The following is a 143,714-nucleotide window of genomic DNA, read 5'->3' as shown; positions in this document are numbered from 1 at the left end:
AGTATCCTCTCCATAGAGGTTGGTCAGTTTAACACGCAGGCTTTCACGACCAATATTATTCATGATAAATGTTTTCTGGGTTAGATCGCGTAAGTACAAATGTGTCGTACATTGCTTACTGTCACCACGGTCTAGGCTTCACACTCGGGGTGGCCGTTGCCTGTGGAATTGCGGCGCCTAAACTCTGGAACGCGTTGCCCTTCGAGGTCAGCACTGCAAATCTTCAAATCTCGACTGAAAACGTTATCTGTTTAGAATTTCTTTCCCTCTTTAATTATTTTCCAACGTCTTTCTCACTTCTTCTTTCCTCAGTTTATGTTAACTCTTTCCATCTTGCCAAGTATAGCGCCCTGATAAATATTGTTTAAGGGCGCTTTATACATTTAAATTAATTTTAAACTGGTTATGCCTGTCCGTAGGCCCGATATTAAAAGTATTTTTCCTTGAGAAAAAGACCTCATGTTGCTCCTCCACGTGGTTGCTTCTCTGTCGAAATTTCCGTGGCTCGTGAACAGTTGTGTGCCATTCATGAGAGGTGTTTTCATACGTTAACCCGTTAGCTCTGTAAAAAAAAAAAAACTCATGTTGACATAATGGTTGCAAAAATAATCACCAATCTCATTTTGCCACAATTAGCCGTGCATGCATCTCTCATGATGTCAATTGTGTAAGACACGTTCGGCGGCTAATCGTGATTAATTCCAATCCACATAGAGTATAACTAAAAACTGTTTGCAGAGAAACTGTTTTGAGATGTAACTTTTCCCTTGCACAATTGCACTGTACATAGCCAACCGTGATGGAGGCTTGAGACTGATGACCTGAGCTGCGGCTGAGATAACAGCACAGTGTAAGGTAGTGAAATGGTATCACGGGTTGTTATGTAAACAACGGTATGATTGGATTGCCCATTATTTAGCGTCTCCTCTGCAGCACATCAATGTATCCTAAGGTCAAACAAACAGCCTTGAGGATCACAAAGACAGGAACAAGCGCAAACAACACGAAGGTGATGCCAACCAGCAGCAGAGGCAGCCTCATGAAATGGAGTGATTCCCACACGACGGGAAACCCCACTATCACTAGGAAGAGGCCTGGGAGGGTCAGGAGGAGATTCACGGCCATTATCACGAGGCCATCGACGTAGCCGGGAGAGATGTATTGGTTTTCCAAACGTTCCCGAACAAAATTACGCACAAACGCACGGGCAATTACTGTGATACTGGGAGATATCCAATCATAGAAAACCTCGAACCAGTATCCACCATTCAACTGCCATGCCAGAAGCATCAATATCCAAGTCCCCACCCAGAACCACGAGGCTCCAAGAGAGACGACAGCGACTCCAAGTATAACCGAGGCCCCTGCAGTCATGCTCCAATGAGGACAGACAATTGCTAGGAAGACAATCAGGCTGCCCAAGGCCACTCCCATTTTGACAAGCGAGTGCTTAATTGCCACAATGGAGTGCGTGTACATTGAGAGGAGGAGATTCAGTGCACGGCACGCGCTGGAGGCGACCGTTCTCTTCACTGCGCCTGGGCCGTTGAATGTGGCGGCGAGAACGAGGAATGTGATGAGGAGTCCGATCCAGATGGTCCAAAGCGCCACCCACAGAGGCTGTGGTCATACATGTAAATAATGTACAGAAATAATTTGCCGTAAATATACAATGTTTCACTTCGCAAGATTCCTATGAGCATGTTCACGAAGATGAAATAATCGATACTTAATATCACCGCAACGTGGATGTTTCTGTTGAAATGTATCGCGTAAAAACACTTACAGCCAGCCATGCAGTTAAAGTGAAGACCCACGAGATGGTTTGTCCCATCCCCATCGTGGCACTCGTTACGGGAGATTTCACGATTTGAGTGTTTGCCACACCTGTGAGCAAATTCACATCTGTGTGTCTGTATTGTTTCATTTGGCACATTGCTTCAAAGACAGATAACTTTGATGTACGTATTCCTGGTATTGTATCTCATTGTCCATGGCTTCCGTTGATCATCGAAAATATCGCAGCGCCCTCGGCATTTTGCATTGGCACGCAGGTTGCGGAGCACGACAAAGGGACACTAATAACCAGAGCTGTAGCTAAGATGGGTTACACACACACGCACACTCCCTTTGGCCTATATCACGAAAACATTTCAATACAAAATATACACGCACAAACTGCTAAATCTAAAACTCTTATGCGTATATTGGACGCATGATATAAGGTTAGTCTGAGTAGGGCACAACGTTGGTAAATGGACATGTGGCGAGATGTTAACTCCCTCGCCGAGTTTGCAGGAGTCGTGGATTCGATTCCAATCCTGACGCCTGCATATTTGGAGATTGCATGTCTCTCTCTCTCTCTCTCCCCGTGGTCGCGTGGATTTTTTTTTCCGGGTGCTCCGGTTTTTTTTCCCTCTGCATTTATAAACGTGCGTTTAGAATATTTGGCTGCTATAAATGTCCACATGATGAGCCGCTTCATTGAGCTATCATTTGTGGCCAGGTTGCATATGAAAAACAGCTATGGAGCTCAGTATGTCTTACCTGGTCAAATAAAAATAGTAAAAAAGACATAGTTTTAGTATAGATAGCGGTGCTACCTAGCCATTTACGGAGATAGCGCTGCCGCTATAGTAACTCACAGAGAGCACTGCCGATTTAGTCACACTGTGAGCGGCAGCACGTCCACTTGTAAATCATCCTATGAGAGACAGCACTACCGCAGTAGTCGTTCACAGGGAGGTAGCACTGCCGCTCTAGTCACTCACGTGTAGCAAGGTGTGGGGTTTACCTGTGGAGTCGTTCCCACCTGAGATGTGCTGACGGGCGGAGCTCTGGGAGACACTGTTCACCTGTATTGTGCTGTAGGTTTCAAGCACGTGACGGTTTGAGGAAGAGAAGCGGTTTCACATCCTTCCTACCACCCTTTTCTGCTTTTTTTTTTCATCTTCGGCATTCAATTTTGCGGTCACAAATTCTTCATCCGTAATAGAGGTGTTTTTTTGGGGTCAGATCGCGTAAATATATAAATGTGTCGTTAAACCCGCCACCACCCGGCACAGCCAACTAGTAAGGGTTGTCACGTAAACAGAACGTGGCCAATTCGTCACTAGTACAGCACACCGGTGTGTTGGAGAGCCAAGCCACAACATTTACGATCTGAGTACGACGTTTTACGCCAGTAATTACAACTAGCTTCATCAAGTGACAGCCAGATTTGTGGAGAAGTCTAACTGTTTAGTTCCTTATATAGAGGCGTAGATGTGTTGACCACCCTTTGCGCTCTTGCACAATGATGGGAGGGGATGGATTACTGAGGCAACGTACATTATTGCATGTGCATTATGCGAGCCCTTTGAACTTGTCCTTCCTGTCCATTGTGCGTATTAAAATAGCCGTGCCAATGGTAATCCCTATCGAAAGAACCAATGAGTATAGTAATTCCTGCGGTCACGAAAGCTTCAATTCTAGAGTCATACCTGTCAATTTAATATATATTTTAATGGGGCATATTTTTAAGGGGTTCGATGCTGACCCTGACTGCTGATCATTTGGAGTTCGTGTGCATGTCCCCCTGGTCACGTAGATTTTTCTCCAGGCCCTCCGATTTTACTCTCCACATTTAGAATCAACGTGTTTTGAGTGTTTGGCAGCAATACATTTCCACGTGAGGATGATAAGGCACTTCGTTTCGCGATCATTTGTGGCCAGTTTATCGTAGGAGGAACGGTAGTGTAGTGGTTAGCGCACTACCCGACGAACATAGCCACCCCATTGATGCTGATATGAACCGATCCAGGTCTTCCCCCCCTAGGTCGACTCAGCCTCGAATGAAGAAGACAAAGGCGGCCGGACGTGGTGCTGGCCACCCACCCCTTCGTGTGCCGTGCCCGACTTCATAGGTGCTACTCGCTAACAGCACTTGCCTCAACAGTCTGTTAAGGCTACACGGGGGATATATTTACGTGTTTGTGTGTTTGAGTAGGGGAGAGCGGTGGCGCAGCGGTTTATGTAACATTTGCCCAAATCGCACCGATTCACATGGTTGGCGTACGTACAGTGCGAACCCAGCTTGAAGCCAGACTTACCCTCACCGTTGGAAGATGTGAGGGGAAAAGATAAGTGCAGTGGCAGTTTTGTGGTGAATTGTCGTGCGTACAGTGAGGGAAAAAAGAATTTGATCGCCTGCTGATTTTGTACGTTTGCCCCACTGACAAATAAATGATCAGTCTATAAGTTTGATGGTAGGTTTATTTGAACAGTGAGAGACAGAATAACAACAAAAAAATCCAGAAAAACGCATGTAAATTTTTTTATAAATTGATTTGCATTTTAATGAGGGAAATAAGTATTTGACCCCCTCTCAATCAGAAAGATTTCTGGCTCCCAGGTGTCTTTTATACAGGTAACGAGCTGAGATTAGGAGCACACTCTTAAAGGGAGTGCTCCTAATCTCAGCTTGTTACCTGTATAAAAGACACCTGTTCACAGAAGCAATCAATCAATCAATCAGATTCCAAACTCTCGACCATGGCCAAGACCAAAGAGCTCTCCAAGGATATCAGGGACAAGATTGTGGACCTACACAAGGCTGGAATGGACTACAAGACCATTGCCAAGCAGCTTGGTAAGAAGGTGACAACAGTTGGTGCGATTATTCGCCAATGGAAGAAACACAAAAGAACCGTCAATCTCCCTCGGCCTGGGGCTCCATGCAATATCTCACCTCGTGGAGTTGCAATGATCATGAGAATGGTGAGGAATAAGCCCAGAACTACACGGGAGGATCTTGTCAATCATCTCAAGGCAGCTGAGACCAAAGTCACCAAGTTAACAATTGGTAAAACACTACGCCGTGAAGGACTGAAATCCTGCAGCACCCGCAAGGTCCCCCTGCTCAAGAAAGTACATAAACATGCCCGTCTGAAGTTTGCCAATAAACATCTAAATGATTCAGAGGACAACTGGGTGAAAGTGTTGTGGTCAGATGAGACCAAAATGGAGCTCTTTGGCATCAACTCAACTCGCCGTGTTTGGAGGAGGAGGAATGCTGCCTATGGCCCTAAGAACACCATCCCCACCGTCAAACATGGAAGTGGAAACATTATGCTTTGGGGGTGTTTTTCTGCTAAGGGGACAGGACAACTTCACCGCATCAAAGGGACGATGGACAGGGCCATGTACCGTCAAATCTTGGGTGAGAACCTCCTTCCCTCAGCCAGGGCATTGAAAATGGGTCGTGGATGGGTATTCCAGCATGACAATGACCCAAAACACACGGCCAAGGCAACAAAGGAGTGTCTCAAGAAGAAGCACATTAAGGTCCTGGAGTTGCCTAGCCAGTCTCCAAACCTTAATCCCATAGAAAATCTGTGGAGGGAGCTGAAGGTTCGAGTTGCCAAATGTCAGCCTCGAAACGTTAATGACTTAGGGAAGATCTTCAAAGAGGAGTGGGACAAAATCCCTCCTGAGATGTGTGCAAACCTGGTGGCCAACTACAAGAAACGTCTGACCTCTGTGATTGCCAACAAGGGTTTTGCCACCAAGTACTAAGTCATGTTTTGCAGAGGGGTCAAATAATTATTTCCCTCATTAAAATGCAAATCAATTTATAACATTTTTGACATGCGTTTTTTTGGATTTTTTTGTTGTTATTCTGTCTCTCACTGTTCAAATAAACCTACCATTAAAATTATAGACTGATCATTTCTTTGTCAGTGGGCGAAAGTACAAAATCAGCAGGGGATCAAATACTTGTTTCCCTCACTGTACGCACGACATATCACAACAAAACTGCCACTGCACATATCACTTCCTCTCACATTTCCCAACAGTGGGGGTAAGTCTGGCTTCAAGCTGGACTGGAGGGCTTAAGCTCTCGTACCATGCTCCACGTTCATCCGTATTTGCTTTCAAACCTACAAGTGTTGAAAATCCAATTTCGCTGTTGTACGCTGTTGGAAACAGCAATAGGCGCTTCCCGAGCTGTTGTCGGCGAGTCCAGGATAATCAACGTGAAGCCAAAAGTCCGGAGAAATTTCCCACGCTGATCGGTCTCAGAGGGCGAAGACTTGGCAATCGCTGTCGTGCAGGTAATATTTGTACCTATTCGCACAGTTCAAAGACACGCGTGAGTATTTTCCCGCGTGACAACCGGTGAACTTCAGTCTGGAGACTAAATCGTATGTGTTCACTCCCCATCTCTTCATGGCAGGGCTTTAAAGATGCGAGTGTTCAAAGGTCGTCCTTCAATAAAAGTTATAATTCGTTGCATTACGTTGGAGAGAAAAGTACTGGCTCTGGTGCAGTCGTGCCAACAGCTGGAATTTCACATTTTCAGCCACGGATGTTGTTCGGCTCAGAATGGTATTATTCGAAAGAGGTACCTTGTCAATGACATTATTTGCCTTTTCCCCAAGCATGATGTTAGCGAATATTTTTGCAGCAGGCTTGGACAAAGTTCTTTACTGCAGTATGATCTTTTCGGTTTTTGCAGTCAACGGTGATAACTTGTACGAAGCCTCAGTACCATTAGCAGTTTCCCCATCAGTGGTCAATAAAACAAGTCGCAAAGCATGCTGATTATGGTCGAGTCCTTAACATTTATTCACGAACAAACTCAACGGGCTTTCCAATATATCCCTTGTGTTTGGATGCAAAATGGCGTGTAATTGCTTCATTAGCCAACGTTTCATAACACAAAACACAATGTGAGTTGGGATCTTATTCTTTGGGTCTTTCGGTAAAGTCACGTAGATAGGTTCAAATAAAATAACAAAAAATTACTTTAAAAATCTACGACGTTTCGATCGCAACGTAAGCGGTCGTCAGCAGGAGGAAACGTCGCAGTTTTTTGTTATTTTTGGTTATTTTCCTTGAACCGATCTACGTGACTTTACCGAAAGACCCAAAGAATACGAATTTGTGCAGTCACGATAGCTTTAAGTCAATATTTAGTTGGGATCTTCTTCGTCTCCTGGTCCAGAAAAAAAAAATCCCATTGTCAAGAAGTCAGTTTTTAACTCGATTTTTGCTTTTTCAGTCACTCTTATTGCTTTGAATTTGATCATTGCTTTGTGCATTAATTTCACTGACGATCTCTTTACCGTGTTCGTATCTGTAATCATAAGGCAAGGTCATCCACAGTGGACTCGCCTTCAATATAAGTGGCACACGTTGTGTTATTCACGTCAGAATCACAATGTTTTCGTGATTCACAAATCACCTCGCTTATATTGCCTGCTTTCACATTGCGTATATTTGCTGGGTCCATGCTTCAGAGTATCAGATTTAAGCCAGCGATCCATATTATTAACCCCTTCAGAATGTTTTCAATGAAGAGTTTTAAACCAGTGTATTCGGGAAAAATAGTAAAACTCAAAGCGCTGAAAAAAATCGTTCACAGTGAAGTGTTGTATAATGACGATTACACTTCTTATGAGGCACACTCTGTTTATTGTCTTTCTCCTCTGACACGGTCCCTAACACACAAAGGGGTATACGGTCCCCTCACCCGTTACCCTAAGAAGGTACAGCCTCCGGACTTAGTGGGACCTACACACAGGTCTCTTTGCTAACCTAAGGAGGTACAGCCTCTTGTCTTGGCGGGGACTTACTCTCAAGTCTACCGCTATCCTAGAGTCCTCCGGCTGGGACCTAGGGGAGGCTATCTGACCCACCGCTGGCCTGGTGGCTCTTGACCACTGGATACGCCGAGCCTTAGCCCTCAGAAGGGCTGGAAGGCCGGGTCCAGGGTCCTGGCTATCTTCAGCCCGGCCTTCGGTATTCGTGTAGGGAGAGAACTCCCCACGCTCTCCGCGCTCACCCTTCTCATACCCGTTTGTGGCCAGGTCGAACCAATCCCACATTCCCACGTGGAACTGTCTGATTGGTTCTTACCAAACTGTGGCTACGATCCACTTCACCTCGTCTGACCCCAACCGTTATTCACACACAGAGGTAACGCTGCACTGCCCCTTTGATACCTAGTGGCAATGCAGGTTACCGAACAGTGAGTAGTTAGCACCTCTACAACAGCAATGTACACGACAGAAGTACAGTAAAAAACAAATATCAAAAATTATAGTGGGGAAGGAAGTACGTGAGAAACTAGGAACGGAAATGATGAGCGTTCACTCTAAATACGGCTTCGGGGTGTTTCAAGTAGTGCTGTTGATCAGTTTAACATGTAGGCTTTCGCGACCAATATTATTCATAATAAAGGTTTTTGGGTTAGATCGCGTTATTTATAAATGTGTCGTAACCCTCCACCACCCGACACGGCCAATCAGTAAAAAAAAGTGTCACGTTGACAAAGACAAATAATTCACTACTTTAGCCCACAGGTGTGTTGAAGAGTGAATCCACAACATTTACAGTTTGAGTACGACGTTTCGCTGGTAATTACATCCATCATCATCGGGCAATTCGCCAGAATGGCTAATTCCTTTGTCAAGGCACCTTAATTTCTCTCACACAGCTTAAAGGTCCGCGGTCTGAGCTTGGCTGTGTTCACTCCAGCGCTGTCCTCGAGACAGTCTGGTCCCTTCACCTGATGAAGGCCACTTGTGTTGTGGCCGAAACGTCGTGATTTTTGTTGTTTTATTTTTTACCTACGTGACTTTACCGAATAGAACCAAAGAGTATCTGTCTTTTACAACTGTATTTCCAGAAAGACAGTGTCGTAAACGCGGGGACCGCCTACACTGACAGTGAGTCTGTCTTTGTATTTATGTTCTGGACAGATTTGGCTACGAATTTACGTAGTATGCAATACAGCTCCGCAGAACACACTGATCACACCTTGAGAACTACTGCATTAAAGCAAAGCGCCACAGAGTATAGGCAATCTTTGCCACAGGATTTGGCTGCTTTACCCGTCGTCTGGGATTCCCCAATATCCCCTGAATCCTCCTCCTCTCTCTCTCTTGAAAGTGACCGCAAACCATGCGCATTGTAAATTCCAAACGATAATTAATGTATTCAATTGTATCTGGAAGGGAGGTCCTGCATATGTGGACACGTGCAGAGAAAAGGCAGTGCTTTCGCGGTGCATGTGGCCAACATACAAAGCGTCTCCTGGCATTGTCTACGAGTAGTGATGGGGAATATTCTCGGATATATCGGTGAATGAGGTAGGCAATTCTAGATTGTCCTTGGTAATTGGCGTGGAGGACTTGCTTGATTAAAGCAGAGACAGTGGTAAGGACTGGTCACAGGAATCATGAATTTGAATGAAGTCCATTTAAACTTGCGAACGGCTGTTGAAACACAATGGAATATGTGCTTCCGAGTATCACAAACACACAGGTGAACATTAACACATACTCATATGCATATATGCACTTCATGCGTCCTGCCCATTTTTTCTTTCAAAGTCCATATGATGTTTTCAGAGGAAGTTCAGCATGCCATTATGAAGTTGAAAAACGGTGAAGCAGCTGGATTAGATGGAATTTCTCCAGAACGGTTGAAAGTTGCTCTAAATCCTATCACCAAAGGTTTACATCAGCTCTTCATAAATATCTGAATGTCCTGCGAGGTCCTTGCTAATTGGAGAGACAGTATAATTCCTTTTCTGTACAAGGGGAAAGGATCCTGTACGGCATGCCGCAATTAGAGACCTATATCCCTACTTTCAGTACCGGTTTTTGCACATGTAGTCTTGGGCCGGCTGAAACCACTCCTGACAAAACACCGTCACCCACAGAAATAAGGATTCACAGCCGATCGATCTACGATGGATGTTGTGCTTGCACTCCACCTACGTGCTGAACTGCACCGTGAGTTCGACCGCCCGTCACATGTCGCTTACATTGACTCTGGATCGAGTCGCTCTCTCGTCTGCCTTGAAAGGGATTAGGGTCCCTGGCGTCCTGTAAGACCTTGTGAAAGATCTGCATGCAGGCAAGAGCGCAATGGTTCCTGTCGGGTCTGAAATTTCGCCACGATGTAAAACCACGTCTGGAGTACGTCACGGATGCGTCCTCACACTAGCGGTCTTCTGTCGGGCGATCGACTGAATTTTTGAAAACGTGACCCATGACCTTCACTGACCTCGACTATGCTGATGATGCGGCCTTGTTTGCTGAGAAGCCTAAAACATTCACACCAGTCCTCAATAATTTCCACAACAATGTGAGAAATCGGACTCTATGTTTCATGGCAGAAAGCAAAATTCCAGAACCTGGGCACCGCAAATCCAGTAGCACCCTGCGTAATCAACGGCAACGCTGTCGAAGCAGTGGAAGAATTTGTCTATCTGGGACCTGTATGTACGTATGTTGAACTTCTTTCGCTTAGCCAACTTTGTACTTAGCCAACTTTGCTAATCGGAGGTGCGGAGGGATTTGCACAGACCACTGATGGACGATGTAGACCCGATGTCACGTGCCTGATCAGCATGGCCTCAGGAATAATGAATGGTCTGAGTCCGCATTGTGGTCCCAAAAACAATTAAGTCTGGGCACCAAATTGAAAGTCTGCTAGTGCTGTGTTTTCTTAGTTTTTGTTGTATGGTGCAAGGACGTGGGCATTGCTTCAAGCTGATTTGGATCGGCTGCCATCCACGTGCATTGCCGAAGATGCCTTCTTGGCATCCAATGGTTTGACGTCATCAGAAATCTCACCATTGCATCTACGACCGGTCTCCTAGTGATTGAGAGCTTAGTTTCGAGGGAGACGGCTGTCACTTTTTGGGATGCGTCGCCCGTCTTGATGCGCAAACTCCAACAAAGTGCGCTCTTCAGTTGGGGGCTGACGTCCGATGCGGACTGTGACCTTCGAAGGAATGGTACCTCCATGATCCATGGATCAAACAAATCACTCGAGACACCACTTTGGCAGCAAGATCAGTTTATGTGAATGCTGCCTGCAAGAGGTCACACGTTTGGCGCAATGACTATGCATATGATGTATATAACTAGTGTTTGATCTGCGTGGTCGTCTTTCTTTGTGCACGTTTCAGCTTCTGCATTTTTTTGTTGGTGTCCATATTTTCCATATGTACTGATGGATTTGTTTTTAAAGGCCCATTGGTATGTTGTTTTTCATGACCGAGTTCAGTTTTACAAAGCATCCCAAGCTGCTTTTGCTCGCCTCTGTATCGTATTTCATAATTTCAATCCCAGTCCGCCCTCAATAACTTCCCTGGGTACACGACAGTTGTGCCCCTCTCTCCAATATATTTTCAGTTGTATGCAAACTTATTGTGCATGACTTTTGTTTTGCTTTAATTTATTGCGAGCCCCACTTTGTCACCTTTATTAGATTGCCGTATATCATGATAGCCATTGTCATTAGCAAATGTGAGATTGAGCAATGAAATAATTTCATGTGTAGATGCTGGATGGATAGTTGCATCGCAGGGCTGTGGGAGAGAGTGATAACTTTGGATAGTCTTATCCACGCAGTACAATTATCTTGCAATTTATTCATTAAGTTCTTCAATTATTTCCTGCTAAACAATTCAGGGGCCCGAGTACAGAAAATGTTCGTAAAATCCGGCAAGTTGTGAATGGTAAGCTCAGCAATGCCCATAAGGCAAAATATAAATACATTATAAAAAGTTAATATGCGAGTCAAAGTGAGATCAGGAATCTAGGGGCATTGCAGAGGTTGCCAGGGTTGTCGTCATCACTCCCTCTGCACCAACCAATTTGCTGGCAGGAAGACAACCCCAGTGAGTGCAGGAGCTTCTGTCTCTTCTTTCATATTGGATGAATGGTAAGTTGAGTCGCAACTATATCCATCACGCAAACTCCGGTCATCCTCACAGCGGCTTTTGGCTAACCATTGAACAAAAACGGTCAGCACAGCGCGCGCTTTCAGATGTGCTTCTGCGGCCGTTTGGGATGCTCTTCCGATATTAGGAAGTCACTAGTGCTATGCACTTTTAAATGGTCACCTAGATTGAAAACGCAAGTGTTTATAACTAATTGTGTTTTTTGTCCTTGCTCCGCACCTCTGACTTATTTCGCACGTACGGTGTGAAAGAAGTTCAACGTACATACATGCGACAATCCCGCCATCACGAAATTGCTTTGTAAACTGCAGCCGGTCTGTGACTGTGGTAAGTCTATATATTTATTATATTTATTTATGCAATTAATATAAATTCCATTAATATTGATGTTCAGGATAATTGAACTTTTATTATAATTACCAGTTAACTTTTTTAAAAATACATTTACAGGTGGTGCAAAAGTGGTGCCAACCACCTTTAAATTCTGTCCTAACTATACCAGGTATTTTTTTTCACTAACTCCCATATTATATAATTTCTCAAACTTCGCAAGTCGTTCTGTGCTCGAGCCCTATGTGTTTCGCGTTTGCAAGAGCTGTCGCGGGGGCTAGGAATGAGTGTAGAGTAGTTTTAACAGAAAACCGTGATGATTTGTTATTTAAAAAAAAAACCCTCAATGTTTGTAGATTCAAAGAAATGGCATGTGTGTATTTAATCTATTCACTATTAGTGATGCCTTTAGTACTTGGAGGTGAAACGGCCGCGTCGTTCAAGGAAAAGGCATGTTTATTTAAAAAAGAATGGAGAGGAGGGGGTGGAGGGAGATTTTTAAGCCTAACAGGAGGTTTTCAGAGAACTGGGAGGACGAGAGCGTTGGGAGGTGGCGTTTGTAAAGGCCAAACCAGGACGTTTTCTAACGTTACCTTGAGTCTGCCAAGAGCAATTAAGTAACCCGACCCACATATGATTTAAGATTAATTATGGTTTTGGATTTCATCACTGAGAGCTGCATGACTATGTTTTCAGGAGGATCCTGCATTGGGATTTTTTTTATTTTAAGATGTTTTCAGCCAATTCATGAGTGTGTATACAAGTGGCAGGAAACCGGAGTATGCGGAGAACAACCACGTGCATGAGGGGCAACACTCCGCGTATACAGTGAGGGAAAAAAGCATTTGATCCCCTAATAATTTTGTAGGTGTGCCCACTGACAAAGAAATTATCAGTCTATAATTTTAATGGTAGGTTTATTTGAACAGTGAGAGACAGAATACCAACAAAAAAGTCCAGAAAAACGCATGTCAAAAATGTTATAAGTTGATTTGCATTTTAATGAGGGAAATAAGTATTTGATCCCTCTGCAAAACATGACTTAGTACTTGGTGGCAAAACCCTTGGTGGCAATGACAGAGGTCAGACGTTTCTTGTAGTTGGCCACCAGGTTTGCACACATCTCATGAGGGATTTTGTCCCACTCCTCTTTTCAGATCTTCTCCAAGTCATTAAGGTTTCGAGGCTGACGTTTGGCAACTCGAACCTTCAGCTCCCTCCACAGATTTTCTATGGGATTAAGGTTTGGAGACTGGCTAGGCTACTCCAGGACCTTAATGTGCTTCTTCTTGAGCCACTCCTTTGTTGCCTTGGCCGTGTGTTTTGGGTCATTGTCATGCTGGAATACCCATCCATGACCCATTTTCAATACCCTGGCTGAGGGAAGGAGGTTCTCACCCAAGATTTGACGGTACATGGCCCCGTCCATCGTCCCGTTGATGCGGTGTAGTTGTCCTGTCCCCTTAGTAGAAAAACACCCCCAAAGCATGATGTTTCCACCTCCATGTTTGACGGTGAGGATGGTGTTCTTGGGGTCATAGGCAGCATTCCTCCTCCTCCAAACACGGCGAGTTGAGTTGATGCCAAAGAGCTCCATTTTGGTCTCATCTGACCACAACACTTTCACCCAGTTGTCCTCTGAATCATTCAGATGCTCATTGGCAAACTTCAGACGGGCATGTTTATGTGCTTTCTTGAGCAGGGGGACCTTGCGGGCGCTGCAGGATTTCAGTCCTTCACGGCGTAGTGTTTTACCAATTGTTTACTTGGTGACTTTGGTCTCAGCTGCCTTGAGATGATTGACAAGATCCTCCCGTGTAGTTCTGGGCTTATTCCTCACTGTTCTCATGATCATTGCAACTCCACGAGGTGAGATCTTGCATGGAGCCCCAGGTCGAGGGAGATTGACAGTTCTTTTGTGTTTCTTCCATTTGCGATAAATCGCACCAACTGTTGTCACCTTCACACCAAGCTGCTTGGCAATGGTCTTGTAGCCCATTCCAGCCTTGTGTAGGTCAACAATCTTGTCCCTGACATCCTTGGAGATCTCTTTGGTCTTGGCCATGGTGGAGAGTTTGGAATCTGATTGATTGATTGCTTCTGTGGACAGGTGTCTTTTATACAGGCAACAAGCTGAAATCAGGAGCACTCCCTTTAAGAATGTTCTCCTAATCTCAACTCGTTACCTGTATAAAAGACACCTGGGAGCCAGATATCTTTCTGATTGAGAGGGGGTCAAATACTTATTTCCCTAATTAAAATGCAAATCAATTTATAACATTTTCGACATGCGTTTTCCTGGAATGTTTGTTGTTGTTATTCTGTCTCTCACTGTTCAAATAAACCTCCCATTAAAATTATAGACTGATAATTTCTTTGTCAGTGGGCAAACGTACACATCAGCAGGGGATCAAATACTTTTTTCCCTCACTCTAGATAGAGATGGAGATTAGTCCACTTTCTGTCCAGCCTTCTGGCGAGCCAGGGTAGGGCACCTTGACGCCCATGGTAAGGGAGTTTCGCAACATTTGTGTCATACACCAACCCCTCGCCTCCACAGTTCTGGATTACAGGTGTACACAGCCACCACCGCCTTGCTATCGGCATCACCTTCTCTCAAGAACCTCGTCGTGTTCTTGAGAGGGCGTTTCATATCTCAAGCAGACCACTGCCAATCATTCAATCCATATTTCATGTGCCGAATATCACCCTCAATAAAGTGGGCATCAGTGCACATTACAACGGAGTAGGAGCGGTACAGGGTCATACAGCAATAGGGGTGAAACAAGAAACCCGGCACACACTCAGCGGCTCATGAATAAATGCATTGATATCCTATATCTACGAGATAAACTGTTGCTTTACACATTAAGTCCAGAAAAAAACCCAGATACATTCTAACGGGAATGAATACAATGCATCTATATCTAGACAAGATTGTGAATAAAAAAACATATTTTCTATATTGCTATGGACTAATCTCCAATTCATTGATCCGTCATTTTGAACAGGGAAATAACTAGTCCACCTCATCTGCATTTATATAATCCCACTGTGAAACAGTAAATATCAGAGAAAAAAAAGAATAACCACACCAACTCTCAAGATATTCATATTACACATCAGGCAACACAACCGCGATGGAGATATTTGAATAACTCGACAATATAGACACCCCAGAATCCGCCGGTGTTGTGGGATGGAGGGTGGCTTTGGGTGTATCACCTTGTCACCTTGTGTCGTCAGGTCGAGTACGACTTCTGGTGACATCCAAAACCAAACTCCGCCATCGACTCTTCTCTCTTGCTGCCTCTCATAGCTGGTTTCGTCTAAGGCCAGTGGTGTTCTTGATGTCATCCATCCACCTTTTCTGAGGTCGACCTCTGCCCCTGCTATCTTTTCCATTCCTAAGCAAGACTTATTCCTCTAGTCCAGAGGTCTTCATAACGTGTCCAAAGTATGCCAATTTTTGCTTTACAAACAAGGCCTCGAGTGGACGAGTGGGACCGATCTCTCTCAAAATGGACATATTTTGATATTTTTTCTGTCCATGGTATACGTAGCGTTCTTCTCCAGTACCACATCTCAAATGCGCTGATCCTCTTTCGCTCACTCAATCTCAGCGTCCACGACTCACGTCCATATAGGGAGCATTGAATCAGCGTTCACGTCGCGCTCCCTGTCAACATCGACCCAGTGTCCAACCGGGAACCGGTGTTGCGAATGATCCAACCAGCAGACAAAATTCCAGCAATGAGTCTTGGTCACGTGACATAACCAAAAGAAGGCCCAGACGCGCCGGTGTCCAGTGACTTTTAAGCCATGGGATCGGCTCTTCGAGTTTTAGAACTGAACGTCGAGGGTCTCTCAGCAACTAAACGAACACTCGTCAGCAGTTTAGCCCATTGTGACAGTGTCGATGTAGTCTGTCTGCAGGAGACACACGTAGCGAACCAATTATCAGGACGCTATACCATTGGAGGATTCGACCTCATCTCATCAACACACGATGCCAAATTCGGCCGTGCAACACACGCGCGCTCTGATACCACTGATGTCTCTCCGATCTCCTCCTCCAGTTTTTGCTACGTGATGCAGGATGAAGGATTCAAGATTGCCAATGTCTACAAACCACCCAGTGCTCAGTAGGATCAAAATATGCTTCCAACTGTTGAACACCCCACGGTATATATCAGCGACTTTAACAGTCATCAGCCGAATGGGATTACTCCGTTCCAAATGAGGACGGGGAGCACTTGGTGGAATGGGCAACGAGCAATGATCTAACATTGACCAATGATGCCAAGCAACGTGGCACCTTCCACTCTGCGAGGTGGAAGAAGGATTAGTCACCTGACCTTTGCTGAGTCACAGCTGTCGGTGACCATCATCAGCCAGCAAGCCAAACAGTTTTAGACGACTTCCCCCACAGTCAACACAGACCACTGCTCATTCATGTTGGACTTCAACTACACGGCTCGTCCAAGAAGGGTTGGAACTTCCGTCAGGCTGATTTGGACTTATACTGCGACAAACTGGAACGAAGCATAGTCACTATTCCATCTCGCTGTATCCCAATCGAAGAAGCTTATCGATTCTTCCAGGGAGCAATCTTCAGTGCAGCAAGTCCGTCTATACCACGTGGCTGTAGGCCAGTCTACACATCCTGTTTGGATGAAGATAATGTGATCATTTACTGGGTTGTAACCTACCAGAGAGTTAGCGTTTTTTCTGCCACAAATAATGGCTACTTCATTCTTCTTGTACAATTCATGGCCTGAGTATAGAATCTTTGAGTTCTAGATTGGAAGCTTTCGTGACTGCAAGGATTCATACTCTATGGTTGTATTCGGTAAAGTCACGTAGATAAAATAAAACAAAATAAAATAAATCACGACGTTTCGGAGGCAACACAAGCTTCCGTCTTCAGGTGGAAAAGTCAACGCAGAATATCTGTGTCTGGAGCACAGTTCAGAGACAACAGGGATTATATACAGGTTAAGGGAGGGGGGAGGGTTCTGTAAGGGGGCGTGGGTGGGTGGGAGGGCGGGGAGATTTTGAAAGCGGGTGCAAAACGGCTGATGCTGCGTGGAGGGGTCAGGGAGATTTTGAAAGTGGGTGCAAACAGCTGAAGCTGCGTGGGGGGTCGGAGCGATTTTGAAAGCGGGTGCAAACGGCTGTTCAATTATAAGGTAGCTGAAGTTTGATATACAACTAGTGAGAAAATGAAATGGCTGAACAAAAAATTGAGAGGCAGCTAACGTTTGACTTGATTTATAACATCTTTCCAGTGATTGCTCAATTTGAAACCATCCTCTCGGTTGAAGTTGTGTCTGTGTTTGTAAATTTGGATGGACTCGTGGACAAATCTCTGATAATAACCGGTAGGTTTGCAGAGCACCTTGGTATCGGAGAAAACAACATCATGATCACCCACAGCGTTGTAACAATGATCAGCCACGGCAGAAGAATTCGTTCTGCCGTGTTTCAAATCTGATTTGTGCTCGCGAATTCAGTCAGAGATATGTCGCTTCGTCTCCCCGATATAGCAGTCCCAGCAGGTACAACTTAATTTGTAAACACCAGGGTACTGTAAGTCAGGAATAACATCCTTTACTGACGGGATCAGATCACGGATTTTGTGCACTGTGTTGAACCGGACCTGGACCTTGTGTTTGTTTAGAATTTTGGAAATATTTTTAGTAACGCCTGCTATATATGGTTACGTGACGATTTTGATCGGAGTGTCAAGTGGTTGTTTCTGTATGGTGGGAGAAACAGCTTGGCGGATGGTACGGTCAGAGTAACCGTTCATCTTGAGGGCTAAATGTACATGTTTTAAATCACTGGTCAGGTGGTCTTTGTCAGAAATGCAATGAGCCCTATGGATTAACGTTTTGATGAGAGAATTCTTCTGAGTCGGGTGGTGGTGGGAATCAGGTTTCAAGTAGGAATCTGTGTGGGTGGGTTTCCTGTAGACAGAATGTCCCAATGAGCCATCAGGTCTCCTCTCAAACAAAACATCCAAGAATGGCAGCTTGCCATCTTTCTCCACTTCCATGGTGAATATGATGGAAGAGTGTCTGGAATTGACGTGGTCTAGGAAAAGGTTCAAAGCTGGGAGGCCATGTGGCCAAATAACGAACGGTTAAGCACTGCCCCACCTACACCTACTTTACTTTGAATGGCACCTTCTACAAACAAAATGAGGGTACCCCCATGGGTTCTCCCTTATCACCAGTGATAGCCAATGTTTTTATGGAGAAATTTGAATCAGACGCCATCCAGACATCCACCCTCAGCCCTTCCCTGTGGAAGAGATATGTGGATGACACGTTCGTAATTTGGCCACATGGCCTCCCAGCTTTGAACCTTTTCCTAGACCACATCAATTCCAGACACCCTTCCATCAAATTCACCATGGAAGTGGAGAAAGATGGCACGCTACCATTCTTGGATGTCCTGTTTGAGAGAAGGCCTGATGGCTCTTTGGGACATTCTGTTCATAAGGAAGCCCACCCACACAGACTCCTTCTTGAAACCTGATTCCCACCACCACCCGACTCAGAAGAATTCTCTCATCAAAACGTTAATCCATAGGGCTCATTGCATTTCTGACAAACACCACCTGACCAGTGAATTGAAACACGTACATTTAGCCCTCAAGATGAACAGTTACTCTGATCGTACCATCCGCCAAGCTGTTTTTTTCCCACCATACAGAGAAACCACTTGACACTCCGATCAAAATCATCACGGTACCATACATAGCAGGCGTTACTAAAAAGATTTCTAAAATTTTAAACAAACACAAGATCCAGGTCCGGTTCAACACAGTGCACAAAATCCGTAATCTGATACCGTCAGTAAAGGATGTTTTTCCTGACTTACAGTACCCTGGTCTTTACAAATTGAGTTGTACCTGCGGAGACTGCTATATCGGGGAGACGAAGCGACATATCTCTGACCGAATTCGCGAGCACAAATCAGATTTGAAACACGGCAGAACGAATTCTTCTGCCGTGGCTGATCATTGTTACAACGCTGTGGGTGATCATGATATTGTTTTCTCCGATACCAAGGTGCTCTGCAAACCTACCGGTTATTATCAGAGATTTGTCCACAAGGCCATCCAGATTTACAAACGCAGACACAACTTCAACCGAGAGGATGGTTTCAAATTGAGCAATCACTGGAAAGATGTTATAAATCAAGTCAAACGTTAGCTGCCTCTCAATTTTTTGTACAGCCATTTCCTTTTCTCACTAGTTGTATATCAAACTTCAGCTACCTTATAATTGAACAGCCGTTTGCACCCGCTTTCAAAATCGCCCCGACCCCCCACGCAGCTTCAGCTGTTTGCACCCACTTTCAAAATCTCCCTGACCCCTCCACGCAGCATCAGCCGTTTTGCACCCGCTTTCAAAACCCCCCCGCCCTCCCACCCACCCACGCCCCCTTACTGAACCCTCCCCCCTCCCTTAATCTGTATATAATCCCTGTTGTCTCTGAACTGTGCTCCAGACACAGATATTCTGCGTTGACTTTTCCACCTGAAGACGGAAGCTTGTGTTGCCTCCGAAACGTCGTGATTTATACTGGTAGGAACGAAGTTGTAAACTGAGTGTACCAGCCTGCAATAGATAATGTGTCCGTCCGTCCGTCCCCTTTCAATACTTTAACGAAGTGAAATCTCGTGCTGTTGGGTGTAAAATCAGCAATAAACAGCGCAGAGACTTGTCCTACCAGCCCACCCTGCAGGGACCTGTTTTTCTTTTATTTTGTTTTATTTTATCTACGTGACTTTACCGAATAAAACCATAGAGTATGAATCTTAGAGTTGTCCGAATTAAAGTGCCCTATTCCTGTCCGTCGGAGTTCACTGACGCCTAGTATCTCTATGCCGGCCCTCTTCATTTCCTTCTTTACAATGTCAAATTTGCCAGTGTTCATAATCCTGACGTTCCACGTACAAATGTTACGTGTGTTAAGACAATGAAGAGCTCGACTTTCGGTGCTATAGACTTCAGAACTTGCAATTCACTTCGGCTTTCCTGTGGTAGCTTCATTACAGGGAGCTCTACGTTCTTCCCCAGTAGTTACGTGGATGTTTTTTTGCCTGGAGAGCCCACTGTCCTGCACCAAAGCAGCTACACTTGCATTTCTGCTCATGACGTCACGCACCTGGGTGGGGGGGGGTCAGACATTTGTGACGATGTGTGTCAAGAGGGGGGTTTGAGAAATGTGACGTCACATCAAAATGTGCAGCTTTAAATATAGACAACACGTTCTACTTAATTAAATCGACTTTTTAATAAATGTTTTCTCCTATAACATCAGAGTGCAGCGCCACATTAAATACGCACTACAATGACAATAGCTTAAAGCGATTTAAAGCATGTTTTTTTCTTGGGGGGGGGGCAGAGCTTTGTGACGTCATATTTGAGGGGGGGGGGTCTGACTTTTTGTGACGCCGTGTGACGACGGGGGGGGGGGGGGGGGTCAAAAATCGTCCAAAATCGCGTGACATTATTTATGGATCGCCCCTTGGCAAATATAATAGAATTGTTTTTTTCCATTGCCTTCTTCTGTGTGAACAATACTTAGTCAGAGACCTCCCCTCAGACCAGTTCGCCATGGATGATCCTATCAGGCACTGGCTGAGCCAGTGGGGGGGGGGGGGCACGTGCCCCCCTAAATGATCCAATCGAAATCCCTAATTTCTATCGGATCGTTGGGGTTTATTTAATAATAAATCGGCATTTTGCGACCCCCACTGCCGCTGTGGAGCATATTACTACGTGCCAATGACTCTGTGAGATGATAGGACAATAGTCTGAGTCCATAAATGGCAATAAGTAACGGCAAAGTGCTTATAAGTGACTCACATAATTGTGCTCAGTCACGTATACAGTACACAACTTCCCTGAAGGCATCAACACCTTCAGCGAGCGCGATTCCGATCACACAACGCGGTTCGAATTCGACCCTCGATCGATGGCTGTGCCATCGCCGCACACGCGTCGGATAAAAAGCAAGGGACAAGTCCTTACTTACTAACAACCTCTTACTTACTAACAACTCCTTACTTACTAACTCCTCTATCATTTTTCATTGCTGGAGGGGTTGCCCCCCCCCCCCACCTGAAAATCCTGGCTCCGCCATTGCTGTCAGGAGTTTGAATCTCCAAACGACATAGCTCTGAGGTTCATCGGAGCACGCAAGCCCCTCCACGTGGGGGAGGGGCAGGACTGGAGCTGGGGGGTGGGGTGCTGAGAATAAAAGGAAGTGTACGGGGAGGGAGAGAGGAGACAGCGAGCAAGAGGGGATGGACGGAGGGAGAAGCAGCGAGTGGACACCCAACATCCCTGGCGTGGTCAGTATGGACAGTCCCCGACTTTCGAACAGGCTCCATTCCCAAGACCCGTTCGTAAGTCGAACGGTTCATAAAGTCGGAACACAATAATATATGGCATTTAAATGCCCATACGGTCAGTGCTATAAAATGTGTTCCAGTTCAACAAAAAAAGGAAACATTGTTCAACTCATAAATAATAAATATACATTTGCGCTTTATTGACCTGGTCAAGGCCTATGATACCATTAATAGGCCAGGGCTCTGGGTTATTTTTCATGCTTTTGGAGTTCCAGACTGTCTGCTCAGAATCATTAAGGACCTTCATGATGGCGGGCAGGCCCGGGAAAAGTTGCGTGGTCAGGTGTCAGAGCCATTGTTTGTTCACCTTGGGGTGCGACAGCGATGTCCTCCGGCACCTACATTATTTAACGTCTTCTTTGACCACATAGTTCGAGAAGCTTTCTGTAGATGCACGAGTGGAATCTCCATTTGGTTTAGATATAATTGAAGGCTGATCGATGCCAGAGTCTGGTCAAAGGACGGCTCTCTATTGGTCAACCATTTTATGCATGCGGATAATCTGACGATTGCTGTTCACTCTGAGAAGTTGGCGACACTCCTGCTGAACCTGGAGCATGCTACTAAGTTAGTGGGCCTTTCCATCAACCCCACACAAAAAAAGACACCTGCCTGGGTATTTGATGTGATAAAATGCTCTCCTTGCTCAACTCTCCATGTGTGACGGGGCAGTTGTGGAGAGAGTGGAGATGTTTCCATACTTGGGGAGTATGCTTATGACCAGCTCCGGTTGGGCAGCCGAGGTCTCACTCCAAATCAGCTGAGCGGCATTATATTTTCATCGGTTCGCTTAACGCTGTGTGGAAGCTACCTGGCCTGTCGCTCCATACCAAGCTCCAGGTCTTCTATGCTTGCGAAATGTGGGTCCCTCTAAAGTAACATCTGCGCCGGTTCGAAACATTGAGGCTAACCTGCCTACGATCCTTCCTGGGTTTATCCAGAGCTCACAGATCCTTGAAATATATGGACAAAGTCCCATCACGTGTGCTAAATGTTTAATTTAACTGCACGTGTGCTAAATGTTATGTTGGGCAAACAGGACAAATGATCAGCACGATACTAAAAAAACGTCAGAGAAATATGAAATTATCCCAAATACAACTGTCAGCAGTAGCAGAACATGCGTGCCAACAATGACACTCAATTGATTTTTATCATGTTGAAGTTCTGTGCAAAATTAGTTACTACTGGCCAAGACTAATTAAATAATCTATCGAAATTGAAAGAAAACAAAAACTTTAACTGTTCAGATAGCTACCGCCTTAGTGCTGCGTAGATGCGAATCATCAAATAATATATTATTTAAATGCGTGCCTATGAAGGGCAACATACTTCAATAGGGATTACTGTTGGTACGGCTATTTTAATACACACAATAGACAGGAAGGACAAGTGGAAAATGATGGCAAGCTACCATTCCTGGATGTTTTGATCGAGAAGAGACCTGATGGTTTGTTAGGACACTCTGTCTACAGGAAAGCCACCCACACGGATTCCTATCTAAAACCTGATTCCCACCACCATCCAGCCCTGAAGAATTCCCTGATTGCATCTCCGACCAGCACCACCTACCCAGTGAACTGGAGCACATACGCCAAGCCCTCAAGATGAATGGATATTCGGACTGCACAATCCGCAAAGCTGTATCCCCAACCATGGGTAGAGAACCACCTGAGGACCCAATCAAAACCATCACCTTTCCATACATAGAAGGGATTACCAAAAAGGTTTCCAAAATCTTGAACAAACACAAGATTCAGGTTCGATTCAACACAGTACACAAAATCCGTGACCTGATCCCATCTGTGAAAGATGTGATTCCTGACATGCAATACCCTGCTGTCTACAAACTAAGTTGTGGCTGCGGTAGCAGTTACATTGGGGAAATGATACGACATGTCTCGGACCGTGTTCGCGAACACAAGGCAGATTTGAAACACGGCAGAACTAATACCTCTGCCGTGGCTGATCACTGCTTGAACGCGGAGGGCTCACATGACATTGTTTTTTTCCGAGACCAACGTACTCTGCAAACCTTCGGGCACCATCAAAGATTCGTTCATGAAGCCATCCAGATATATAAACACAGACACAATTTCAACAGAGAAGATGGGTACTAACTGAGCAATCATTGGAAGGACATTATTAACCAGTTTAGGTCATAACTGGCGGTGATGTTCCCTTCCTACCTGCCTATGTCAGCAGTTATTTGCGACTCTCTGAGTTACATTCACTAACACAGCCACCGTCGCTTGCTTGCTCCGATGTGGCTGTGGTTCTTTCCGAGCTTTTACCGATCTTTCTTTTACATGCAGTCCTCGATGTGACGGCGCGCTGCGAGCTTTCATTGACATGCTAATCACATTTACACAGTACATTTGCATGCAAATTTCTCCGATCTTACATTCACATGCAGTCCTCGATGTGACGGCGTGCTGCGAGCTTTCATTGACATGCTAATCACATTTACACAGTACATTTGCATGCAAATTTCTCCGATCTTACATTCACATGCAGTCCTCGATGTGACGGCGTGCTGCGAGCTTACATTGACATGCTAATCACATTTACACAATACATTTGCATGCAAATTTCTCACTTTAACATCACTAGCCCCGCCACTCTCTGAGTTACATTCACTAACACAGCCACCGTCACTTGCTTGCTCTGTTGTGGCTGTGGCTCTTTCCGAGCTTTTTCCGATCTTACATTTACATTGTGTAGGTATACCATCTTGTCCCTGACATCCTTGGAGAGGTCTTTGGTCTTGGCAATGGTGGAGAGTTTGGAATCTGATTGATTGATTGCTTCTGTGGACAGGTGTCTTTTATACAGGTAACAAGCTGAGATTAGGAGCACTCCCTTTAAGAGTGTGCTCCTAGTCTCAGCTCGTTACCTGTTTAAAAGACACCTGGGAGCCAGAAATCTTTCTGATTGAGAGGGGGTCAAATACTTATTTCCCTCATTAAAATGAAAATCAATTCATAAAATTTTGACATGCGTTTTTCTTGATTTTTTATTGTTATTCTGTCTCTCACTATTCAAATAAACCTACCATTAAAATTATAGAATGATCATTTCTTTGTCAGTGGGCAAATGTACAAAATCAGCAGGGGATAAAATACTTTTTGTTCCCTCACTGTAACAAAAACTGACACTTTAGCTGCGGATGGCCCTATCGACTGTCTGTCGAATCTACTGCAAGGACCCCTCCCTTCGAGCAACACCAATGCGACGGTGACGTCACCACGGCGCCTGTGCCAGCCCAGGTGCACTTTGAGGCCACGTGAAGTGTCGAATGCTCGCTGCTGACAGGAGGTCTCGGGACAGACCAAGGTGGCATACGGTGGCACCTGAGTGAACCGGTTTCCGGTTAATGAAACAAGCCGCTGAGCTTAAGATACACAGGTGGGGGGATAGGTGGGAGGGGGTGTTGGTGGGTCGGAGGGGGTTGGGGCGGGTGGGCGGGGGTGGGTGGGTGAGAGGGGGAGGGTGGGAGGGGGTTGGGAAAGTGAGAGGGGGAGGGGGTGGGTGGGGGAGGGGGCGGGAGGGGGTGGGGGCGAGAGGGGGTGTGGGGGATGTGAGGTGTTGTGCTTGGACAGGGTTTCCTTAAGTGCAGGTGGGGGAGAATTGCGGTGTTTAGGGGGGATGGGTAGAGGGAACGGCCCAGGCGCCTTGCGAGGTGGGGAGGGTCCTGGATACTCAGTCTCGCGTCGGGGAGCGAGGAGCGTGCATTTGGCTGAGACACATTTACGCATCGTTCGTCGCCTGCTCGTTTCTGAAAAATATCTCTTTAGCTCAGTGGATTTTTACCTGGCAACATAAAAGTAGTCAAGTTTCGTATACATTTATTTTTTTGATTTGCTTCCCTTTCCTATACTTTGCACCTCCTATCGTTTAAAAAAAAAGAAATTGTTGGAACTTTCTTACCCGCCCCTACTGGGCGTCTGTCAAAAAGAGCGTCGGAGCGTATCTTGATTTCTCCCGGATAAATCAAGATTCGGATTCTTTCGCACCGTACGTGGCTAACTGTGCTCATCGGAGGAACGGATCTGGACTGTGAACTCTCCGAGGTTGCATGCAGGTATGAGTCCCACAGGCTCGCTCGCTCACCTCACCTGTGCATAGCCCTCGCCTAGTGATAGACGCACACAGGCTGGCAAGGTGCGATCGAGCACAAATTCAAAACAAGGGGAGGAAATAAAGAACGCATACAAACTCCGCACAACCCGAGGGCTATGGGTGCAATCTCCGGCGAAACTTCATAACCATGTGCACTTCCTCCCCAAGCAGCATACGGGTTATGCTGAAGCAGCAATACATTTTGCCACATTCAATTCATGTTTCGGGTGGATGAGGGCTTACGACACATTTTTAGACGACCTCACCAACAAACAAACAAAAAACTAATTGTAGTTTGTTATTGCTGGCGTTTGGCATTGAGCCGTACACGAGCAGGTCCCTGATGTTTGTGTTTCTGCTGAAGCGCTGGTTCTGTCCCGTGACCTGCCAGCGAGCCTTCGACACTTGACGTGGCCTCAAAGTGCACCTAGCTTGGCACAAGCACCGTGGTGACATCACCGCCACTTAGTGGCGAATGGCGGTTGTTATTGTTGTCATGACATTCTGCACCCTGTCCTGTATCCTTTCGGTTAACTGGTCGCATCATTTATTCACGGTTGACCGAGGAGGCACATTGGCAGGCACTGCCCACTATCTGTTCATGGTATTTGTGAGCACTGAATATCCTGTTCGTTTCGTTGGCTTTGTTATTTGAATCCCCCATCATTACTGCACGAGGAATAAATACGGACAACATGTGAATATGATATTGCCCATTTCGTGTGGTCAGGGTGCGATGCTGTGCAGAGGAGGTATAAGTGTGAGTCTAAGATGGACGGTCTCATGTTCAGAAAGAAGCTGTGAACTAACGAAGTGAATTGTATTGCTGGATGAAAATTGTGAAGGAAATTGAATGAAGACATTACGTTGCTTATAGCCTAGAGCTGTAACTGCGTGCACAAGTGTGTGTGCCTTATTGTGATCATTAAAACTAGTCATGTTGGCCTTACAGGAATTAATGTGTGTTAATTGTATGTCCTCTACACGCGGTGTGCAATGCATCCTAATGTAAAAAAAAATACCTCCAAATTAGTACATTGGGATTACACGTACCAATGTTATCCTTTACTTACAAAAACTTGGCAGGACCCTCATTCAAACAAAGGTTCGAGATCTAGTGATGCTTCCTGGGTAAACAAGTGTAATAATCTTCTTTGGTTCTTTTGGTAAAGTCACGTAGAATGAAAATAAAATAATAAAATAACACAATACAATTCTCACGACGTTTCGGCCACAACGCAAGCGGCCGTCTTCAGGTGAAAGGTACAGACCTGTCGGGACGACAGAGCTTCAATGGAAACGTCGTGAGAATTTTATTGTGTTATTTTATTATTTTATTCTCATTCTACGTGACTTTACCGAAAGAACCAAAGAAGATGAATCCTTGCAGTCACGAAAGCTTTAAATCGAAAAGTGTAATAATAATAATGATCCATGGATGCTCTAATGTAGGAGCAGTCTATCGTGATGAAGTTCCGGCACTTCGCGGCACTTCTGCTCGTGGGCTCGCTGCTGTTCGCCGCTGCCATCACCGACATCCCCTGGACCCTGCTTGGCATGGCCCCCCCAGGCTCCAGCAGACAGGGTCATGGGACTCTGGCGCAGCCCCTTAACCGGACCAACGTTGACCTGCCGCTAAGCTCTCCCTGCGGACCCTGGGCTGTGCTTCTTACGCCTGTGACCGGAGCTCCGGCGCTACTCGTGTCCGCTTCCTGGGATGAGCGCGAGGGCCCTGCCCAGGCGCGGCTTCTCACCATCGTCAAGCGGGAGGGTCTGCCCGCGCTCCGCTGCCTCTTCTGCTGCGGCGGCGCAAGCGGTGAGCCGTTCGTGCATTCGCCAGCGCGCGTGGAGGTGCACAGGCTCCACTTCAACTTCCCCTGGGCCACGGCTGACGTCCTGTGCACCCCACCCGATGCCAACGTTTGTTCAACTCCCCAAGGGGTCACCCTGGTGCCTGCCGAGGGCCCCGTGCCCATGTCCATCCGTGCGCCAGGGCCAAATTCCTCCTCCTCCTCCGAGCCAGCAACGCCCCGGCCCTCCTTCACCCCATTCTATCCCGGTGCACGGGGACCGTTGGGCCAGGAGAGGAATTTCATTCACGAGTTCGGCGTCTGCATCTCGACGCTGTTCGGTGGCTACGACAACGTCCTGCAGTTTGCTCAGGCCGTGGAGCTCTACCGACTCCTGGGCGCCAGCATTGTCACCGTCTACAGCAGAGGCTGTGGGCCCATGCTTGCCCGCTTGCTGGCGCACTACGAGGCAGCCGGTATCGTCGAGGTGGTGCCGTGGCCCATCGGGGTCCACCTGCAACCCTCCAGTGGCTGGATGCCGGACGTGGATCCGGGCGACGTGCATTACCACGGCCAAACGGCTGCACTCAATGACTGCCTATACCGACGTATGGGCGACACCAGGTAACAGCTTTGAGAATTGTATTGCATCCCTGTCAACCCCTTATCAGTGCCCTACCTTTTTACAGACCAATTCAGACTTTATTGGTCACCCCCGTGCCCCTTATAAATCTCAACGTTCATCCTACAAAGTCCCATCACAAGAGAGCAATTGTAAAAGTAGACAAGGGCTTTTACATTATGAAGACCTCCTTTGCCAGTAACAAGATAAAGTAATAGGTTTTACCCTTTTGACTGGCACAAAAACTGACACCTTGATTCAAGGCATCATGTTTGCAATAACCACAACACAAGCAGTCAAAATGCAAACAAAAGAGACAACTGATAATGATATGCACTGCCCTTGAATTTGATTTGTCCACACCCGCGACGGCTTTTTTTAGAGCTTAGTCTCCACTGATGTTGGACCAGTGGAGACTAAGCTGACCAAGCTCTCCACTCGTGGCCAAACATACACACCCGATTTGGGTCATCGGTAAGAACAGTATTCTGTATTTATACTAGTATTTATTGTCTAAGAATGTCTCTTGAATGGGGCTTTTACATCTGTATTTAACGTTTTAGTTACTTGCAATACAGTTCGGTACCTATTTAAATCGCTGTTTCAATATTGGGTTTTTACATTTCGTAAATATACCGACGTATGGGCGACACAAGTATTACATTTCGTGATTTTGGCTTTTGCGGCACTTTGCAAGAACGTAACCCCCGCGACAATCGAGGGTCCCTTCTAGGGGGCCGTCCATAAATGACGTCACGCGATTTTGGACGATTTTTGACCTCCACCCCCTCGTCACACGGCGTCACAAAAAGTCAGACTCCCCCTAAAATATGACGTCACAAAGCTCTGCCCCCCCCCCCCCCCCAAACCATATTTCCATTTTGAAAATAAAACATGCTTCAAATCGCTTTAAACTATTGTCATTGTAGTGCGTATTTAATGTGGCGCTGCACTCTGATGTAGTAGGAGTGTTGTTATAACAATTCTATGTATATTTAAAGTTGCGAATTTTGATGTGACGTCACATTTCTAACCCACCCCCCCTCGTCACACATCGTCACAAATGTCTGACCCCCCCCCCCCCCAGGTGCGTGACGTCATTTATGGACGGCCCCTAGGGCTTATCAGCAGTCGGCCGTGTTAATCATACACTTGTTGACCCCATAATTGCCAAGCAGCAAAGATGCCTTCATCCTCCAGTAAATAGCCAATGGGCTGTAACTTAAAATGTCGGTTTTCACAGCCGATATTATACTTTATAATATTTAGTTTGGGGGGAGGTAGGCCAAGTCAAGATCTAATTCTGACTAACATGAGGTTGCTACTGTTGATGCTTGACGTAGCTTCAAATGAAACGTTGCATCCATTTGTTAATTTAATTTGTGTACAATTGCTCTTCAATTTCTCGTGAGCCGAAACTATAATCACGTAAAATTGGTTTAACACGTAGGCGTTCGCGACCAATATCATCCATAATACGGATTTTATTTTTTGCGAGTTCGCATAAATACGCGATATAACCGAAAAAAAACCCTTCATTATACTTAAAATTGGCTAATTAAGCTCCTGTACGTGACAATTTGACCGACTGGTGGTGGAGGGTCTTAACGGGACGAACTTTGTCAGTTCATGACGTGGCCTAACCCATAAAATCTGTTGATAATAAAGTGGCTATAAATTATCAACATGGACTGGGCTGTAGATTGCACCCCCTCCTCTCCTTCTCACACCACATCATGGCTTTTGTCAAAATGTTTTAATTGACTTTTGATTGTTGCCTGGGCACCCCGGCAGGTACTTGGCGACGACCGACATCGACGAGGTAATCGTCCCACTGCAGCACGAGGACTGGGCAGGGCTCATGAAGGCGCTGGAGTCTCGCTACCGTGTGAGCGTCTTCCACTTCAGAAACTACGTGTTCCCTCACTCCGCGCGCGACGCCACCTTGCACGCGACTTATTCCGCCCGCTGGCGCGGCGTCCCGGGCCACGACATCCTGACGCACGTGTTGCACGAGCCGCCCACGCCCGACAGCACCAAGATGATGGTGGAGGCGAGGCGCGTGGTGCGCGTGTCCGTGCACAGCGTGCTGCGCTCGCTGCGTGGGCAGCAGATCGTGCCAACGAATACTGCGAGAATGTTCCACTTCCGTGACGCGATGCAGCCGGAGATGAGCAAGGAGCAGCTGAGCTACGATGCTAGACTCTGGCGCTATAACGCTAGCCTCGTGACCAACGTAGAGGCAGCCCTGAGTGCCGCTGGCCTCTTGCATCTCCCTTGACATCAAGGCGCATCAGGTTACACGTGGATCTGACTTGCACGAATACGACGGCATTCCTTTTTTTCGTTTGTATGTATAGGCAACTAAACAATCCAGTTTGTGAAGCCTCCAGGTGTAGACTTAACATTCCAGCGTGGGACTGACCATTTGTCTAATCTCACTTCAATCGACACATCCGTTGTTCCTGATGCCGTAACCTTTTCCAACACGTTGCGCCGCTCGGACTGACACTCTACTTGTGGGACGCGCCAACATTTATTTTGTGTGTTCTTTAGGACCAGCAACTCGAGTGAAGTTTTAACTGGGATTGGGACCAACTTTGGTGGCATTTTAACACGTAGGCTTTCGCGACCAATATATTTGGTGGTATTTATAACTTGTGCACCGCTCTTACATCAACCAAACGCACGGAAGAGCATCTCTCGGGGCCGTTCAATAGAGAGCCAGGCCACGCAACTAACACATTTCGGCATTATGGGACGCGGGAGGCATAGGGGTGGGTCGCAGAATAAAAGCGTGAAAGAAACATTTTTGAAAATCATCGTAAATAATGACCCCTACGTATTTTTAATCCGAACCCCCCCCCCCCCCTCTAACACAAACAGATAAGGTCACCATTAATTAGTCCCACTACAAAGAAGGCCCCCTCAACCGTATGTCGAATGGTCTGGATCAGAAGGCCATCATGTGTTCTTACCCAGTGGTTCTTAACCTTTACTGAAGCCTTGCACCCCTTTGGTGCTCAATCGTAAAAAAATGTACAATGTTAATAAATACGTAGAGTTTGATTAAACAAAGTAGTTGTTTTACTTATGTGCCTGTGCTTAATTTATCTTTTCGATGATTTACCTTTTGAAAATAAATCTGGCCATGTCTCGCATCACCAGGCTAAGAACCACTGGTCTTACCCAAGGTCACCTCACAAGTGCACGTGGTCCTTATTTTAGTGGTGTGTACTGTACTTTACGGAAACGTTTTTTTATTGATGTTAACATTACGGTATTACGAGCAATAAAATGTCTAGTGCCTCCACATTCGCAAAGCCACGCGTTATAAGGACAATGTTTTTTTTATCTCAAAAGTTGCTCAAAAAATGCCCGAAAGCATCGCGTAGATTGCGTCTCTGCAAATTGCCCCGAAAAGAAAATCTCCTCGCGGATTCGGGGAGAAGCTGGCGTTGTTACCTGCCCGCTTGGGACATTGTTGAGCAAATACCATGGTTAAGGAAGCTGCAACCAAAGGAACCATTGTGTCAGTCGGAAAAAGAAAAATGGCGATTGTGTAAGTGGGCTATGGCAATAATAATAAATCTGCGTTCTTTTGAGACGGTTTAAAAAAACCACATAGTTGACTAAATATTTAAAGTCCTGAAAAATGTATCTAATACAAACAAAACCCGAACACATTTAAAGTGCGAGTTTAGCGCAGCGTAAGCGAGTTACCCACAATGCAATTGTAAACGTGCTGCTATTGATAATCATCACCTTAAAGCAGTGACATACAAGGTTGTGCCTGCAACAAAGGTAAGAAAGGTGGGTGCAGAGGGTGGTCCAGATGTCTTGCGATTTCCCCCCCCCCCCCATTTCATGCTTTAAAACGATATATTTTTGCATTCCAAATAGTTTTGTAAAATGTAAGTAATATAAATCTTGACTTAAAGCTTTCGTTACTGCAGGAATTCATATTCTTGGGTCTTTCGGTAAAGTCACGTAGATAGGTTCAAAGAAAATACCAAAAAATAATTTTAAAAACTACGACGTTTCGATCGCAACGCAAGGAATCGTCATCAGGAGACAGCCGCAGTACAGAGACACGGACACAGCAGCAGCAGCTACAGCCGCAGTACAGAGACACGGACACAGCAGCAGCTACAGCCGCAGTACAGAGACACGGGCACAGCAGCAGCTACAGCCGCAGTACAGAGACACGGACACAGCAGCAGCTACAGCCGCAGTACAGAGACACGGACACAGCAGCAGCTACAGCCGCAGTACAGAGACACGGACACAGCAGCAGCTACAGCCGCAGTACAGAGACACGGACACAGCAGCAGCTACAGCCGCAGTACAGAGACACTGACACAGCAGCAGCTACAGCCGCAGTACAGAGACACGGACATAGCAGCAGCTACAGCCGCTGTACAGAGACACTGATACAGCAGCAGCTACATCCGCAGTACAGAGACACTGACGCAGCAGCAGCTACAGCCGCAGTACAGAGACATTGACACAGCAGCAGCTACAGCCGCAGTACAGAGACATTGACACAGCAGCAGCTACAGCCGCAGTACAAAGACACGGACACAGCAGCAGCTACAGCCGCAGTACAGAGACACGGACACAGCAGCAGCTACAGCCGCAGTACAGAGACACGGACACAGCAGCAGCTACAGCCGCAGTACAGAGACACGGACATAGCAGCAGCTACAGCCGCTGTACAGAGACACTGATACAGCAGCAGCTACATCCGCAGTACAGAGACACTGACACAGCAGCAGCTACAGCCAGAGTACAGAGACACTGATACAGCAGCAGCTACAGCCGCAGTACAGAGACACTGACACAGCAGCAGCTACAGCCGCAGTACAGAGACACGGACACAGCAGCAGCTACAGCCGCAGGACAGAGACACGGACACAGCAGCAGCTACAGCCGCAGGACAGAGACACGGACACAGCAGCAGCTACAGCCAGAGTACAGAGACACTGATACAGCAGCAGCTACAGCCGCAGTACAGAGACACTGATACAGCAGCAGCTACAGCCGCAGTACAGAGACACGGACACAGCAGCAGCTACAGCCGCAGTACAGAGACACTGACACAGCAGCAGCTACAGCCGCAGTACAGAGACACGGACACAGCAGCAGCGCCCTCGTCGAACAGTTTTTAGTTTATTTATTTTGGTATAGCCCTGTGAGCCATTCGGCTCTTGAATCGGGTGCAACCGCAACAAACAAAAACATGAACAAGAAAACATCTTAAAGTGACTGTGTGACTGTGCAAACAGAAAATCCATGAAAAAAAACCCATCAAAATATTCCTGAAAAAAGCACCGTGGCTCCAGCAACAGCAGCTGCTGCCCCTTCGCTGATTTTCTGAGCCGCGGTCAGAGACGTCACTACTCATAGCTGCCCGAGCTCATTGCGCGATGTATCAGAATTTCTACCCTGGAGAAATCCGATGAGCTATGAAGCTCTTTATTTTACGGATGTAAAGTAGGGGCAGGTCAGAAAGTTACAACAACAAACAATACAAATCGTTTTCGGAAAGGCAAGCACATCACTAGCAATACATACAATAGATAAAGTATATACAGTACTGTACATGCAAATTGTTTAAGTATATACTCTTTGGATCTTTCGGTAAAGTCACGTAGTTAATTTTTTTTGTACCTACGTGACTTTACCGAAAGAACCAACGAGTATGGATTCCTGCAGTCACGAAAGCTTCAAATGAAGATTGTATAAGTACATTAATTGCTAAGCTTGGGGCAAGACAGACCACACCAAGACAACACACGGGCCACTCAATAAAATTGCACATTCAAATGGAGCTATCGATACATTGGTAAGGATTAAAGTTACAAATCAGATTTGCAAACGCAGTTGTATCTAGCAACAATCTTCGACGTCATATGCATGATGTTCAGGGAGGAAACGAGGTTGTTCCATAATGATGGTGCTGTAACGGCAAAGGCCGTTGTCACCTATTCCTCAACCATACTGCTATGTGTGTGTCTGTGTGTGTGTCTGTGGCCATGTTGTGGGGAGCGGTAGTGTAGCGGTGAGCGCGCTGCGCTATGAACCTGGCGACCCGGGTTCGATTCTCGCCCACTGCCAACACCAGTGACGATTATCTGAACCGGTCCCGGGCCTTCCCTAGGTCGACTCAGCCTCAAATGAGTACCTGGTGCGGTGTGTAAACATTGCCACAATGGAGACAAAGGCGGTCGGGCGTGGTGCTGGCCACCCCTCGTGTACCGTTCCGGCCTTCATAGGTGCTCGCTAACAGCACTTGCCCCTACAGTCTGTTAAAGGCTATATGGAGGATCTTTGATCTTTGATGTGTTTAGAATGACTTTCCTCCCTCTGGGGTGTTTGTATACTGGTTTATACATTCTCCTATTCGAGTCCACTCCCTCGATACAGTGGTGTTAGTCTGCTTTGGCTATGATTCCCCCCCCTTTAGTTCGACTCAGTCTAAGTATGAATATCTGTCGCGGTGTGAAATGATAGCTACTGGGGAGACAAAGGCGGTCGGGCAAGGCTTTGGTCATTACCCTTTAAATACATTACGTTTGTCGCGTAGACTTGAGAACCATACTCTCTAAACATGCCTCTTGCTGTCCTGAATGATTCTTAGGTCCAACGCTCCATTAACATTAAGTTTTACATGCGCAACCCAGAACTTATGGCGTGACAGTAATTGTTGATAAGAATATGCAAAATAAGTCAAATTAAAACCCTTTTTTCCTGCGCTGCATCGTCATATAACAGTACATCCAATCATCAAATTAACGTTTAATACCATGAAGTTTGAATATCCTATACTGGTGGTTGTCAATTTAAAACTTTACAAACTTTAACTGTCCAAATGCCTAATCTCTTTTGTGTGTGGGGGACAGCTGAATCAGCAGGGATGGCCACTTTGGCTTTTGTTGTCTCAAAGGAGGAGTTTCATAGCCTGTGTCACTCGTTATCAGCCCAAGCCATCAGCCTGTTGTTCGACTCTCCTCATTCCAATGCAAATCAGTTCGCCGTTTGCTTTTCACGCTTATGTCCAAAATACGATGACGTTAAAAACTAAGGCATTATCATTCTTAATATAAATTTGGGAAAATAATATACACACCACTATCAAGCTCTCAACATTCATGGCAGTGCTCCTTGTGGTTGCATCTCTAGTGGTTTTAGGCCCAGAATCAGTCCAGCGAGGTATTGCATAATACGACATTGATCAAATGAACACCACTTTAAGGTAGTGATTGGAAGCGAACATCTGTCCAGAAAATATAATTTTGCCATGTAGTCGAATATCAGGGCTGTATTTAATTCATTTTTTGTACTGGGACGTCCCTCAATATCTTTGTACAGAGAATCCTGGAAGTCTACGCTGAGATGGTGAACATAAAATGCAATCGGCTTGACCTTAATGGACAGTCTAGCTATTCAGAGGTGTCTGCACACAAATAGCATTATTTGAAGTGATCATCTGATCAATAGCGAGCGACACTATCTGATCCTACATCTAATCAGGTGCTGTAAGTTTTGATCCATTGCCAATGTGCTAAAGCTTTGTGGAGCACAAGTAAATATGACAAAAAATGGATGCATTCATCCAAGCTCTAAGAGGCCTATGTAACGGAATCAAACATGGTAAAACTGAAACTGCCACACTAATTATAAATTGGCAAATTAAGACGCAAGGTGACATTATTGTGCCAATGTTAAGCAAATGCCTTAGGTATATATCTTTATTTTTTTAACAAAGGTGGGTTTGTTAGAATCAGCGGCTTGCATATTCGTGGAGAAAATTGTTGAGAGAACAGATTCGATGATGGTCTATGTCGTATATCATCAAATTAAAATGAACTGCCAGAAAATTTCAACTTTCTAGAGAAGGCTGCTAAGACATGCTCGGGATCAAATATAAAAGTTTGCATTCTAAATGTAAATGGAATAACGGGACGTTCCAGAAAAGATTTGAGTGATTTTTGTAAAGCTATACTTGACAATTAAAAGCATATGGTTGAAGAGATGACACTTGTGGGTGTAATGAGCTGTAATGCCTTCCAATAAAATCCTATATCTTGCAAAAAACGGTATTCATCTGTGTTTTTTTTTCGGTAAAGTCACGTTCGTAAAAATAAAATAAATTAAAAATGAAAACAATTAAATTAAATCACGACGTTTCGGGCGCAACACAAGCGTCCGTCTTCAGGTGGAGACAAAACACAGAGAAAAAACAATCCCAGAAGAATTCCCTCATCAAGACTCTGCACCAAAGAGCCCAATGCATATCCGACCAGGAACACATAGCCAGTGAACTCAAGCATGTGCACCAAGCTCTTAAGGCTAATGGTTACTCCGATAACACAATCCGCAAAGCTATCACTCCAACCATGAAGAAGGACCCTCTTGAGGAGCCTTTCAAAACCATTACTTTACCCTACATTGCGGGGATCACAAAAAAGATCTCCAAAATCTCGAATAAACACAAGATCCAGGTCTGATTCAACACATTACATAAAATCCGTGATCTGGTTCCGTCTGTAAAATATGTGATTCCGGACATACAGTACGCTGGCGTCTACAAACTAAGTTGCCTCTGTGGTAGTAGTTACATTTGAGAACCCAAACGCCATGTCTCGGACCGCATTCGTGAACAGAAAGCAGACCTAAAACACGGTAGGACCAACACCTCAGCCATGGCAGATCACTGTTATTATTCAGTAGGCTCACATTACATTGACTTCTCCAAGACAGAGGTTCTTTGCAAGCCATCTGGCTACCATGAGAGATTTGTTCATGAGGCTATCCACATATACAAACACAAAGACAATTTCAACCGAAAAGATGGATTCTGGCTTAGCAATCATTGGAACGATTTGATAAACCATTTCGGGTCTTAATTGATTGTTCCCACTTACGGTGGCTTTCAGACCGCATCCATTATTTTCGTCTCCCCCCTCCTCTTTTTCGAACAAAGGTGGACTCGTCCATCTGAACAAACTTTCTAATCGCTCTCCGTGGTTGCTAACGTTAAAAATAATCGCCACATTTTCAAATTTTCTTGCTGTGGTTTTCACACCTGATGATGATTGCTTGTGTTGCAGTCGAAACGTCGTGAGAATTTTATTGTTTCATATTTGTATTATTTTATTGTTTCCCTTCTACGTGACTTTACCGAAAAATCCAAGAATATATATAAAGTTGTTAACCTCCTCAATAACTTATCCATCCAGAAGAACAATATGCATAGGTGGCGAGACAAGTTTGGGGCAGCCAGAGAATTACGTATTTTTTGGCATTAACTCCTCCTGTAGATGCTGCTTTAAACCCTCCATAGAATTGTCGGGGGCCATCAAGGGCTGTAGAGTATTTAGCCAATTCCAGTAATATGTGCTGGAAACGTGGGAGGAAACTTTCGTTCTCTGACAAACCCCCAAAACGAGAGGACATTGATGAGGGCTCCAAAAATATAGATTCAACCCAAAGGCAGTCCTAATAAATGAAAAACTGTTGATATGAGCTGAGTCCATTGCTAGACCCAACGCAGAAGATCCCCGGGTTTGATCTTCCACGGAGCTCATGGTCCACCCAAACCTGCATCCACACAAACAAGGGCAGATACGGATTCCTGATGCACAAATGGAAAATGAAAAACTCTCCAAAGTGCGACTGTGGTCTTCCAGAACAAACCGCAAAGCATATATCTATGTAATGCCCGATCCACAAATACGATGGATACGTCACAGCGTTACACTCCGATATTCCTGACGCCGTTATCTGTCTTGATCACCTGAATGTGAAATTGTAGTTGTTGCTCTGCATGTACATCAGCCACACGAAAGAAGAAGATTACTGTTTTGCTATATCCCAGCTGCTCGGCAATCTGTGGCCTGATGCACTGACGGTCAATCATCCAAACACAAACAAAGTTCAGCCCTGCTGAGCTTGCAAGATGCGGCAAGATTGGACACGTATAAATACGTTTAATTATCTGTTTGATGGAGTATAATCATTCACGCATACAATTTCAGCACATTCATTAAAAGTAATAAAAGTGATTCCACAGCTCATATTATTGTAATCTAATCAAATAACCTAATTACCATGACCTTGCAGGCTGTTCTCATTCACCTCAAAACAAGCTAATGTACGCTCCTTCATTGACGGGAAATGCGTGCATACCAGACTCATGTAAGTGCATTGCAATCGAAACACAAAGTGATCAATAAGTGGCTCGAAAGTTAATTGAACAGCGTGCCACTGCGACCAATCAGAGGAACGCTTAGCGACTATAAATGGCTGAACAAGACAACCATTGAGGTGTATTTCGCGTCAGCATCAAGATGGCGGGTTTTCTTTGTTGGGTCGTAGTGGTCTGTGCTGTGGGTGTTTTGTCTGCCGATTCTGAGTTCGTGGGTGAGGATTTCGCACTGTGCTCACTGCATAGTCCCTGACTTGGGAAAAACAATCGTTGAAGGTTCGACAGAACTCCGTGGGGAAACTCGTATGCAGCGCAGGATTGAGTTGGTTTGATTTTTTTTTGAACTGGTCATTACGTTTTTTGTTCAGTCACAAAAGCATCGTTGAGAATCGCGTCGCCTTTTCGTGCATTGACTGGCACGTTTCACACTAGGATGGATTTAATGTGTAATCTCATTTGAGTGAAATTAAACGTCACCCATCGCAAATTTAACCATTTGAGTTTTATGACCGTAACCCCCTTTTATCGGCAGGGTTTTGGTGGACCCTTTATAGACTTAGAATGTTTGACCAATACCGATTGTATGTTAAGCAGAACATTTACGAGCTTGGTTCGCTGTAAGGTAGGGGTAAGCAACTCTCATTGCATCTGTGTTCCTTTGAACTTTCCATCTGAATTTAGAGTGGACTTTTTTATTTCAATTCTATAACTTTTCTAAGTTACATTTGTTGGTTAGCAAAATGGGAAAAGTTTGGACTTGACCTAGTGTGCTAGACCATGATCAAACAAGCTTCATTACAAAACCGAAGATGCGCTGTTGCACGAGTGTACGAGCTGTTTCTATTCGTATTTTGATGGAACATTAACTTCCCTTTTGTTCTGTCGATCTTCTCTTGAAGGACATCGAGCTGCCAACCGTGGCTTGAGGGCGATCGATGATGAGGAATTGCCCCCATCTACGATCCCAGCAGGTATAAGCAATGCTGTACACATTAACATGACTGCCACGGGTCATCACACTTCTGATGCCTTGGACCATATCTGCACCGTAGGGTTTGTTGCGTCGTTTGTGTGTTCAATTGTGCAACTGCTGAAGTTTTCCAAAGGTGGTGACGAAATTATGTGCTTGGAGCGTGCAGGTGACAAGCAGGTGTGTATATTGGTAATATTCATTGCAGTCTAATTAACCACTTCTGGGCGCGGTTATAAAAGTATGTGCTGCTCTAATGTACATAAAGCTGTAGGTGGTTGAACCTATGCAATGTTTATCGGGTGCAGTATTTCGTGTACGAAACCTGCTCTGCTTAATGTAGTGCACCAGCTCAAGAACGGGCTACTCCTTGAAACCAAAGCACCCACCAGTTTGAAAAAAAATAACCAACATTCAATGCACTGACATTGGCTCTAATTATTTTGGCCTGCGCTATTGTTTATGGGTCTCATTTCACGAATGTTTCAAAATGGTGCGCTTTGTTCTTCCTAATGAGAATTGTGTGATCTATTAGACTCTCTTTATATATCCATATGCTGCGAACTTTTGTGAAGACAATGTCCTGGGTCTCCTAATGGACTGGTGTACAGGTGTCACCTACGAGGTGCAGTGCGTCAATGAGAGGATGTCTGCCAAGATCGCGAAAAGCGTCCTGCTGGGCTACGGCGCTTCTGATCTCGTCATGAACTCTGCAACTCCTGCATGCAAACTGTCGGAAACTGGACCGTACATCACGTTCAACATCTCGCTCGGAGAATGCGGCACCTTCTTTGAGGTCTCTAATATCAAACTTTTTCCCAAGTGCTTTATCTTAAGAGCCAGCTTTTTTAAAAACAAATCGAATGTGCCATGTATCTTCCCCCCCTACAGGAAACGAGCACAGACCTCGTCTTCTCTCAAACGATTTCTCTGCCCAGTACCACGTTTGGCATCATCACCTACGACTTCGTGTACATCATGGTCAATGCAATGTATGTAACCAAAAGCCATGCTTGACACGTACGTTCTCGCAGTCTTCTAAACTGCATTCTTGCTATGCCACGTAATGGCGTAACCAAGCCTGTCGTGACGACCCTTCTGTTAATTTCCTGGATATTGTCCTAATTGGAATGCCTTCAAATAAAAGGTCTTGTCCAAAAGCTAAATTTGACATTCGTTTCACAACTTACTGCTGAACTGAAAAAAACATGATTGTTGGTACTTATTCACGTAATCCATTTGGTCACGTGAACAAGTACTTGATGCGCCATAGTTTGAACTGAACTCTACTATTGTAATAAAATTTCATTTGTTCAGACCTAAACACTAATGCTCTTCCATGTATTATCCCCTTCATTTTTATAATAGCTGCAAGATTCCGAGGACGAAGCTCTTGTCTTCTTTGGCACTCCAGCCCAACAGCACAAAGGTTGTGCTCAACCAGACCGTCTATGCTGAACTGGAACTGAAGATGGATTTCTACAAAAGCTTTACGTTCCTGGCGCCATTCCTGCCCACTGACTACCCCCTAGTGGTGCAACTGCGTCAAACCCTCTATCTCCAGATGTCCCTCAAGACCGGCCTCGGCCTTACCCTGTTCACCGTCGACCTCTACGCGACTCCCACCAGTGACCCCCTTGATCCGCGGAAATACTATCTCGTGAAAGAGGGGTGCGTAGCTTTTCTGTTCCCTAGTGCCTGACTCTTGCTTGAATGTACTCGAGCCTACCACCTGTTTAATCTGTGGCCCTTCTCTCTCCAGCTGTCTGCGTGACAGCACCGTGAACGTCACCGTCACCGCCACTGCCCGCCGCTTCACCTTCCCAGCCTTTGCCTTCACTGCTCAAGATACTAAATACGTGAGCTCAACGTCCCACCATGCTAACAGCGATCACGAACTTCGAGTGGTAGGGTCTAGCCTTGGCTACGCTTTGCCTTGCATCAAGAATGTCCTGCGCACGTATTTACAACTTGAACATTCGTCTAATTTAGGACTTCGGTTCGGGAATGGCCTTTCCTCATTATATTAACACTTGTTTGAACTTCGAAATCTGTGGCACTTCTCATGGTGAAACATTGCTTGCTAATGATTGGATTAGATTGCACACGCTCAAACCTGCAGGACTCTTGGGTGTCTCTGGGGTGTTCCCATTCCCTTAAATTGCAAGTACTTTTATTAACAACCTCCCTATTTTCATTATGCTCTGCAGGTGTACGTCCACGCTGCAATGATAGCTTGCAAGGCTTCTTTGACTGCCTCTCGCTGCCAGCAAGGATGTCTGGCCAGGAAGAGGAGGAGCAGCTTGGGAACCGTGGATACCCCGGTCTACATCTTCACCAGAGGACCCTTTGTCTACAGCGAGGATGCCGCCCTATCCCGCTGTGCGTTGCCCTATCAGTAGCGTCGTGCTGGTTTCTAAAGCAACATGATAATGATTTGCACTTGTTTTAGGCCAGGTCTCCTCTTCCAATACTCTAGACCCTCTAACCAAAGTGCCAATCCAGCAAGCTAGAATTAATTCCTCTTGCAAATTTCTTCAACGATTTCCCAATTTTGAATGCATTCTGGTGTTCTAATTGCATAATGTGTTTGCTATTACCGTGCCTTACCTGCTGCCCCATCTATTGCCTCCTTTACAGCGGAGATCCTGAACTACCCTGTGGTGGCCATTGCAGCAGTTGCTTCCATCATCCTCGTGGGCTTGGGCTTTGCTTCGAAGAGGATGCTGGCTAAGAAGTGATGCAGATGTTGAACATGTACCCACGTCATGGAATAAAGCAAGGATTCGAACGTGTTTTTTGGCTTTAGTGGTGCTTATTGAACAACGTCTTCACCTCGTTGCCTTGCACGCTCACACCCTTGATTAAAAAGCTATTTCAGATTGTAACCTTGAAAGGTCCACATTCGGTTGAATCTCTTAATGCAAGCATCTCCACTGCATGAAGCTGACATGCATTCTGAGGTATTTAGAATGGAATTGTGCCCCCTGCTCGGCGCGCCTCCGAGGCTCTCCCTGGATAAATTGCGGTGCAATTAACCAGCATTTTGCTTCTAATGACACGAATGGATCGAGCATATCTGGGAACAAGACTTTCGCCAATCACTCCTTAGGACTGTGGAAAGGTTTATTGGACTGGACCGATCCTGAAAAATCATTGTAAAGAATTCTGGAAATGCATAAACCAAAATGCTGAATAAGAATATAGCTGTGGTGATTGTAATATACCCCAATCACTGCCTGTAGACACCCTATGTTGAGCATCTTCAAACCCAACTTGTTCTCTAGCCCTCCTTGTTCTCCCCATACAAACGCCTTCACTGTCTCCAATGCCCCGTGGTTGCCTATCCAATAATTTCCTTTACATCGTTTTATTCCACGCACCACCACTTTACATATCCCATCCACTCTGGTTTCATCTACCTAGCCATCTTGTACCAGAGTTCATTGTCCAGCGCCTTGGTTAGGATCTAATTAAAAGTGGAACACTACTGAATCTTTCACGACCAAACCTTAGGCCAAAACAATCTCGATTATCCGTGCTGAGGACTGTAGTATAATTTAAAGTGTACATTGACCATTGAAAATGAAATAAAAATAGAAAACGTTTCATTTGCAACACAAGCAAAAATCGGGTAAAAATGAATGATAAAACACGGAAGAGCATAGGCAGACACATGCACAAAGACACAGACACCCGTGTCTGGTATCATTCATTCTTACATGATGGTTGCTTGTTCCAACTAAAATGTCGTATTCCATTATTATTTTATTTCTACGTGATTTACTTTCCAGTTTCTGATTTCCAAGTCGAAACATTTGTTTTCCATTGCACAGTTTAGAAAATTGAAACTCACGAAATTGGATAAATCGCTCTGAAACAACCGGCGATTTCAATTGTTACTCTCTCCATTTAGAATGTACACTGACGATTGACCAATTGTGTACTCCGTGAACATTGTACTGCTCCTGTGCAGAAGACTGCCCACTCAGTGGAAAGAAGAGCCACGCCAATCAATCAAACTCCGCCCACTTGTAACTATATGCAACTACTTTACTGTTGAGGTGTTCATGTTGTCTTTTGATTAACTGGAGCTTATATTTGTTTGGTTTAAGCACATGGCTTTTATCAAACAATTGCAAGAATAATAAATAGTTAGATAATTAATTTGGGGTTAGTGAAAATCCATGCGTTAATGTGTCTAAATCTCAGGTGTGTGGTTACCCGCAAATCAGATCAACTATAATCGATTGTCTACTCTCTTTCAAAATGTCTAAAACTACAGTACACAAAAACATTCCCCAGCCACGTTATGACGATGTCTCCAAAAATTTTTTACAATGGAAACTGAACAATGCAACATAATTTGGCGAAAAGTGATTCAGAAAGACATTGGAAAATATTATGGCAACAAAAAAACATCAATATAGCAGAGAACGAGTACAGGATCCTTAAGGAAATAGCGTAACTATCAAACGGGTTTTTAATGGTTGTCTGGGGAAGCCAAAGCTGCAGCTAGCTGGTCGAATCGTGATCCTGCCCGATACGTGACGAAAGTTACACCAGTTACACCTCCTGGCCAAGCCTTCGGTTCCGGGGCAGAGGCGCCAGCACTCGGCGTTCTTCAGCTTAATGTGGAAGGACGATCTGCGGCTAAACGTGATGTCATGCATGTGTCGTGACGTATATTGAATCACTATGGCGTCTAGCGCGAACTATCGGAAGAAGGATGGTACTGTGCATGTTAGCGTCTCTCTCTGGCACCAGAGTGTGCATGGCATAGAAGCGGGCCCTAGGGGGCATGCTTTTGGTGACGGCCAGAGAGAGGGCACGTCAGGACATGACAATCTGGGTGAACCCGAGGGAGCACGTGAACAGAAGAAGGTATCGAGGGGGGCCAAGGGGTGGCGAGAGGGACACGTGACATAAGGCCCAGAACATTCAAGTAGGATTTAAAAGGGGGCGTGGCCTAGGGCGGAACCAGGCTACGCTCAGGGGCATAAAAGGGAAGTCCCGAGCACCGATCAGGGCTGTCTTCAGGAATCAACCCGCGGTGTTACGTCTCCTCGCTCTTCGGTCTTCGGTCATCACGTTCGGCATCGTGAGTCAGGCAGTACGTTACTGACCTGACTCAGATGAGTAGTTATCCCGTTGGGGTCTGAGTTAACCGTGGTAGTTACCATCTATTCGTTATGTGTTATGTAGTACCCTGTTGGGGTGTAGTAATAAACGTGTTGCCTCCAAGTTCAAGTGTGTGCCTCCGTGAAGAACACTTTACACAATATCGACGTCGTCTGTGTACAGGAGAAACATGTTTCTGACGACCAAGCAGGGCGTGTCCAGATACAGTCGCTGGATTTGACCTGGTCTGTTACTCATTTCACTCCAAATATGGCCATGCAATGTACGTCAAATGTAAACTGGTTGATATCGAGCTGCTGCCACCCTCTTATGTCTGCGATGCTATTGTCTGCAATGTACATAAACCACCAAATTATATTCTTTGTTTTTTTCGGTAGTCACGTCGATAGAAAAAATAAAAATACATAATAAATTAAGTTAATAAAAATATCACTTTTTTCACTTTATTTTTATATAGAAAAAATACAAATGAAATGAATACAAATATCACTATTATTTCACTTTATTTTTTATTTAAAAAAATTATATCTACGTGACTTTCCCGAAAAAACTAAAGAATATAAATTCCTGCACTCACGAAAGTTTTAAGTCAAAATGTAACCACCAAATGACTCAAGGGGTATACCAGTGAGTTGACCGAGGTGTCAGCATCATGCAAAATTCGTGGGAGATTTTAACAGCCAGAGAGGGGATAAGCAGTGTCTGATTACAATGTCGAGGCACTTGCGGAGTGGGCATCACAGCATGATTTTCACTTGGTACACGACCCTAAACAGCGTGGCACCTCTTCTTTGGTTCTTTCGGTAAAGTCACGTAGAATGAGAATAAAATAATAAATTGATAAAATAAAATAACACAATATTTTATTCTCATTCTACGTGACTTTACCGAAAGAACCAAAGAAGATTAATCATTGCAGTCACGAAAGCATTAAAGCGTGGCACCTTCCACTCAGCCAGGTGGAAACGGGATTATTCACCGGACCGCTACTGGGTCAGTGCAACTCACAGCCATCAAATGCTAGCGTCATGCCCTGTTCTGAACAACTACCCCAGGACCCGGTTTTTCCATGGAGCGACATTGGACAGGAGCCTGACGTACCGTTATGACCTAGAGAAGACCACTGCCAAGTTGTGCTCGTGTAATTGTCTGCTGGCCGGGCTGGCTGGCTGGCTCAATGTGGGGCGCTGGTGCCCTGCCACGATGTACGGCGGGCCTGTCTGTGCTACTCTGCAATGGAAAGACTGTACACCCATATGTACTCGATCAGCTCACACCAAATTGGTGGACGTTCAGCTGAATGTTACAATGAGAATGATATCTGGTGCAACAAAGACAACCCCACTATAATGGCTGCCTGTGTTGTGCAACATCCCCCCACCGAAGAATTTGTCGCCAAGTGGCAGTGACCAAGATGCCGCACAAAGTACACGCGGCACCGGCGTCACCCCTTCGTGTCGACATTTTCAAGCTACCACCAATGCGCCTGAAGTCTCGACACCCAGTGTGGGCAAAACCACGGTCCGAAGAGTGATGTGGGTTACCCCAAACTACCTGGAGCCACGAATAGAGAGCTGTAAAAAGTGCCAAAAAATAGACTTCATAAGCCATCCATCCGTCCAGATAACTGGCTTCGACTTCACAAGGCACAAATGGGGACAGTTAAACCGCTTGCGGTGTGACCAGGGAGTGTGGGCTGCTTCCGAACATCGATGGGGCCTACGTGACAGGTTACTGTGTGATTGCGGGGAGCAGGAGACCATGGTGCACATCGTCTTTGGCTGGAAAGTGCATTTAGCGGTAACCCTGAACTTGCTGGAAGAGGAGGCTGCAAAGTCGCTCTGTGGAAATGTGGGCTGAAGTCCACTCAATTAACATTTTTTTAAAATAATAATCTATCTCTATTTTATTAATGTATCTGCTGTTTTGACTGTGGGAATTCGCGTGAAATAACACTCGTTAAATAAATTTATGGCTGTAAATAAACCTCCATTAATAAAATAAAAACACCCCCAGTATAATGGGAGCAAGAGTCATCAGGAAAAGTTAGGTACAGATGTAAGTCAAGTTTATTTTCATCTCAGTGCCAAACACACACGTGAATCGAAAAAGACTGTAAACACGTGGGAGCAAGATGCGCCAGACAACTGTTCGGTTCAGGTGCAAGTGGGCAGTCTTCATCCTAAATGTCCTCGCAAGTGTAGTGACATCGGGGATGTCACTGTATGGTGTCGGCCCGAGAGGGCCGTGGCGTGCGATGTCACTACATCGCGGACATCACCGGGTGGGTTGCTGTGTGAGGCCGGCTCTAGCACAGCACGGCGTGCGATGCACTGTCATCGCATACACCCCGTAGGCGGCTGTAGTAAGTAAAGCTTATTTTCATCTCAGTGACAAAAACACACGTGAATCGAAAAATAATGCAACCATTTGGGCGCAAGATGCGCCTGAAAACTGTTAGGTTCAGGTGCAAGTAATCCCTGTGCTTTAGTTTAATAGGAAGATAAAGAGGGGTACTGAAGGGAGGAAACCAAGCTCCATATAAGTGGAACGCATATTCCAGCAAAGTGAAAAAAACTTTATTTACCCAAAAAAGGTTTAACAATTGCAATTTTAAGTATGAATTAAAAGGCAGATCTAAGGCAATGTTCTGGAGTCAAAGGAATAAAGTGTTACTTCCCGAAACTGGTGAAATTATTTGCGAGGACATTTAGGATGAAGACTGCCCAGTGATGGTCTCTCTGGATATTAAGGGAGGACAGATTTGAGTTTATGTACAGAGTTCTATGGTAGGCGGTAGATGGTGGTCAATGATCAAATTTAGGCAGGATTGTTGCGAGAACTATATATTAAGGCGGAGTCGATGTGGAATACAGCCAATTTTTAAGTATAGGAATCGAATTATGTTATTATTAACTTGTTGGTCATGTGGTCTATGTGTCCTGAAAGACAGTTTCAAGTAACAAATACTGCAGAGATATTTAAAGTTGTTAAACTGGTCATTATGGTGTCAGTCCAGAACAACAATATGCATAAGTGGCGAGACAGGTTTGGGGCAGCTGAAGAATAGCATAATTTTGGTCATTTTAGCTTTGAATACCAGTTTTATGGAATTAGTTTTAGGGCATTAATTTGAAGTCCTTTTGTAGATGTTGCTGTAACTCCTCCATGTAATTGTTGGAGTCCATCAGGGCTGCGGAGGGTTTGGCCAATTCCAGTAATATGTGCTGGACACAGGGAGGAAACTAGTGTTCTTTGAGAAAATAGAATAAACGAGGACATCGATAAGATTCAACCCCAAATTAGTACAAATGAATGAAAAACTGTAAGCTGAATCCATTGCTGGACCCAACGCACACGATCCCAGGATTTGATCTCCTACGAAGCTCACAGTCCACCCCAAACCGTGTCCGCACAAACCATGGCAGATGCGGACGGCAGATGCGGACAACTGATGCACACATGGAAAGTTAAAAACTCTCCAGTGTGCGACTGTGGTCATCCAGAACAGGCCATACAACGTCTAACAACGCAATTATCTGATCAACAAATACGAAGGTGACATCACACCGATACACTCCGCTACTCATGACGCCTGTTACCTGGCTTGACCACCTGAATCTGACATTGTAGTTGTTACTCTGCATCTACATCAGCCGTACAAAAGAAGGTTTTTGTTCTACCATCTCCCGCCATCTACGCAATCTGGGGCCTCATGCACTGGTGGTCACACATCCCACTACAAACCAGGTTTATCCCTGCCAAACTTACAAGATCCGGCGAGATTGGACAATTATAAATACATTTAATTTTTTGCTTGAAAGAGTATAATCATTCATTGATGCATACCATTTCAACACATTCAAATACATTGATTCAAGTGATTCCACAGCTCAAAGGATTGTCGTCGAAAAAAATCACCCAATTAATGCGCGCTAGCAGGCTGTTCTCATTCACCTGAATACAAGGGAATGTACGCTCCTTCATTGACGGGAAATGCGTGCATACCAGACTCATGTAAGTGCATTGCAATCGAAACACAAAGTCATCAATAAGTGGCTCGAGAGTTAATTGAACAGCGTGCCACTGTGACCAATCAGAGGGACCGCTTAGCGACTATAAATGGCCGAACACGAGTCTCATTGCGTTGTATCGCGCTTTTGCATCAAAATGGCGTTTTTGCTTCGCTGGGTCGTGGTGCTCTGTGCCGTGGGTGGTTTGACTGCGGATTCGAACTTCGTGGGTGAGGTTTTTGCACGGCGCTCACTGCATATTCCCTCGCAAAGAAAAATCGTTGACGGTTTGAGAGAAACTCGATGAGAAACTCGTATGCAGTGCAGGATTTAATTGGTTTGATTGCAACTGGTTATTACGTTTAGTCGCGGAAGCATCGTTGAGAATCGCGTCTCCCTTTCCCGCATTGACTGGCAAGCTTCTCACTAGGAGGGTGGATGTGGTGTGTAATCCTGTTTGAGGAAAATTTAAGCGTCATCCATCGCGGATTTGACCATTTCCGAGTTTGCCGACTGTAACCCCCCCCCCCCCCCCCCCTGCTGTGGGCAATATTTGTGTACTTTGGCATTAGAAAGTTTGACCAATACTGATTGCTATGTACATTAAGTGTAACCTAATCATGAAATCTGCTCTGCTTACTACCCCTTCCTACACGCTAATTGCATTTCTACACTAATTGTATTCCTTTCGACTTTAATCTGGATTTCGTGAACTTGTGTTTCATGTCTGTTTTAAATTAACTTGAAGTACATTTATTAATGAGCAAGATGAACAAACTCTAGTCTTGACCTAGTGTGCCGGACCATGGTCAAACAAGCTTCATGACTCAATGGAAGATGTGCTGTTGCACGAGTGTACGAGATGCTTGTACTCGTGTTTTGATGCAACATTAACTCCACCTTTGTGCTGTCGATCTTCTCTTGAAGGACATCGAGCTGCCAATCGTGGCTTGAGGGCGATCGATGATGAGGAATTGCCCCCATCTACGATCCCAGCAGGTATAAGCAATGCTTTACACGTTGACACGACTACCACTAGGGTCCTCCAAATTGCGAGGCCTTGCACCATATCTGCACCGTAGTTATGAACTGGTGTATTGAATGAGCGAGAGTTTGGGTCGTTAATTCTGTGTTCAATTGTGCATCTGCTGAAGTTTATGCGAAGGTGGTGACGAAATGATATGCTTATCAGAGGATGCAGTCGACAAGCAGGTGTTTATATTGGTAATATCCATTGCAGTCTAACTACTTCAGAGCACGGTCATGAAAGTATGTGCTTTAATGTAGAAAAAGGTGTTGGTGGTTGTACCTATGCAATGTTTAACGGGCGCAGTATTTCGTATACAAAACCTGCTCTGCTTAATGTTAGTGGACCAGCTCAAGAACGGACGAGTCCTTTGAACCACCAGCGCCAACTAGTTGGAAAATGCAGCCCACATTCAATGGACTGTGGCATTGGCTCTACTTGGATTTTGCCAGCGCAATTGTTAATGGGTCTCATTTTACAAAAACATTTTTTTATGCTGCGCTTTGCTCTTCCCAAGTAGTATTATACGATCTATTAGAACCACTTTGTATATCCATGTGTATTAAAAAGTTTCGTGTAAAGATAATGTTGTGGATCTCATGGACTGGTGCGCAGGTGTCACCTACGAGGTGCAGTGCGTCAATGAGAGGATGTCTGCCAAGATCGCGAAAAGCGTCCTGCTGGGCTACGGCGCTTCTGATCTCGTCATGAACTCTGCAACTCCTGCATGCAAATTGTCGGAAACTGGACCGTACATCACGTTCAACATCTCGCTTGGAGAATGCGGCACCTTCTTTGAGGTCTCTAATATTAACCTATTTATTAAAGTGCTTTATCTTAACTGCCTACTTTTAAACGACTCTTAATGGGTCTTGTATCTTCCCCCCCCCCCCCCCCCCCCACAGGAAACGAGCACAGACCTCGTCTTCTCTCAGACGATTTCTCTGCCTAGTACCACGTTCGGCATCATCACCTACGACTTCGTGTACATCATGGTGAATGCAATGTACGTGACCAAAAGCCATGCTTGACATACATTCTCGCAGTCTCCTAAACTGCATGCTTGCTTCGATTTAAAGCTTTCGTGACTGCAAGGATTAATCTTTGGTTCTTTCGGTAAAGTCACGTAGAATGAGAATAAAATACTAAATTGATAAAATAAAATAACACAATAATATTCTCACGACGTTTCGGCCACAACACAAGCGGCCTTCATCAGGTGAAGGGGACGAGACTGTCTGGAGGACAACTCCAGCGCTGTCCTCCAGACAGTCTCATCCCCTTCACCTGATGAAGGCTGCTTGTGTCGTGGCCGAAACGTCGTGAGAATATTATTGTGGTGTTTTTATTTTATCAATTTATTATTTTATTCTCATTCTACGTGACTTTACCGCATAGAACCAAAAAGTATGCATTATTGCTCTTCCACGTAATGGTGTGACCAAGCCTGTCATGGCGACCCTTCTGTTAATTTCCTGGATATTGTCCTTATTGGAATGCCTTCAAATGAAAAGTCTTATCCAAAATCTAAATTTGTTTCCGTTTTACAACTTATTGCCAAACTGAAAAACATGATTGGTACTTGTTCACATGACCCATTTGGTTGAGTAAAGGGGCTTGATGCACTGTAGTTTGAACTAAACTCTGCTGTTGTAATAGGATTTCATTTGTTCCGACCTGGACACTGATGCTCTTCTTTGTATTATCCCCTTGTTCATAATAGCTGCAAGATTCCGAGGACGAAGCTCTTGTCTTCTTCGGCACTCCAGCCCAACAGCACAAAGGTTGTGCTCAACCAGACCGTCTATGCTGAACTGGAACTGAAGATGGATTTCTACAAAAGCTTTACGTTCCTGGCGCCATACCTGCCCACCGACTACCCCCTAGTGGTGCAGCTGCGTCAAACCCTCTATCTCCAGATGTCCCTCAAGACCGGCCTCGGCCTTACCCTGTTCACCATCGACCTCTACGCGACTCCCACCAGTGACCCCCTTGATCCTCGGAAATACTATCTCGTGAAAGAGGGGTGTGTAGCTTTTCTGTTCTATAGTGCTTGACTCTGCCTTGAATGTACACGAGCCTACCACCTGTTTTAATCTGTGGCCCTTCTCTCTCTAGCTGCCTGCGTGACAGAACCGTGAACGTCACCGTCACCGCCACTGCCCGCCGTTTCACCTTCCCAGCCTTCGCCTTCACTGCTCAAGATGCCAAATATGTGAGCTCAATATCCCAGAAGGCTGCAAATTATCTCAACTTTGGGGTGGCAGCATGTTGCTGTTGGCAGCACTTTTGCTGTGCGGCCATAGTGGAATGGGGAGGATTTCCCAATGCAATATCCACGTTCATTTTGCCCTCCCGTCTCTGCAGGTTTACGTCCATGCTGCAGTGATCGCTTGCAAGGCTTCGTTGACTGCTTCTCGCTGCCAGCAAGCATGTCTGGCCAGGAAAAGGAGGAGCAGCTTGGAAACCGTGGATACCCCGGTCTACATCTTCACCAGAGGACCCTTTGTCTACAGCCAGGATGCTTCCCTATCCCGCTGTGCGTTTTTACATTGTCATTGTACCATTTTTCAATACAGTTTCATACTTTAATTTAGGGTCTATATTGTTAAATCCGTATTTTAGAACTACCACAGGCTTAAATCGATCTTGCAGGGTTCTAAAATGGGTTTCCAAGTATGTTAAACATATACAAATGGTTGGTTGCAGAAATGTTTCACTATACGTCGCCTTACCCAGTTTCTGTGTCCAATTTGCAGCGGAGGTCCTGGACTACCCTGGTGTTGTGGCCATTGCAGCGATTGCTTCCATCGTCCTTGTGGGCTTGGGCTTTGCTTCAAAGAAGATGCTGGCTAAGAAGTGATGCAGATGTTTAATGTGTGCACGTGATGGAAAATAAAGCATGGATTCAAACTGTTTTTTGGCTTTAATGGTGCTTATTTTATGAACCGTCTTCACCTGGTGGCCTTGCATGCTTTCCTCTTGGGACACTGACTGACATGAACATGGGATTTGAAAGGTATACATTTTTCTAGATTAAGATCTTTGACCTTCATGGTTATGCTGCTTGTAGCTACAAATATTGCGGTTTGAGGCCCAGCATAAGACCAGTGGCATCTTGCATAATGTGAAGTTGAGCAAAAAAACATCTTGACAGAACAGGCTATTGCTTAACTTTTATAGTTGCAATTGCTGGTGACACCGTTCTCAAATATAAATGTAGTGGCTTTACTCCAGTGCTGTACACGTGATCAAACCTTACTACTTGGCTGTGGTGTTTGGTCTCGGGACATCCATGATAATATTGGTTGTGCAAGCATGTGCTAGGTGTTGGCCATGTAGAGGCATAATTAGGGCCACAAATTGCTTCACATTTGTACAAGGACTACCCCTTTGAAAATATCTTAAACCTTAAATCATGGCACTCTGCCAACATCTGTGCCGGATTGACCTCATGCGGGGCCTGTAGCATATCTTGGGCCCTAAAAAACACAAAATACCGCAAATGCCATATTTTTAATTGAAGTAATTTTCAATTGCTATACAGACATAATACGAAAAATCAACCAACCTTAAACTCCGTCGTTCATAAAAGTTGAAGGCGGTATTGTAATAGAGCAAGTGCAGAATCGCTGAACCGGAATTGATAGCATGAAGGCATTTGGCGCGAGGCCGAAGAAAGTGCGGGGTCAGTAGCATATGTAACCACTTTTGCTCATAGGATAATCTGCCACTGGTCAATGCTATTCGTGTCTGCCCTCAAACGCCATGCTCAGAAGTGACCATTTGATCTATAGTGGCCCATGATCCACGCTGCAGCTAATAAGGTGCTGTACGTTTTACATTGTGCTTAAGCGTTGTGGACTACAAATAGAAATGGCTAGACATGGCCGATCATCAAATCTCTCCTCAGGCCAATATTATTGGCTTGAAACATGGTAAAATCGGAATTGCGCAACACTAATTGCCACACTATTGGCACAAACATACAAGGTGACCATATTTTTTCAATGCCAAACAGAAAACTTCAAGGGTGTTTCACAAACGTGGTTTGGAAAAATAGCGGCTTGCACCTTAATGACGAAAAGGCACAAATTGACAATAGTCCATGAGGTCCAGTTATAATGCTTTGCCTGAAATGTTAGAACTTAACAGAAAAGGCTGCCAACACGTGTTCAGGTATCAACATTACCAAATTTAATTTCAAACAAAAGTGAAATGTATACACAAGAACTGGTTTTAGTGCTTTTTTAAATGTTTGCTAATTAAAATATGGTTAAGATTATTCATGCGTGTGTAATGAGCTGAACTGCCTTCCAATAACATCTATATAGTTTTAAGCAAAACGATGTTTGTCTTCGCTATTAAATTGGTCCAACGTTCACACATTAACAACGTGCAGATATCTGCTTTATAGGAAAGTCACCAGCAATTGTGTAAATTACGTTGGTGGTCTGTAAATAATCTTTTAGATTCTCCTACAGGGAGTTACTTATGATTGGGGGAATTGAATAACCGAGACACAATGCAACGCATCTGAGAGGGTATCCGGCAGGGAAATGGAGTTCATTTGCAGGTGCTAGGTGGATTATTGCACCACGGGGTCGTGAGAAGTGGCTGTGTTTTGTCGAGGCTTTCATCCAGCCGCGGATTTACCTTTGAAAATTATGCTTGCATTATGAAGATTAATAATACACTTTGCAATTCTATATATTCAACCAGGGAAGCCGCGTTAAGTGTTAAGGCAGATGTTTTGCTTTGGTTTGTTTAGCCACTTTCATTCTTAAGTCACGTGGAAGGATGCCAGAGCGACCAAAGAAAACCCACGTATACAAGAAGATAGCATTTGAAGCTATACAAAGATAGATTCAATCCTAAGACAGAGCAAATGAATGCAAAACTCTTTCCATAAAATGCGTCAATTTATGTACTGTTCTACCATGTCTTGGCTTCATCGCAACACCGAGGTCTCTTGTACTGGTGGGCATCCATCCAAAACCAGGCTCAGTCCATGCATAACTTGCGAGATCCCACACATTTAGACAGATTTGATTACATTAATCCTTTTAATATGCACGTTTACAATATGGGAAGAGTCTGATTTTTTATTGATGTATACAATTTCAACAAATTCAATTAAGGTTCCATAAGTGATTCCAAAACCCTTATTGTTTAAATATAATCAAATCATTGAATTACTCAAAGCGAGAAACATGTTCTCATTCACCTGAGCACAGTGGACTGTTCGCTCCTTAATTGATGGGTAATGCCTGCATACCAGACTCTAGTAAGTGCATTGTAATCGAACACAAAGCATCGATGAGAGACACGAAGTAATTGAACTGCGTGCCACTGCGACCAATCAGAGGGAACCCTCAGCGACTATAAATGGCCGAATAAGACCCCCGTTCGTTGTCTTTCGCCTGAGTATCAACATGGAGTCTCTGCTTGCCTGGGTCGTGGTGCTCTGCGCAGTCGGTATTTTGTCTGCGGATTCTGGCTTCGTAGGTGAGGCTTCTCACACGTCACTCACTGCACGTTTTGAAGCTTGTGAATAGAAAGTTGTAAAACCTCATGGCAACGCCTACGCTTGGCAATGAAACGTATTGATTTCAGAAACTATATAACAGAAATGCAGTGCAAAATTTGTATTGCTTTGATGTATAGAACTCGGTCTTGCATTAGATTTTTTTTTTTAGTGATTTACTCAGAACGTCACCTGGGAATACATTTCCTTTCTCAGACTTGGCCTGGCAAGTTATAATAAACGGCGGGTGTTGCGTGTAATCCCAATTGAATGACCTCAAATGTTGGCCATCGTGAATTTGACTGCAACATTCGCGTATGCATCAAGTACTGTGCTGCTGATGGAAGCACGCGCGCGCCTTCTTGTCTCCGATGCAGCCCATTGTTGGTCACAGGTCGTGTGTTCGCTTCCACGTCGTTTCTTCTTTTTTTGCAATCGCGTCGTTTCAGTCGCGTGCTCTCATCGTGGTGTGCAGTACGTGTACTTGACGCTACTTGGTACGGTTTTTTTATTCTATACACTTACTATGCAACGCATGTTGAATATAATTAATAGCAGGTCCCTGCAGGGTGGGCTGGTAGAAGTTCGCAAATGAGATAATGTGACTTCCAAATGTTGGGTGCAATAAGACATATCAAGTCGCTGCGCTGTCTATTGCTGATTTTTACACCCAACAGCACGAGATTTCACTTCGTTAAAGTATTGAAAGGGGACGGACGGACACATTAATCTATTGCAGGCTGGTACACTCGGTTTACAACTTCGTTCCTACCAGTGAAATATCAGTTATATTTTGCATCCAGAATTCTTGGGTCCTGTTTGGATTGATGTAGAGTAACCTGAAACGGGAGGGGTGATAATTAAAAAAATATCGAACTGCATTTTTTTTGGTGCAAATCTCGGATTTGTCAACAGAAACCACCGCCGTGGGTAGGGATTTGGTGTAGTTGTTAGAATGTTTTCCCAATACAGTTGCATTCGCTTGTACCGAATGATAGCGAACTTTTCTTTTTGTTTGCTTGCTGTTCATCAACGCCTCCATGCCTGCAATCCTTTCAACTCTCATCCATTATTCCTGCTAAAGTAAGCTGTAACATCCTACCAAACGTGGATCTCTTGGTTACCAGGACATACTATATCGGTCAAGACTAGTGTACACAACACTCGTCAAGCAAGCTTCGATTAAGGGCATAAGGACTAAATGGAAGAAATGATATTGCGAGATTTGTACGTGTTCTTTAAATGCAATATTTAACGCTGCTGTACTTCTCCTTTTGAAGGCCATCGAGCTGCCAACCGTGGCTTGAGGGCTATCGATGATGAGGAATTGCCCCCATCGACGATCCCTGCAGGTATACGCGATGCTTTGCACGTGACGCGGGACTGCCACCTCGGAAAATCTCAATTTCGATGCATTGTACCTCGTGTCTGCACTGGTGGTTTGTAACTAGCGTAATGCAGATTTGTAGGCTTGGTGCTGGGGGGGGGCAACGAAGTTGCGTGATGTGCAGTTGGTTCAAATAGGCATTAACATTTGTGGGCTTTTATTTTTGCAACCTTGCAATCAATCCAACAGTTTTAGAAATTGTGCAGAACATGCGTTTGTGCCATGTAGAGAAGGCTTGCATTTTTATTTAAAATTTGTACGTTCAATGTACAAGGTTTGGAATAAAAAGCACCAGCTCAAAGGGCAAAATTTGTTCAACATGCAATGCATTTCAAGAATTAATTCTGACCTGCACTAGTGTTTGTGGGGTTTCTCATTTTACAAATGCATTGGGCTCTTCCTTGCATGAACGCCATCATTAGACACTTTGTATCTCCATGTGCGGTGCAAAATTTCATAACTGATGTCCGTGGGTCTCGAACGTCTTTCCAAGGTGTGACCTACGCGGTGGAGTGCGTCAATGAGAGGATGTCTGCCAAGATCGCGAAAAGCGTCCTGCTGGGCTACGGCGCATCTGATCTCGTCATGAACTCTGCAACTCCTGCATGCAAATTGTCGGAAACTGGGCCGTACATCACGTTCAACATCTCGCTCGGAGAATGTGGCACCTTCTTTGAGGTCTCTAATATTAACCTTTTTTAAAAGTGCTTTATCTTAAATGCCTGCTTTTTAAAAAAAACATCTCTAATTTGCCTTGTATCTTCCCCCACAGGAAACGAGCACAGACCTCGTCTTCTCTCAAACGATTTCTCTGCCTAGTACCACATTCGGCATCATCACCTACGACTTCGTGTACATCATGGTGAATGCAATGTACGTGACCAAAACTAATGCTTGACACGTAGATTCTCGCAGTTTCCTAAACTGCATTCTTGCTATTCCATGTAATGGCGTGACCAAGCCTGTCATGACGAACCTTCCATTAATTTCCTGGATTTTGTCCTAATTGGCATGCAATCAAATGAAAGGTCTTATCCAAAAGTTAAATTTGTCATTCGTTTCACAACTGACTGCCGAACTGAAAAACATGATTGTTGGTACTTGTTCACGTGACCCATTTGGTTGAGCAGAGGGGCTTGATACACTGTAGTTTGAACTAAACTGACTTTACCGAAAGAACCAAAGAAGATGAATCCTTGCAGTCACGAAAGCTTTAAATCGAAATCTAAACTCTGCTGTTGCAATGATACGATTTCATTTGTTCAATCCAGGACACTGATGCTCTTCGTATTATCCCCTTGTTCAAAATAGCTGCAAGATTCCGAGGACGAAGCTCTTGTCGTCATTGGCACTCCAGCCCAACAGCACAAAGGTTGTGCTCAACCAAACGGTCTATGCTGAACTGGAACTGAAGATGGACTTTTACAAAAGCTTTACGTTCCTGGCGCCTTACCTGCCCACCGACTATCCCCTAGTGGTGCAGCTGCGTCAAACCCTCTATCTCCAGATGTCCCTCAAGACCGGCCTCGGCCTTACCCTGTTCACCATCGACCTCTACGCGACTCCCACCAGTAACCCCCTTGATCCACTGAAGTACTATCTCGTGAAAGAAGGGTGCGTCAATTTTCTCTTGTGCTTGACACTGGCTTAAATGTACTCGAGCCCACCACCTGTTTAATCCGTGGCCCTTCTCTCTCTAGCTGCCTGCGTGACAGCACCGTGAACGTCACCGTCACCGCCACTGCCCGCCGTTTCACCTTCCCAGCCTTCGCCTTCACTGCTCAAGATGCCAAATATGTGAGCTCAACGTCCCACAATGCAGAAGAATTATCTTGACTTTGGGGTGGCGGCATGTTGCTGTTGTCAGGACTTTTGCTGTGTGGCCATAGTGGACTGGGGAGGATTTCCCAATGCAATATCCACGTTAATTTTGCCCTCCCGTCTCTGCAGGTTTACGTCCATGCTGCAGTGATCGCTTGCAAGGCTTCGTTGACTGCTTCTCGCTGCCAGCAAGCATGTCTGGCCAGGAAAAGGAGGAGCAGCTTGGAAACCGTGGATACCCCGGTCTACATCTTCACCAGAGGACCCTTTGTCTACAGCCAGGATGCTTCCCCATCCCGCTGTGCGTTTTTTACGTTGTCATTGTACCATTTTTCAATACAGTTTCCTACTTTACTTTAGGGTCTACTGTTAAATCTGTATTTTAGAACTCCTACCACAGGCTAAAATCGATCTTATAGGGTAATAAAATGAGTTTCCAAGTATGATGTTAAACGTGTACAAATGTCTAGTTGCAGAAATGTTTCCCTATACGTCGCCTTACCCAGTTTCCTTGTCCAATTTGCAGCGGAGGTCCTGGAATACCCTGGTGTTGTGGCCATTGCAGCGATTGCTTCCATCGTTCTTGTTGGCTTGGGCTTTGCTTCAAAGAAGATGCTGGCTAAGAAGTGATGCAGATGTTTAATGTGTGCACATGATGGCAAAATAAAGCATTGATTCAAACTGTTTTATGGTTTTAATTGTGCTTATTTTATGAAACGTCTACACCTGGTCACCTTGCATGCTTTCCTCTTGGGACACTGACTGACATGAACATGGGATTTGAAAGGTATACCTTTTTTATAGATGAAGATCTTTGACTTTCATGGCTATGCTGCTTGTAGCTACAAATATTGCGGTTTGAGGCCCAGCATATAAGACCAGTGGCATCTTGCATAATTTGAAGTTGAGCAAATTAACATCTTTACAGAACAGGCTATTGCTTCATTTTTATAGTTGTGATTTGCTGGTGACACCGTTCTCAATTATAAATGTAGTGGCTTTACTCCAGTGCTGTACACTTGATCAAACCTTACTACTTGGCTGTGGTGTTTGGTCTCGGGACATCCATGATAATATTGGTTGTGCACGCATGTGCTAGGTGTTGTGGACCATGTAGAGGCATAATTAGGGCCACATAAATTGCTTCACATTTACAGGGACTATCCCTTTTGAAAATATCTTTAACCTTAAATCATGGGACTCTATGCCAACATCTGTGCCGGATTAACCTCAAGCGGGGCCTGTAGCACATTTTGGGGCCCTAAATAAAAACAATATACCACAAACACCATATTTTTATTTGTGAAGTAATATTTTCAATTGCTAGACAGCCAGATAACACGACAAATCAACCAATCTTAAACCCGGTCGTTCATAAAAGTTGAAGGCAGTATTGTAATAGAGCAAGTGCAGAATCACTGAACCGGAATTGATAGCATGAAGGTATTTGGCGCGAGGCCGAAGAAAGTGCGGGGCTTGTAGCATATGTAGCCACTTTTGCTCCTAGGATAATCTGGCACTGGTCAATGCTATTCGTGTCTGAAATCAAACGCTAATCCTCGGAAGTAACCATTTGATCTATAGTGGCCTATGATCCGCGCTACAGCTAATAAGGTGCTGTAAAATTTTGATTTAAAGCTTTCGTGACTGCAGGGATTCATATTCTTGGTTCGTTCGGTAAAGTCACGTAGAAGGGAAACAAAATATAAAACAATATAATTCTCACGACGTTGCTTGTTGCAGTCGAAACGTGATAATTTTATTGTTTTATATTTTTATTATTTTATTGTTTCCCTTATACATGACTTACCGAAAGAACCAAGAATAAGGTGCTGTAAGTTTTACGTTGTGCTTAAGCGTTGTGGACCAGAAATGGCTAGACATGGCCGATCATCAAAGCTCTTAGAGGCCAATATTATTGGCTTCAAACATGGTAAAATCGGCGTTGCACAACACTAGTTGCCACACTTGGCAAAATAACATTCAAGGTGACTATACTTTTCCAATGCCAGGCAGACAACTTCAAGGGTTTTTCACAAACGTGGTTTGGAAAAATAACGGCTTTCACCTTAATGACTAAAATGCACAAATTTCTTGACATTAGTCCATGAGGGTTAATTGAAATGTATTGCCTGAAATGTTAGAATTTAAAAGAAAAGGCCGCCAACACGTGCTCGGGTATCAAAATGACGAAGTTTAATTTGAAATAAAAGTGAAATAAATGTATACAGTGCTTTTTAAAATATGTTTTTGCTAATTAAAATGTGGTTAGAAAGATTATTCCTGTGTGTTTAATGAGCTGTCCTGCATTACAATAACATCTTAATAGAATTTTTGCAAAACGATGTTTGTCTTTGCTAGTTAATTGGTCCATCAACGTTCAAACATTAACAACATGCAGATATCTTCTTTATAGGAAAGTCACCAGTATTTGTGTAAATTACGTTGGTGGTCTCTAAATAATATCTTAGATTCTCCGACAGGGAGTTACTAATAAATGGGGGAATTGAATAACCGAGACACATTCAAGCAATGCAACGCATCTGAGAGGGTATCTCGCAGGGAGATGGAGTTCATTTGCAGGTGCTAGGCAGATTATTGCACCACGGGGTCGTGAGAAGTGGCTGTGTTTTGTCGAGGCTTTCATCCAGCCGCGGATTTACCGTTGAAAATGATGATTGCATTATGAAGAGTAATAATACACTTTTGCAATGCTATACATTCAACCAGGGAAGCCGCGTTAAGTCTTAAGGCGGATGTTTTGCTTTGGGTTGTTTAGCCACTTCCATTCTTAAGTCACGTGGGAGGATGCCAGAGCGACCAAAGAAAACCCACGTATACAAGAAGATAACATTTGAAGTTATACAAAGAAAGATTAAATCCTAAGACAGAGCAAATTAATGCAAAACTCTTTCCATAAAATATGTCAATTTATGTACTGTACTACCATGTCTTGGCTTCATCGCAAGACCGAGGTTCTCTTGTACTGGTGGACACCCATCCAAAACCAGGCTCAGTTCATGCATAACTTGCGAGATCCCACACATTTAGACAGATTTGATTACATTAATCCTTTTAATATGCACGTTTATAATATGGGAAGAGCGTGCTTTTTAATTGATGTATACAATTTCAACAAATTCAATTAAGGTTCCATAAGTGATTCCAAAACCCTTATTGTTTAAATATAATAAAATCATTGAATTACTCCAAGCGAGCAACATGTTCTCATTCACCTGAGCACAGTTGACTGTTCGCTCCTTAATTGAGGGATAATGCCTACATACCAGACTCTAGTAAGTGCATTGTAATCGTAACACATAGCATCGATGAGAGACACGAGGTAATTGAACAGCGTGCCCCTGCGACCAATCAGAGGGAACCCTCAGCGACTATAAATGGCCGAATAAGACCCCCGTTCGTTTGTCTTTCGCCTGAGTATCAACATGGAGTCTCTGCTTGCCTGGGTCGTGGTGCTCTGTGCAATCGGTATTTTGTCTGCAGATCCGGGCTTCGTAGGTGAGGCTTCTCACACGTCACTCAACTGCACGTTTTTAAGCTTGTGTAGGGAAAGTTGTAAAGCGTAATGAAACTCGCATGGCAACTTGCACGCTTGGCAATGAAACCTGTTGATTTCAGAAACTAACAAAAATCCAGTGCAATTTTTTTAAATTGCTTTGATGTATCGAACTTGGTCTTGCGTTCTGTTTTTATTCGTGATTTACTGGGAACGTCTGATAATAATTTATTTTCTTTCTCAGACTTGGCCTGGCAAAATTATAATAAGCGTCTGGTGTTACGTGGAATCCCAATTGAGAAATTATCGATGGCCAACATTTGAGGTCGCGAAAGCCTACGTGTTAAACTGATTTGAGGTCAGACTGCAACATTCGCGTATGCATTAAGTACTGTGCCGCTGTGGAAGCACATGCGCGCCATCTGGTCCCCCATGCGGCCCATTGCTGGTCCCAGGTCGCGTGTTCACTTCCAGGTCGGTTCAGCCACGTGCTCTCATCGTGGTGTCCAGTACGTGTACTACACGCTACTTGGTGGGGTTTTTTTATTCTATACACTTACTATGCAACGCATGTTGAATACAAATAATAAAACATTAGTCCTAATTTTACATCCAGAATTCTTGGGTCCTGAGCGGTTTGGTGTAGACTCGAGATGATGATTTAAGAGTGCATACTTGCAGTGGCTTCCGAATATCTGAAGGAAGAGCGATTCAAATGGCCGCAGAAGTGCATCTGAACGCGCGCAATGCAGTGACGTCTTTGTTCTATGGCAAGGGTGGGGAACGTTCGGCCCGCGGGCCTAATCATTTGGTCTGTCCGTGCCACCGCGACCGCAGGCGGGACTCGAAATTCAATAAATCTAGGCGCAAACCTGGAAAAGCAGTTGCGAGTCGCGACATCATCAATACCAGCTAACATCATCACACGCATCACCGAAGAGAAGCCGTTCTAGCCATCACATTAGGGGTGAGTTAATTAAATGTTTGACTAAATATAACAGGACCATTTTTAAGTTGATAATTTTGTATGGCCCGCGAATGATGATGTTATAAATATCCTTAATGACCCTTGGCAGAAAAAAGGTTCCCCACCGTTCTTCTATGGATATCCAAAAGTGTAGTATATAGGGTAGTGTATGTCGTGTAGTTTATATAGCATCTGAACGGCATAATGCAGTGACCCATCTTTGTTGCATGGCTCGGCCAAAGCTGCTGCTGCGAAAATGATTAGAGTGCGTGCTATGATGCAGCTTGCTGTATATTTGGAGTCTGCGTACCTCTCCCCCGTGGTGAGATGTTATCTCCGTTGCCTGGTATGGAGGACGTTGTGGGTTTGATGCTGAAACGGCCAAAGGCATTGTCACCTATTCCAATTTCTGTTCTTGCGATAGTTAGAAGGCAATTAGATGGACATCATACAGTTTCTTGGATTTGACAACGGGGTGAATGAATTGGCTAAGTATCGCACAGATTAGCCAATCATTATTACGGGTGAACAGGGCCCCAATTAGTGGCCGACCGAAATTCGATTTTGGCGCCGAACGTTGACAAATGGCCTCTTTCGGCATAGTTTTTGTTTCGGCCGAAGTCAAAAAGTTAACTTTCGGTTTTGGCCGAAACCAGAAATCACTGGAAGCAAGAAAACAATCTGCATTGGGGCTAGAGGCCGACTGAAACTGAATTTCTGGTTGTCGGCCTCTAGCCCCAATACAGCTTATTTTCTTGCTTCCAGTGATGTGAGATTGGATTTTAAGGAGGAGTCGCAACGGTGGGTCATGTATCCACCACCCGCACCGTCACCCACCATGTTCACTAAGCACGCTGCATAGCAGATGGCTGCGTTCGTCTCTGGAGTGCCACGAGCACCCATGGATGAACAGCGACGCCCCCTAGATACCTTTGCAGCGGCATCCGGAGGCAGCTCCAACCTGCAGCATCAGGGTCGGTGAAAATCCACTCCGTAAACCAAAAACACAACTCAACCGTATTCTGGTCGGCACCATTACTCGTCCAGAATGTCGTTTAGATCACTACGTGGCAAAAAAAACCAACCCATTAAAAACCTGCCTATTTTGTTACTATACTCTACACTACTAAGAGTGCATAGTTACAGTGGCTTCATTCATTCGTACCTGCTGATTGCTTGTGTTGCAATCGAAACGTCGTATGCTATTTTTTTTTTAGTTCTACGTGACTTTACCAGAAGAACTAACGAGTCATTCCTGCAGTCACAAAAGCTCCAACTCTCTCCTTGACATGATAATTTCTCTACCCCCCTCTCTCTCTCTATTTAAGGCCTTGGCAGAGGTGTTTCTCTGTGTGCCTGTGTCTGTCTGTTATCTCTCTCTGCTTATGTGTCTGTCTGTGTTCTCTCTCAAATTTAGCAATCTTTGGAAGAACGTAATCAACCAGGTAGAGTGTTGGCTGTTATGTTAGCCGACTCTGTTGTATTGCATTTATATTTGTGTACTAGGTTCGTTTTCATTTGTACCTGGTGATTGCTTGTTGCAATCGAGACGTCGTATGCTATTTTATTTATTTACTTTCCACGCGACTTTAGCGAAATAACCAAAGAGTAATTCCTGCATACTCTTTGTTTTTTTCGGTAAAGTCACATAGGTGAAATAAAATAAAACATCTAAATTAAATCACGCCGTTTCGGAGGCAACACAAGCTTCTGTCTTCAGGTGGAACAGTCACGGCAGAATATCTGTGTCAAGTGGACAGCTCTGAGACAGCCAGGATTATATACAGGTGAAGGGGGGGGGGGAGCCGAGAAGGGCCGTTGGTGGGGGTGAGGGCTGAGTCAAGCCACCTTTGGTTATACTGCAGAGGGTTCGGGGGGGGGGGGCGATGCAGAAGTACATGCAACCCACTGAGAGCAATGGCAATGGCTGTACAATTATGAGGCAGATAACGTTTGACTTGATTTATTACATCTTTCCAATGGTTGCTCAATTTGAAACCATCCTCTCGGTTGAAGTTGTCTGTTTGTGTTGTATCTAGGCCCCTTTTCCATTTTAATGTTAACAGGTAATTTTCCGATACATATAGATACATGTTTCTATTGTTTTTTTTTATAGTAATGAATAAAAACACCAAACCAGGCCTCCGCATGGCATGTGGAGGTTATCTTTACCATGACCCACTAACACGATTTTGACATTAAGAGCCCTCCCAGGGTCAGAGGGAGCAGATGGAGAGCAGAGCACAGCAGATTGCAAGAGGCTGACGTAAACACAAAGCCAGGGTCACTGGGAGTTTGCGTTAGCCTAGATATAGTTAAGTCAAAAAGCTGATTGGTTCTACATTACTATTAAAGTAACTGGAAGTCGGAATTTAACGACAGGGTAGGCTAAAGTTATTGATCTTCACACCCACTTCAATTGAACCCTGCCACAAGCTGCGTCAATGTAACCATCACCCGTCTATTGGTTTAATATTAAATCTATTTTCATATTTTAATAATTTCTATACGACTTGACCCAAAGCCTATAACAATCAGGTTTTCCGAAGTCAACATGAATGTTCTAACCCAGACATGAGCGAATAATGAGCAGAGTGGATATAAGGTTGGAGAGGAAAGAAAAAATAAGCGCAGCAAACGTAGGCAAAAAGCCAGGAATAACCAACCTAACAACAGCAAGCCGGGGCTAGACAGGCCATAAAATTAGATAAATCCCGGGGTCAGAGGTCACAGACCAATTGCTGAGAGGCAGACGAAAACCAGAACTGACTCCAAGGCTAACCAGCCTTCACCTACACGGAGTGACGGATATTAATGAGGCCTTGAATTGGCGGCGTCAGCGAAAACAGCGGCCACCACGCGCTAGAGAGAGTGAGGGCCAAAGTGTAGAGAGAATAAGGGCGGGACCTTAGAGTGTCAACGCATTTCAGCAAAAACACCAGGCTTAATAAAAATTCACAGTGCATTATTTCCTACATAACATTCGTCTTGGCACCATTCACCGAGGCTTACACAAAACATAAACTGCATAATGACTTGGGCGGTGTTAAACCCAAGGTTGGAGAGAGGGAGATTCCGGCCGTCTTTGTATCCCCGCAGCGCGGGGTAGGAGTGTGTATACGCTCGGGAAAAACCCTTCCCTTGACATTAAGTAAAACACCACAACGGAAGCTAACCCAGACTTTGGGTTACATACAGAGCATAACTGTGAGGGATAAATGTTAACTTTAAAAACCTTAACCGTTTCTTTGTGCGTCGGTGAAAGTCGGAGGGAATATCGCCCCTCCCTCCAGGTTGTGTACCCAGACAGAGAGGCGCCTTCGAGACAATTTATAACATTTGATTGTTTTACTTGTGGGTTTTATGGAAGGAGGGTGACAACGGAATATACCGTGGGTGATGTGCACAAGAACACACACTGACACACGCTGACACACACACACGGACGCAGATACATACGGATAAACCCTGACACAGCAAAAATCGGAAGAAACTCCGTCTTGTGGGCAGGGTCCGAGTGAAGGGATTTTTGGACATAAAAAAAAAGGATCCTGAGCATTGAAACCTCAGTTCGACCGGGGGGGGGGGGGGGGGGGGGGGGGGGGGGGGGGTGTCGACTCACCAGAGTTCGACCGGGGGGTTGGAACTCGGGGCAGCTCGACATGCGAAAGAGTTCGACCAGTGGGTCGGCTCAGGAGCAGTTCAAATCGGGAACGAGAGCAACAGGTCGCCAGCTGGCGAGCTGCAGAGCAGGGGGCGGCAAGCAGAGGCCAAAGTGGCCCCGTCGCTACCCACTGACGTTGGCCAGACTCGCAGGGTAGTGAGGCGCCACCGAGGGTGATTTTTAAAGAGCTGAAAGACAGTATTTCTGAGTTTATTCTACATTGAAGTCCAGCTGCAGAGTTACTGACGCACCAAGCAAGAGCTTCTGCAAACCAGAGCAAGAGCACGTGCGACTTGAGTTATCCAGCAGGGGAGAAAAAAACTGCTTTCAGCAAACGAGCACGTTCGAGTGCTCCACCCAGAGAGAGGGAGCGTGCCGATGCAGCTCATCCAGCAGTGGAGAGGTGTCCACTGAGCAGCACTGAGAGCGATCAAGCAACTCTCCCCCGTGGACAGAGGCTGGCTGCTGTGTGGAGGAGGGCGGCGATACGTATGATGCACCCCCACGCACCTTACCGCTCTAAAGGGAGCGAGTCTACTTCTCCTACAAGCGATGCCAACTTCGGCGTATGTTAACTCAAATAATTAATTCCAAACACTGACTATTCAAAACATTCATATCACTCAAACATACACGGGTCCTTAACCAGAAGCGAACACTCAAGTCCGTGAACCATCTGGCCGTGTGATAACAGTCCGTCGTTTACAAGTATATTCGTAATTTTCCTCTTTATTTTGTTTTGGACTGTACTTCTAATCGCATAAGTTACCAACCGATCCATCAATGCGAATTAACCCTTGGCACCTTCGCCACGGAGCTACGCTCCCGGGGAGGAATCGTGCTAAACCTATTTTCTGATCATACAATCCTATTCACGAATTAATTAATCTCCCGTGAGATAACACGTTCCGCCGCATACCCTCACACTAAGCAATTTCGGTAATCTTAAAGTCTGTCCGGTGGATCTGTTACATTTATGCCTTTGGAAATAATAACTGTTTGTCTTTATATGAATACCGTTGCATGTTAATCAATCGCCTGTGATAATGTGCTGACCATTTTAGGCATAACGATCGTTCATATTATAATGTATAAGCTTTTGTGTAGCATAGCATTTGCATGTTCTGACTCTCTCTCTCACTAACAGCAATCGCTTTATGCGGGGTCCATGTGTTTATCAAAGTAAAAACGTACAGTCGTTGATGATACTGTCTTGATACCGTGTTGAAGTTCCGAGATTGAGAGTTCGCATACATATTATAGTTAAGGTTTAATTAGAAAATAAATTGATTAATACAGAAGTGGTCGTGTGATTCTTTCCTGACATTTTTGCATAAGGTCTGTGTCCTGCGATGAGATATGAACTCGGGAACCTAAACTATAAACACACCAATCCACACTCATTAAACTTTAAGGCGAATGATATGAACTTGGGACCTAAAATATGAACACTCAGTGTTAAAGCGAGAATCGTTGTATTATGCTTATCAATAATACCAAGTTAGACAATGAGGCCGAATTGACACTAGCGTACCTGCACACGATTGATTGCGTTATCCTGATAACCCCACCTCGTCAACGAGGTGGGTCCTGATTATCATAAAGGCTATCATTAACACAACCACACCCACTCGTATAAATTAATACGATTACCTCTAATTAGCATAGTTATACGCATAAATACACGAATTAACATAATTTCGGATTAATTATGCGAATTTCATTTAATTTTCATCAATTTTCACACGCCCACATATACAACATTTGTATATCTGGATGGCTTCATGGACAAATCTCTGGTAATAACCGGGAGGTTTGCAGAGAACTTTGGTATCAGAGAAAACAGTCATGAGAACCCGCTGTGTTGAAACAATGATCAGCCACGGCCGAAGAATTCGTTCTGCCGTGTTTCAAATCTGATTTGTGCTCGCGGATTCGGTCAGAAATGTCATTTCATCTCCCCAATATAGCAGTCACCGCAGGTACAACTCAATTTGTAAAAACCGGGGTACTGTAAGTCAGGAATGACATCCTTTACGGATGGGATCAGATCATGGATTTTGTGTACTGTATTGAACTGGATCTTGTGTGTTTTTTTTTTTTTTTTTTTAGAATTTTGGAAATATTTTTAGTAACCCCTGCTATGTATGGTAACATGGTGATTGTGATTGGAGTTTCAGGTGGTTGTTTCTGTATGGTGGGAGAAACGGCTTGGCAGATGGTACGGTCAGAGTATCCATTCATCTTGAGGGCCAGATGTACATGTTTTAATTCACTGGCCAGGTGGTGTTGGTCAGAAATGCAATGAGCCCTATGGTATAATGTTTTGATGAGAGTTATTTTGAGTCGGTTGGTGGGAATCGGGCTTCAAGTAGGAGTCTGTGGGTGGACTCCCTGTAAACAGAATGTCCCAAAGAGCCACCAGTCCTCTTCTCAAACGGAACATCCAAGAATGGCAGCTTGCCATCTTTCTCCACTTCCATGGTGAATTTGGATGGGTGTCTGGAATTAACGTGGTCTAGGAAATGGTTCAATGCTGGGAGGCCATGTGGGCAAATGACGAAAGTGTCATCCACATCCCTTCCATAGGGAAGGGTGGATGTCTGGATGGCGTCTGATTCAAATTTATCCATGAAAACTGGACGCTAACAAAATCGTTATTAATCAGAGTAACATCCCGATTTTGGAAATTCTGAAAACTGTACTGGCTAAAGGCCTAAATTTCGCTGTCACCCCTAAACATACCATTAGAGTATATCGTCTCTCAGGTCGATGTAGCCTTCAAAAGCATAGGACACATCCAAGCAGATGTTGCGAGAGCTGAGATAGCCACTATTCTTAAGAATGCTAAGAAACCCATTGGCAACATCCGCAAAAACGACCACTGAACTCGCGAATTTAAAGAGGGATGATATAGTCATCCTCTCGGCCGACAAAGGCAATGCCACTGTCATCATGGGTAAAAAAAAACAACTCGTACAACAAAATCCAGGACCTACTCACTGATGGAACCTACTCAATTAAAAGTGGTCCTACTATAACAGCCTAACGATGAAAACCAACAAGATCATCACTAGTTCGACTTCCTTGATCGAACCATCCAAACTTCCCTCTCTAAAACCCTCGACTGCAAGACCTCCCAGATTCTCTGGTCTTCCCAAGATCCATAAAGGTACCCCACTACGTCCCATCGTGTCCACGATCAACTCTCCTACCTACAAACTTGCCCGTTTTTTTATCGGACACTGCTTCCCTTCACTGGCAAGACCACCTCATCAGTACTTAACTCAACCCAATTGGTTTCTACGGTTAAGGACATTGTACTGTCTTCTGACGATATCCTCGTCAGCTTTGATGTGGTCTCTCTGTTTACCAAGGTCCCAGTACCTGACACCATAACAATAATTAAAGACTTGGTCCAACATGGACTGAACCCTGATGTCCCTGCCCTGGTTAGGCACTGCCTCACCAACACTTACTTTACCTGGAATGGTACCTTCAACAAACAAAATGAGGGTACCCCTACGGGCTCCCCTTGTCACCAGTGATAGCCAATGTTTTCATGGAGAAATTTGAATCGGACGCCATCCAGACATCCACCCTTCGCCCTTCCCTATGGAAGAGATGTGGATGACACTTTTGTCATTTGGCCACATCGACTCCCAGCATTGAACCATTTCCTAGACCACATTAATTCCAGACACCCATCCATCAAATTCACCATGGAAGTGGCGAAAAATGGCAAGCTGCCATTCTTAGATGTTCTGTTTCAGAGGAGGACTGATGGCTCTTTGGGGCATTCTGTTTACAGGAAGTCCACCCACACAGACTCCTACTTAAAGCCTGATTCCCACCACCACCTGACTCAAAAGAACTCTCTCATGAAAACATTATACCATAGGGCTCATTGCATTTCTGACCAACACCACCTGGCCAGTGAATTAAAACATGTACATCTGGCCCTCAAGATGAACGGATACTCTGACCGTACCATCCGCCAAGCTGTTTCTCCCACCATACAGAAACAACCACCTGATACTCCGCTCAAAATCATCATGTTACCATACATAGCAGGCATTGCTAAAAAGAGTTCCAAAATCTTAAACACAAGATCCAGGTCCGGTTCAATCCAGTACACAAAATCCGTGATCTGATCCCATCCATAAAAGATGTCATTCCTGACTTGGAGTACCCCGGTGTTTACAAATTGAGTTGTACCTGCCGTGACTGCTATATCGGGGAGACAAAACGACATATTTCTGACCGAATCCCCGAGTACAAATCAGATTTTAAACACGGCAGAACGAATTCTTCGGCCGTGGCTGATCACGGTTTCAACACAGCGGGTTCTCATGACATTGTTTTCTCTGATACCAAATTCTCTGCAAACCTCCCGGTTATTACCAGAGATTTGTCCATGAAGCCATCCAGATATACAAACACAGACCCGACTTCAACCGAGAGGATGGTTTCAAATTGAGCAACCATTGGAAAGATGTTATAAACCAAGTCAAACGTTAGCTGCCTTATAATTGTACAGCCATTGCTCTCAGTGGGTTGTATGTACTCGTGCATGTCTTCCCCTGAACCCCCTACAGCGTCAACCATTGAAAAGATGTTATAAACCAAGTCAAAGTTTGGCTGCCTTATAATTGTACAGCCATTTCCATTGCTTTCAGTGGGTTGTATGTACTTGTGCATCTCTCCCCCCCCCCCAAACCCTCTGCAGCATAACAAAAGGCGGCTTAATTCGCCCTCCCCCACCCACGGCCCTTCTTGGCTCCTCCCCCCTTAACCTGTATATAATCCCAGCTGTCTCAGAGCTGTCCACTTGACACAGATATTCTGCTGTGACTGTTCCACCTGAAGACGGAAGCTTGTGTTGCCTCCGAAACGTCGTGATTTCATTTGGTTGTTTTATTTTACCTACGTGACTTTACCGAAAAAAACCGAAGAGTATGAATCCTCGCAGTCACGAAAGCTTAAAATCTAGAAGTAATTCCTGCAGTCACAAACGTTCCAAGTCAAGTTTAAATATAAACAAAGCATCAAACAAGGACCTCGAACGCATGCGCCTCGCCTTGCAGACACCATACACAGTGGGCAGCGTAACGGCTGGGCACAAAGACACTCGCCACATAAGCACAGGCCAAGGAGACAATGCACACCAACCCATGAACAAGGATCACAAGACCACCATAAGGGACAAGCATGGATTACCAGGCGAAGTTGAACCACGTTACAGGCGCAAAATACATGACAGACGTTATGTTGAGCAGCGCCACAGTTTGAGTGATGGCTCATCTGACACCGACTCCTCTGACGACCAACTTTCTGAATATTCAGTAGTAAGACTCTTAAATTGATGGCCAAAGATCTTGTCAGAATCCCCTATTTTGATCCCCACAACAGACACACTCGTGTCACAACAGTAGAAGTTGGACGAGAAAGCAAGTCTGCTGAAAATAAGTTTACATGAATATTCTATACCATGGGTAAAGTCGTTAACATACAAGGTTAGGAATGGTTTCAAACAACTGAGCCTGGCAGTGATTAGGAAGTTTGGCACATATTCAACAGAGGGGTTTAATGCTGACAAATTTATGACCCAGTGCATAGACGAGGAGCGTATTACGCTGGTGCTGTTGATGAACACCACGAAGGTGAGAAAATGGTCGAGATTTTTAAATCCTTGTCCAGAGATTACAGAAATTGTGGGACTGGCTTTGGACCCAGAGACGTCCTCCTTACACGACATGGAGAATAGGGCTCACACGGCTATATAGAATTAGGAGCCATAATTCGGACAAAACGCAGATAATGCACTCCGCCATCCAGAGGGAAGTAAAAATCACGTGAGCAACAACAGCACCCCACATGTGAGGCATATTATACACCAAGCCCCATAATACGGAGGAGCAAGCACCCATGAACTACCAACATAATTACACAGAAGGCGAGGAAACAATCCAGCGAGAGTGGCACACCAATCCGCGGCGACCACAGTGCACAAAGACAGGTAATTGGAATCGTGGGGTGTGAAAGCCAAGAGCGGACTCGTACCAGCACCCAATGCCACGACAAACTCGAGGTCAAACACAATCTGCCCATTCCCCCTCGATACCCCCACTGGCTAAACCAGGTGGGAGTAGAGAAACGGGAAATAATGAAACAAAAATGGGCTCAACTCGCATACAAAATGTGGCACAAACACGTGGTGAAACCATACTCTTTGGGTCTTTCGGTAAGTCACGTAGGTAGAAAAGTAAAACAACATAAAAATAATATATCACGACGTTTTGATCGGAACACAAGTGGTCGTCCTCGTGCAGAAAAAAAATATATCCAGCAGTCGAACTGCTGGACCAGCGAGAGCTGTTACGAGGTTGTATATGTGGTGATGGGCAAGCAAGCGGTCTGAGCTGGAAAGGAATTCCATTCATGGATGCCAGCACGTCAGTTGTTTTAATGGGGGATTTGGGAGGGAGATTGGCATGAATGAGCTTCGGTCGCCGCGTAAGAGTTATCACCGCATATGTGCACAACAGCAGTGTTAATGAGATATCACCATGAGAGAGCAGTCCAAAGGACATGTGAGAGATCTAAGAGGCACAGTGAGAGAGACTGTCGTAAATAACAGCTGCCATACCAGTTAGGATGGAAACATCAGTCGCGGTTTAAGGTGTTTATATTTCTGGATGGCTTCATGAACAAATCTCTGAAGGTAGCCGGTGGGTTTGCAGCGTATCTTCGTCTTGGAAAAATCTATTTCGTGCGAGCCCACCGCATTAAAAGTGATCTGCAACGGCAGAGGTATTGGTCCTACCGTGTTTTCAGATCTGTCTTTTTCACAAACGCAGTCTGAGACGTTTCGTTTCCCCAATGTAACTGCTGCCACAACTCGGTTTGTAGACGCCAGGGTATTGCATGTCAGGAATCACATCCTTTACGGATGGGATCAAATCATGGATTTTGCGTTGGTTTCAGCATTCGGTGTCTCAAACCGACGCTCAACTGCCAGATATTTGCAGGTAAGGATGCTCTCTGTTATTTATGGGTCCTACTTCTATGCAAAACTGGAATACTTCACAAAATAATTGAGCTTTTCAGAGCTGAACCATTATGACATTTGCTCCTATTGAACCAATGCTGCTGAAACAAAAATCAAGGCCAGAAAGGCAGTCTATGAGATGTCCATAATAAAGGTTTTTGGGTTAGATCGCGTTTATTTATAAATGTGTCGTAACCCTCCACCACCCGACACGGCCAATCAGCAAAAAAAGTGTCACGTTGACAAAAGACAAATAATTCACTACTTTAGCCCACCGGTGTGTCGAAGAGTGAATCCACATTTACAGTTTGAGTACGACGTTTCGCTGGTAAATACATCCAGCATCATTGGGCAATTCGCCAGAATGGTAAAGCCCTCGCTTGCTCCCGGTTTTATATAGAGCAGCAGGGTGACGTCATCACTTAACTCATATCAGGTGCAGTGATTAGCGGCGGAGGGGGGGGGTATTGTAATTATATAATCGATTAGTAATCAGTCATTGGTTATGATTAGCAATGAGTTGTAGATTAGTAATTCTTTAAATCAAAATGTAATGTGTATGATTTAATAATACGCTTCCAGGCCGCACTAAGCCTGTAGCTGTCAGAGCGATTAAAGTTATTCCTGTTCCTCTCAATTTCAATGGATTCTCTAATTAGTCTTTGCCAGTAATAATTAGTTTTACACACCACTGCAACATTGTCAAAATCAATTGAGTGTCCTTGTTGACAAGCATGTTCTGCCACTGCCGACAGTTGTGTTTGAGAATTTAATATTTCTCTGATGTTCTTTTAGTCTTACGCTGATGTTACGTCCCGTCTGCCCAATGTAGCAGCTGCCACATGAACAATTAATCCGAATTATTTGTCTTTTGTCAACGTGACACTTTTTTTGCTGATTGGCCGTGTCGGGTGGTGGAGGGTTACGACACATTTATAAATAAACGCGATCTAACCCAAAAACCTTTATTATGAATAATATTGGTCGCGAAAGCCTACGTGTTAATCTATGAGATGTGTTTAACACGTAGTAGGCTTTTGCGACCAATAGTATTAATAATAAACGTTTTTTTGGTTAGATCGCATTATTTATAAATGTGTCGTACCCCTCCACCACCCGACACGGCCAATCGGTAAAAAAATGTCACGTTGACAAAATACATAGTTCACTACTTCAGCCCACCGCTGTGAGTCAATCCACATTTACTGATTGGCCGTGGGTATACCACTTTTTATAAACAAGACCCTGCGGGGTATATGGAGGTGTGGGCTATCCCAAAAATATTTTACACGTCACCATGTCATGACTTAATTTTTTTTTGTGGTAGGACTAGCCACTATGCAACACTTACCTTTGACCTAAAGCACTGCTGAATAAACCACTCGCACTAAAATTGCACATGTTATCACGTTTTAAATTATTCGAATTGTTTGTACAATGAAACGACAATGCTTGCAGTGGACGCACTTTGTTTACTGGCGACGGGAGGGGTGGGGGAGTGGTTGTTAGAGCAAGGTTTGCGGCGGCAGCGAAGGAGGGGAGAGAGGTGGGGGAGTGGGGGCGAGGCAGTGCGCAATCTACCAGTGCTAAAACTACTTGCTGTACTTATCTACCAGTTGTGTTACTTATTCATTTGGATATTTACTTTTGTTACTTATTTACTGTTTTAAGTTCACTCGTTTCCGGTTAGTTTGTTTTTCTTCGTGCACGTTATGATTTTAATGTTAACAATTGATAGTGGAATGTATTACAAATGTAAACTTCGTATTAATATAATGGAATTAAGCTGCGGTAACAACGTTAAAGATATGAATGCATGCGGGGTATATGGAGGTGCGAGATATCTGACATTTGTTTTGCACAAAACACTTTTTTGCGGGGTATATGCGCGAAAATACGGTAACGTGACCTTATAATGCATTCGTTCAGCAACTGGAAGCCGATGCAGCTCCAGTGAGCACTGAACGGACGCGGTCGAATCTTGCGGTACCTGTCACGGAACTCAAACGCAACTTTTCGAGCTCGAGTCTCATCGACGGTAACTCCTTGGTGTCTCCTCAAACGTCTTTGCCCCCTCGTCTCTCCGTCTCCCCCGGGTGTACTTTGTCAACAGCTTCTTTTTTTATATATATACAATCGCCTCAAACGTCAAATGCTATGACGGCGTGAAGCGCTGGACCAAGAAGAAACGGAGCTCCGGACTTTAAACACCATCAACCGCTGCAGTCGTTGCTCGCATCAACATGGCCGTTGCCATCGCCATCGCTGCTTGTATCACTGGCATTGGTACCATCGGAAGTATCATCAACATCGCCTTCATCACTGGTATCCTCTCTCAGTGCTGTCGTCACTGGCAAAAGGGTGGCAGCATCTGTGTGCGAGGTAGGTGTGTTCTCACGCTGTCTACGCCTCCTGGGTGCTTGGCGCCGTACAGATCCAGGCCTGAGCCAAGGCAACCGCAGGCGGGACTCCTAATTCAATAACGGGCAACACAAATTTAAGTTGACAGTTTTGTATGGCCTGTGAATGATGTTATATTGCCCTTGGCAAATAAAAAAGGTGTTTTCCCACCCCTGGTGTAGAGTAACCAGAAACGGGAGGGGTGGTAATAAAAAAATCGAACCCTATTTTTAAAAGCATTTCGTGCACATTTCAGATTTGTCGACTGAAACCACCGCCATGGGCAGGGTTTTGGTGTGGTTAGTTAGAATTATTTGCCCAACTCCAATCAAATTCGCTTGTGCATAATTTCTCTTCTTTTCTTGCCGTTCATCAACACCTCCATGCATATGCAATCCTTTCGAATCGTCTAGTATTCCTGTAAAGTAAGGTTTAACATCTTACCAAACGTGCATCTCCTTGGTTACCAGAACAAAATATATTGGTCAAGACGAGTGTGGAACACTCATAAAGCAAGCTTCATGACTGGAGGACTTCAGGACTAAATGGGGGAAAGTCTGTTGTGCAAGTACTATATTTGTACGTTTTTTTAATGCAATATTTAACCCTGCTGTTGTGCTTCTTGAAGGACATCGAGCTGCCAACCGTGGCTTAAGGGCTATCGGTGATGAGGAATTGCCCCCATCTACGGTCCCTGCAGGTAATACACACTGCTTTGCACGTGACACTGGACTGCCACTTCAGACAATCTTAGTTGTGGTGCATTATACCTCGTATGCAAATTTCATCTCTAGCCCCGCCCACTTCGCTTATGACCCTTGGGCTATACCCATCTCAAACCTTTATAAGACCCTGCCTTGACAGCTCCCGATATTTTTCACCTGATGACGATTGCTTGTGGTTGTGATCGAAACGTGATATATTTTATTATTTTTCCTATGTTGCTTTACCGAAAGACCCCAAAGATGATGCACTGGTTTAACTATCATATTGCAGATTTGTAGTTTTAGTGCTAGTGGTCCAAGCAGGCATTACATTGGAATTTATATTTGTAATATTGGAACAGTTCTGAAAAGGGCACAAACGCATCTTCTGCACTACATAGAAATATTTTGCATTGGAAAGGTTAAATATACAAAGTTTACAATATTCACACCCTTGTGCTTTTACATGGAGCAACAGCTCAAAGGGCAAAATTTGGTCAACATGCAATGCATTTCGTGGCATTAATTCTGACCTGCACAATTGTGGGGGTTTCTCATTTTACAAATGTATTGGGCTCTTCCTCGCGTGTATGCCATAATTAGACACTGCATATCACTGTGTGGTGCTAAATTTAATTAACGATGTCCGTGGGTCTCATTGAACTTCTTTACAGGTGTCACCTACGTGGTGGAATGCATCAATGAGAGGATGCCTGCGAAGATCGCGAAAAGCATCCTGCTAGGCTACAGTGCTTCTGATTATCGTCATAAACTCTGCAACCCCTGCATGCAAATTGGCAGAAACTGGGACGTACATCTCGCTCGAAGAATGCAGCACATTCGTTGAGGCCTCCAATATTAATCTTGATAGAAAAAAAGTGCTTTATCCTAACTGCCTGCTTTTTCAAAAACAACTCTCTAATGTGCCTTGTATCTTCCCCCCACAGGAAAAGAGTACAGACCTCGTCTTCTCTCAAACGATTTCCCTGCCCAGTACCACGTTCGGCATCAACACCTACGACTTCGTGTACATCATGGTCAATGTATGTCAACAGAATTCGTGCTTCGCACATAGATTCTCGCAGTCTTTAATGTATTACTGCTATTCCACGAGCTCACCAAGCCAGTTATTGCAACACTCCCCTCGACTTCCTGGTCCTTTTCCTGATTGACATGGCTTCAAATGAAAGGTCCTATCTAAAAGCTTAATTTGTCAATTGGTTTGCTAACTTACTGCTGAGCAGAAACCAGATTTAATTGTTTGGTCATGTCAGGTGGTGGCTGAACCTAAAAATAAAATCTCATGATTGTGCTATCCTGTTGCCATAATGCTGATTCATGTTTCGTTTCTTCAGACTAGGCATTGATGCTCTTGTCCTTGTATTTTTATTGACTTGCGATTTTGCTGCAAGATTCCGAGGACGAGGCTCTTGACCTCTTCAGCGCTCCAGCCCAACAACACAAAGGTTGTGCTCAACCAGACTGTCTATGCTGCACTGGAACTGAAGATGGACTTCTACAAAAGCTTTACGTTCCTGGCACCATACCTGCCCACCGACTACCCCCTAGTGGTGCAGCTGCGTCAAACCCTCTATCTCCAGATGTCCCTCAAGACCGGCCTTGGCCGTGCCCTGTTCACCGTCGACCTCCATGCGATGCCCACCAATAACCCCCTTGATACGCGGAAATACTATCTCGTGAAAGAAGGGTGTCAATTTTCTATTCTTGTGCTTGATACTGGCTTAAATGTACTGGAGCCTACCACCTGTTTTAATCTGTGTCCCTTCTTACTGTAGCTGTCTGTGTGACAGCACCGTCACCACTGCTGCCCGCCACTTGACCTTCCCAGCCTTTGCCTTCATTGCTCAAGATGCCAAATGTGAGCTCGATATTCCACCATGCTGAAAATTATCTGATCAACTGTAGGGTGTTGCTGTTGGCAGCACTTTTGCTGTGCGGCCGTAATGGATTGGTAGATTGCTCGCTGCAATAAACCACCGTTCATTCTCCCCTCCGTTCTCTGCAGGTTTACGTCCATGCTGCAGTGAAAGCTTGCAAGGTTTATTTGGCTGCTTCTCGCTACCAGCAAGGATGTCTGGCCAGGAAGTGGAGCAGCTTGGAGACTGTGGATACCCCAGTCTCCATCGTCACCAGAGGACGCTTTATCTACAGGAAGGATGCTTCCCTATCGTTCTGTATGTTTGCAATTTCGTTCATGGTGGTTTCCATATCTAATATAATTTCATGATTGACTTGTTTGGGCTGTTTAAATGTGCCTTCAGATGCTTGACCACAATTCCAAATTGCAAAATGTTTTTTCGATGACATTGCCTTTCCCAATGTTGTCCCCCATCTATTACCTCTTTACAGCAGAAATCCCGAACTTTGCCCTAGTGTGGTGGCCATCGCAGCGATGTCTTCCAACGTTTTCGTGGACTTGCTTTGCTTCAAAGAAAATGCTGACTAAGTGATGCAGATGTTTAACGTGTTCACGTGATGGAATAAAGCATGGATTCATAAGTCCTGGCAATAATGGTGCTTATTTTTTTTTTATAAAATATCGCCTTGCATGCCTGTTGCTTGGGGAAAGTAAAGACGACATTTTTAACATGGATGCTTTGAAGGGGCACCGCTAAGGTACACAACAACTGTCTTTGTCTCGACCGCTCTGTGCCATACGCTTTGGTTCTATTCGGTAAAGTCACGTAGGTAAAAAATAAAACAAAAATCACGACGTTTTGTGCCACTGCTTTTGTTAGTCTGAGCGCTTACTAAAAAGGTTCCAGGCATGTAGTTTGTTGTAAACTGCATTGAGCAGGGTCGGTACAACGCTTCGTCATTTGAGGACCTGTGTGGCCGGGTGTCCAGGTATGGACGAGCAGATCACGTGGTGATTGGGCTGTGCCACGCCTTGATTGGGAGGATTGCCCGTTTCTCCCCCATCCGTTTTAATTTATGCGTGCGACCATACTTTTTGCTGGCAAGGGTAGCTTACGCAGGTGTGGCAGAAGATGCTCGAAGAAATTAAACACGGGCATGCAGCAGGATGCAAAGGACTGACACCTGGACAGGAAGTGAATTGAATAGTGATTTGTGTTAATGCACTTATTGTCTAATGCAGCAAATTCGCCCTATATACTTGCATTGTGCTTTAATCTTGACTTTTTTTCCAAGCTTTCGTGACTGCAGGAATCACTCTTTGGTTCTTTCGGTAAAGTCACGCAGGTATAAAAATAAATCACGACGTTTCGGGCGCAACACAAGCGTCAGTCATCAAGGTGGGAAAGCTTTCCCACCTGACGGACGCTTGTGTTGCGCCCGAAACGTCGATCTGTTGTGCTTTGTTTTTACGTCCAATTCTTTTGTCGCCTTAACCCAGGTTCCTTTTTCTCTATTGACTCGTCCTGGGCCCTGAAGTATTCACCTAGTTCAATAGAACGGACCTGAACATTATTAACCAATGTTGCATGTAAGCGTCTGCTATTCCCGCTTGGTGGCGCTGTAACGGCTGACTGAAGTTCATGAGATCGGTTTTGGGACTATGGGGAAAACGGAATAAAGTTGGTGCCCTAGCAGATTACAAACGTTCTCGAGCAGGTAAGGGCTATAAAACGTACATGGTTTGTTTACGCCTTAATAGACAAATTTCTTTTGGAGATGAGACCCACGCACAGATGTACACCCCGCAGCTTTACAGGGAGCTAAGGAGATGCCACCGGTCCAGAACAGAGTTATTAGAGGGGGAGATGGAAAAGGATGATTGGGATAGTCGCAGAAGTTTGGGGGGAAGAATCTGAGCAGCCGACGGCATGACAATGAAACTTTGGCGCTGCGTAGGCAGTGGTGCCTAAGAAGATTAACACACGACACGTTCCCTGTCGACACACCGCGTGGCCTTCAAAGGAAAACTAACGGGCGATGTTTCAGATGGCCAGTTGTTTTTTAGACACGAAGAGGTTTTAAAGATGTACATGGTGGATACGAGTTGATTGCACTTTACACCGTGGGACCTAAAAAGTATTGAATGTTAACTCGTGCCCGCTGGCTGGTCTCGTTATGAAGCAGAGGCATTGCCCAAAACGTCACCTGCTATATATTGCCCCTTGTAATGCACGGTTATTGAAGACTACCGTGCAATGATGAGGCATTTGGCAAAGAAGGAAAATGCACGAAATCTCTAAAATTGTTTGGGAGTTGAATCTTTTTCAAAATATTCGCGTTGAAGTTGCCTCCACTCCAGCTCGATGGCCATCCTTTGTATCGTCACCCGATCGAAATTTCCATTCCGTTGCACGCATCGTGATCGTATTAGACCGATTGTAGTCCGAGCTGAACATTTTCCTGGGCTTGCAATTCACGTGTCTGAATAATTGCCGTCGGCGTTCTGCACTACGAACCCGGCCACCCAAATTCGATTCTTGCTCACGGCTGACCAACACCTGGTGACGAATATCTGAACCGGTCATGGGCCTACCAGGTTGACTCGGCCTCAAGCGAGTACCTGGTGCTGTGTGTAAACATCGCTGCTAGGGAGGCAAAGGTGATCGGGCGTGGTGCTGGCTCCTCAACCCCGTGCACCTCCGATTAGCACGGTTGGCTACATATGGTACAAAATCGGTTTAACGTCCGTGCCGGCCTTCAGAGGTGCTCGCTAACGGCACTTGCCACAGCAGTCTGTTAAGGCTACACGGCTGATCTTTGTCTTTTTTTTAAGTTGAGACTCTACGTGACGGATACTCCATTTCCACATCGTTCCAAAATTAAACTATCGTGGCTCTACTCACGAACCGACTGGACTACAAACATGATGACGCGACCCACATTATTATACCGATGCTAATGTGCAGCGTTAATTGAGCTTCGTAATTATTTTGTCGGGAAATAAAGTATTTAAGAAAAACTAAGCGCGCAAATTATAGTCGGCGGCGCAGTGAGTGACACTCGCGCGCCTCAAAGCAAGAAGGTTCTGGGTTCGAGTCTCGACTCGGGCTCCTTGTTGGATGTGGAGTTTCTTCTGCATTATTTTCCTCCTGGGTTCTGCGGTTTCCTCCCCCAAAGCTTAAAAATAAAGGAATATACAACGTAACTGGTATTGGCCAGAACATCCTAATTCCTAAAATACCTTGTAAATTACTTATCACTTATCGTCCACCTCGTCACCGTTTCCCTCATCTCATTACCTCTCATCGATCGCCTTCCTCGTCCCACATTTTGCTCGCCTGATGTATCACGTCCCTTGTAATCGCCCATCGGATCATCTTCATCGTCCTCTCCCTCGTCTTCACTAATCAACATCACATATCTCCATCTCCCTGGTCACCCCATCATCTCCCTTCAAGTACTCGGCTTCTATCACCCCATCCTCCGCGCCGTCTCCCCTCTCTTCCACTTCCCCTTCCCTCCGCTCGCTCTCCCCCATCTCCCTCCCTCGCCTTACCCCTCTCCTCCCACTTTCCCTCCCTCCTCACCCCTCTGCCTCCTCCCTCATGACGGAGGAGGCAGACTCCGAGCTGAATTCTAATGCGGCGTGGGCGAGGCGGCGGCGTTTCTGCTGCTGCTTGCTGTCGCGTGTGTGTGTGCGCGCGCGCGTGCTCGTGTGTGTGTGTGGAGCCGCGATGGGAGGATGCCGAGAGCCACGTTTAACACGCGGAGCTGCTGCTGCATTGCCTTCACGATGAAGCCGACCTCCTGGCCCCACGGTGAGGACGCGAGAAACTGGGGCCGTTCCGCATCGAGGTGCCCTGGCCGCGGATATCTCGTCCCGTGTTCGGAGGGTTATCGCTGCTCTGGCCGCCGAGATCCCCGTGCAGGGAGAGGAGGTGCTTGAAGCCCTCTGAGATCTGTGGCAGCAGCCAGGACATCTGTGGAAAGAGCTTTGTAGCTCATCGGATTCCTCCAGTAAAAATAAGCATTCTGATCTGTGTGAGAAGTCCCAGGAGATGCGAGAAACGATCCGTGTAAGGAGACCCGTGCGGAATTTGTGTGCGAGAGATATGAGGATATCTGCAGGAGAAATGTGGAGATCCGTGCGAGAGATCTGTGGGGATCTGTAGAGGCAGGAGACTTGCGCAGGGGAGATGATTCCGGGAGACCTGTCTTGAGTTATGGGGTGATCTGTGCAAGGGCTCTGGAGATCTGTGCAGAAGAGATCTGTGCCGGCAGGGCATCTGTGGAGATGTGTAGACAGGAGATCTGCGCTTGAGATGTATGCAGAGAGGTCCGTGAGTTGTCATCACCCTCCGCGCTGGGCAACCTATGTGCTGCATTTTGTGGACCGTGTGGTGGACTTGTGGCGTGAACGTGCCTGCTCTAGAGGATCTTCTGTGGATGTTAAATTCTGTATGGAGGACACGTCTTGTCCAGGGGATGTTATGCAATGCGTGCCGGTAACCTGTCGCTGCCATGAAGGGCCATTCCCTGAAACGTCACCTCTTTCATAGTAGTTTTTCCACGCCTGTGCCGCCGTGCGGATATTTTTTCCACCGCTTGTTTACCCAGGAAAGCCTCGCCGAGTCTCAAGACTCATTTTCAGGAGGGTCGTGTCAAGTTTTCGTAGTTTGGACGATGCTGCCATGTGTCGTCCCAATCGGGCAATTTGCAGGTAATTTCTCAGCATTGGGATATTTGGCCAATTCTAGTTACATTGGATTTATTCTTTATTGTTAAGCTATGGGAGGAAACCCATCCACAACACGGGGAAGAACAAACGACGCACAGAGGCGGCTGAGCAGAGACTCGAATCCCAGGATCTTGCTGCAAGGCAACGCCGTGTTGCTCTGTTTTCCCGAGTCCGATTCTAATATATGTATAGTGGGGATGGGATTAGAGTGGTTTAGTCCGTGTACGCGCACACACCCTGGTCAGGCCACTGCTGGATGAGGGGATCCCGACGCCAGTGTGTAGGATGTATTTACATTATTAGTACAATAATAATGTACATTTGTAAGGCATATTTTATCCACACGCTGCCAACCACGTTGCGCTGCAAGTCCTATTAGCAACCTGTTGGTGAACGCTGTTCGCCGCTTTAATCTGAATCTTTGCGTCATTCAGGTGATTAAGACTGTCGCCTGACATTGATTTTGGAAATGTACTCACCAGAATGTGGCCTTATCCTAATCCCTAACACTGAACCCTAACACCAGTCCTTACCACTATCCCGCATGGTACCCTAAAGCAAGATCCGTCTCGCTAACACCATCAATGAAACTCGTTGGATCCATGATGCCAACACCCTTTTCCTAATACTAAACCTAACTAACCCCATGCTACCTCCAGCCCGAACACAAACACTATTCCTGGAGAATGACTCACACGCTGGTGTTTCATTCCATCTCTCTTGGCTAATTACCCTTGCCACTAATTAAATCATCCTGATATCTGCATAATTCATAAAGGGCCTCCTAGGGAGTGCCTACGTGGCACATGTTGTTGTTTTTGTCTGTTTTTGATTGTCCTTCCCTGGCTTTGTTCACCACATGGTTGGCAGGGTAGCAAATCAAATAATCTGTACTGTAATTCTATGCTCTCCGCATCCTCCAACCCATCGTGACCCGAACGACGTAGAAAAGCCCTAATCCAGAAATATACAGTTAGGTTTAAGATGAGGGCGAGTGGTTTAGCTTTAGGGTTCGTGGTTGGCGTTGGGGTAAGGTTAGAGCTAGTTAGTGTTGGGGGTAGCATTAGGGTTTAGTGGTCAGTGCTGGGGTAGGGTTAGCGGTTAGTTTTGGGGTTGGTGCTTGGATGGGAAGACACCAATAACAAAATCTGCAAATACAGTGCAGTACTGTATTGTGTTCCAATTGAAAGCCGTCTCTCTGTGTCGCCGTCGAGGCGCACGCTGGCAAATTTTTTTGGACAGTCGGGGTTTTTGTAGCTGGGTCCAAGGCTGAACGCATCGGCTGGAATCCAGCAACGAATCGGACAAAGGATGCGTTTTCTTCTTCCCGTAGCTCATGACTGAGCGGCCAGACAGGCAAGGCATGCACACAGGGACAGATGCAGATTAGGTGCCACTGCATAATTCAGTTCAAAGTCCTTTGTATAAATAGACATGGGTAAACTGCAATTGCATAAGGGCCCGTTTGTAATGTTTTTTTTTACAATTTATCTGCATGCACATTTTACGACCGCATGTCACATGACATGAACAGGGATTATGATGTAGGGACACTGTAGTGTCATTATTTTTGCACGGCGGCGTGGCTAACGAGTGTGCAGGCGGTGCAAATGAGGATGCCCACGGGCCGGAAGGGCCAAAGTGCCAGGCTGCGAATAGGTAGGGAAATTGGGCAGAGGGCCCCCCACAGCCCCCCCAGCCCCCTCTCCCTGTCAAGCCTTGCACCAGGACCCATGCCAACCATTCTCCTACACCACTGGTCTCACACGTCACATCATCCCGAGACAGGAGTGGAGGCTGAATTTTTTTTAACCTTTTTGCCCAGTGGCTGGAAGATCACAATGTTGAAATTATTTTGCACCGTACATAGCCAATGGGGGCGATAGCCCCCCCCCCCACCCCTCTGCCTGCCCCACTTAACTCCGAAAAATAGTATATTCACCCGAAAAATGTTTTATGTATGGCATACTTCGTATTCTAATTGTTGATGTAGGGTCCTATTGAAAACTCTTGACATGTCTTAACTGCACCCCACACCCCTTGAAGTTTCGAGGTCCGCTTCTGCTTTTGATGCCATGAAATCCGCGCCCGCACGGGAGTCCTTTCAATGGCAATGCCCACCACTTCTCTGCTGTCCCGAAAAGCGTTTTGAGATGCCATCCAACGTACGTGCTCGATACATCATATTGTATTTGTACAGTACTGCCATTGCACTGGCTATGTGGCAAACACTCGGACTGTTGGTGCACAGAGCGACCCTGCACTCACTCACCGTGCTGTGCATACTGGAAAAGCAATCAATATATGAAGGGGGTTTGTGCCATTTGTGGGTTTTTTCTTATACTGCACACTGTAAATCGCAGTGCAATACAATTAGGACTTATAGAGCATGTAGCGGAGGCCTTTCCGCCAGCAGTGGCTTATTCTCGCCATCGCCGATTGAACGATATTCTGAACTATCACAATTCTCAAGCTCGAATTTGGCCAAATCAAGAGCTAAATTTAACGATGCTTTTTTCGTGCAGTCGTTGGTCAGCGGCCTGAGGCGATCAACTCGCTACATTTTGAGAACCTGGAATTGGGTTAGAGGCTAGGGTTAGAGGTTTGTTAGAGTTAAATGTTTTGGTTCAGGGTTGTGTATTTAAAGTGAGGCTTAAGAGTTACAGTTAAGGGTTAGAGGATAGGGTTAGAGCTTATGGAAAGGGTTATAGTTAGAGTTGTAGCTAGGGTTGTGGGTTAGGATTGATGTTAAGTTTATGGTTAGCGTTAATGAGGGTTATGGTTGGCATTGGTTTTATAAGGGTTGGAACTTGGGGTTGGGGTTATGAATTCGTGTTGGGTATATTGTGAGGGTTACCTTAAGGATGGACTGGCCACATGACTCAAATGGTTAACAACACATCAGTCCTGAGCTGACACTGGTAAGATGCTGGATTTGAATACAGACTGCTAACGATGATTAAACTGGGGTTTCAAGCACAGTGAGTTAATCGTCTCAGCCCAGTAACGAATGACTGCACAATTTTTTAATTCAACCTCATTCGCCTTAATCCAGAAAATTAATAATAGTGTTGGTTCAATGACATACTTGTGACAAACACATGTTGCACGGTGTAAAAATGTTCCCCTTGTGTGAACAAAGAGGTCAATTTGAGGGAATTCAGAATTATGGTTACACAAGGTGTCACAAAGTAAAAACAATCAGAAAAGGATTGTCTCAGTCGTGGGCACAGAATCACCCCAAATACAATTAATTATTCGTCAAGACACCGATGCAAAAAGCAATCGCATAACATTCATTTTCGAACAGCCTTGTTTGTGTCAAGGTTTTGGGTACCAGGTCTGGCAAGGATTGGAGGGCATTTCACTTCAACGAGGATATTTAACCAGTGCTGGCACCCCGTGTGGATAGCCACAGCACGACTATCAGAGCAGGGCATGGCCACCTCAGCGTTGTTGCTCTGCTTGGTAAGGAGTCTCACGCGGCATCACGGATCTCCCTTGTAAAACAGCGGGGAAACCGGCTAAACGGGACCATTCGTGTAACGTATGTATGTTGAATTTCTTTCGCACCGTACGTAGCCAACCGTGTTTAATCGGAGGTGCGGGGGAAGGGCAGCAAACTCGACACAACAAGCAGTTCTGAAGGAATTAATTAACCGATCTATATTTGACGGATCAAACAAACTCCAGACCTCAAACTCTGCCTCCCAGCTATCCTGTAAAATAGCTTTACATAGGTGTGGGGAAGCCATGCAATTTCTCACTCCGCACCATTGCCGGGCAGCAGAATGACTTCTGCAATGGAAATTTCCCAAGAGCCCCTGCTGTGGAGGGTTATTTGCGGGCCTACTCACTCCACACTGGTCACAGTACGTCTTGACCAAGGTGGGAATACCCACACTTTACCCGAACCATGCACGACCTGCATATGGACTGGTGGTTAGGGAGAAGATATTGAATAAACTTGGCCCATTGTTTCAACCGTCGTGCCGGGAAAATATCGAAACGGCAGCAATTTTGTAAATGCCAACGTGTTATCTATCACACCGCGGCAGGGCACCCACAACATTGCCTAACACTTCAGTAGTAATCTTTCAAATATTTTTTCACAACGACCTTGGCAAACATAACTCAATATATGGTTTGCCGAGTTGGGGGGATGGGGTATGGATTAACCCCCCCCCCCCCAAATGCCACAGCAACTTCGCGACTAAACGTTCGTGGATTTATGGGCCCCGTGGTAGAATTTCATTGACCATGTTGTGTGGCTTCAAAAATCACACGGACTCTAGGTAGAGAACGGGACTCACAATGATCTTCGCACCTCTCCACTTTCGAATTCCTTTTTAGGCATCGTCTCTTCACCCCCCCATCCCCCCAAATCTATTTTAATGAATTTTGTGTAGAAATGTATGTTGTGAATGCATGCCTGTCAACCCCTTATCAGTGCCTGCTCTATTACAGACCAATTCAGACCTTATTGGTCACGCCGTGCCCCTTGAATCTCAACGTTCATCCTACAAAGTCCCATCACAATGGAGAAACACACACATACGAATATACTTTTTTATTTTTGCCCGTATTGAAAAACGGCTGTACGCCGTATGGACCTGAGAAAATTTGTTTTCTTCTCTTCCCCTGTACAAGAATAATACGGGGGGTATAAAACCCTATGGGTTGACAGGTATGTGTATGTGCGTTGAACTTCTTTGGCACCGTACGTAGGTAGCCCAACCGTGCAAATCGTGTTGGGGGAGAGGGGAGGGAGTAGGTTTGTGAATGAATGGCGAACGCGAAATCTAAAGTCGACGCACTGCAAACGCGTCGCTCACGCAGCTTTGACGAGAAGCTTTGACGTTTGTCAACGCGCTCGGTCGAACCGTGATGAACCATTTTTTTTAATTTGTTGTGTTTGTTTTTTTAAAGAAAAAAACAACAACCTCCCATTGTAAAAATAAGCGTAGGGACGGGCGAGGAGGCAATTGGGCACGGGATTGCAAAAGCCGTCGCCAAGAGCGCCGGGGCTCTGACGACACTCGGCCAATGGCGTCGCCATGGTGACGCGGCCTACGCAGGGGTTGAGCGCCGCCTAAGGAAGCGGGTTGCTACGATACAAATGTTGTAAGATTGCGATACAATGTCCCGTTTAGACGATGGGACGATTCGCGCGATATCACTTTACCTCAGATTTGAAATTAAAGAAACGCTGAACGTATTTTTTTTTAAACAACAAAAATCGCAATGGTTTTTTTTTCTTCAAATCGACAATCATTCCAAGCAGTACAATCAACCCCTTCCCCCTCCCACCTTCCTTTAAACACACCCCCGAGGTTAGGACGTGTAAGAGTTGGGTGAAGGCGCAGCCCCGCAACGTCTCGCTCACGCCACCGTAACCTGTCAAACCATACCGTATAACCCGTATTCTTGTATAGGGAAATTGAGTTTTCAGGTCCATACGCCGTACGGCCGTTTCAATATGGGCAAATGTTAGTTTTGGTCAATTTGTTTTGTGTTTCTCCCTTGTGATGGGACTTTGTAGGATGAACGTTGAGATTTATAGGGGCACGGGGTGATCAATAAGGTCTGAATTGGTCTGTAAAAAGGTAGGGCACTGATAAGGGCTTGGGAGGAATGGTGTCACTGTCGATGTGTGTCGCTGTGTCACAGTTTTGTCGGTGTGTACAGTGAGGGAAAAAAAGTATTTGATCCCCTGCTGATTTTGTACGTTTGCCCACTGACAAAGGAATGATCAGTCTATAATTTTAATGGTAGGTTTATTTGAACAGTAAGAGACAGAATAACAACAACAAAATCCAGAAAAACGCATGTCAAAAATGTTATAAATTGATTTGCATTTTAATGAGGGAAATAAGTATTTGACCCCCTCTCAATCAGATTTCTGGCTCCCAAGTGTCTTTTATACAGGTAACAAGCTGAGATTAGGAGCACTCCCTTTAAGAGTGTGCTCCTAATCTCAGCTTGTTACCTGTATAAAAGACACCTGTTCACAGAAGCAATCAATCAATCAGATTCCAAACTCTCCACCATGGCCAAGCCAAAGAGCTCTCCAAGGATGTCAGGGACAAGATTGTAGACCTACACAAGGCTGGAATGGGCTACAAGACCATTGCCAAGCAGCTTGGTGAGAAGGTGACAACAGTTGGTGTGATTATTCGCAAATGAAAGAAACACAAAAGAACTGTCAATCTCCCTCGGCCTGGGGCTCCATGCAAGATCTCACCTCGTGGAGTTGCAATGATCATGAGAACGGTGAGGAATCAGCCCAGAACTACACGGGAGGATCTTGTCAATGATCTCAAGGCAGCTGGGACCATAGTCACCAAGAAAACAATTGGTAACACACTACGCTGTGAAGGACTGAAATCCTGCAGCGCCCGCAAGGTCCCCCTGCTCAAGAAAGCACATATACATGCCCGTCTGAAGTTTGCCAATGAACATCTGAATGATTCAGAGGACAACTGGGTGAAAGTGTTGTGGTCAGATGAGACCAAAATGGAGCTCTTTTGCATCAACTCAACTCGCCGTGTTTTGGAGGAGGAGGAATGCTGCCTATGACCCCAAGAACACCATCCCCACCGTCAAACACGGAGGTGGAAACATTATGCGTTGGGGGTGTTTTTCTGCTAAGGGGACAGGACAACTTCACCGCATCAAAGGGACCATGGACGGGGCCAAGTACCGTCAAATCTTGGGTGAGAACCTCCTTCCCTCAGCCAGGGCATTGAAAATGGGTCGTGGATGGGTATTCCAGCATGACAATGACCCAAAACACACGGCCAAGGCAACAAAGGAGTGGCTCAAGAAGAAGCACATTAAGGTCCTGGAGTGGCCTAGCCAGTCTCCAGACCTTAATCCCATAGAAAATATGTGGAGGGAGCTGAAGGTTCGAGTTGCCAAACGTCAGCCTCGAAACCTTAATGACTTGGAGAAGATCTGCAAAGAGGAGTGGGACAAAATCCCTCCTGAGATGGGTGCAAACCTGGTGGCTAACTACAAGAAATGTCTCACCTCTGTGATTGCCAACGAGGGTTTTGCCACCAAGTACTAAGTCATGTTTTGCAGAGGGGTCAAATTCTTATTTCCCTCATTAAAATGCCAATCAATTTATAACATTTTTGACATGCGTTTTTTCTGGATTTTGTTGTTGTTATTCTGTCTCTCACTGTTCAAATAAACCTACCATGAAAATTATAGACTGATCATTTCTTTGTCAGTGGGCAAACGTACAAAACCAGCAGGGGATCAAATATTTTTTTCCCTCACTGTATGTTGTGCGTCGCATATCTGTCAACCCATACGGTATTGCCCCGTATTCTTGTACAGGGAATCTGAGTTTTCAGGTCCATACGCCGTACGGCCGTTTCAATATGGGCAAATTTTAGTTTTGGTCAATTTGTTTTGTGTTTCTCCCTTGTGATGGGACTTTGTAGAATGAACGTTGAGATTTATAAGAGGGCACGGGGTGATCAATAAGGTCTGAATTGGTCTGTAAAAAGGTAGGGCACTGATAAGGGCTTCACAGGAATGGTGTCACTGTCAGTGTGTGTCGCTGTGTCACAGTTTTGTCGGTGTGTATGTTGTGCGTCGCATATCTGTCAACCCATACGGTATAGCCCCGTATTCTTGTACAGGGAAATTGAGTTTTCAGGTCCATACGCCGTACGGCCGTTTCAATATGGGTAAATTTTAGTTTTGGTCAATCTGTGTTTCTCCCTTGTGATGGGACTTTGTAGGATGAACGTTGAGATTTATAAGAGGGCACGGGCTCACCAAAAAGGTCTGAATTGGTCTGTAATAAGGTAGGGCACTGATAAGGGGGTTGACCGCTACGCGCCTCTGACGGAAAGGCCCTCTCGCGCTAAGAGGGCGCTAAGAGGGCTGCATGAAGCACGTCAAATTCCCGATAAAGTTTTTTTTATTATTCAACCGTGATAAATAAGCCCTGTCGAGAATTATACATTTACCATCCACAACGCCTGCCACGTTACAGCTGTACAATCACGATTGCGTCATATCACCGCAGCACCAAACCAAATCTGGTCCTCGGGGAAAGTATAAAAATGTATTTACATTTAAGAAATCACGCATTTAGTGGCTGACGGCAGTTTAGTAAATTTCAATTATCGCCATTTTCATCAGGTACATCCGCCTACACACTTTTGCTGTGAGCAAGGGAAATTGCCTGAAACGTTGCCTCGTATTTCCATCCGCAGGGCCACAGTTTTGTTGAGGAGTGCGTTGATATTTTTGTTCTCGTTAGTACTTTGAAAAATAAGTTAAATAACTCGGTGGGCTTTGCCTGGTAGGATGGGGATGGTTTAGTGTGGTATTTGTTTGTGTTTGTGGTGATTTTGTTGACCATTCTTGTACTATGCACTACTGTCGTGTTTTTTTTGTGCTGTTCGTCGTAACGTTCTTACCCCGTGCCTCCTACTGGACATCTGTGAAAAATAGCTTATTAGCTAATCGGATTCCTCCTTGCAGTGTAAATAAATATTCTGATTCTGCTTGTGCAACCGGTTGGTTGCCAACGCAGCAGCACCGCATCGCATTTCTTAAAACGAAATCCTAAATTGTGGGTATTGTCACCTCCACCAATGTATCTGGCAACCGTGGAAGATTCGGCCAAAGTACGTGCTCTTAACGGGGCTTTCTAGAGCTCCCTCTAGTGAAGACCTTTGCAGAGCCAGGGCTTGGGGTACTAGCGTATGGTGTTGTAGCTTGGCTTTTATTTTAAAACTGTTTAGTAATTGTTTGTGTTTTAATGATGTGATGTCGGTAGTGTAGTGGTTAGCGCTCTGCGCAAAGAACCTGGTGACTCGAGTTCGATTCCTGCTCGCTATCAACACCGGTGATTATCTGAACCGGTCCTGGGCCTCCCCTAGGTCGACTCGGCCTCAAATGAATACCTGGTGTGGTGTGTAAACATCGCTACCGGGGAGGCAAAGGCGGCCGGGCGTGGTTGCTGGCCAACCACCCCCTCGTGTGCCGTGCCGGCCTTAGTAGGTGCTCGCTGACAGCACTTGCCCCAACAGTCTGTTAAGGCTACACAGGGGATCTTAGTCTTTGTTTGGTGATGGCGCTTTGAAAGGCACGTGTTAACCAAAAATAAATTGATTTAATCTTTCTCTGACATATTCTAACCCTAGTTAGTGTTTTGTCGGCCTTGGAGTGAAATTGTGGTTGATTAATGATGTCTAACGACCACACTAACTCTGAAGATGAGTCCTAATGCATCTATTTATAACACCATTCAGTGTTTCTTTTTGTTATCATTGAAATACAATTATTAGATAATTTAATTGGAATGGGCCAGACGTGTCACTTGTAGACGAAAGGATGATGGCCGTTGGTCGAGAATCATAGCAGAGATGCAGTTTAAGTGACTAGAACGCGTCTGAGATGGTTTCGTCCAGCAGTGGAGATGGAGCAATGAAATTAGTCCGTGTGCAGGAGCTGGATGGATCTTTGCATTTGCAGGATTTGTGAGAGGTAAGTGGCAGCTTGGGTGGAGGCCTTCATCCAGCGGTGGATCAACCACTGCGAAGACGGATTGTCTTGTGTGCACGGCTACGGCCAATAGAGCCCCCATTGCCCCTTCCGGAACCGCCACTTAACAGGAGCGGTAAGGCGACTGCAGAATGTTGATGCAGAAGCCGAGAAGCATTGATTGGCTTAACGAGTCGCAGAGTGATGGGCTCTGCATGCTCGCAAACAGCACTTGCCCTAACAGTCTGTGAAGGCTATACGGGAGATGTTTGTCTTTATTTTATGTGTGTGTGTGTGTGCCAACACAAGTGACGATCATCTGAACCGCTCCTGGGCCTCCAAATGAGTACCTCGTGCAGTGTGTAAATATTTCCACTCGGGAGACAAAGGCGGGCAGGCGTGATGCTGTGCTGGGCTTCCCAGGCCGGCACGGCACAGCAGTCTGTTAAGGCTACATTCCGCACCTTCGATTAGCACGGTTGGCTACGTACGGTGCGAAAGAAGTGCAACATCTCTGTGACCTCCCCCTCAGACACACTTGGCTCTTACGCTGGCAATTACACAAAGTGCTGCTGCTGCTGCTCCCACCCAAGCCTCTCCAGGAAAGAAGCAACGTCAATGACCGCACGAACACTATTCCAACGATCGTGATGCATCTCCATTAACAGAGTCATTCTGTCAAAAAACAATAACCCCCTAAATGGGGACGATGCCGTGGTGTAATGGTGGGCACACTGTAACAAAACAAAAACGGTTGGCGCACTTGACTTGTGTCCCGGTTCCAAGTCGTCAAATCCACAGCCCCTGTCCGACTCCGCCTCTGTGCATCCAGCAGCAAAGATATGGTCGATCGGCAGATTACAACTGCAGCATCTTGCGATTACCACTATTATCATCACCACTGACAATTTAGGGTGTCATGGATGAACAGGGTACCAATGTAGATCTCTCCTTGCGTCAAGCGATGGTTGGATTGGAATTTAAGGACGGAATGATCCAGCGGGGTATCTGTCGGAGGAACGAAGCTGCGAAACCACACCAGAAAGTGTGATTCGAGGTCAGCCGTTAACAACAGACCATCATCTTTAACGACGAGTAGGGTGGAGTGGTGTTTGAATGCTGAAATTCACGAAAGTAAAGGAGCATCGTGCTTAGAGAAGGACATTTGCAATCAGTGCGACGACCAACGGTTCAATCTGTAATTTCCAATGGAGGGCTGAGACATTGTATTTGAATACTGAGCATTATGGCTTTTTTTCACAGTGGTAATTTTCAAATACCGCATGGGATTTGCTTCATGGCTGCATAATGGCTTTCAGAATGAAGCCACGGGGTTTTCAGTAAGGGGATTGATAACAGTGAGTTTGTGTTTAATTTCAACATCTTCAACTCTGAATGACTTAACTGTTCCACGTGTGCATTTGTTTTGTCCATCGTCGTTGTCAGCCACGGCCCAATGCCCTGCTGTAATGAAGGCCTCCCCCATCGCTGCCTCCATCTCTCCTCTTGTGATCTTGCGATTGTAGTAATCTAATTGCCCGATTTAATCGCTCCATCTCCACGGGGTACATCCTCCATTTCATTTCATTAATGTTGACCAATGACCGCTATTCCTTCTAATAATGTGCCCTGCTCAATCCCACTTACTCTTTCATGACAGTTTGAATTACAGCCCTTGATCCTAGTATTCCTCATTCCGTCTCTCGGTGTAACTGCGGGCATGCATCTCTCCACGATTCTTCACGTGCTTTTCCACTTTTGTACCATTTTTTGAGCTTTGTTTTAAAACTACGTTTCTGAACCGTGATTCCGAGCAGATATTGCTCACTGATTAGACACTTTACACGTGACATGGGCGCCATTTTAAAAGGTAGACCCCACCCAACGCAGCTGTTATTTTGTCGATACACCTCTGGGCTGTGATATGCCAATATCAGTGAGAAATTCAGAATGCATGACTGTGTGGGGGGGCGGGGGGGCGGGTGGAATCGGATTTGTCAACATCTATAAACAATGACGGTTACGCTACGTGCAAAAGACTGCACTGGGTTGATTGGCCAGGGCGGATATGTCACGGTCGGTTACGAGATGCAGTACTGTACGTATGTAAATAGTGATGCCTGAATGCAAAAGCATAATGCAGTGTAACGTTTACAGTTTTACTCCTTTTTAAGTAAAATCTGAATTTCAGCCATTTCAAATATAACCATTTCACATAACATTGAAAAGTTTCCGTTATTACTAATACTGTGATGTTTGTTTTTTTATGCATAGTGCCATTCGTGCAAACTGCATCTCAAAACGCTGCAGAATATGTAACGCGCGGGATGGTGAGCCGGATTCGATGCCAATAATTTATCAAGCTCTGTGGGCCCTACATTGGGATGTTTTTTGGTTTATTACGAGAGGGAATTGTTTACATATGTGGGACGATGCGAGCTACAGTGAACCGCACGCATCGACACGATAACAACAACAACGCAGCGCAACGTGAGCAATTACGCAGGCAGGGTAAGTAACGATGTCTCGTCGGGCTCTCCGTTCGCTCACGGATTTCACATTTGCATGACGGCACAGCACAGCGCTTCATGCTGGGAACAGCTGTGAGGTGTGTGTAGGGGTTTTGACCGTACGATGGAAACATGGGACCCCTTCTATTTGTGCACATCAATGTATGCCTGCTAATTATATATATATTTTTTGTCTGGTGGAAAAGATAACGTTGTTGTGGAAAAGATACGGGTGCAGCCCTGTAATCGATTGCGCATGTATGTTGAATTTCTTTCGCACTGTACGTAGCCGACCGTGCTAATCGGAGGTGGGGGGAAGACAGAAAAACTAAACACAAGAAGCAGTTCGAAAGCATTGAGTTTTCAACTAAGATTGAAAAGTACATAGCTCCAGTGACTTCCTAAAATCGGAAGAGCGTTCCAGACGGCCGCGTACACCACGGTCCACAATAACACTGCAGAAGTGTCGTTGATGTCCTCTGGTCTAACACTGAGACGAGGCTCTAAAGAAAGCTGTCTCTGGTGTGGACCAATCAGTTTCAAAGACAATGCATGTTTTTGTTTTCATGTTCACCAGAAGTATATGTATTTAATGCAGACATGATTCCTTACAAGATGTTTCCGTTTGGTGTTTTAACATCTCAACACAACTGTTTTATTGCCTGAAAGGGCAAAACCTATTCTCGTATTCCAAATAATAATAATATTGGGTCGCGAAAGCCTACGTGCCGAATCCGATAACCCCACTGGGTTGTTCGTGTATATATCTGTTTCTATCTCTCACTCTGGCCCTCTGATGAAGAAGAGTTCCTCTCGCTTGTCGTGGGCACGTGTGCTCCGAGCCACCACCGTCGGCCACGTTTGTCAAGCTCCAAGAGCTTGGGCAGCAGCGGCATCATCGTCATCAGCAGCAGCAGCAGCGCGAGTGCGTACGTGCGGGCTGCCCCAGCGGGTGGTAGCCTGCACGGGTGCCATGGAGACGGCTCGCCACGTCTAGCGTGACCTTAGGCGGCTGAGCCAGGCTAAGGGAAGGAGGGTTTGTGGCTGAGCCAGGCTAAGGGAGGAGGGTTTGTGGCTGAGCCAGGCTAAGGGAGGAGGGTTTGCGGCTGTGCCAGGCTAAGGGAGGAGGGTTTGCGGCTGAGCCAGGCTAAGGGAGGAGGGTTTGTGGCTGAGCCAGGCTAAGGGAGGAGGGTTTGCGGCTGAGCCAGGCTAAGGGAGGAGGGTTTGCGGCTGTGCCAGGCTAAGGGAGGAGGGTTTGTGCGGCTGAGCCAGGCTAAGCGAGGAGGGTTTGCGGCTGAGCCAGGCTAAGGGAGGAGGGTTTGTGGCTGAGCCAGGCTAAGGGAGGAGGGTTTGCGGCTGAGCCAGGCTAAGGGATGAGGGTTTGCGGCTGTGCCAGGCTAAGGGAGGAGGGTTTGTGCGGCTGAGCCAGGCTAAGGGAGGAGGGTTTGTGGCTGAGCCAGGCTAAGGGAGGAGGGTTTGCGGCTGAGCCAGGCTAAGGGAGGAGGGTCTGTGCCAGGCTAAGGGAGGAGGGTTTGCGGCTGAACCAAGCTAAGGGAGGAGGGTTTGCGGCTGAGCCAGGCTAAGGGAGGAGGGTCTGTGCCAGGCTAAGGGAGGAGGGTTTGCGGCTGAACCAAGCTAAGGGAGGAGGGTTTGCGGCTGAGCCAGGCTAAGGGAGGAGGGTTTGCGGCTGAGCCAGGCAACAAAATCACCGATCAGAGATTTTCCCACCCCTCATATATGGGAGAACTAACCCCCTATTTAGTCATATACAGGGAGCTTAAAAAATGTTCACACTTCTGAGAATTTGCAACAATACCACAAGAAACGTGTTGCCTCCGGGCTCCAGAGACCACCTGGAGAAGATTCCAGGCACGTGGTGGTTGACAATGCTGGCGAACAAGTGGAGACTTTTTAAAGCTATTAACATTACATTTGTTATCATGTTACAGTTATTATCCGTTCTTTTTCCATTAAAAGCGATAGTCCCATATAATTCTTGGTTCTTTCAGTAAAGTCACGTAGAAGGGAAACAACAAAATAATAAAAATATAAAGAAACAATATAAAGAAACACGTTGTTTTATATTTTTATTATTTTATTGTTTCCCTTCTACGTGACTTTACCGAAATAACCAAGAATATGAATCCCTGCAGTCAGGAAAGCTTTAAATCAAAATTTAGTCCCATATAAGTGTTAACATTTTTTCTTAAGCATCCTCTGTATTTGAAACCAACCACATATATGGCACCCCCCCCCCCCCCCCATTTATGGAAGACAATGGGCGTGGCTTTGGTCGAAGGGCGGGGGGGCGTGGCTTTGGCCATATATATCTCTTGATCGATGATTTTGGTCGGGTGTGAGTTTATCGCATACCTATCAACCCCCACGGTTTACCCGGTAATTCTTATATAGGGAAATTGAGTTTTCAGGTCCATACAACATACAGCCGTTTCAATACGTTTAAAGAAACACGTTGTTTTTGTCTTTGTTTGTGTTTCTCGCCTTGCGATGGGACTTTGTAGGACGAACGTTGACATTTATAAGGGCACCGATATGACCAATAATGTCTGAATTGGTCTGTAATAAGGTAGGGCGCTGATAAGGGGTTGACAGGGATTTCATCGGTCTATGGCAGCACCAGGATCGTCCGTCGTTGGTGGTGAGAGTGGCGGCTTGCGAAAGTTCGTTCGTGTTCTCGGGAAGAAGACTCGCAGATTCACATCCCTGTCAACCCCTTATCAGTGCCCCTACCTGATTAAAGACCAATTCAGACCTTATTGTTTCACCCCGTGCCCTTTTAAATCTCAACGTTCATCCGACAAAGTCCCATCGCAAGGGAGAAACGCAAACAAATAGACCAAAACAAACATTTGCCCGCATTGAAACGGCTGCACGCTATACAGACCTGAAAACTCAATTTCCCTGTACAATACTACGGGGTAAACCGTATGGGTTGACAGGTATGGATCTACCGGGACGGTGAACTTGAACAAGTGGATGGCCATTATGTCACGTCACAGACTAGACATTATGCATTTAAAATAAGAGCCCCCCCCCCACCCCGAACTACAGTTATCTCTCCTCCCTGGCTCCCCCCCCGTCTTACTTATATAGCCTCTTGTTACCAGCAGCCCCTTTTGCCCACTTCAGCAATTGTTTCTTGCTGTGGTTGTTCCACCTGATGACGGGCGCTTGTGTTGCGCCCGAAACGTCGTGATTTATTTTATTTTATACCCACGTGACTTTACTGAAAGAACCAAAGAGTATGCAGTTATGTGCTTCTCACTTCCGAGGGATGGTACGGATGTCAACTGGATCTTGCCTCATCTTCACTGCGAAGCGTAGCACGATAGAGCAGCATAAACAACAACTCAACACATTCGTAAATCACACTGCGTTGCCTTAAAATGAAGAGTGTATTCTATAGGCGACGTTTCAGGCAATGGCCCGTCTTTACAGGACATAGAGAGGCCGGATATGCGAATAGGCTGACCCCGTACGAAATCATTGCCATTGTGGCTACGAGTATAACCATCTGGAGAGGATTGGCACAAAGGGCAGTTGTGTAATATTGCAGCATTTCATGTTGTTGTAATTGAGCGTTTGGCACAGGAATGCAAAACTCGTGGGCACGATGTGAGACGCGGGCTGCGTTGGGTAATGGGATTATGCCACGAACCGCAGAGGGGAATGTAGCCCGCGGTCAGGACTCGCTGTTCCGCTCAGACGAGGATGAATCTCATTCACGTTCCGCGCAGTCGGCGCGCAGGGACTAGGGCGCAATTACAGCAACCACCCCACCTCTCTCCCTCTGCCCCTGCGTCCTACGGCATGAAACGATGCAGGTGGAGGGCATCGAATAAAATCCGAACGCGAGCCGACGCGTCTGCAAACCGTTCCCCCCCCACCCCTTCCGCCGCGTCCGAATCCGGCAGCGATTCCCTGTCGCCCATCGTGACATCGTCATCGGCGGCCGTGGTCAATCCGCCGCCGGATGAAGGCCTTACCGAGCCACCGCCTCCGATTATCGCCACCCTGAAATATGATTGATCCACCCAGATAAACGCAGCGAACGTGAAACAAAACGCACAGCGTAACTGACTGCTATTGGCCTAAACATCCCAATGCTGAAACGGCTTACCTGCAAATTACGCAGCCCGCTATTCACTGCGCCATTGCCCCACCCTTGCTTTGTATATGTGGCGGGCGAAAGCGTTACAGATTGAATTAACAGAGCCTCTCAATGCGGTGAATGCAGCCCAGCGGCAGCGCGTCCGCTGCTTGTTGCAGGAGGTTCACGGTTAGAATCCAGCGGCCTCCCCGATGCAATGCTGCGGGTGTGGCATTAAATCTGATTTATATTTGTAAGAGCGCCTTCACTCAAGGCGCCTGACGTACCACGTGCCGTACGCGTCACGGTGGTCGCCGAAGATGCCGTGACTTAATTCGCAAGGGTAATGGCCATCGTGTGTTGGTGTCGTGGTCAGAACAAACAAAAATGCACCGCGCATATCGACAGAGCAGCGATCGTCACTCACAGGACCCTCCTGAAAAAATGGTCACGAGACTCGGTGAGGCTTTCCCGGATTAAACAAGCGTACGTAATAAAGGCCAGCGTTGGGGCACGAGTGTGTGTGTGTGCGTGATCCACCAACCCTGACTGCCTCGATAGCGCTGGACTACAGGCCACGTGCGCAGCCACGCCTCGACCCATACCAAAAATAAGACCCCTCCCCCACCCCTTGTCGCCTTTAACGGGCTGTTGAGGCAAGCAAGACACGCCTCACCATATCTTGCTTCTCTCATATCTTACTCTGTCCCATCCTGGCCTCGATGCTCCCAGGCTCGCTGTGCCTCCCTCGCCCCGCTGCGCCAAGTCTCGCTCTCTCGCTCCTTCTCCATTCTCGCTCCCCCCTTCACTGGAACCAACTCCCCCTGCAGCACTCTGAGCAATCATCACCACAATAACCGGCTTCCGGTTTTCCCTTTAAAATAACCCCGATCGCTTCTCCCCTAGCCCATCATCATCCTGCGATTGCTGCTACTCCCTGCCCCCACCCGGAACTACGACCAGGACGGCTTGCTACCCCAACACCTATCACTACCCCCTATCACTACCCCCAACCCCTATCACTACCCCCAACCCCTATCACTTACCCCATCTTTAACCACTACCACCTGTTCTCCTGCCACCATATCTAAACAACCACTTATTATAACCCCGTCCGATATTAGCGAGGTTGGCTACGTATGGTGCGAAAGTAGTTCAAAATACACTCTTTATTCTAACCACCGTCATCTAATGTACAATTTTCTAATTATTGTAAAGAGTTTCGGGCAAAACGTCGTAGGACCCTGGGTAAACGAGTGGAACAATATGAATAAAGATTTAAATGCCGCACTGTGTCGCTCTCCGTGTCCCGAGATGCCGTGCAGGCTGGATGCTGACTTACGCACGCTGACTTACGCACGCTGACAGTGATTGTGGCCACAGGGAATGGTCACAGAGGAGAGAGAGAGAGAGCGCGAGGCAGGGAAGGGGAGGGCACGGTACAGTGGCGTGACCGATAAGAGCGCGAGCGACTGCTAGGGTCGTTCAATTTGGACGGTTTGGCATTGCCGGCGATGGCACCAAAATAGAACGCCGTGAACGTCCTCACCCCGAGAAACACAGGGTGCTGCGGTGATGTATAGTGGTGAGTATCCATATCGCACCTGCGATCGGCACGGTTGCCTGCGTACGGTGCGAAAAAGAAGTCCGAGGTGCATAATTGAACGCTGGACTTTGCCATCCAGAGGTCGGCCAGTTCAGCCAACGCTGTCCAGGAAATTGAACCGTCGACCTGCGATTTGCAGCGAGCGAGCCCAGTGTGAGAACTCGTCCCGGCACGGATTTTTTTTTGTTTCTTTGTTTGTTTGTTTGTTTTAAACGCCCTTCCGCCACATCTCAAACGACCTCCTCTCGACGGGCGCGCCGAACTCCTGGGTGCGTCAATTTCAAAAGCTGCGGTGCCAAGGCGAGAGGCGTGGCCCACGTAGGCGTCACGCGGCTGTCGTTCGTGCTTTCAAGCCGCCTCCTCACGGTGCCGATTTGACCATTTTTGTTTTGCTTTGAATTTCCGTCCAGCCGTAATTACACCGCCCATCGTGCGCGTGCTACCAGCGCGGCGGCGGCGGATCCCGAGATTTCCCAGAGGGTGCCTGGGAGGCCCGCTCCGAAACTTTAAAGCTTTGTCTTTAAATAGGTGGCGGACGGGCATGGGGGGATCGCGCTCATTGCCGCCAGCCATCCACTCCCCCCCCCCCCCGGATCCGCCACTCGGCGAAAGGTTCCCAATTTTAGTTTCAGCTGCTGTGTTGCCAACACGGGATGGTGCGTGTATGTGCGTTGAACTTCTTTCCGTGGTAATCGGCGGTGGGAGGGAAAGACGGCAAACTGAACACAAAGAGCAGTTCTCAAGAAATGCGTTTGTCAAACTGGATGATTTAAAAGTGCAACAGTTGCAGTGGCTTCCCAATATCGGTTGGTAAGAGCTTTCCAGACGGTCCGCAGAAACGCGTTTGAAAGCGCCGCGCGATGCATTGACCGGCGCCTTTGTTCGATGGCCAGGCAGAAGCAGCAGCTGCTGCTGCGAGCATGACCGGAGTTCACGTGATGATGGTTAATGCTCCTTGAGATCAGCGAGGCATTGTGGTCCATTGCGACGTGTTAGATCAGTGGCGTAGCGGTGCTAGCACGGGCCCTTGTTTCAAGGATTTAAGTGGGGTGGGGGACCCCTCTGTCCAATTTACTTCCCACCCCTCTTTCAAATTCCCTATCGCCCTCCAGCCCCTGCTACGCCTCGGATCTGCCACCGAGTTTTGTCAGAGAAAGACTACGGGGATGGAGGGGGGGGGTAAATGATGTCACAGAACTACCGTACTCCTGAACTCGCACCGATTAAAGCCTTGTTTACCACTGCGGAGTACACATCACATATCGTGACGTGCCACGCGCACAGTGTTTCATCGCGTGCCGATCAAAGCAAATAGATGTTTTGTGTTCTCAGAGCCAGAACTAAAAGAGTAGCATTTAATGGATGAACAGATATGACGAAACGTTGTTTTTTGTATCTGTGTGTGTAGTGATAGTGGGGAGCGGTGGTGTAACGGTTAAAGCGCCATGCTAAGAACCTCGTGACCCGAGTTCGATTGGCGCTCACGGCAAACACGAGTGACGGTTATTTTAACCGGTCCTGGGCCTCCCCTAGGTCGACTCAGCCTCAAGTGAGTACCTGGTGCGGTGTGTGAACATCGCCACTGGGGAGACAAAGGCGGTCGGGCGTGGTGCTGGCCACCAACCCGCTCGTGTGTTGCGCCGGCCTTCATAGGTGCTCGTTCACAGCACTTGTCCCAACAGTCTGTTGAAGGCTATACGGGGGATCTTGATCTTTGTTTGCAGTCAGAGCTCGCTCCGAGTGGGAATTTGGGTTTTCGGCTTAACAAAAAAAAAAGTCGCAATTGAAAAAATAAATGCTGACGTGCATGGCAACGGGAAAAACGGGGCGATGTTGTTTGTTGCTAAAACAATGGCAGTGGCATGGGCAGAGTGTGACGATCGGGATGGCTGATCCGGGCCCAAGGACAAGTTGTCTTGTTCGGGAGTCGACTTGCGCGATGCGGGTCGGGGGGGTGGGCTAGGCACCCTCCTCCACCAAAGACAAAGATCCCCCGTGTAGCCTTCAACAGACTGTTGGGGCAAGGGCTCCTCGTTCGCGAGGAGCACCTGTGAAGGCCGGCACGGCACACGAGGGGGTGGGTGGCCAGCGCCACGCCCGGCCGCCTTTGTCTCTCCCCAGTGGCGATGTTTACGACACACCGCAGCAGGTGCTCGTTTGAGGCTGAGTCGACCTAAGGGAGGCCCAGGACCCGGTTCAGATAATCGTCACCGGTGTTGGCCGTGAGCGGGAATCGAACTTCGGGTTGACAGAGTTCGTAGCGCAGCGTAGCACTGACCTCCCCCCCCCCCCACAACTCGCTCCAGCCCCCCACCGCCATGTCCGTGTTATTCAGTTCACTCAGCAGCACGCCGAACATCGTGTTCTGGCTGCTTGATGCCAGTGGGCGAGTCGGCGAGGGAGTCGCTGTGCCACGCTCGGCGTGACGGCTCTCGTAGCCGGCGCTGCCCGCGGCTGTGACTTCTGCGCTGGTGCCTCCGTCCGGAGTAACTCGGCGACTGCCCTGCCTGTCCGACCGACCTTGCTGCGCTCGAACATCGATCGGCTTCATCTGAGCGACGGGGGGATCCGGCCCGTGGAGATTTCGCCGATGGTCTAAGAACCGAATGGGAGGCCGCCGTCATTGTTTTCCGCAGTCTCACTGCGACCGAGCCGTCGGCGTCAGGCGGCGGCGTGGCGACGCGAGGAAATCGCCTCGCGGGAAACTCCGGCGGAGCGGCGGAGACCCCGGGGTCCCTTGGCTGGAGCGGCCCGCGGAAGTAGATCTCGCCGAACTACTTGTGAAATCCCTTCAAACGACCCTTTGATCCTTCGAGAATGAGGGCAACACTTTGCCGCCCGCTCTGCTGCAGAGAGTGCGCTGTTCGTCACGTGAGGGTGAAACCAATAGGGTTTTTTCATTTTCAGAGCTGGAATTTAGCCAAATTTTAGCAATTGAATCGAATTTTACACCGCCGATTAGCACGGTTGGATACGTACGGTGCGAAAGAAGTTCATCATACACACATAATGTGACGATCGTGCTTGTGCAGTCATTGGTGACCGCTTTGTAGGGCGCTTGCTTACAATGCCCCGGTTTCTCAACGGCACCTCACATCGCGTCTCATCTCTGCATTGCAATGCCCTGCTGCAGTCTTGCCTAGGGGGACCCTCGGTGGCTAAAAAGTCCCAACATCGCAGTCGGTGAATGCAGCACTGGCCTGCATGCGAGCATAGTCTGCCAGCAGGTGTGATTTTGCCCATGTGCTTTTACCCAAACAAGTAGTTTGGGGATTATTTTTCCATTCTTTGTGGACGGATTCGTGTTCACACGTGGGCTTTGCCAACGGACCTTACACAGTCCGTAATCGGCTTCTTTCGTGTTAGATGGTGCGGGTATAATGCCGACCCGATTTAGAGCCCGTGTGCCCTCCACTCACCTGACACAGGCAAAACACATCAATGTTCCCCAATTGTTTCGGGTTTTCCGTAAAACAAAACAAAAACGCCCGTCAAGTTGAAAAGCGAGCGAAATAAAGTTGACAATGTTGCACAACGTTTCGCCGTAGGTAACAAGCGGCAAGCATCAGGTGACCGTGACACCGGCACACACAGACCACGCTTTTTGCAACAGCCACTGGATTATTTAATGTCCACTGTGAATCAGCCGACGGTGTCCTCACGGTAAACACATCACCGCGGCGATTGAGATACTGTGGGTGATGATGACGACGTGGATGGTGATGATGATGCTGTGGTTGATCATACATGAGTGTGTGATGATGATGATGTTGTGTGTATGTGATGATGTTGTGGGTGATGATGATGATGCTATAGTTGATCATACAGTGTGTGATGATGCTGTGTGTCATGATTATGATACTGTGTGTGATGATAGTGCTGTGCGTGATGATAGTGCGGTGTGTTATGATGCTGGTGATGATGCTGTGTATAATGATGCCTTGGTTGGCAATGTTGTGTGTGCTGATGATGCTGCGTGTGATGCTGCTGTGTGATGGTGGTGATGATGATGATGCTGCTGCTGCTGCGTGTCATGATGATGATGCCGCAGTTAATCATGTCGTTGCTGATGATACACCGTGTGATGATGACGATGCCGTGGTTGACGACGCTGTGGCTAATGTCGCTGCGTGTGATGATTCTACGTGTGATGCTTTGGGTGACGATGACACCCGCGGTACGAACCGGGACGACCCCTGTGCTCGAACGGCGAACCTCGACAACCATCGCCTCGGCCACGTCACTGCCAAGACAACAACCGCTTGTTTGTTTGTCAATGGCAGCCACGCACGAGCACTCGCCAAGCACGATGCTATCTCAATCCTCGATCCTCGCGTCGGCTGCCCGCTTGATGTCTTTACCACGCTGGTCGCGGCGGCTGGGGAGAGATGTTAACAACCTTGCCTCGTATGCAGGAGGTCGTGGGTTGGATCCTGACCCTGACGCCTGCTGTATATTTTGGAGTTTGTGTGTTCTGCAAAGATGATCACGTGGATTTTTATCCGGGGGCCTACGGGTTTTTCCCTCCACGTGTAGTATCAACATGACGCATTTTGAGTATTTGGCCGCTGCTATCAATCTCCACACGCGATACGCCGCTTCGTTGAGCGATCATTCGTGGCCAGGTCGCTTCTGAAAAAGAGCTACGGAGCCCAGTTGTTGGCCTTACCTGCTAATTTCTTTTTTTTATTGTGAAACAGTCTTTGCCACGTTGCCGTGAGAGTGGGAAGCTCTGCGCGGGCGAACTCCCTCGCCTGTCTCATGCGCGATGATCGATGGCTTCAGCCGCAGGCCATTTTCTGTAAAAAAAAAAAACTAATGCAAAATCGTAATCTTCCAAATAGACCGGCTGGCGTGCGTGACCACTAACACTGACGCACGACCGCTGCTTCAAGAAGGGAAGTGTTTCGTCGGTGCGTGCGTGCCGCCTGCTCTAGACGTGCGGATCGGAAACGTGGACGTCAAAGGCAGAAAATGGAACGAAGGCTGTGGATTGCCCATGGCTGATGATGATGATGATGAGGCTGACGGATCATAATTTTACCATCATTACAGTTACGCTTGTTTGCCCAGGAAAGCCTCACTGAATCTCAAGATTCGATTTTCAGGAGGGCCCTGCCAAGTGTTTGCACTATCCGTGGGAGGGGTGGGGCAATGTTGCGATGAATAATCCAAAATGAGTAGTTTGCGGGTAAATTTTCAGCAATTGCGGAATATTTTGATCAATCCCAGTTAGATTGTGCGTTTTGTTTTTTGTTGTGGTGGGAAAGCGGAGAAAGCGGTGGAAACCCACGCAGAACAGAGGGAGAGAGAGAGAGATAGAAAACGCACAAACCCCGTGCACACACACACAGAAAGAGAGATGCCCGAATTAGGAATCGAACCCACGACTATTTTTAAACAAGGGGACATTTGATCGAAACGGAATTCTATTCAGAGAGCTCAGAACTGTTGTTACGGGGGGGGGGCGCCCTTTGAAAGTGTGCGTGCGTGCCAGCTGGTGAAAACCGGGGGAAAGGGCTCACCCGGTGCCCAACCGTGCCCGCCCCGCAGCCGCACGGAGCCACCCGCTCAATAATTAAGTGCTTCCATGCGGGCCTATTGATGTGCCAGCCATGGTGCGCCCATGCCTGGAAGGCCACCGCCGTGCCTCCATTTGGACCGCGCGGTGCGCTTTAACCCTTCCCCGTTCCGTAGACGTCTGCAAGTTGGGTGGTGTCCCGTTCACCGCCGAATCTCGGAACGCGCAAGCGGCTCAGCATTCATGTTATATAGAGAGGCGTAGTTGTAGCGCCGCACTCTACGATAGCTGGTTGCCAAACTGTGCCAAACGCCCTCGCGATCGCAGCCTTGTGGATTAAGTTATTTTCTACTTACATTTTTAATTCCAATTCCGCTCCCGACGTTACGCGTGCGTCATCGGAATGGGAAAGGGTTAATTAAGTCCGGGCGTCGCTGCGCCACGCCGCGAAGTTGGCAGATTCCCCCCCCCCCCCTCCCGCTTGCTCGATTCCGCGCCCCGCACGGACGAGTTCCCCGGGCGTGTGTGTCGGTACTGGGACGGGGGACGCGTCTCGGAAGGGCATCCACCAGGGGCGGCGAGCGTAGACGCGCGAGCAGAGTACGCGGCGATCCTTTTTTAATTTTTACTTAGAACGCGAGGCCGGTACAAAACGCCGATCGCAGAGCGGAGGGGGAACAGAAACGCCACGTAACAGCGACCCGATTTCGGCACGACAAGGGCCCTATGAAGGTGGGGAAATTTGGCTCGCTTCCCCACCCAGGTGGGGACCACGTGCAGGAGGCATGAAGATTTATATGGGGAGGGGTAAGGGGGGAAATAACTAGTATGTATGTCAGTTGAACTTCTTTCGCACCGTACGTAGCTAAAGGCGCTAATTGGAGGCGCGATGGACGTGGCCTAGCGGTAGCGCCTTTACTGTTCGCTGCCGAGGTTTGAGCCCGTTGGACGCCCTGGTTAATACCGCGTCGAGGAGCATATGAACAGTGCTGGATGCCGTCTGCTTCACTCGCGGTGGACGTCAACGATTGCCCGTGGCGTCGTTCAAAACGAGTGCGGAGGTCATCGTGTGGCGGCGTCACGATCCACAATTTGAGAACCGTTCGGGGAAAAAAGTACCCCGCACGTTGCTCACGTGGGATTGCACAGCAGCGACACCGCCTGCCTGTTGTGAGACAGTTGGCAGGACCCTCCTGAGCGAGACTCTTGAGGCTCGGTGAGGCTTCCCTGCTTAAAGAAGGGCAACTGTAATAACGACTCTAAATCAGTGCCTGCTTTTGCCTTGCAGATGCAGCTCGTGCCGTTGAGCTGTCGCTAGAGAGTGGGCGAGCGACGGGGAGGAGAGCAGCCGAGAGCGGATGACGAGGAGAGACGCAGCGAGGCGGAACCCTGGCCACGCTCGTAGCGCACGTGTAGCGTGTGGCACTCTGCCCCTCCCCCCCCCCCCCGTTCGGACACCCTGGATGTCTCATCGGCCACTTGCCCCCCCCCACGCCACCCGCCGCTCCGTCTCCGTCCATCGCCGCTCCGGGCTCGCACTTTATCGACTTGCCCGCCCTGGCGATGCAGCGAGCGGCTATGGCTGCCGGCGGCAACACCTGAAGGCGTCCACACGGCAGGCAACGCGCGCTAACGCTGCGTGCATGGCCCTCGCTCTCGAGCGGTCGCCACGGATTAATCCATCGTCGCCACAACCGTCGTCTCCCTCCGGCCTACGATAAACTCAGAGAGCGAACGCCCCCCCCCCCCGCCCCCCCCCCCCCCCCCCGAAACGTCGGAGGGCCGCGGCGATCGACGTAGGCCACGCAGTCGTGTTTTTTTTTCCCTTCCGTTTTTCCTCCTCCCCCGATAACGAATAGCCGCCGGGCTAGACGACGGACGGGCGCGGCCATGGCGGGATACAAGCGGGGTCACGACGGCCAGATGGCCGGCCTGTACGACCTGGAGCGCACGCTGGGCAAGGGCCACTTCGCCGTGGTGAAGCTGGCGCGCCACGTGTTCACAGGTGAGCGCGTCGCCGTCAAGGTCATCGACAAGAGCAAGTTGGACGTGGAGGCACGTGCCCACCTCTTCCAGGAGGTGCGCTGCATGAAGCTGGTGCAGCACCCTAACATCGTGCGACTCTATGAGGTGCGTCAAACGGGAAACGTGAAAGGGGCCGTCCACAAATGACGTCACGCACCTGGGGGAGGGAGGGGGGTGGGGGTGGTCAGAAATTTGCGACGGGTTTGAGAAATGTGACGTCGCGGCAAGATGCGCAATTTTAAATAAATGTAGACAACACGTTCTACTTAGCTCAATAGACTTTAAAACAATTTTTTCCTACAACAGCAGAGTGCAGCGCCACATTAAAAGCGCACTACAATGACAATAGTTTAAAGCGATTTGAAGCATGTTTCATTTTTTTTGGGGCGGGGGGGGCAGAGCTTTGTGACGTCACATTTGAGGGGGGGTTGACTTTGTGACGTCGTGTGACGAAGGGGGGGGGTCAAAATTCGTCCAAAATCGCGTGACGTCATTTATGGACGGCCCCAAAGTACTTAAACGCTCATTCATTATTGTCATTGATATTCAATAACCATCTGCTCACAAGTGATGTCGTCACATCTGCCCCTCTATTTAAGGAACGAAACGGGAGGATTTCTCCACAAATCTGGCTGATGAAGCTAGTTGTAATTGCTGGTGAAACGTCGTACTCAGATTGTAAATGTTGTGTCTTTGCTCCCCAACACACCGATGTGCTGTACTAGTGACGAATTGGCCACGTTCTGTTGACGTGACAAACCTTACTAAATTGGCTGTGTCAGGTGGTGGAGGGTTCAAGGACACACACATTTTAACGCGATCTAATCCGAAAAAACCTGGTGTTATGCCTGAAAATATATTTGATATATAGAGGGCTGCAGAGTTTGGAGCGGGAAGGGCAGTGTTCAAATGTCGTTCGCCACCGATGTTAGCCGTGGCGAGGAGTAAAACTCCGGTCGCCGGGTTCAGAGGGAGGACCGTGCACCATTCACGGCTCTGCTCCACCACTCTCGGGCATAGATTCAGACCACGGTGGCTTGTTTGCGCGGCAGAGGGCCGAAAACGCCAAATGATTGGCGAGTCAAATCACGAGCCTCAATAGCGACAACTCATTGTGGAAGCCAGAATAGACTCACGCCCGATTCACGGCGTGCTGTGCTAACCACCTCAGCACCACTCCGCTCACCGTCAAACAGCGTGGCCTAATATTCGAGGAAGGAGGAGGAGGAGGGGGGGGGGGTCTCTGGAGAGGAGCATTTAAAGTTTAAAATTAACTATTGGCCGAGAGGGAAAGTTTGCGTGTGTTGCGGCGCGGAATGGCACAAGGGGTGGGGGTAATTACATTTAATTGGCTTAATTGCAGGTCGCGTCAACGGGGTTGATGGGCGGCGTCGTGATCATGGTGTGGCCACCATAGTGTGGCCACGTTAAGGAACGCAGCGTTCCCGTGGCTCCACGTTCACAAATTCCGAGCCCGTGAGCAGTGACGCAGGGCCATGAAAGGCGGCCTTCATCGGAACCCCAAGAGGTCGGGGCCGGGAGCACGTATGTACGTGTCTTGAACTTCTTTCGCACCGTACGTAGCTAATTGGAGGTAGCTAACGAGTGTGCAGGCTGTGCGACGGCACCGAGGCAGGAGGGGCCGGAGAGGCCCGGGTGCCAGGCTACAAAGAAATTTGACGGGGCTTCCACCCTCCCCCCCGTCATTTCATTCCTCGCAGCAGGCTCGAGAATCGAACCCAAGGACCTCCCGCGTACCAGGGAGAGGTAGTTAACGTCTCGCCACCATACATGAGGGCCAAATCCCAAATACAGCCACTACCAAGCAAGCGAAAGCCCCGCTGCCAAGTAAAATCAGAAACGAATAAACGTATCGAGAAAACTCTGCCACAGCAAACAGCGCAAGCGACAACGGAAAAGGTAAACGCCACGTGACTAACGTACACGTCTGCGCGTGCCCCCCCCGCCCCCCCCCCCCCCCACCGCCATCGCAGGTGATCGACACGGCCAGCAAGCTCTACCTGATCCTTGAGCTGGCCGAGGGGGGCGACCTCTACGACTACATCATGCGCCACGAGGGGGGCCTGCAGGAGCCCGACGCCAAGCACTACTTCGCTCAGATCCTGTGCGCCATCGCCTACTGCCACCGGCTGCATGTGGTCCACCGGGACCTCAAGCCCGAGAACGTGGTGTTCTTCCCACGCCTCCGCCGACTCAAGCTCACCGACTTTGGATTCAGCAACCGCTTCCAGCCGGGCACCAAGCTGGCGACGAGCTGCGGCTCGCTGGCCTACGCCGCGCCCGAGATCCTGCTGGGCGACGAGTACGACGCGCCCGCCGTCGGTAAGAGCTGGCGTGCGCCGTCGCGGCGTCAGCCCCCGGTTAGTGACGCTGTGCTTGCCGTAAATCGCGCCTGGCGCGCCCGTCCACTCGCTTCGCTCGCTGGCTATTTTACAAATTATTATTATTATTATTAACAAAAATAATTTTCACCAGGTCGGGCCCACTGAGCTATTTTTTTTTTAGCGCTTTTTCAGAAGCGACCTGGCCACAAATGATGCCTCAACAAAGTTGCTTATCACGTGGGCATTTACAGCAGCCAAATGTTCTGAAAGCTTGTAGAAAAATCCATGCAACCACGGGGGAGAGCACGCAAACTCCAAATATATCGGCATCAAGGTCGGGATTGAGCCCCACAACCTCCTCTATACCAGGCGAGGTCGTTCACATCCCGCCACCGCTGTGCCACGGTGGCTTACGGGCGGTCGGCCGTTGCGGAGAAATCCTGCGACCGTCGTTCGAAGAATGGTAAAAAAAAAAAAAAAGGACATGGCACGGTCGGAATATTTTGATGTTTTTATTTTATTTTATTTCAATGACACCGCAAGTTACCCACTCGGTGGTAATTGGAGAGCCATAATCGTCGTCGCGCTCCATGATTTCGTCCAACCGTAGCCATTGCCAACAAAAACACGGATGTGTTTGTCGCTAATTTCGCTTGCAAGCTAACTTTCAGAACTCAAAGAGACCAGGAGGAGTGACCCGGGTCACTAAAATTACAAATAAATGAGTAAACAACAAAAAACTAAAAACAAAGTAAAGCATTTGAAGCGAATAGCAATCAGGGCAGAAACAATTGTCGCCTGAGAAATTGAAAATAACCGGGGAAGATAATTAAACGTGACGTGAGTGTGCGAATTAGTGAGCGTGGAAGCGAGTGGGTGGGTGGGTGAGTGAATGAGTGGGTGGGTGAATGAGTGGGTGAGTGAATGCGTGAATGAGTGAGTGAGCGCGTTGTTCCGACCCGCAGTGTTGTTGCTCGAACCGCTCGACGAGACGAAACAATCGGTCGTCAACTTGCGCGGCGGAGGGATCGACGGGCTAACCGACCGCGGTGCCGGATCGCGCGCAACCACGTGCAGCAGTTGCCACCCAACGTCGCCCGGCTACATTAGAGGAGGACCAGGGCGTGCGCCGCCCGCTCTCTCCGCGCTCTCCGCCCGCTGAGCCGCGGCGCGGGATTAGCGTCGCCATGCAACGGACAGATTTGGCGTCGTCCCTTTGATGTTCCGAGGGTGCCGTTCGTTCCGTGCTCAAAGCAGCAGTGGGCGGGGAGTGGGGGGAGTTCTCCATCCCCCCCCTCCACCTCGGGCGTGCGGGCATGCGGGCGTGCGCACTTGCCTGTCCAAGCCCTGCGTTGTGATTTTCATTAAAGCAACCCCCCCTCAGGTGCAGAGAAAGGACGCAGAAATGTTTAATCGGAGTGGCAGGCGCTTCCGAAAAGTTTCCGCTCCTTGCGAATGCGTACGTTGCCTGCTGGTGTGTGTGTGTGTGTCGAAGAGACGGGGGGAGGGAGGCTAGCGAGTGAGATTTTTCTCGAATCCTTTGGTCTTCGCTCGCGATGATGGAAGGGTTGCCACCTGTCCAGATTTGACCTGGTACATTTTGAGTATTGGCGTCTGCGTTCGGGTGGCAACAGGAATTGAATTGTACCGAGATCTGGTACGGGCACTGTGATCGAACTCTGCTGCTGCAGTAGACTGCACAGTGTTGGCAAGGCCTATGCTCACTGTGAATTTCGTCCGGATTTTTCTAGACGGATGATAGATATCTTTACTGTTTAAAGGAGGATGGTCCCGCATTGCTCGGACAATTATAGCACCATCAACGGTAGTGTAGTGGTTAGCGTGCTGCACGATGAACCCGGCGACCTGAGTTCGATTTACGCTCACGGCCAGCACCAGTGACAATTATCTGAGCCGGTCCTGGGCCTCCTCCCCGAGGTAGACTCAGCCTCAAATGTGTACCTGGTGTGGCGTGTAAAAACCTCTCCACTGGGGAGACGAAGGCGGCCGGGCATGGTTGCTGGCCACCCACTCCCTCTCGTGCGAACAGCACTTGCCCAAAAAGTCTTCTAAGGCTATCCGGGGGATCTTTGTCTTTCAGGAGGAGGAAGAGTGAGGGGTTCACTCGATCGCTACGCCCGCCGGAAAGCACTGCGCCCAAACAACGCGTCTGCTGCGGCCGCTAAACAACTCCCCGTGCTTTGCAAGTTCCCAACCAGGCCTGAACTGGCCATAGGGGCAGCAGTCTGTAGGGCAAATGCCCCGGTGGGGCTGATCCAATCTGAGGGCCCGTGGGCCGGTCTGCGTGGTGAATTTGCGGATGTGATCAGAGTAAAAAGATATATATTTTGTGCTTGAAATATTTTGTAACCTCCTAATGTGTTCCCTTCATAGCTTACTTATGCTCTCAGTTGGCATGAAGTCCCCGTGTATTTGGCAGCCCCAAAGATTCGCCGGCATGGTTTGTTTTTTTTGGAGCCAGCACCAAATGGGCCAATAAGATCGCACGGAAAAAAATCACGTTCGCACGTCGTCACGTGGCAACATCCAGCTACCCCCCGTAGCCAGAATTTGGGCCGATGTGTTTACAAATTCCGGAGTGATTTTTTTAGTCCCAGTCCGTCACTGGTTCCGACAAAAGGCATCGAGTTTCGAGTGTAAACAAGTTTCACAGGCCAGCTTTCAAGGCATATGGGGCTGCCAATTGCGACAGATCAGGGGCGGTGGAGGGGTGGGGGGATGTTTGGGAGATATTCCGTCATTCCACCCAACCCATCCACCCACACTCGTCCGGAATCCGGAATGGTGACCGCGCAAGCTGCGGCGTCGTGTTTGCACGCCGCTGAACAATGTCGAGCCTGCGTGATTCAATAAGGGTCCCGCCGCCGTGCTTGTGTCGTTGATTAGGGCGCATATCAAAGTCCACGGGGGAATGCGAAAACAAGTGGATCTGGTCAAACTTTAACCGGACTCGGCTTTCCCCAACGGGTTTCGTTCAGGAGCGCACCTCTGGATTCGTATATCTCTCCGCGTTAGCATCGGTGGTGGATTTTAAATGGTGTTGTTTTTTTTCTTTTGTTTTGGCATTGCTGGTAACCGAATGAAAGGAACCGGTGAACACATTTTTTTTTGCCGATTTTGCCGCAGGTGCGTAAGTGTTCAGAGCGATAAATGCAAACCTTTATCACTTTTGTCAACTAAAAACAAAATTCAAACCATCTCGATTTAAAGCTTTCGTGACTGCAGGGATTCACATTCTTGGTTCTTTCGGTAAAGTCACGTAGAAGGGAAATAATAAAATAATAAAAAGAAAACACAATAAAATATAATTCTCACGACGTTTCGGCCACAACCATTGGAGTGGTCTTTCCGACAGCTCTGTTCTTCACCTGAGGACGGCTGCTTGCATTGTGGCCGAAACGTCGTGAGAATTTTATTTTGTAATGTTTAAATTTTATTATTTTATTATTTCCCTTCTACGTGACTTTACCGAAAGAACTAAGAATATGAATTCAAACCAAACTTTTTTTTATTTTATCAGGTAAGGCCTACTGAGCGGTGTAGCTCTTTTTCAGAAGCGACCTGGCCATCACAAACGATCGCTCAACGAAAGTGGCTTATCACGTGGACATTTACAGCAGCTAAAGACTCCAAACGCATGACGTTGATTATCAATGTGGAGAGGAAAACGGGAGGATCCAAATAAAATCCACGCAACCAAACTCCAAATATACAGCAGCAGGCGTTAGGGTCGCGATCAAACCCACGACCTCCTGTATACCAGGCGAGGTAGTTAACATCTCCTTGCCACCGTGATGATGATGAGAGAGAGGGGCAAACTCCAAATATATAGCAGCAGGCGTCAGGGTCGCGATCAAACCCATGACCTCCTGTATACCAGGCGAGGTAGTTAACATCTAGCCACCGTGGCAAGAAGTCCCTTCTGCCAGCGATGGCGCAAGTGAGCTATTACAGAGCTGCGCCTTTGCTTTGTTGTGTTACGACTTTGCACACAAGCTGATCACACGGCGCAATCCCGAATGATGATTAGTAACGCCAGCGCATCTATGTGACCCCGCGGTTTGGTGACTCGAGTGTTGGAGAAACGCGAATAAATTTACACGCACGCGCGAGTTACAGGCAGGGGCTGTGATGCCCACACCTCTTGCCTGTTGCTGTTGTTGTTGCTTGTGCTCAATTTTCGGGTTCTTCTGTGCTATGTGTTGTTTCTGCTCTGATTTCAATTTGGTGTTTTTTTTTAGATTTCCATTTGCTTCATCGCTGTCCTTCATTTTCCCTGATTTGCTTCAGTAGATTTGGTGACTCAGGTCCCACTTGCAAAAGCGAGACTCATTCCCTTCGGTTCTCGCCTGGCTAAACAAAATCACCGTGAACTCGTGCCAATGCCGGCCCGCCCATCGCCTTCACGGCGGCAGCCCCCGTCGGAGGCGAGTGCCTCGTGACTGGAGGCCACCGGTGTGGATCGGTGCGATGCACGCGGATGGCTCGGCTAACGAGAGAATTGAGCGGCTTCCAGATCTCAAATGTTCACTTTTCGAACTCGCTGAACCCCGCGCCGCATCCGACGCATTCCGGGTCAGGTCAAAGGCGTCCATGCGTTGGCCCCGTCCATACGGTCCGTCCGTCCGTCGGTAACGCGGGCGCACAGTATCGCTCGTCAAGTTGGCGCAGTGCGAATGATTAGCACGCGTACGTGCGTACGTATGACGAAGCGTCAGGTGCAGAGTCGTGTTTCTATTCGGGACTCGCACGTCAGAAAAGCCAGCGAAAATTGAAACACGGAGGCAAAAAAAGCGGCGCTGAGCGGGTTACACCTCGGTGTGGTGGAATTTTACACGTTCCGACATCGGGAGCGAGAGCGTCTCCCCTAGGACGACCATTGATCACGTCCCCACTTAGTGGTACCAATTTTATTGATCCCAGTAGGGTGATGGGCCAAGTGAACCGCCACAACCGATTTGCTCATCTGCTTGGCCACCTGGCTGGCCACCTGGCTGGCCACCTGGCTGGCAAAAATGCTCTCATGGCCACTTGCGAGTCACTCGCCAACGAGTTGACGTGGTCTTGCTGCTGTAAGGAAACTCGCAATGTAAACAAAAAAATCCAGTTGCTCTGGCCAGATGCCAAGATCACACACACACAAGGTGTAATTGGATGGCAGTGCGTTGCAGTGGTCACAACTGGCGTCTCTGGTTTCCTCCCAAAGCTCAAGATAAAAGTCCCTGTTGCACCTTTAACAGACTGTTGGGGCAAGTGCTGTTGGCAAATAGCACCCATGTAGGCTGGCACGGCACACGAGGGGGTAGGTGGTCAGCTCCAGTGGCGATGTTTACACACCGGACCAGTTACTGCATTGAGGCTGAGTCGACCTAGGTGAGGTCCAGGACCGGTTTAGATAATCATCACCGGTGTTGGCCGTGAGCGGGAACGAAACTCGGGTCGCCGGGTTCGTCGTGCGGCGCGCTAACTGCTGCACCACCACTCCCCATGCCCATAGCTAAGCACCTACACACACACAATGCCACTGGTATTGGCCAATACATCCAATTGGTTAAAATTTACCTGTAAATTCCTCAATTTGGATCTCACACACACACACAGCAACAGCAACATCACCGGTCTGACTGTGAAAACTTGGCAAGACCCTCCTGAAAAAAGTCTTTAAAAGGCTCAAGGAGGCTTTCCTGCCTAAAACAAGCTTAATCAAGCGTGATAATAATAATTGCGTAGTCTCTGGTGACCGGACTGAGACCATCGACTCACCAAACGTAGAAATTTGGGCCACCGGGGCCTGTCCTTAGCGACTTGCGTTTAAGTGAACAAATTCGTAAACATCACTAATCCTGGATGAAAAAATAAGAATAGGTTTTACCCTTTCTGGCAATAAAACAGTTGTGTTATGATGTTCAAACACTAAATTGAAACCTTTTGCAAGGAATCAAGTTCGAAATTAACCACACGGTGCCTGTGGTGAACATGCATACAAAAATGCTCTGATAATTAATATATGACATTGTCTTTGAAACTGATTGGCCTACATCAGAGACAGCCTTCATTAGGGCCTGGTCTCACCACCAGTGTCACATCAGAGAATGCCAAAAGGCGAACAGCACAAAGACAATGCCACTATCAGAGCGCTTATAGCTCAGGTTAGAGCAGCTACAAAATGTGACCTTTTTTGCCAGTATCAAAGTATGAAAAAATAAGAATAGGTTTAACCCTTTTATTAAAATATATATTATCAGAGCATGTTTGATTGCATGTTCACCACATGTGCGTGTGGTTAATGCGAACTTGATTCCTTGCAAAAGGTTTTTGTTTGGTGTTTTAACGTCTTAACACAACTGGTTTTATTGTCAGAAAGGGTAAAACCTATTCTCATATTTGGATACTTGCAAGGGAGGTGCCATGATGTTATTTTTTGGGTTAGATCGCGTAAATGCGTCATTTAACCCACCACCAATTTGAGAACGTACACTCAATTCTTTAGTGTTGTGGGTTTGCTCTCCAATACACCGGGTGTGCTGGAGTAGTTAGTAATAGGCACGTACCACCTCCTGTTATATTGCCAGAAAGGGTAAAAACCTTTTTTTATTTTTTCATACTTTGATACTGGAAAAAAAGGTCCCATTTTTTTAACGCTATCCCTCACGCTGCAATGCAAATTGTCTTACAACGAAATAACTCTCCAATTCCAACCGGAAGTGGGTGGACCCCTAACAGTTACCACCAAACTCAGACTCAAGGTCGCGGTCGCCAATTAAATTTTTTTCCACGGCGAGTCCCTTCCTTCCCGCTTAGTTACGGAAATGGATGAAAACGATCATTCGTGTCGTACATAAAGCATGGTATGGATTTTCATTGGCGAAAAGGTCGCCTGCCCCCCCCCCCCTGCCACCCCCCTCACCGGCCTCCGAGTTGACTGCGGCTAAATCAATGCCAATGCAAAGGCCATACATCATTGCTTGGCCGCCTTAAGATTATCGTGTGAATATTAATGCGGAATGATGCCCCCCCTCCCCCCCCCCCCGCCCCGCCCGCTGCTTACAAATGCGTTGAGTATTCATCATTTCTCCCCGTCTCAATCAACGCACGCACACTCGCACGCCAGCCGCGCTCTGCGCGCGAGCGTGAGGCCCGTACGGTAGCGGAGCGGTTAGCGCCACGCCGCGCTACGAACCCGGCGACCCGGGCTTCGATTCCCGCTCACGGCCAACACCGGTGACGATTGTTCGAACCTCGTCCTGGGCCTCCGCGAGGTCGACTCGGCCTCAAAACGAGTACCTGTTGCAATGTGTAATTGTCGTCATTTGGAAAGACGAAGGGGGCCGCCCGCACCTTCAGTTGGCTACGTACGGTGCAAAATATGTTCAATGTACTTACACACGTATGTTGAACTTCTTTCGCACCATGCGTAGCCAACCATGCTAATCGGAGGTGCGGGATATATACGAATACATACATTCTGAAAAAAAGAGCTACATAGCTCAGTGGGCCTTAGCTGGTAAAAAGAAAAAGTTTAGTTTGAGTTTATGTAACTGACATTGGCCAAAACATCATCCCGATGCTGAAAAATCACCTGCAAATTACTCGATTTGGATTCCTAGGAAGACACTGGGGCTTTGCCCTTTAAATCTAGACGTAAAACTCTTTTCTTTGAAACTGATGTTTGTGTTTAGTTTGTCGTCCTTCTTCTTTTGGTTCTTTCGGTAAAGTCACCACGTAGAATGAGAATAAAATAATAAATTGATAAAATAAAATAACACAATAATATTCTCACGACGTTTCGGCCACAACACAAGCGGCCTTCATCAGGTGAAGGGGGCGAGACTGTCTGGTAGGACAGCGCTGGAGTGAAAGAGCCACGTTCAGATCACGGCCTTTAAGCTGTGTGAGAGGAAACAAAGCGCCTTGACAAAGGAATTAGCATATAATTTAGCATTGAAATGGCTGAGTGATTAGCTTGTGACTGGTCACAGAAATAGCTATGTTAAAAGTTAAAGCATACACATCCGCAGAGGCACTCCTTGACAAAGGAATTAGCATAGAATTTAGCATTGAAATAGCTGAGTGATTAGCTTGTAACTGGTCACAGAAATAGCTACGTTAAAGTCAAGAGCATACACATTCACCGAGGCACTGTTGTCCTTCCCCCACACACCTCCGATTAGTGCGGGTGGCTATGTACGGTGCAAAAGAACAACAACAACCGCCATTCGCCTCGAAGTGGCAGCGACGTCACCACGGCACTTGTGCCAGGCTATGTGCACGTTAAGGCCACGTGAAGTGTTGAACGCCCGGTGACAGGAGGTCACGCGACAGACCCAGGTGCCATGGGTCGACTGCCTGAAATGACTGGCCGATGCACCACCTGTGCCCCCTACTGTGCCATCTTGCTGTGTTTTAGCTGCGCGGCGCTCCGCTCGTTGTTGTGAGCGTCGCTCCTCCGCCCTCCGTTGTTGCTGGAGGGCGACTGCCTCCAACTGCCCAGTAACAGTAGCGTCCTTCACAAACCTCCTCCACAGAGGCCGATTTTAACACCGCTGGTACCAGTTATCGTCAAGTCCACTTAGCTCCACGTCATCCTGTACCACATCACTCCATCTCATCTCTAGCCCATGCCGCGCCCATTCAACCCCCTCTATCCAGCCGAACAAAAGCTCTTTAGGCATGCGGTGGCTGGACACGCGGGCTACATGACCCAGCCAACATATAAACATACACACATATACGTACGTACATACACGCAGCACCCCGTCTCCCCTCCCCACCACACGACAAAAACCTGGCAGGGCATTCTTGAAAATAAGTTTTGAGACTCAGCAAGGCTTTCCTGGGTAAACCAGCGTCAATAACAAACGCATATTTTTAATTACAGGCGTGCGCCTGTAATTAGATAGAGCCCACTCTGAAAGCGATTTTGTCCGTCCATCCGTTCTCACGTGTGCGGCTGTCTGTCTGGCCCCTGGTGCGGTGATGCGGCAGACATCTGGAGTCTGGGCGTGATCCTGTACATGCTGGTGTGCGGACACCCGCCCTTCCAGGAGGCCAACGACAGCGAGACGCTCACCATGATCATGGACTGCAAGTACACGGTGCCTGCGCACGTGAGCCGGGAGTGCACCGAGTGAGTGGCAAAGCCATCGGGCGCCCGCACGCACGCACGCACATGCACGCTCGCACACACGCACGCACACGCGTTAACGTCGTGCCTGAATGTTGTCCCGTTATCGATCACCGCGTAAAAAGAATCGCGGTCAAGAACCGGTGAAAACCGGTTTTCTGCACGCGTAGAAAAGTTCCGCGAATAAAACTACTTGTGCTATGAAGGAGGGGTGTTGCCCGGAACGTCGCCTATTTTGTACATTGACTAACCTGCTTGACAACAGCACCTCTTCCAACAAGTGGAACATCACGGTGGTGAGATGTTAACTGCCTCGCCTGGTATGCAGGAGGTCGCGGGTTCGATCCTGACCCTGACGTCACCTTGGAGTTTGCGTGTCTCTCTCTCTCCCTGTGGCCGCGTGCGTTTTTCTCCGGGTCCTCCCGTTTTTCCCCTCCACATTTAGAATCAGCATGCGCTCAGATTATTTTAGCTGCTATAAATGTCCACGCGATAAGCCGCTTCGTTGAGCTGTGCATGTATGTAGAACGTCTTTGGCATCGTTCGTAGCCAACCGTGCTGATCGGAGGTGTGGGGGAAGGACAACAAACTCAACACAAAAAACTGTTTTAAAGAAATGGGTTTTTAATTTAGATTTAAAAGTGCATAGCTCCCCAGTTGCGTCCTTAATTCCCACTGGGATCGGTCACCAGTTTGTGACTTTAGGATCTGGTAACCGATTTAAAAACCGGTTACTGGTTAACAACCCCTACAAGATGAAGGCAGATCGCCCATGTAGCCAAAACAGACTGTTGGGGCAAGTGCTGTTAGCAAGTAGCACCTATGAATGCCGGCACAGCACACGAGGGGGTGGGTGGCCAGCACCACACCTGGCCACCTTTGGAAATATATTTACACACCGCACCAGGTACTCATTTGAGGCTGAGTCAACGTAGGGAAGGCACGGGACCGGTTCGGATAATTGTCACTTGGTGTTGGCTTTGAGCGGGAATCGAACTCGGGCCGCCAGGTTGGGAGCGCAGCACGCTAACCGCTACACCACCACGCCCCACACCTCGTACACAAACAGACAAACACACACAGACAAACACACACACACAGACAAACACACACACACGTGCTCGTAAAGAGACAAGGCATAGGTATCGCTGTATCCTTTAACAGACTGTTGGGGCAAGTGCTGATAGTATATTTTCCTCTATCTCACCCCTGTCTGTCCTCCATCTGTCCCATGTCTGTCTCCTATCTGTCTCCTGTCTGTCCCCTATCTCTCCCTCAACTGTCACCTGTCTGTCCCCCCATCTGTCCCATGTCTGTCTCGGGTCTGTGCCCCCCACGTGTGCCCCCCACGTGTGCCCCCCACGTGTGCCCCCCCCCCAACGTGTGCGCCCCATCCGTGCCCAGGCTGATTGGGCAGATGCTGCAGCGGGAGCCGCGCCAGCGCGCCACGCTGGAGGAGATCGGTGCCCACCCGTGGCTCGGGGGCACGGACCCGGCGCTGGCCACGCCGGCGCCCCTCACATCGCACCGCAGCCTGTCGGAGCGCGAGCACAGCAGCATCGTGCAGGGCATGGTGCTGGGCAGCATCGCCGACCGGGACACCATCGTCGAGTGAGCGACGTCACGGCGCCCACACCAAACCAGCGCCACGCAGCACCGCACCCACACGCCACACCATACCCACGCCACGCAGCACCGCACCCACACGCCACACCATACCCACGCCACGCAGCACCGCACCCACACGCCACACCATACCCACGCCACGCAGCACCGCACCCACACGCCACACCATACCCACGCCACGCAGCGGCGCGGACACACGCCGCACCGCGCCCCAACCGCACCGCACTGACATGCCGTGCCGGCACACTGCGCTTGAGGCCGTAAGGGCAGTCGTGCCGTGCCGTGTGTGCGCGTGTGTGGCTGAGCAGGGCGTTGGAGGCCGACCGCTATAACCACATCACGGCCACCTACTACCTCCTGGCGGAGCGCCTCCTGCGCGAGAAGCAGGAGGGGGGGACGCAGGGGGCTCCCAGGTCGGGGGGCCCCGGCAGCAGCAAGACGCAGTTCAGGTAACGGGCACGCACGGCCTCGACCACCGTAATCACCACCAGCACCACCACCACCACCACCACTACCACCACGATCGTCACTACCATTGCAACTGCCATGACCAACAAAACCGTCACCACCACCATCGGTACCACCGTGACCATCAAATCCATCACGGCGTGAATTTGCCGAGATCATTACGTGGCTTCGCCCCAAAATCAACGACGAGTCGCGATGTACGCGTGCACGTTGAACCTCTTCTGCACCGCGCTAACCGGAGGTGCGGTGGAAGGACAACAAACCCGACGCGTCGAGAAACGAGCATTCAATCTAGATTGTGACGACAACGACAATAATAACACGACCTGGGCGCACGCCGTTCCTCCGCCGCAGGCAGTCGTGGCCGACCAAGCTGGACAAGGTGGAGGACGTCGAGGATCTCCCGTCCATGCGGGTGGTCCCGCCGCTCCCCATGCCTCGAGCCGGCTCCACCAAGTGCAAGGGCCCCGGCCACAAGGGACCCGAGGGCCGGAGGGGCGAGCCCCGGATGCCCGAGAAACCGGCGCGGGGGAGCAAACCCCCGCTGTCCTCCCTGGGGGAGGAGGACGAGGAGGCCGCGCGGGAGGAGCGGGCGGCCGCGGGCGCCGCGCAGGTCGTGTTCCGGCAGAAGGCCTCGCTCACCAGCCGGCTCACGGCCCGCAAGAGCGCGCCGGTGCTCAACCAGATCTTCGAGGAGGAGGGCGAGTCGGAGGACGACGACAGGGACGGCGCGCCGGAGCCCCCCAAGAAGGCCGCGGCGGCGGCGGCGGCGGCGGCGGCGACGGCGGCGGCGGCGGCGTCCCCGTCGGAGGCCCCGCCGCACCGCCCGCGCAGGCAGCGCCCTCCGAGCCAGGGCCGCGGCTCGAGCTGCAGCAGCTCGGAGACGAGCGACGAGGACTCGGAGAGCTGGCGGCGGCGGCGGCCCGACGAAGGCGGCGACGCGGGGCTGGCGCGGACGCACGGGGACCGTCGCGACGACCGTCCCCCGCCCGGCGGCGGCGGCGGTGGCGGCGGCGAGGGCGGCGGCCTGCAGCCCTCCGCGCCCGGGCCGGGCGGCCCGACGGAGCGGGACCCCGGGGGCGCCGGCACGTCGCGGGGAGGCGCCGCCACGCGGCCGGGGGCGGGCGGCGGCGGCGGCGGCGGCACCACGAGGAGGGGCGCTCCGGGCGACGGCGAGGGGCCGATGGCGGGCGGCCCCTCGGACGGGGCCGAAGGGAAGGGCGGGCGCGTGCGCGGGGCGAGCCCCGTGCCCCGGGGCCTCTCGTGCGCGAACCTGCCGCGGGGGACCGCCCCCCTCGACGTGCCGTTGCGCGCGGGGGAGGCCCACGGCGGCCGGGCCCCGGGGCCCGTCAAAGTGAGCGAGCTGCTCGACAGCTTCCGCCTGCTCAACCTGTGCCTGTCGGGCCCGCTCGCGCAGAGCCGGCGGCCCTTGGCCCCGCGGCCCGAGGGCGCGTCGGGCCTCGTGGCCAAGGCCGTGGAGCTGCTGACGTGGGTGCGGGGCCTGCAGCACGGCGCGGCGGGGCCCGCGGGGGCCGCGGGCGGCTCCTGCAGCCTCCTATCGGGCCTGGACCTGGCGGGGAGCCCGCGCAGCCTGGCCCTGGCCACGCCGGTGCTGTGCGAGGCCGCGTGCCCCCAGGGTCTGCCCTGCCCGTCCGATGCGCAGTGCGCTTACAGCTCGGGCGCTGTCCCCTACTGCCATGTCATATAGCGGCGTCAGTGGTGCCACTACCGCAACCAGATATCACCACCACCATCATCATCATCACTGCCGTCAATAACAGCACAGGCGTCACCGTCACCCCCGATACTGCCACCACTGCTATCCCCACCCCTCTATCAGCAATAACAACTCGCCGTCACATACACACACACCTCATTACACCCAACTCTCACCCCAACAACAGCACCAACATAACACACACATGCAGAGAGACAGCACTCGGCAGAAAGACAAAGATCCCCCGTAATGACTATACAGGGTGTTGGGGCAAGTGCTGTTAGTGGGCACCTACAAAGGCCAACATTGGACACGAGGGGGTGGGTGGCCAGCCTTTGTCTCCCTAGTGGCGATGCTGACGCACCGCACCAGGTACTAATTTTAAAGCTGAGTCGACCCAGGGGAGGCCCAGGCCCAGCACCGGTTGAAATATTCACCACTGTTTATTGATCATGAGCGGGAATCGAACGTGGGTCGCCAGGTCCGTAGGTTCAGTGCAGCGATTGACCAGTACACTACCACTCCCCATAACACCACCATCACCACCACCAATACAGGCATCTAAACCAACCACCACCACTACCACCCACCAAAACAAAGATCCCCTCGTGTAGCCTTAACAGACTGTTGGGGCAAGTGCTGTTAGCGAGTAGCACCTCTGAATGCCGGCGCAGCACACAATGAGGTGGGTTTCCAACACCATGCCCGGCCGCCTTTGTCTCCCTCGTGCAGATATTTAACACATCACACAAGGTATTTGTTTCAAGGCTTAGTCGACCTAAGCGAGGCCCAGGGCAGATCGTCACCGGTGTTGGCGGCAGTGGGCGGGAATCGAACTCGGGTCGCCGAGTTCGTGGCGCGGTGCGCCAACCGCTACACCACCGCTCCCCACCCACTGCCGCCACCGGCGACGTGCGTGCCGGGCGGTGACCTCGTTAGCAGCACACGTCCAGGGCACGGCGACCCCTACCGCCAGGCCCTCCGAGTGCGGGTCAAGAGGTCCCTGGAGGTGGTCTGACAGAAGGTGGTGCACTCCCAGCATAGTGACCCGTTCCGAACGTGGGGTGGGTTGGCGGGGCACGCTGCGGAATTGCACGTTTGGAAACCTTCTGCAGTTCCTTAAGAAGCTGCCAGCGCGTGGGGGTGGAACGTCGGACATCGGTGCCACCTGGGTAGGCGCTGGTAGTCAGAGGGTGCCGGTAGTGAGTGGTCGCTGGTAGTGAGTGGTCGCTGGTAGTGAGTGGGCGCTGGTAGTGAGTGGGCGCTGGTAGTGAGTGGTCGCTGGTAGTGAGTGGTCGCTGGTAGTGAGTGGGCGCTGGTAGTGAGTGGGCGCTGGTAGTGAGTGGGCGCTGATCGTGAGTGGTCGCTGGTAGTGAGTGGGCGCTGATCGTGAGTGGTTGCTGGTAGTGAGTGGTCGCTGGTAGTGAGTGGTCGCTGGTAGTGAGTGGGCGCTGGTAGTGAGTGGGCGCTGGTAGTGAGTGGTCGCTGGTAGTGAGTGGGCGCTGGTAGTGAGTGGGCGCTGGTTGTGAGTGGTCGCTGGTAGTGAGTGGTCGCTGGTAGTGAGTGGGCGCTGGTAGTGAGTGGTCGCTGGTAGTGAGTGGGCACTGGTAGTGAGTGGGCGCTGATCGTGAGTGGTCGCTGGTAGTGAGTGGGCGCTGGTAGTGAGTGGGCGCTGGTAGTGAGTGGTCGCTGGTAGTGAGTGGGTGCTGGTAGTGAGTGGTCGCTGGTAGTGAGTGGGCGCTGGTAGTGAGTGGTCGCTGGTAGTGAGTGGGTGCTGGTAGTGAGTGGTCGCTGGTAGTGAGTGGGCGCTGGTAGTGAGTGGGCGCTGGTAGTGAGTGGGCGCTGGTAGTGAGTGGTCGCTGGTTGTGAGTGGGCGCTGGTAGTGAGTGGTCGCTGGTAGTGAGTGGGCGCTGGTAGTGAGTGGGCGCTGGTAGTGAGTGGGCGCTGATCGTGAGTGGTCGCTGGTAGTGAGTGGGCGCTGGTAGTGAGTGGGCGCTGGTAGTGAGTGGTCGCTGGTAGTGAGTGGGCGCTGGTAGTGAGTGGGCGCTGGTAGTGAGTGGGCGCTGATCGTGAGTGGTCGCTGGTAGTGAGTGGGCGCTGGTAGTGAGTGGTCGCTGGTAGTGAGTGGGCGCTGGTAGTGAGTGGGCGCTGGTAGTGAGTGGTCGCTGGTAGTGAGTGGGTGCTGGTAGTGAGTGGTCGCTGGTAGTGAGTGGGTGCTGGTAGTGAGTGGTCGCTGGTAGTGAGTGGGCGCTGGTAGTGAGTGGGCGCTGGTAGTGAGTGGGCGCTGGTCGTGGGGTGGACAGCGGTGTTGCGGTTATATTCGCTGCTGCCCGTACGTACGCCGGCGATTTATCAGATTGTTCAGTTCGCGTTGCGTTCAAACAGTCGTGGTGCCCTCCTTACTCGCCAAACTTTGTCCAATGCGCTCCTCCGCAGGTGGCGTCGAGTTGGTGCTTCAAACAAATCCCACATCGCCGTGGCAAGAACAGTCTCTTCGTAAATGAACAATCACCGTTCACTTTCCTACCGGGCATTGCGACCGCCGTCACCGGGCAGCACGTGCGCCCCCCCCCTCCCACCCCCGAGCGCTGATATTTACGCGTGGAAAATATGTGCCCTCCCATTCACATCTGCAGCGTGCACGTGAACGCGTGCATGTGGATGCGTGGACCGTGGACGTGAACGCGTGCACGTGAATGCGTACACGTGAACGCGTGGGGAGGGGGCGAGTGTTAATCGGAGAGAGGTTATTCTTATCTCGCTTTACATTTACAGAGCGCCTCAGCTCAAGGCGCTTAAGGCGATTTAAAAAAAAAACCCCGCCATCGTAAAAGAATGATTTCTGGTGCCAGGGGCCGTGCAAGCATTGCGGAATGAGTGGCAGCGATAGAGAGGTACTTGGGGAGGGCGGGGGTCACGAAATGGCTGTAGGGGAGGGACGGGAAGGAGTGGATGGGCGAGGGGAAGGGAAGAGGGAGAGACTGAGCGTACAGGTGAGGCTTTAAGAGGGATGACAAGATTCCCTTCGTTATTCGCGGGGCGATACGTTCCAGAGGTGCTCGCGAATAGCAAATTCCGAGCGTAACGACATTGAACCACGGCAATTTAACCTGAAATAAATACATAAGTAAGCTATTAAATAGATGGAGATGATCACAACACAAAAGAGTATAAATTGGTTCCAATAAACATCAAGTAAATACAATTAATGATCAAAGTAAAATAAAATATTTGTTAAATGCTGCGCATCATCACTTTCTCTCGTAACATCCTCTCTCGACATCCTCTCTCATCACTTCATCTCATTACTTCTCTCTCTCTCGCTCGAGATGCAGTCGCGGAGTAGACTTCCAGATGCGATCAGCGGATAGCCAAAAAGTCAGCGGGGACTGCCTGCGATGAGTTCGTGGATAACGAGGGAATACAGCGGAGCTTGATTTCTGGCCCGGAAATTGGTGGCGGCCGTCGCGGATACCCGACTGGAACGCACGGCACCGCGTACGTTGAAATAATTTCGCACCGTACGTAGCCAACCGTGCTAATCGGACGAGGGGAACAAACTCGACACAACAACAAGCAGTTTATGAACAGGGGCAGAGCCACAGGGGGGCTGGGGGGGGGGTTTAGCCCCCCCTGAAATTTTGGGAAAGTCGGTAATCTGGATAACCGGATATCCAGCTGCTGCAAAATGCTGCAGGCTGCCACCTTGTGCTGCCCTGCAGGCTGCCACCTTGTGCTGCCCTGCAGGCTGCCACCTTGTGTGCTGCCCTGCAGGCTGCCACCTCGTGCTGCCCTGCAGGCTGCCACCTTGTGCTGCCCTGCAGGCTGCCACCTTGTGTGCTGCCCTGCAGGCTGCCACCTCGTGCTGCCCTGCAGGCTGCCACCTTGTGCTGCCACCTTGTGTGCTGCCCTGCAGGCTGCCACCTTGTGCTGCCCTGCAGGCTGCCACCTTGTGCTGCCCTGTTAGCTGCTTGAGCGGCAACCTTGCGAAATTATCGAACTTATTTGCCACATCGGCAGCTCTGACCTATTAATAAACTCCGAGTCTAAATCCAATAAAATGTGTTTTATACATTTGTGGCGCCCATTGAAAAACATAAACACTGGATATCTCAGAATATTGAAGTTAGCCCCCCCCAAAGTCCAAATCCTGGCTCCGCCCCTGTTTATGAACGTATGTATGGTCTGCGTGGGGTTTTCCTCCGGGGTTCCCTGGTTTCTTCCCATAGCTATGAGAGAGTAAAATAATAACGATGTAACTGATATTGGCCAAACAATCTCAATGCTGAAAGAAAAATACTGGTAGCATTACTCATTTGTGATTACACACGGCGGCGGCGGCGGCAGCAGCAGCATCGCCACCCATCCCTTCCGCAAAAACGCAGCAGGACCCTCGCGAAATGGGAGTCTTGAGACTCGCTGAGGCTATCCTGGGCCAAACGGGCATAATTCGGAGCGTAATATCAATAACAGCAGAGGGGGGGGGGGGTGTGGGGGACAGACACCAGCGTTCCCCGTGGTATGTTTTACTTGACGTGCCGATGTGGGCCAACGTTGGAAGCGTCATCCTCCACGCGCGCGTTCACACTTCGCAAGTGCACTATTTTATCAACTCGTGCCCGTCCTCCTCGTGCTCCGCCAACCCGGTGTGTGGCGGCACAGCAATAAAGTCAACTGACGTTGAGAACCGTTCGTCGGTGATCCCACCTCGTCGGTGATCCCACCTCTTCGGACGATGCGTGTCCGTCGTGCGTCATCTGTGGGGCACGGGACGCGGGTAACGCCAGCGACGTTTACACGTGTGTTTACCGCCCCCCCCTCCCCTCCACAAAGTGCGTGTGTGCGAGTGTGTTATGTATGCCGATGATTTGGTAATAGCTGCTCATTCAGAGGAGGAGTTGGAGACGCTGCTGCTGAGACTGGAGCGTGCCACTAAGAGATGGGGCCTTACCATCAGCCCCACCAAAACTAAGCACCTGCCTGGGTATTTTGTACCATCGGACACTCCACCCCCACAACTCCCAATCGGTGATGGGGCAGTTGTGGAGAGAGTGGAGAGTTTCCCATACCTGTTCAGTCTGCTTATGACCGGTTCCAGTTTAACAGCAGAGGTCTCACTCCGAATCAGTCGAGCGGCAATATCTTTTCATCGGTTGCGTAACGCTGTGTGGAAGCTACCTGGTCTGTCGTTCCGCACTAAGCTTCAGGTCTTCTCGGCCACGGTCATTCCTTCCCTTCTCTACGCTTGCGAAACGTGGACCCCTTTAATGGAACATCTTCGCCGGTTATAAACATCTTGGCTAGCCTGCCTACGATCCATCCTGGGTTTAACCAGGCTGGATTGTGTGAGGAGCTCACAAATCCTTGAAAGATCTGGGCAAGGTCCCATCGGTGAGCTCCTCCGGCAGGCAAGGCTGCGTTGGCTGGGTCATGTAGCCCGCATGCCCAGCCACCGCATGCCGAAACCATTTTTGTTCGGCCGGATCGATGGGGCTAAACGGGTGCGGCACGTGCTAGAGAAGAGATGGAGTGATGTGGTACAGGAGGACGTGGAGCTGAGTGGACTTGCCGATGACTGGTACCAGCGGTGTCAAGATCGGCCTCTGTGGAGGAGGCTCGTTAAGGACGCTACTGGGCAGTTGGATGCAGTCGCCCTCCAACAACAACGGAGGGCGGAGGAGCGACGCTCACAACAACGAGCGGAGCGCCGGGTGGGTAAAGCACAGCAGGTTGGCACAGTAAGGGGCACAGGTGGTGCATCAGCCAGCCATCTCAGTCAGTCGACCCGTGGCACCTGGGTCTGCCCCGTTACCTCCTGCCAGCGGGCGTTCGACACTCCACGTGGCCTCAAGGTGCACATAGCCTGGCACAAGCGTCGTGGTGACGTCACCGCCACTTAGTGGCGAATGGAGGTTGTTGTTGAGTGGGAAACGAGCACCTATGAAGGCCGGCATAGGTGCTGGCTAACAGCACTTGCCCCAACAGTCTGTTCGGGCTATACGAGGGATCTTTGTCTTTGTGCGGGGAGCGGTGGTGCAGCGGTTAGCGTAGCGCTACGAACCCGGCGACCCGAGTTCGATTCCCGCTCACGGCCAACACCGGTGTCCGGTCCCGGGACATCCGCTAGTTCGACTCGGCCTCAAATGAGTACCTGGTGCGGTGTGTAGTAAACATCGCCACCCCCCACCCCCTCGTGTGCCACAGTGCCGGCCTTCATAGGTGCTACTCGCTAACACCACTTGCCCCAACAGTCTGTTAAGGTTATACGGGGTGGGAGGGGGGGGAATCTTTGTCTTTGTGTAAAAAAACAAACTACTTTTATAAATGTCTTCGTAATTGCACTCAGCTGTGAGCGGCGGCGTGGGAGCTGTGGACCCTCCCCACCCCCGCCGGGTGCAGTGTAGGGGGGGGGGCGGGGGGGGGGTGAGCTGTGGGGGGCTCCGCTGGGCGTCACCTCGGCGTGTCCAGTAGCGAGCCGCTCAGCACCACGGACACCGGAGCGGCGCTCCCTCAACCCCCCCTCCCCCTTCCCCGCGCCACCCCGTGCGCTCCAGCGCCGCAAGACGATCGCGTCGGGTGACCGTCGTGCGCGAGTCTTCACCGATGGAACTTCGTGGTTGGTTGGTGGGCGGGTGGGTGGGGGTGCGGGTTGAGCGGAAGGTGACAAGTGTTGGTGAATTCAGCCTCGGACCCGTGTCATACCCCCGCGCGTTGCCTAACTACGGGCGGGACGTGAACCACGCGCACCCCCCCCCTCCCCACCGGCTCTTCGCTCGCCCCGTGTGGAGCCGACCGGGGCGACGTCCTGAAAAGCCCCCCCCCCTCCCCTCCCCGTTCCACCCGGCGCGGATCGTCTCTGGCGTCGTGCTGCTTTACCGCCTCGCGGAGAGACGCGAGGCAGAGGCGGGGGAGCCCCGCGATGTCCCCCGTGCGTCGCACCGTTAAGAGATGGCGGTGGGTGGGTAGCGGGGGGCGGGTCGAGGTCGATCCGCCGGGGTGTGGATTTGCCGCGTGACTTGGGATTTGTCGATGGCGAGAAATGTTGAGCGCCGGCCTCGGTGGTGGTGGTGGGGGTGGGGGGAGGGGAGAGCCAGCCGGTCTAACGACGCTCGCTGAGACGCGCAATCTCTCTCGCCCTTAAGAGTCCAGGCCACCAGCTCGAAAAGTTACTGGCCGTTCCGCTTGGCCGTAATTTTCTCTCGACCCTTTCGAGTCGGCGGTCACTCGACGGCAAAGTCGCGGTGGCTAGGAGATGTTGACTACCTCGCCTGGTATGCAGGAGGTCGTGGATTCGATCCCGACCCGGACGCCTGCTGTGTATTCGGAGTTTGCGGTGTCTCTCTCTCTCTGTCTTTTCCCGTAGTCGCGTGGATTCTTCTCCGGGGTCCTGCGTTCGTTCCCTCCAAATTTAGAATCAACGTCGCACGTTTAAAGTATTTGGCTGCTAAGGTGAGAAGTCACTTTCGTTGAGCTGTCATTCGCGATAACCAGGTGGCTTCTGAAAAGAAGCTATATATCTCCGTGGGCTTTACCCGGTAAAATAAAACAAAGTTTCGTTTAGTTTTTGTGATAAAATACAAAGTTTAGTTTTAGTTCTTTTCAGCTGGTGGTGAGACGCTCCCTGTGGGTGCCGCGTGCGAGGCGAGCGCGGCCCCCCACCCCCCATCTCCGCCCCCCCCCCCCCCCCCCCCCCCACCTGGTTGACGCAGAGCGGCACTCGCAAGCGAGCTGAGTCCGATCTGGCCGCACGGTTAACGGGAGCCGCGGCCCCGATTCGGGTGACACGCGTGGCTAATCCAACCCGAACTGTTTCCGTTTGTGAATCCCTCCAATCCCGCAGAACACAAAAACGGACGAGAGCGGCCGTTTAGATGTTTCCGTACCACCGCCCAAATTAAAGTGAAACCCCAATTGTCGCCATCGTCGGGCGCTTCGTACATGCCGCTTGGAGATATGTACATTTCTTCCCACGTGCGTGCTGGCCGTTTTCTACGTGTAAAAAACAACAACAACAACAGTCTGCCCGTGCATTTTTCGATGCCAAGCCGCCGATTTGTGCCCACCACCCCCCGCCCCGACCCCTCTGTGCATCCAGGAGGCCTTGGGGAGGTCACACATCAGCACCCGGGCACGTGTGCAGAACGCAACGAATTGGCAGGGCGAGGACAATTCTCGGTAGACTCTATGGGACACGGGGAATGTCCATAGACTAGAACGGCAAACGTTATGCCAAAAGACTACGGCGCAAGTAGAATGTCCATAGATTATCATGGAAAATAGAATTCCCATATAGACCATCAAGGCAAACGGAATGCCCATAAGGTGCAATGGGGAACGGGATGACCTTTTCGGAATTTCCCAAAATGAGAACCCCTGTGGTTGTTGCCTGAACTCCGCGTGCCAGGGCTTGCCTCGTTCATCTCCACAGGGTCAGTGGGCTGCTTCGCTTCTGTGTCCGCTCTGCACAACATCATGACTCCCCCCCCCCCTCTCCCACTACCGCCAGACTTATTTAAAGTGAACCCTCACCCTTCCTCTCCCTTCTCTGCCGCCCTTACCTGTGTTTGCTTCAATCAATGAGCAGCAATGCAGGTGCGCGCGCGTGCGTGTGATGAATTAGAAGAGCACTTACTATTGCCAATTTTGTCAACAAAATGTTTGAACTGTTAAATCGTATGGGGACATCTTCCACAGTGCCGTGTTATTACGCCGTGCTTTTTACATGGGACTTAATGTGCAAATATAATGATAGCGGAGTAGGGCACTTTCGGAGGGGCCAGACGTAGGCGATGGGATATTTAACATGTGCCGTACTTCACGTGTCTTCATTGATGGGTCGTGTCGGTTTCGAATCGCGTGGAATAGCGTGCAACTGCAGCGGCACGCAGCGCAGTAGCTCAATGTCATTAATATTTCAATGGAAAATCATTGTAATGGTGATGTCGATTAAACAACAACAATCATCTTCGTACGAATAGGGGAATGTATGTGAATTCGCCAGTGTCGAAAGTGACAATCTTAATTTTTTTTGTATTCGCCTATTGATCCTGGATCCACGGTGGTGAGATGTTAACTCCATCGCCTGGTATGCAGGAGGTCGTGGGTTCGATCCCGACCCTGATGCCTGCTGCTGTATATTTGGATTTTGTGTGTCTCTCTCTCTCTGTCTCACACCATGGTCGTCCGGTTTTTCCCTCCACATTTAAAATCAATGTGCGTTTCGAATATTTTGGCTGCTATACATTTCCACTTGATGATGAGCTATCATTTGTGGCCAGGTCACGTCTTAAAAAAGGAGCCGTATCGTTCAGTGGGTCTTACCTGGTAAAATAAGAATAGTTAATAGTTTATAGAGGCCACGGAGGGGGGTTCTATGCTGTCCTGTAGCTGTGCGTGGTAGTGCTCGTGTCATATACGGAACGTGTGGCGTCAAGTCGAACTGCAACATCTCATCCTGCACTCTGCCAAAAGCGACGATTCACGGTTGAGTTTTGTGTGTGTGTGTTGAGGCCGCGTGATAACCTGATCAAACATTCGACGTCCAGAATCCTCCACCACCCGACGCAGCCAAACTAATGAATTTGTATCGTATCTAATTTTATGCGGCAAGAATAATAGCCACTGTCCAATTCGATTCCCGTTATGCAAGTGTTTCTTTTTTCTTTTTTAGAGGCCACTGTTGTTGGCAAATCTGAGTGTTTTCGTTTCTCCTTTTTTGTTAATTGCTCAACATAGTTGCGAGAATTGTCCATCAGCTCACCGCTGGGTGATGCTGCAGTGAATCGCATTGTTAAACGCCCTCCCCCCCACCCACCTCCCCGGTGCAGCGGGTGCCGGTTCCATTTGTTTGACCGCGTCGGGTGGTGGAGGGCGCAGGTGGATACGTCGTGGCACAGCTCTGGCCAGATCAGTTGCGTCGGTGGAAACGACCCCAACAAAATCCACCGTGAGTCTTAAGTAGCGGGCGCGAGACACGGCGTGGTAAGTTTTGCCAAAACTATAGAAGCAGGGTGCTTCAAAATAAATTTTTAACACTTCTGAGAATTTGCAACAACACCACGTGACATGTGCTGCTGCCTCCGGGCTCTGGAGACCGCCTGGAGAAGATTCCAGGCCACGTGTTGACAACGATGGCGAACAAGTGGGAGACTCAAATTCTTGGTTCTTTCGGTAAAGTCACGTTGAAGGGAAACAATAAAATAATAAAATATTTATAAAACAATAAAATTCTCACTGCAGTCACGAAAGCTTTAAATCAAAAGTGGAGACTCATTGACTTTTTAAAGCTATTAACATTACATTTGTTATCATGTTACCGTGTATTAACCGTTCTATTTACATTAAAAACGATAGTCCCATATAAGTGTTAAAACAATTTTCCGAAGCATCCTTAATTTTAATTTCCGGTCGCCATCAGCAGACAACGCCGGGTACCTCGGCGTTTTTGTTGTTATTTTTGGGACGGAGTCAGACACGACGACACGCACCGCCGGTCATGCTGTGCTCACTGACGCGACTCTGCGCGAACCCCTTCAAACGAATTAAAACATCGTTAGCAATTGAAGGCGCAGTGGAATGAAAGAAATCGGCAAAGTCTTCGCTGAGATTTGCCCACGCGTCAAACTTTAGTTATCCCCACCCCCCTCTCTATAATCTCGCAGGGGGAATAGGAAAACGTAAATCCACGCTGGGGCCTTGCGGCAGCCTCCAATTTTGCCCGAAATGAGCGGCGTGCGTCGACTGCCAACGGACGCGTTGGGGTGCTTTTGGGAAACTCGCCGACTGCAGACAAAAAAAAACACGCAAAAAAATTGGGCATTGCATCCCGGCTGCCACTTGCCCGCGTTATTTTCGAAACCAAAAACAAAACAAAACCCAAACCACTCGTGCTGTCCCCCGTGGATTTTCGTGAATGTCCGCCGGCTGCGAAGACACCGCAACGCGTCTCCCGTTGACTCTGCCCCCCCCCCCCCCACCACCGTGTGCGCCCTGGGTCAGCTACCGCATTGCGTTTGGCCGGACCGTGGAGTCGGCTTCGTGGGTTCATGTTCCGGCCGCACGCTAATTGGCGGTGGCAGCGGCTCAGCGAGAAAGGGCCTGTGGGGGGGGTGGGTTGTCGATTCCGGACTCAGGTGCCGTTCTGTGGTGTGGAGTTTGTGTGCTCTCTCTCTCTCTTTCTCTCTCCCTCTCTCGTCATGTTCTGTATGAGTTTCCTCCGGGTTCTCCGGTTTCCTCCTCCCATAGCTAAAAAAAAAAGAAAACCCCAACCACAGTGTAACCGGTGTTGGCCAAAACAACATCGCAATTCTAAAAAAGAAAAATCCCCCGCAAATTACTCTTCGGATTGCACGGATCGTTCCGCCTCCTGCGAAAACTTGGCAGGACCACCACCCCCACCTCCCCCCCCCCCTGAAAAAGAGAAAGTCGGCGAGGCTTTCCTGGTTAAACTAGCGCAATAATAAATAAAAGTATGAAAACGTTATTGAAACGCATGTATTTTTTTAGCGTTGCCCTTGCACGGGGCATTGGCACAGCCGTAGCGTTCGCTCACTGCTCGTGGATGAGTTTCGTGGCCCCATGGCTGTCAAGCCCACAGGGGTTCGCCCGCATTCTTGTACAGGGAAATTGAGTTTTCAGGTCCGTACGGCGTAACAGCCGTTTCAATACGGGCAACAAGGTTTTGTTTGTTTGTTTGTTCATCCATTTGTTTGTGTTGCTCCCTTGCGATGGGACTTTGTAGGATGAACGTTGAGATTTATAAGGGGCACGGGGTGACCAATAAAGGGGTTGGCAGGAATGCGCTTCACAGAATCGGAATCGTCTGTTGAGACTGCAGGATGAATCCGATGAGCTATGAAGCTCTTTTTTCCCACAGACGTCCAGTTTAAGCACGGGGTCGGCAAAGTTACAGCAGCAAACAATACAAACAACACGAATCCGAGCGCAAAACAGAGGGAACGGTAAGCCAGTCGCCAAATATGAATAAGTACAACGATACTTAATTATTAAGAGTCCGATTTCGATTTAAAGCTTTCGTGACTGCAAGGATTCATCTTCGTTGGTTCTTTCGGTAAAGTCACGTAGAATGAGAATAAAATAATACATTGATAAAATAAAATAACACAATAAAATTCTCGCTCCAGCGCAGTCCTCCAGACAGTCTCGTCCCTTCACCTGATGAAGGACCGCTTATGTTGTGGCCGAAACGTCGTGAGAATTTTATTGCGTTATTTTATTTTATCAATTTATTATTTTATTCTCATTCTACGTGACTTTACCGAAAGAACCAAAGAAGATTATGAGTCCGATTTACCAAGCTTGTGCAAGGCGGCACAAAAAAACAGTCCCAGACCACATGGAGATACTGCGGGGTTTTAAACGAGATGCGCGTTAAAGGCGCAGCCCTACAGTCGCTCACCTGCCACTCCAGATGTGTTTCCCATATTGAGGGGCTTTTTCGCAGCGGCTTTCCGCTGGGCCACCGAACACAGGCGGCGGTCACCGCATCTCGCGGCGCTCTGACGGCGCGCTTCTGCGGCCGCCTGGAACGCTCTTCCTTCCGATATTTATGGACGCCACTGGGGAGCCATGCACTTTTAAATCGTGCAGATTGAAAATGCGTTTCTTTAGAACTGCTTTTCGCGTGTTCAGTTTGTTGTCCTTCACCCGCAAACTCCGAATAGCGCGATTGGCTACGTACGGCGCAAACGAAGTCCTTGGCCTACTCTTCCATGCTGTGGCCACACAATCTTGCAAGCGGTAGGAGTTAGACGCACCTCACCCCACCGCACGCCACCTACCGATCGACGAACTCGGGGATCGGTAACCAAAATAACAAAAAGAGCCATTTTTTTTTAATTCGGTAACAAAAAAACTACCCAACTCACTATTTCAAGAGCTGCAATGCACTGTATTGTGAATACGGTGGTCTCGCAGGATGCCGACCCCTGCCCTTGGTAAACTGGACTCCCATGGTAAACTTGACTCCCATGGTGAACTGGACTCCCGTGGTGAAATGGATTCCCATGGTGAACTGGACTCCCATGGTGAACTGGACTCCCATGGTAAACTGGACTCCCATGGTAAACTGGACTCCCATGGTGAAATGGACTTCCATGATGAACTTAACTCCCATGGTAAACTGAACTTCTATGGTAAACTGGACTCCCATGGTGAACTGGACTTCTATTGTAAACTGGACTCCCGTGGTGAACTGGATTCCCGTGGTGAACTGGACTCCCATGGTGAACTGGACTTCCATGGTAAACTGGACTCCCATGGTGAACTGGACTTCCATGGTGAACTGGACTCCCATGGTGAACTGGACTTCCATGGTGAACTGGACTTCCATGGTGAACTAGACTCCCATGATGAACTGGACTCCCATGGTAATCTGAACTTCTATGGTAAACTGGACTCCCATGGTGAACTGGACTCCCATGGTGAACTGGACTTCCATGGTAAACTGGACTCCCATGGTGAACTGGACTTCCATTGGAAACTGGACTCCCATGGTGAACTGGACTCCCATGGTGAACTGGACTCCCATGGTAAACTGGACTCCCATGGTAAACTGGACTTCCATGGCAAACTGGACTGGACTCCCATGGTGAACTGGACTCCCATGGTGAACTGGACTTCCATGGATGAACTGAACTTCCATGGTGAACTGGATTCCCATGGTGAACTGGACTCCCATGGTAAACTGGACTTCCATGGTGAACTGGACTCCCGTGGTGAACTGGACTTCCATTGGAAACTGGACTCCCATAGTGAACTGGACTCCCATGGTGAACTGGACTCCCATGGTGAACTGGACTCCCATGGTAAACTGGACTTCCATGGCAAACTGGACTGGACTCCCATGGTGAACTGGACTCCCATGGTGAACTGGACTCCCATGGTAAACGGGACTTCCATGGATGAACTGAACTTCCATGGTGAACTGAACTCCCATGGTGAACTGGACTCCCATGGTGAACTGGACTCCCATGGTAAACTGGACTCCCATGGTGAACTGGACTTCCACGGTCAGGTGTCGGCAACGAAAATAACAAGAGCCATTTTTTGTTCTTCGAATTTCAAGAGTCGTGCTGCAGCCCCCCCTGCCCCCCCCCCAAAGAGCCGCCCCTTGCACGCTGCCCCGCAAGTTCGTGCTGCCGACCGTCTGCACTGACTGCTGGTGAGCCCCACTCCACTGCTGGCTGCAGGGAGGTGGGGCTACGATTTGAACAAGCCCTGGCCGCGGCCTTTGTCTTGAACTGCCGCGAAGGGAGGAGACGACGGAGGAGGAGGAGGAGAACCGGGCCACCTCTGTGCGTGTACCGGCGTCGTGGTCAAAATTCGCCGAACGTGATGGATTACTGGCAAACGCGCTTATTGTTTTGGAGAAAAAAAGCACGATGTGACACCCCCACCACCACCACCACCCCCACCCCGTACTGGTAGACCAACACCCACATGCAGACCGGTGCTGCGTATACACCTTGAGACGCACAGGGACAGCTGCCACTAGGGGGGTACCTGGCTGCAGCAGACCATTGGGAGTGGTTGAGTCGAGGCGCTTTCAGATACGGAGGCATTTAAGCACCCAACGAATGCAAAGACGATGTATAATTATTATTAATCACTAGTAGGCGACATCACTGCTCCTTGATCACGGATGAGTACTTTGCCAAGGCGAGATACAGAGAACGCCACCCACATGGGCATGGCCGCTCAGTGCCATCGTGATGCTGATGACAAGCGGACGCTGTGAACCTGCCTCTACGTGGAGTCGTAATGCTGGTTGTTTTCTTTACCTCCCTACCGCAGTCCAGCCGTGCTGATGACTGATGACGTAGTGTGACGTACTCTCTGACGTCACACGCAAAAGGGCGTGTCATTTGCCCCACCCCGCCCCACCTCCTGGCCCTGCTTGGCCCCGAGCCAGATTCGGACGTCTTTCTGTGAGGGGCAGCAAATGAATCACGTGTTGGGTTCTGGCATGGCTCGGCAAAACTGCCAGTGGAAAACCACCCGTGCTGTGCTGGCCCTGCGCTGGCTCGGCTCGGATGTGCCAGTGGGAAGAAAAAAAATAGGCGTACTAGAGCACAGCTGGGATGGTTGCAGTGTGGCAATTGACTGATAACCCCTCAACAGAGAGAGTCCACTGATGCTACCGATTGCTCGAGCCCAGGGGTCGGCAACCTGCGGCTCTGGATCGGCTTGCGACTCTCTTTAAGGACTGCTTCGTGACACGTGATTTACTAAGGAAGCGACCGTCTCGCTATTCGCCACGGTGAACGGTTGACAATTTTTGTAAATATCGAATTAAAAAAATAATAATAATGTCTCTCATTATTTTGGTTGCCCGACTCCTAATCTAGCCGCCCCTCACCCCAACTCCCCCCCTGCCGTGGCTGTCAAGGGCAAGTAGCAACAGCGCGATGTTTCCAATAGCACCAGCGCTTTGCAATATCGGGCACTCAACACAATTGTGTCGACGCGATAGCCGTACCGCATTATCACCGCGTAGGTGTTCGCGGCGGCGGCGGCGGCGCTGCTCCGTGTGGCTGCGAGCGTTGTTTGGCGCGATGTCCGATGTTTCGCTGGGGGGGGGGGGGGTGGGAGGCCTTGTTCAGGAACTGAACTGAGAAATGTCGGTGGGGGGGCGGGGGGGGGAACCAGAAAACGCACCGTAGAGAGAGAGAGAGATCAAAAGAAATCGTCACCGCGTTGTTGTGGCGAGAACAGGCAGCGTCTTTCAACCGTACACACGGTAGCGGGTGCGGTTGGTTACACCGCGAGCAATGAATGGGGGTGAATGGTTGCGTGAGCAAAGCCGCGGTGATTTATTCCAGACCGGGGTGGGGGGCGGGTGGGTGGTCGGCAGCGAAAATAAAAAAAAACACCCCCCCCCCCCTCTTTGCCCAAAAAAGAACAAAAATCAATATTTCAAGACGCGCGCCGTCTCGTGGTCTCGTGTGAATACGACGCGGGTCCTGAATAAATAAACGGTCCCGAAGCAGTCCTCAAAGAGCCGCATGCGATTCCGGAGCCGCAGCTTGCCGACCTTCCGCCTCCCCCCGCGCCCCCCCTCCCCCCCTGGTCCCAGAGACAATCTCGGACTCGCGAGTTCGTGGTGCGAGCAGGGGTAGAGGGAGCGGGAGGGAAGGACAATGCCAGCATCATTGCCGAATCCTTTTCACCGCGTGACTCCGGGGTTTGGGTTGGTGGGGTGGGTGGTGGGGGTGGGGTGGGGTGGTGATTGATTGCTTCTGTCTTGAGACACGGGCCGAGATCGATCGATCGATCCATCGTTCCACGAAGACCGCGGGCAGCAGTGGTATCGGCAGCAATTTCGCGCGTTTCTTTCAATTAAGTTTCGCCGGTTAACATCGCGTTGAATTGCCATGACCGGCGGAGTCCCCGAATGGACTTCAACAGACTGTTAGGGCAAGTGCTGTTAGCGAGCAGCATCGATGAAGGCGGGCACACGAGGGTGTGGATGGACGGTTACGGCGCCCGGCCGCCTTTGTCTCCACAGTGCTGATGCTTTATACACCGCACCAGGTACAATACCCATTTATGGCGGAATCGACCCAGGGGGGGGCAGAACCGGTTCAGGTAATCGTCACCGGTGTTGGTGGCCGTGAGCGGGAATCGAACTCGGGTCGCCGGGTTTGCAGCGTGGCGCGCTAACCACTCCACGACCGCTCCCCCCCCCCCACATAACCGGTAACAGTATGAGAGAAGAAAAAAACACTCCGGTGAGAAACCGGTTTGAACCTCAATGGGCTTCAACTCCATAGAGGTTTAAACCTCCAATGGGCTTCAGGCGATGAGACGTCTGCGCGCCGGGGATTTGGTGTGCCAGTATAATTCTGACGTGGTGGGCGCCGGCGGTAGCGCGTTCGCCGCTCGGTGCGGACGTCCGCGATTCGAGATGGGCAATCCACCCCGGCTGCCACCGTGGTGTGGGCCTGAGGCGTAATGCACGGCGCAGGCCGCCTCCACGGTGGACGTTAAAGATTTCCTGGACGTCATTCGACAAGAGGAGGCCATTGCGTTGGCGCGGAAGTCACGGTCCAAACTTTCCAGGTTTTAAAAACAGAAAATCGACGACCCCCTTCACTCCCCCCCCCCCAAATGACTCAATTGGGATTCTGCACAGGAGCAGGCCACGTGCAGAGTCACCTGGTTGGTGTCCTTCGAATGGTCGAGATGAGAGGTGATTGTAAGGCGCTGTGACTTGCTCAGGCATGCGAGTGGCCTATCGATGCAATGATGATTATTATTATTTTTTATCAAGAAGTGTAGTGTGTGATATTCTGACCCGTGTGGGTCACCGCATCGGTGTGATGTGTTGCGCCACTCATGAGCCCAGGGTGTGCGGCATTCAGTTCCTTGTGAGCGTTTAATGAATCCGATTTCCCGGCCAATCGTCCCAATAGCGCGAGTGGCGGGCAACCGGATTTCTGCTCTCACGACTCGATGCCATCACGACGCGCGGTGCGCGATTCTCCGGCAAGCCGTCTGGGGTAGTCTAGCCTGGCGAGATCATCCCCGAGCGCGTTCGAGCCCACAGTTCGGAAGGCGAGGCGCCGACCGGACTATTCACTCGACACTCGATCACGAACCCCGAGTGGTGGTGGTGGTGGTGGGGTTATCGTCGAACGAAACCCGCTTTCGTGATCGTTCGCCCAGCTCTCAAAGTCAGGAACGCGGCCATCGTTCACCAGTTGAACGCCAAAAGCGGAACGCGCGGCGCCGAATTGGCGTGTCGCCTGCCCCATCACCGCGTGGGTAAAGTTTTGCCGCCACCACCACCCACACCCCCTCGTTTGTTTCTCAGTCGGACAAAACGCAATCACTATTTTGTTTTTGTTCGCGCTTGATCGCGAGACGTTTCTGTACTTGCGGCAAAAAAAGAAGAAGAAAAACCCCCCCGTTAACCGTTTTGTTTCATGCGGTTATACCGGAACTATGGGAGCGAAAAAAAACAATGACGATTAAAGAAACGGTATGGACCATCCTAGCATGTTTACCACTCTATTGAGTAAAAAAAATATATATATTTGCGATTTCTTATCTTGCTAAGACAATGTTTGCCGTCTCCACAGAGCGAACGTCGGTATCGGCGCCGACGATCCGGCATGGAAATTCACCCGCCCCCCCCCCGCCATCCCGTGGCCAGTGCCAACAACAACAACAATAACAACAACAACAACTCAACATCAAGGGTGATCGTCACACGCAAGGTGTCCAAAAATATATATATTTGGGTAACCCGCGGCAGTCTTGGTAACTTTTTTTTTTGTAGTTTAGAATAATGCCGTGGTTTGCTATAGGTGGACGGTGCAATATACATGTGTACGGTGTGTGTCGTGAAACCTATACTATACCTGTGCTGTGTACCCCGAGTGAGGATGGATGTGGTGTGATTGCATTTTAACTGTGGTCTGACGGGCCCCCTCCACTGCGAGGGTGAAGTGTAACCAGATTATACTCTAACTTGTAACTTTTGTCAAAAACTGAAAAAAACGTAACATGTGGCTGTACCCAATGGACCAAAATAAAATAAATCCCCTTTATCAAGTGTTCTCTGGCGTGCTTTGATGGTCGGCTACGTGCGGTGCGAAATAAGTTCAACGTCCGGTACGGTGTCTGGCCGCTAAGTTGATGGTCGTCTGCCCACTGCATTGGGTACCTTGCGCCGCCCACTGAGATTAGCCAGTGGGGGGGGGGGCCTGAACATCTTGGCATGAGACCTCTGTGAGGCTCTTCCGGGTAAACGAGCGGAGTAATACAGAGTCGTGAATACGGAAATAATGTGTGGCTATACCGGTGTGCTTCATTGCCTTGCTTTCTTGGTGAGGAAAGGTGACGATTTGTTTTGGCACCGATTTTTATTTTGGTTGCCTCTGCTCTGACCAAAATAGATGTCAGAGTGGAGACCACCAAATAGATGTCAGAGTGGAGACCACCAAATAGATGTCAGAGTGGAGATCCACAAATAGATGTCAGAGTGGAGACCACCAAATAGATGTCAGAGTGGAGACCACCAAATAGATGTCAGAGTGGTGACCACCAAATAGATGTCAGAGTAGAGACCACCAAATAGATGTCAGAGTGGAGACCACCAAATAGATGTCAGAGTGGTGACCACCAAATAGATGTCAGAGTAGAGACCACCAAATAGATGTCAGAGTGGAGACCACCAAATAGATGTCAGAGTAGAGACCACCAAATAGATGTCAGAGAAGAGACCACCAAATAGATGTCAGAGTAGAGACCACCAAATAGATGTCAGAGTGGAGACCACCAAATAGATGTCAGAGTAGAGACCACCAAATAGATGTCAGAGTGGTGACCACCAAATAGATGTCAGAGTAGAGACCACCAAATAGATGTCAGAGTGGAGACCACCAAATAGATGTCAGAGTGGTGACCACCAAATAGATGTCAGAGTGGTGACCACCAAATAGATGTCAGAGTAGAGACCACCAAATAGATGTCAGAGTAGAGACCACCAAATAGATGTCAAAGTGGAGACCACCAAATAGATGTCAGAGTAGAGACCACCAAATAGATGTCAGAGTGGTGACCACCAAATAGATGTCAGAGTAGAGACCACCAAATAGATGTCAGAGTGGTGACCACCAAATAGATGTCAGAGTGGTGACCACCAAATAGATGTCAGAGTAGAGACCACCAAATAGATGTCAGAGTGGAGACCACCAAATATATGTCAGAGTGGTGACCACCAAATAGATGTCAGAGTAGAGACCACCAAATAGATGTCAGAGTGGAGACCACCAAATAGATGTCAAGTAGAAACCACCAAATAGATGTCAGAGTAGAGACCACCAAATAGATGTCAGAGTAGAGATCACCAAATAGATGTCAGAGTAGAAATCACCAAATAGATGTCAGAGTGGTGACCACCAAATGGGTGTCAGAGTAGAGACCACCAAATAGATGTCAGAGTAGAGACCACCAAATAGATGTCAGAGTAGAGACCACCAAATAGATGTCAGAATAGAGACCACCAAATAGATGTCAGAGTGGAGACCAC

The 143,714-nt window shown here is 48.2% G+C and overlaps 5 protein-coding genes and 1 long non-coding RNA gene across 7 annotated transcripts; all 6 read left to right on the top strand.

The window, feature by feature from the left end:
• The first annotated feature begins 25,209 nt into the window (after positions 1–25,209).
• Positions 25,210–31,359, top strand: LOC116956072 (uncharacterized). Its single transcript, XM_032977512.2, has 3 exons — positions 25,210–25,596; positions 27,087–28,048; positions 29,841–31,359. The coding sequence occupies exons 1-3, from the start codon at positions 25,591–25,593 to the stop codon at positions 30,325–30,327; spliced, it is 1,455 nt and encodes a 484-aa protein (XP_032833403.2). The 5' UTR covers positions 25,210–25,590; the 3' UTR covers positions 30,328–31,359.
• A 7,005-nt stretch (positions 31,360–38,364) lies between these two features.
• On the top strand, positions 38,365–42,024 carry LOC116956110 (CUB and zona pellucida-like domain-containing protein 1). The gene is made up of 8 exons (XM_032977562.2): positions 38,365–38,474; positions 39,159–39,230; positions 39,841–40,025; positions 40,121–40,221; positions 40,598–40,900; positions 40,992–41,088; positions 41,440–41,611; positions 41,870–42,024. Exons 1-8 carry the CDS (start codon positions 38,402–38,404, stop codon positions 41,968–41,970), a joined length of 1,104 nt encoding a protein of 367 aa, XP_032833453.2. The 5' UTR covers positions 38,365–38,401; the 3' UTR covers positions 41,971–42,024.
• A 6,475-nt stretch (positions 42,025–48,499) lies between these two features.
• Positions 48,500–52,329, top strand: LOC116956091 (CUB and zona pellucida-like domain-containing protein 1). The gene is made up of 8 exons (XM_032977540.2): positions 48,500–48,614; positions 49,312–49,383; positions 50,027–50,211; positions 50,317–50,417; positions 51,135–51,437; positions 51,530–51,626; positions 51,779–51,950; positions 52,171–52,329. The coding sequence occupies exons 1-8, from the start codon at positions 48,542–48,544 to the stop codon at positions 52,272–52,274; spliced, it is 1,107 nt and encodes a 368-aa protein (XP_032833431.2). The 5' UTR covers positions 48,500–48,541; the 3' UTR covers positions 52,275–52,329.
• Positions 52,330–54,806: 2,477 nt separating this feature from the next.
• LOC116956098 (CUB and zona pellucida-like domain-containing protein 1) lies at positions 54,807–58,831 on the top strand. Its single transcript, XM_032977550.2, has 8 exons — positions 54,807–54,919; positions 56,219–56,290; positions 56,819–57,003; positions 57,098–57,198; positions 57,637–57,939; positions 58,026–58,122; positions 58,276–58,447; positions 58,673–58,831. Exons 1-8 carry the CDS (start codon positions 54,847–54,849, stop codon positions 58,774–58,776), a joined length of 1,107 nt encoding a protein of 368 aa, XP_032833441.2. The 5' UTR covers positions 54,807–54,846; the 3' UTR covers positions 58,777–58,831.
• Positions 58,832–78,164: 19,333 nt separating this feature from the next.
• On the top strand, positions 78,165–78,969 carry LOC142906335 (uncharacterized). The gene is made up of 3 exons (XR_012930151.1): positions 78,165–78,328; positions 78,476–78,644; positions 78,820–78,969. It is a non-coding gene; the product is annotated as an uncharacterized LOC142906335 (long non-coding RNA).
• Positions 78,970–81,625: 2,656 nt separating this feature from the next.
• Positions 81,626–142,230, top strand: LOC116955984 (SNF-related serine/threonine-protein kinase-like). 2 transcript variants are annotated; one of them, XM_032977370.2, is made up of 7 exons: positions 81,626–82,148; positions 107,618–108,459; positions 110,349–110,697; positions 119,706–119,847; positions 121,249–121,455; positions 121,779–121,919; positions 122,293–142,230. In XM_032977370.2, the coding sequence occupies exons 2-7, from the start codon at positions 108,220–108,222 to the stop codon at positions 123,644–123,646; spliced, it is 2,433 nt and encodes an 810-aa protein (XP_032833261.2). In that variant the 5' UTR covers positions 81,626–82,148; positions 107,618–108,219; the 3' UTR covers positions 123,647–142,230. The 2 variants fall into 2 exon arrangements, with proteins under 2 accessions (XP_032833261.2, XP_075910028.1); XM_076053913.1 differs by lacking the exon at positions 81,626–82,148 and adding an exon at positions 98,207–100,787.
• Positions 142,231–143,714: the final 1,484 nt, after the last annotated feature.

This window comes from Petromyzon marinus, chromosome 63, assembly GCF_048934315.1.
Source record: "Petromyzon marinus isolate PM22_M1 ecotype Great Lakes invasive population chromosome 63, UKy_Petmar_22M1.pri1.0, whole genome shotgun sequence".
In the NCBI taxonomy this organism is placed as follows: Eukaryota; Metazoa; Chordata; class Hyperoartia; order Petromyzontiformes; family Petromyzontidae; genus Petromyzon; species Petromyzon marinus.
Note: the sequence above shows the minus strand (reverse complement) of the source record. Positions and strands in the feature narration are given on the sequence as shown.

Bases quoted from the DNA above. Each gene is read 5' to 3' on its own strand.
- LOC116956072 (XM_032977512.2), top strand. The intron at 28,049-29,840 runs GTAACAGCTTTG...GCACCCCGGCAG, and splicing joins CGACGTATGGGCGACACCAG to GTACTTGGCGACGACCGACA.
- LOC116956110 (XM_032977562.2), top strand. From the start codon at position 38,402: ATGGCGGGTTTTCTTTGTTGGGTCGTAGTGGTCTGTGCTGTGGGTGTT. The intron at 38,475-39,158 runs GTGAGGATTTCG...CTTCTCTTGAAG, and splicing joins TGCCGATTCTGAGTTCGTGG to GACATCGAGCTGCCAACCGT. The intron at 40,901-40,991 runs GTGCGTAGCTTT...TTCTCTCTCCAG, and splicing joins TACTATCTCGTGAAAGAGGG to CTGTCTGCGTGACAGCACCG.
- LOC116956091 (XM_032977540.2), top strand. From the start codon at position 48,542: ATGGCGTTTTTGCTTCGCTGGGTCGTGGTGCTCTGTGCCGTGGGTGGT. The intron at 48,615-49,311 runs GTGAGGTTTTTG...CTTCTCTTGAAG, and splicing joins TGCGGATTCGAACTTCGTGG to GACATCGAGCTGCCAATCGT. The intron at 50,212-50,316 runs GTCTCTAATATT...CCCCCCCCACAG, and splicing joins AATGCGGCACCTTCTTTGAG to GAAACGAGCACAGACCTCGT.
- LOC116956098 (XM_032977550.2), top strand. From the start codon at position 54,847: ATGGAGTCTCTGCTTGCCTGGGTCGTGGTGCTCTGCGCAGTCGGTATT. The intron at 57,004-57,097 runs GTCTCTAATATT...CTTCCCCCACAG, and splicing joins AATGTGGCACCTTCTTTGAG to GAAACGAGCACAGACCTCGT. The intron at 58,448-58,672 runs GTGCGTTTTTTA...TCCAATTTGCAG, and splicing joins GGATGCTTCCCCATCCCGCT to CGGAGGTCCTGGAATACCCT.
- LOC116955984 (XM_032977370.2), top strand. From the start codon at position 108,220: ATGGCGGGATACAAGCGGGGTCACGACGGCCAGATGGCCGGCCTGTAC. The intron at 108,460-110,348 runs GTGCGTCAAACG...CCGCCATCGCAG, and splicing joins ACATCGTGCGACTCTATGAG to GTGATCGACACGGCCAGCAA. The intron at 119,848-121,248 runs GTGAGTGGCAAA...ATCCGTGCCCAG, and splicing joins GTGAGCCGGGAGTGCACCGA to GCTGATTGGGCAGATGCTGC.